Here is a 108,055-nt window from a genome sequence, read left to right as displayed (position 1 = left end):
GTCAAATTTTAATTCTTTTGGCTTTGAGCAAGTATCCTTGGGGTGCTGGAAGAGGTGCATAACTCACTTGTTTTGGATTCATGTGATGGACGCTAAGAAACCATGTTCACTTATACATCCTATAAATTAAAAAGATCTTTATCAAATTCACACATTTAAAAAGGCCTTGAAGGATGGTCATTATAGAAAGATTGAGACTATCCTTAAGCAAGCATTTGAAGCAGTGGTAATGACTTTGCGGATCGCTTCTTGTTGTTCCTTGGTGGATCGCTTTTGTTTGCTTCCCCCCCCCGGAGGTCAGTGACCCAGAGGAGTAAACTCTAGGGCAGTTATGGAGTCAGCTGTTTCCTTCTTGGCCGAGGCGAGCTGTGATTTGGTATGCACTTCAGCCAGAGGGGTGGCTTCGATAGTAGCGGACAAGCATCAGTTATGGCTGAGAAATTGGTCAGCCGATGCGACCGCCTAGGCTAACCTCACCAAATTACCCTTTAAAGGCTCGCTCTTATTTGGGAGCAAGTTGGAGAAACTGGCCAGTAAGTGGGGTGAATCACCGGTTCCTTGTTTGCTGGTGGATAAAGAAGCAGATGCCACACTCCTTTAACATGAGAGCTCATGCTAGAGGATCCAAGCATTTTTGATCCTTATTTATTTATTTGAATTTCTATACCGGTATTTGGTAGAACCGTCATATTGGTTTACATCATATTATATTACACTTAAAACAAGATAAAATACCAAACAATAAAACAATGTTACTAATAAGTTTAACTTCCATTACAATTTAAAATAAATAGTTCTAAGCAAAAACACAAAATACAAGAAGTCCTATAGAGAAGCGACCTTTCGGAGGACTCAACCCTTCAGTATGTCTGTGTCATTTTGTCCCAAACAACACATAAGGGGCGCAGGTCGGGTCATGGAACCTCCCTATGAAGGTTCGCCGACCTCCCTCCCCCCCCCCCCCCCCCCCCCCCCCCCCCCCCCCCCCCCCCTCAGGTATGGGGATGCCTCATCAGAGATGGGTCAAAATAACATCGGATTAATGGGTCTTGGAGATGATACGAGAAGGATATGTGATGAAGTTTCGCAGTGTTCCTCAGGACGTGTTTATGGAGTCTCCCTGTCGTTCCTCACAGAAGAATCAGGCAGTGGAGGGTACATTGGCAAGGCTCCTCAAGTCTTGAAGGCTATGGTTCCAGTGTCTACATTTCAAGAAAATACGCAGCTATATTCCATTTTGTTTTCATGGTGCCCAAGAAGGAGGGCTGTTTTCGTCCCATCCTGGATATTAAAGGTGTCAACCGTCTTATTTGTTTGTTTGTTTTTATATACCGACATTCGATCGAAATATCACATTGGTTTACATGTAACTGAACATAAATAAGGCAGAAGCTGCTTATTTTACATTGTAACATTGTAACTTAAATAATTTAGGAAGATATGTGAGTGAAACATTTTTGCATGGAAACCTTGTGCTCTGTGCTAATGGCCATGCAATCTGGGAAATTTCTGACCTCTATGGATCTAGCTGAGGCATATGTTCACATTCCCATCCGACTAGAACACCAATGCTTTCTGTGGTTCTCAGTTCTGGGACTCCATTTTCAGTTTCAGGCATTGCCCTTTGGTCTGGCCACCACTCCCAGGACCTTTTCCAAGAGAATGGTAGTAGTGACAGAGTTGAGAGAGGATGGGATCCTAATAGACCCATATTTGAACGACTGGCTGATTTGAGCCAAGTCGCTGGACGAGAGCTGCCTGGTGACTCGCAAGGTGATTTCCTTGTTGCAGGAGCTCGGCTGGGTGACGAACCTGGCCAAGAGCAGACTTCAGCCTGCTCAGTCGTTGAAATGCCTTGGGGTTCGGTTCGACACAAAGCGGGGCAAAGTTTTCTTGCCGGATGCTCAAATTCAGAAGTTGCTGGCACAGTGCCATCTCTTGATGAACACACTACGCCCAACTGTATGGTTCTACTTGCAAGTACTTGGCTTAATGGCAGCAACCGTGGAAGTGGTACCATGGGTGAGGGCACATATGTGTCCTCTTCAGAGGTCCCTGCTGTCTCGGTGGAACACGCAGTCTCAGGACTATTTGGTTCGGCTCCACCTGTCAATGGAGGTCTCCCAACTACAGTGGTGGTTACAGCCAGACCATCGATGGTGTCAGGGAAACTCCCTTCCTTGGGACTGCTAGCACTGACAACAGATGCAAGCCTCCTTGGTTGCCAGGAGCTGACAGCGCAAGGGTGCTAGAATGCAGAAGAATCTGTCTGGGTTATCAATCAGCCGGAAGCCAGAATGGTTTGGTTGGCATGTTTGCAGTTCAACAACAGGCTCCAATGTCGTTCCTAGCGTGTAGCCAGATGGACTCCGGACCAATGGGTTTATGCCCCCCCCAGCCAGCAGAGGGAGATTGAGTCAGGTTTCAAAGCTGACATCACCCTAGAGGGAGGACCAAGGTATCAAGTATGTATTTGCTAGGCAACAGTTGTGCGCAGAGCTCCCCTCCTGGTTTAAACAAGGAGTTTTGCGCACAGATTATCACTGCTCAATGCTAATCCCATGTTAATGATGGCATTAGCTATTTCTCCCAAAGGCAGAGGTGTGTATGCTTTACTCATATTTTCTTAATGCTCAAAGATTTCCTGGCCAGATGTGGTGGAGTTAAGGTCCTGTGGCCAATGTTTGTCCTTAAGGCTGAACTTGGGAGTTTGTGGTGCAAGGGTCTTGTACTCTGCATTTATGAGCAAACATCCTGTGTGTGAAGAAGAAGTGTGGGCTATTATGCTATGGGCTGTGTGTGGAGGCAGTAAGATGTACGCTGTAGCAAGTTATGTCCTGACCTACTTCTCTGTACGGGGGAGGTGGGATCCATGAAGCGCTTCTTAAGACTGCTTACAATCATTATAAGTATATGACAGTATTTTTCTCTGGTAAAGGACAAAATTACACACTAATACAGAGGGGCAGCACTATTCCCTTTGAGCATTGGTTAACATATCTCGGGGTGGCATTAGATTGCTCCTTGATTTATAAGATGCATCTAGAACAACGACCAAGCAGAGCCCTTTTGTTCATGAGCGTTAGGAGTGGTATAGTCCCTGGCAGATTACTGTGCTGCTTTCTGGGGCAGGTGCACTCATACACGTCTGGGGGACTTTTCAAAGTCATTGGTGCGCATAAAACCTGGTTTTCTGCCTGTAAATGGTTTTAAAATTGACCCTGGCTCAGTGCACATAATGAGTGTAACCTGGTTTTATGTGTGCTGAGGAGAAGCATGCAGGAGCTCAGAGTTGGCATTCATGCACGTACCTTTTGATTTTCAGAAGTCAGCATGCATGTGTACACCTGTCAGATATGCCTTTCCCGTGAAGAGAAGTAACTTTATGCGGGCAACTGCATGCACACACAATCAGTCACTTAGCTGAGCATAATGTACAGTCAGACTTCACCGCTATGCAGGCTGATTGAGAATGACCCCTCCTAAAATCAACAGAGCCCTTAACAATAGCATGTGGCTGATGTTAGGACATCTGCTTGACATCCAGGCAACAGCTTCAAGTTGTCAGTGGAATCGTTTGTCCTGATATTCGTCATGAACGACCATGTCTTCATTTAATGCAGCGTGCTGCGCGAAAGCCTGATCATTACCTACAGTACTGTAACATCTTCCCACCTTACATGGAGGCTTGACATTCTGCGATCCAGCATCTGCGTCTTTTGAGCGCTGTATCAGGCTCTTTCTCCTGAGGCCTGGGTTATGCACTGATGACAAGCATGATTGGACACAGAGGAATGTAAATTGAGATCTTCAAGGTGCACTCTGATATGTTGCCAACTTTGAAAAGAGAGATCATACCCAACATCTCACAGCTTAAGAGTTGAAGTCCTTTGTGTCTTGGGATGTGCAATACAAAAATTGCACGCAAAAAGATTAAAGGGCGGATATTGTGTAAGTGCACCCACAGCTCTGTGAAGTTGACGAGCTATCATGTTGTTCCCTCGTGATTGAGAAATCCCCTTTCGCTGGCTATACTGAGCCTCCTTGATAAAGCCCTTTTGGTGAAACATGGCCTGTGTAAGAGTGCTGTGAGAATAGTTTGCTGCACAAAATTAAGTCAAGTTTAAATATTCACTTCAATTTTAATTTTTTTGAAGTGCAGTAGAATCCTTTGGCTGCACGAAGATAGGTCAACTCTGAATATTTACTTAAATGTTTGGTTCTCTTTTTTAATGTTATATAAAATCATATACAAAGTTTTGCTAGTGCTGTAGGAAAATGTTACTGCATAAAGATAATTTAACTTTAAATATTCACTTCCATTTTCATTTCTGTTTTTGAGTGTTATAACAGATCCTTCAGAAAGTATAGTTTGAAGATAAGTGTTCTTTGGAATGTCATGATTAGATTGGATTTATTCATCCTTATAAACTTCAGACCACATTATAACATAATGCCCCTTTTTTCCATTGCCCTGTGATTTCCTGGCACTAGGGATATGCATCCAAAGATTTTCTGTACAGTTTGTTCATTTTTGTTTCCAGTTTATTTAATTTGTTTCGGTAGTTTATGCATAATCAAAACAAACGAAAATTCATGCATATTCCTGTGTAACCCGGGCACTCCTCGGGTTACCAGTAAGCCCTGCTGTTTATGACATTCAGGCTGTTACAATACAGCGTGCTCAGTCGCGTGCACTGTTTAACCCGTGGTTGAAAGTGGGTTTTGGACATGCATTCACGACCCCTTAATACTATGAGGGGATTAGCATGTCCAAAACGCGTGCCCAACCCCCCCCCGCAAAGCTAATAGCTAAATGCGCACATTTTTACCCTCAGAAGTTAACGCCTGTCCAAAGCAGGCGTTAATTTCTGAGCAGCCCCAAAAGGTGGGCGCTCAACACGGAGCGCCTGTTTTCCGTGCAGATTTATTGGATCATCCTGAATGTCAATTAAAGAGAGAATAGATTGGAGTAGAGGGAGGTTCCATTCGAATGCAGCTCCTCCCTTTGAGGCTTCTGGAGTGGCCATCCCCCTGTGAGTCTATTTAGGAGCTCTCCACAGGTTGTCAAAGAATAAGGAGCTAGAGTGACTTTATCTTTTGTTATTTTTCAGGTCCAGTAAGTAAAGGCAGGCTAACCCAGCTTGCTGTTCTTGACCAGGATTGCGAGGGATTTCCTCTTCCAGTGTCTGGTTGAGTTCCCTCTGGGTCTAATTTAAGGGATTTTTTAATATTTTTATTTAGGAGCCTTACTGGACACCTGGGCCTGTTTTGCTCGTAGGGATTGGGGAACCCTGCGTGTGAACTGCCCAGGGATAGGGCAGATAGACCCCTGAGGGGGTGGTGACATGCTGTGAGGAGGGGACGCTGCTGTTAGTTTTTGTTCCAATTTGGGGAAAGAACATTTTTGTGAGAAGATGCAGGAGGAAGGTTTTTAGCTGCCCCTTTCTTCCTGCTAGAAGCAGGAGAACTGCTTGTTTCAAAGAGGATCCTCACATCAGGGACCCAGAGCGAGTACTAAAGAGACTGTAAGATAAAGGATATCTTGAAGATCTGCTAAATGTGAGTAAAGGAAACATCACTAGGGACACCCATCCAGTGATCACCACCCTGTTTCAAAGAGGATCCTCACATCAGGGACCCAGAGTGAGTACTAAAGCGACTGTAAGATAAAGGATATCTTGAAGATCTACTAAACATGAGTAAAGGAAACATCGCTAGGGACACCCATCCAGTGATCACCACCCTGGGGAAAGAAAGAGAGGATTTACTCTCTGTGCCATAGACTTTGCTATTTTCATCAGCTTGGAAGGGGTTTTGACCATCCTAAAGACCCTACACATCCATCGGGGAACTCCACTTAATTAAACCAAGGGAGTGGATGTCTCCTCTTCCCCTGCTATAAGTGAGTCCCAGACAGATAGAGGAAAGAGACTGTAGAGGAATTGAAGAGGGATTTCTGTGGTGCTGTAGTTTGAGTTCTGTGACATTCACCATCAGTGCTTAATGGTAAAGCCTTTTATTCTGGACACTAACCAAGTGGCCCAGAGTATTTATTTCTGCACTCACTGCTCGCACAGCAACCAGCATTGGTGTAAAGAAACCACCAATGTCACATTGGGACCTGAGAGGACTCCTTTCTTCCCCCAGTCTGCCGAACCTACACCTTGGGAAGTCAAGGAGGGACAAGAGCAATAACTTTATGGCCTCCGCTGTGCTAGACGGGCATACAAAGGTGGGATTACACCTACATGCAACAAGTCCACACTTCTTCGATAACTGTCCCCTGTGAAATATGTGGATCACATCCTAGTCATATGCTAGGAACAGAAATATATTTTGTTATAGCATCTTGTCATCATTGAGTCAATTGTATAGAATTGGTAAGATACTGCATGTTCCCTTATACAGCCTATCTGTATTAAGTATTGAAACGTCTTTCCACCTTAGCTCTCCTTCCCACCCTCTGGCAAATAAATAAAGTGCTGTGGTCTGATCTCAAATGACAGAGACACCCCCGCAGCAGATTTAGTCAAAAGGCAGAGCCATGTCGGGGCATGCCTCAGTTGGGTTCCACATTGTCATCTAACTACAATGAAATAATGCAAGAAAAGGACTATAGAGAAACCTGTGATTATAATGGGGTGAATGGTTTAAATGATTGCCACAAAGTAAAGGTATTTTGGAGGCGGATATATTTTCAGAGCACACGGTAATTTAATAACATTACACTCTGCGTGGTACTGGCATCAGCCTGAACAAAGCATACATTTTTTCAATTTCTGCTAACAATGAATAAAACATTTTCACACTGCACCAAAGTAGTAAATTAATAATAGTTAGCACCAGGCTCCACGTCATGAATGACAGGCTGAGCAAGTCTTCGTTTTATCCTGTTGTAAATATTAACATGTAGTCCAGCTCTCCTTTGAGAAAAATCCTATAGGCACCAAAGGACACGGCCAGAACTAGTCCAATGACTAGAAGCCTCAGAAGGCTAACTGTGGACCAACTGGTACTAAGTCCATGGTCTCTTCCCAGAACAACAGAAAATGTAGAACTGCTACAGCTTGGCATTTTTTCCAAAGCAGCTGGATCAATACAGGGTCAGGTACCAGAAGTTCAGATGGTCAAATGTAATTAGAAGCTTTACTTAAAAGTAGGTCACAAGGCACCCTCTATCTGGCTAGAAAATTATAAATGACGTTATCTGCTGATTTCATAAGTGTGATCAAACTTCAGCCTCAGAGAGGCAGCAATCCATTAGAAGAAAGAGAATCGTGGAACAGGGGCCACCAGGGAGACGATGTGCCAGGAAAACCCTCGCACTGACCCTTGGCTTCTCCAGCCAGCACTCAGGCTTCCTGCAGTGTTCTTACCGGCAGAAGCAGTCTGAATGATAAGGAGACAATCATCTGGCAGGTCTGATCGCTTAGCTTCAGAGCAGGAAGCCCAGAGTTTCTTCCTCTGCTCTAGTCATTGGGAGAAGCTCTCTTGGTGTTCAGTATCACCTTGTAATGCATTAAGGACTCAAGTCATCTAAATCTTTTGGCTTCTGAAGGAAGCCAAAAAAAAAAAAAAAAAAAGCATAGTGGTTGTGGTAAAAATGGATGTTCATGCTCCCTCCTCCCCCAAAAAGATCTTAATTGTGGCCTATTCACCCAAACACGTAAAAATAAGCTGAGATGCACAGGGTGGTATTCACAGAAGTCCATAAATATCTTTCTGCCGGAAATTCTTCTAAATCCCAACTTGAGGTGATTCAGGTCCTAATTCACTGCAGCTCCGAGAATAGCACGAGTACTTCATTCAGGCTCTTGGCAGTGTTGGGTGGTAGATTTCTTCAGTAACAATATTGCACTAATGCAGCCTCTCTTCGGATTAGGCGGATTCTGCAACCATTTTATATTCCATGGATGTGGTTACCTGCAGGGTGTAGTTAAGGCACTAGTGAAATATAGACTAAGGCCCCGCCTTGAAATATAGACTAAGGCCCTGCCTTGTTTACCCTTGTTTGTTTGTTGTTTTTTTTAAATAATATCAAGCATTTTGATAAATTACATTTCTTAATGATAAAAATAATAGGGAACTAAAAAATGTTTGTTCTTATTTTACAGGTATAAAGGAATTGTAAGTGCAATATAATATGATTACAACAAAAGCCTCTAATTAAAATGTATTTAAATTAATAAAATTATAACTTTAAAATTAAAGTGTAAGAATGTTAAATTATCTTTTAATCAAACTGAGGATGCTCCTCTCACTCCCACCCTTGACCACATCGAAAAGTTTTCTCTCAGCTGTTGGCCCTGTCTGACCCTGCTTACCTGAGATCAGGGATTACACGGTGGCAGCATGGAACCTTGCTGATGTGAATCCTGGGACTCCTGTACCTGAGTTGTGCCCCCAATTCCTCCTCCCTACATTTTGGAAGCTTGCATGAAGTCCAGGTCCCGGAAATGTGCAACTAAGCCATTGGCCACAAAGGCAGCTGCATGCTTGATTCTGAAATATTCAGTTGGAAGTGCATTGAGTCCCTATTTCAGGGATGGTGAACTCCGGTCCTTGAGGAGTGCCACAAACAGGCCAGGTTTTCAGGATATCCACAATGAATATGCATGAGATAGATTTGCATATAATGTACATAATTGTTCCCTATTAACCTGTTCCATACCACACATAATTTTATAAACCTCTATCATATCCCATCTACGTCATCTTTTCTCCAAGCTGAGGAGCTCAAACCTGTTTTCCCTCTCTTCATCCCCCTAATCAATTTTATTGCCCTTCTCTGTACTTTTTCTAGTTCTGCCATCTTGAAGGTGCCAGTGATCAGAATTGCACTCAATACTCAAGGCATGGCTGCACTATAGATGGCTACCAGGGCTTCATTTGTAGACAGAAAGAAATTGGAACTGTGGAGGAGGTAAGATGGATGGGGCCAGAGCCAAGTTTGACCCATGCGGAGGGCTGGGACCAGGGCCGGGTGTGAACTCTCTCTCTCTTACACCCCCCCCCCCAAATCAAATGTGGCGGCCCTTGTCTGAGGATAATCAGTTCCAACACTCTCTGTTCTTCTCTGCTTCCTCCAAGGGCTGGGGAGCTATGAATGATCCATGCAACTGCTGGCTCTGTTGCATTTCCTCAGGGGAGCCAGAACTGATATACGCTGCCAGCTCTGCTCCGCTTTCTCAGGTCCCAGAGAAAAGGTGGCAGTTGTTCTGCCAGAAATTAAGCCCTTGGTAATAGACACTAAAAGGGGTTGAATTAGCATACGTTTGAAAGTTGTGAGCATTAGTGCCATTCATCAAAATGAAGGCTGAAACCTTAACATTTGGCATTACTGCTCACAGCTTTCAAACTTGTGCTAATTCAAATCTTTTTTTTGCATCTGTTCTTTGCTCTGCAGTGTCTGCTTTGGTATCACCCCTTCCATTTCTGTCCCCTACAGTACAGGAGGAGAAGTAGGGGGAAGGAGAACAAAAGAGGAGGGGGCTGGATTAGGGAGAAGAGTGTGTGTTCAGTTCTCTGTGTACTTCAGGCTCAGTCTCCCCTCTCCTCTTCCCTGCAGGCTGCCTGGAGGGGAAGGGCTGGAGCAGAACACCCCTGCTGCTCTGCCTCTTAGGCCTGAAAAGGGGGTGCCAGGACTGCATTCCACTCTGTTCCCCCCACAATGATGCACAAGTTGCACTCCATTGGGTTTCAGGACTCTGCTCTCTCTTGGTTTTCTTCTTACCTCTCCCTTTGTACTTTTAGTGTATCCTTTGGTGATTCATCCACCACCGCTATTCAGCTATTGGTTGGCGTGCCTCACAGCTCTGTCCTGGGTCCTTTTCTGATTTCTACACTTCTTCCCTCAGTGCTCTGATCTCCTCCAACAGAGTTCAGTACACCTGAAATTTCATCATGAACTCAGTCCCAATTTTCAGCCTGCATATCTGACATTGACCCACCACCACCTTAAATTTAACATGGCCGAGATGGAGCTTCTTGTTTCCTTCTCCAAAACCCGCTTCCCTCTTTTTCTGTCTTTTAATCTCCTGATTCCCTTGGCCTGTAACCTTGGCGTCATCTTTGATACCTTGCTCTCCTTCTCTAAATGCATCCAAAACACAGCTAATACATGTAGTTTTTTCCTTTATACATTATTAAACTATCTTTTCCTTTCTGAGCATGCTACCAAAATGCTCATCCACTTTTATCACCTCCTGTTTAAACTACTGCAATTTATTCTTCGTTGGCCTCCCATTCAATCATCTCTCTCCATTTCAATCTATGCAGATTTACATTGCATGGCTTCTCTTCCTTCAGCATCCTTTTGACCATGCAACCCCTCTTCTCAAGTCACACTACATAGGCTCTCCCATCTGCTTCTGCATGCAGTTCAAGCTTCTCTTCTCTGTCCTATACCCTTCCTCATGAACGCCATGCATCGGGCTAGCACTTCTATCTGTGCCCCTTTCCTCCACTGACAACTCCCGACCCCACACTTTCCACCTCCCTATGCCCTATGCATGGAATAGATTTCTGAGTTGGTGCGTCATCCTCTCTCTCTCTCTGGCCATATTCAAATCCAGTCTAAAAACTCCGCTTTTTGAGGCTGCTTTTAAATTACTTTTCTTTTTGTCATGTATGTTTATCTTGACTAGACTTTAAGGATGAAGGGACTGACTCTTATGTGTGTCTTTACAGTGCCAGTGACTGACTTAGGATTTTGGCACCCCTAGGCATTGTTGGTGCTGTTGTCCCCTCCCCCCTTACCTCCTCTCCCACTTCCCTCCCTCCCCCCACCCACCAAGGTTGGACAACAGGAAGCAGAAGATCTTAGTCCCCTGGTTTCCTGTGGCAGCTCGGGGGTAGATCCTGTGGTAAAAATAAAAAAATTCTGAAGGAAATTGGAAAACATTTCCATCTTTTATATTACATGTTAGAAATAAAGTAATTTTATGCTATCATTACTAGTATAATTTATTTTATTTTTACTGGGTGAAGAAAAGCGATCTCAGGTATCAGTACAGGGAGAAGACCTCAGGGTTGGAGAGAGGAATGGGGTGAGGAGAAAGGGGAGGAACATGATGAGGAAAGAACTAGAGATGGGGAAAAAGAGGGAGAGGGAGGTTCTTGGACTGAGGAAGGGGAAGAGGGAGTATGAAGGGTTGGGGAGTGATTTTCAGGGTCCAAGAAGAAGGGAGAGATTGGAAGGAAGGAAGAGAGGTCTGAGGATCTGGGAGACAGAATCCAAGATCAAGGGACAGAGGAGTTGAATTGCAGTGGGTGGGGAAAAGAGGGAGATATCCCTGCCATGCTCGTGTCCTGCTTCTCTTTGCCTCCCCTCGTTAACATCCCACCCAATATGGCATACACATACATTTGGCATAATCCCTTCTCCCTTCTCTCTCACACACACAAACACTGCCCTCCTACCCTTGTTCTCCTCAGTCTCACACACATAGACATACGTGACCCCCCCCCCACTCCCAGCTGATACCCCTCTTATCCCACCCTGCAATGATCTCAGCTCAGCTTCTCCTCATCTCCCCAGAATGATCCCCTTTTGTTTTGTCTGCTACAGGCTGTCCTGAATGCTGCCTGGAGGAGAGGGGCTGGATCAGGAAACAGAGGGCTGTTCTCTGCTCAGTCAGGTTGAGCATAGCTGAAAGGCAACAAATCTTGAGCCAGCCTGCTGTGCTTCCCCCCCCCCCCCCCCCCCCATTTCTGCTGCTCTAGGCACAGGCTTTGCGTGCCTATTGACGAATCCAGGCCGGTACAGCGCTGTGTAGGTCGGTCCAGGAGTGTTAAGGACTGAGGGGACGTCATCATCCCCACGTCAGGATGACAGCAGGCTCGGGATGCCGCAGTCCCTGCAGCTGTGCGCGCCGGCCGCCAGGGGCCGCTGTGGGGCGGCGCTGCGCTGCCGCTGCGGGCTCGGGCCTGGGCCGCCTCTCCTTTGTGGGTGCGCGCGAGCGGGCGGCGCTGAGAGAGAGAGAGCGAGAGCGGAGCACTGGGGACGGGGCGGCCGGGATCCCGCCGAGAGGACTCGCGTCGCCGCCTCCTGCCCCCCCCCTCCCTCAGCATGGAGAGCCGGCGGGTGAGTGCGGGGAAGCTTCTCCTAGGGCCGGGTGCGGGGGGCCGTTGCCATCAGCCCGTGTCCCTCTCCCCGTCATGCGCGCATCCACCCGGCGGCCTCTGTGTAATTGTAACCCCTCTCCCCTTCCGCGAGTAAGCTCCGTACCCCTCCATGTGTGCGTACACACGGCGTGCGGCTCGTCCACACGCTCCCCGTGTGTGTGTGTGTGTGTGTGTGTGTGTGTGTGTGTGTGTGTGTGTACGGCTCGGGATCTCCCTCCCCTCTCGCGCGGTGCACTTTCCCGGTCCCCGTACTGTCCTGCACGCTGCCCCTGCGTTTTGGGCGATTTCCCAGTGCCCGCCGTACGTGGGCTGTCCTCGCCTCTAGGCCGCGGGGAGTCGGTGCCACCGGCCTCCCGGGCCTGTCGCCTTTCCTGTCTTGCAGTGGTGGCGAGTCCTGCGCGGACCTTCACTAGCCTGCTGCCGCGGGAAGCTGCTGCTGCTTCGCCTCCCCCTTTTGGGGGTTTTGTTTATCATCAAAGTCGCGTGGAAGGGGATAGGTATAAATGTTGTTTGGGAAAGGTGCGGTAGCAGACATCTCCTGCTATATTTGTCGAACATCTTGCTGCCTTAATGTACTTGGTTCCCTGGATAGAGATCCTCAGTACTTTCAATTTTTCTTTCTAGCTAACAATCAGCACGGTATGTGTGAGACTACCCAGCAAATCTTTCTGAAACAGTGTGCGATTCCTGTGCCAGCCATAAATTTATCTAACTTATATTTGAAGACTCATATGGGAGTCTTATTGCATTTTCTGTAAGACCAAGAAATCAATGTAAGATTACTTTAACCCTAGGCAGTGATTTCTTTTGTAGCCTGCATGATTTAAGTTGGATAAATCAGAAAATAATTCTGTTTGGTAGATGGGCTTACGTAGTTGTGCATGTGGTGGCGTATAACAGTGCGGTGCCCGTAGCCCAACCAAGCTGTACAGTTGTTTTGCTTCAGAGCACTTCAGTTTTGCCTCAGAACCAGATTAAAAGGAGAAATATCCCCAGGAACCCTCTATACTCCCACTAGTGTGCTGTGTTATGGATTATTGGATAGCACAATGGAAATTTGATGTAACAATTCCTTTCTATGTCTATTTTGTCTTATTTGCAGAAATGTGTAGTCCCCCATTTCCCTGGAGAAAACCAGGCCTAAAATTCCTACTTAACATGAAAAAATAGCTATACATAACTAAACTGCTGTAAGGTGTGGTAATTCATATAGCTTATAGAGCTAAAGTACATACAGGTTCAACGAGATTTTTTTTAAAGACCTCATCTGGCAGTGCCACTAGCTTAAATCCTTCTTTTCCAAAAAGAATGTGTCAAGCTTCTGAAAGATTTTTCTTTGTAAAACTTAGCCAGTGCCCTATTCTGAAAAGTTTGGTGACTTTTTTTTAGATCTAGTGCATCAATTATAAGCTGAATGAGTTCATGTTAATGCTACTTAAAGTGTGAATACAATGTAGCCCTAACCTTTTCCCAGGTAGTTCTAGCTGGTTTTATGTTTTGTGCAAACAGGTCAGATGCAGTCCCAACTGTGTGCTGTTACTGTCAAGATATTCTCTTTTTGCTAAGGATTAGAATACTAGAGTCCTTGTCAACTTCACATTTCACGGTTGCAAACCTTCTCTTCCAAATGTGGTTTACCTCTGACTCTCATGCTTTATTTTGAACTTGTTACTTCAATCTCCTTGGCCATCTTCTGACCCATGGCTCAAACTCATCCAATCTTGTGTTTTGAGCTGAAACACAAGATTATTTTATTACAAATATGGGGTATGGTGTAGTCTTCATTTTAATCTGCAAATGTACAGGCCAACACAATAAGACATGCGGTAAAACGGGCACTCGTATTGAGTGCCCATTTTCCTAACCCATGCCCATCCACAGCCCCTGGGCACTGATGCAGTATGTAATTTAGTGGCAGTATTAAAAAGGACACGCTAGGGTAAAATTGTACGTCCCTAGCGCGCAAATGCATTGGGTGTACATAAATGCAATGGGCGCATGTCCGTTCAAACCGATTTCTGCCCTTGCTAATATGCGTGCATGTACAGTGTGCATCCTGAATTTTTTTTTTTGTGAACATTACATTACACGACATCTTTATTTTTATACCACAAGAAGTAGATTTTAGTCTCGCAGTGATACTAAGGAGAAACCACATAGGACAGTATTTTTTAAATTTCTTCTGAGTAATCGACTTGCGGATTGACTTAACGCCTGTTCCGGGGCTGGTGTTAAATTTATTGCGTTAAAAATTGTGCATTGGGCACCCAGCAATTTTCTGTATCAGGGGTAATAGCTAATAGCCTCATCTACATGGAATATACATATAATGAGTGCTATCGGCATGAACAACTGCACGTAAATCTTTGTGCAAGGCTGGGTGCACCTTTATTGCATCGGCCCCATATTGCGGTCACTTTTTTACCATGGTTGTCGGGCACCATAACTGTTGCCAGATTCTTTGGAAATATAATATTCAGATTCCATAGTCTTTAGCAGCTTTTATATTTCTGAATGAGAGACCCATTTCTGGTGCTTTTTAAAAATATATTTTTCCAGTCCCTGGAGTTCCTTTCCTTTCTGATATGGACATCCAGAACTGAAAAGGATAACTGTGTTACAGTGTGTCATTGACTTCCAAATGTTGTGAAATGCAGGGCTTCCCAAACCTGTCCTGGGGACTCCACAGTCAGTCGGGTTTTCAGGATATCCACAATGAATATACATGATATGCAAATTTCTCATGCATGTTTATTGTGGTTATCCTGAAAACCTGACTGACTGTGGGGTCCCCAGGACAGGTTTGGGAAGCCCTGTGTAAGTCTTATGGATGGCTGTCAAGATTATTAAGGATGCTCAGCCAGGAATACTAGCAGAAAAAAGTAGGACAGCTGATATAGTTTGTAGTTGAAATTAAATATATCCCAAATTGCTGTCTTTAGTTGTATTGCCTGCAGTTAGACAGCCTTCCTACTACTACTACTACTAGTACTATTTATTTATATATTTTATTCCATTTATGATTTGGTATTCTAGAAGTTACCTGTAGCAAGCTATAACATCATAAAATTGACATACATTACATCGATATAGTCAAATAATGCGTAATAAAGTCATGTAAAATCCTATCCTTAAAGCAAACAGAAAATGATCTTGGTGTAACAGCAACTCAGCAAGTGCAACATATAGTACATTAGACAGGAATGGAATCTAAACATATACTATTTGACTGATGACTGAAGACCTCAAGCCTAAAACACGGTGATGATAATAGTATCATCCACCTACTAAATATATAACTTAAAGTCACCTAAAATCTGACATGAAATCATGTTACGCTAAATATCATAACCTGCACTCAGAAATAAATTTACTTTGCTGGGAATGCCTTGTTTCTGATTCCATTAGTGTTTTTGCTATCTAAGCATCTCTTCTCCTAACCAGGGTGAGAGGTTCTGACCCCAGTAAAGTTATTTTTCAGTGCCAGAGGTGAGGTGCATTAGAAAGTTCAAGTGGCACACACTGGAAGAATGATGCCATCTGTTGTCTTTTCTTTGTACTACTTGCTGTGATGGGCCGCAGATGTGAATGACTCTCAACTGCCTGCATCGTTTGCTAACAAGCAGGTTGCAAATACAAAGAGAAATGAAAGTATAAATAAAAATCACAGATTACTGACCATATCCAATATTAAAAAAACAAAAACATACATTTCTGGCTACAGGTCATAGAGTACCTTGATAGAGTCAGGCCTATACAGGGTGCCAAGCATTTCCATATGATTCAGAAAGACCCGTTCTGGTGAAAGTTCAGGCTATGCAAGAATATCACCTACGTTTTTCCCATCACAAATCATGATCCTTTCCTCCACTGCCTACAAGATGAAACAAACAGAAAAGCCTCACTCCCCCTCACCGCTGACCAGAAAGTATAAACAAAAAAACAAATTTAAATTCAAAATGTGCTTTTCCTTCCGCAGTTACAGCATTGTGAAATAGTGAAATCAAGGCATACCGATGTTAAAACTCTTCACAGCTCTGCCCCAAAATAAAATCCTTTCAAAAACCAAACCCAAGCTGTCATTTCTCCTCCCCCAACAACTTCAGTGTTCTAACCATAGTTTACCCAACCCCTGTGGTTCAGGGCGTTACTTCTAGCTCTTCTGCACCACAGTATGCGAAAAACAGGACAAGATAAAATGTATTTAATACTTAACTTGCAAGTTTAGAAGAAGGCAACATATTAATGGTGCTCATAGCTAAGGTAGTTCATGGTCTAACAAGAGCTTATTACTGTTACTACAAGTGCATCTTGATTAGACTGTAAGCTTCATAAAGCAGGCATTGCCTTTCTTACCTGTATTGCTTACATCTTGTAGCTCTATATAGACAATTAGTAGTAGAAATCTTGGAAATTTGCTTTATGTTGCATATAATAAAGTTTAGACATCTTAAAGCATATTTCTTTTTTTACTCTGGCGTTTATAGATTTGTGTAACCACTGAATTTCAATTAAGTAGGGGTTAGTTGTGATGAGAAGCTATTTAATACATTTGTACACTTTCCTGGTCAGAAGGCCATTCAGAATGGTGAACAGAAGCAGACTAGCCGCGACAATAAAAGCATGCTTTAAAATGTCTGCGTGCGAATGCCAGATGTCTGAACAGTAAGACTGGTGAGCTAGAATGTATGGATGTAGACATTATAGGCATTTCAGAGATGTGGTGATCCCAAGGTATAAATTTTATCGATCTGTTGGGCAGATCAAATTGGTGGAGGGGTTGGTACTGTATGTACAAGATGGCCTAGAGTCAAGCATGATAAAAATCCTGCAGAAAACAAAATGCACTGGGGAATCCTTATGGATAGAAATTCCATCCGTGACAGTGGGTGTAAACTACCGGCCATATGGCCAAGGTGAAGAAACAGATTGTGAAATGCTAGCTGAAATTAAAAAAAAAAAAAAAAATCAAATAAATTTGGCAACGCAGTAATGGAGATTTCAGTTACCCTGGTATTTGACTGGGTCAGTGTCTCATTGGGGCATGCCAGAGAGGTTACGTTTTTAGACGCCATAAATGACTGCTGTATGGAGCAGCGGTCCTAGAACTGACGAGGGGGGGGCAGCTGCTGTAGATAGGAACCAGTGGAACACACCACCAGGGGTTACCATGGGGGGCGCTAAGCAATAGCGATCATAATGCAGTCAAATTTGATATACGGTAATCGTGGGAGGGAGGACAGTAAGTCAAACTACTGCAGAAGCATAGAACTTTAAAAAGGGAGACTGATGGAAATTAGAAGAAAAAAATAAGTGGTTATTTACCCTTCTGAAATAATACTAAAAAAAAAAGGGATACTTCGTGAAACTAACAACCAGTAAAATCAAAACAGATCATAGAAAGTACTTTTCGCTCGGCGCACTATCAAGCTGTGGAATTTGTTGCTAGACGGCGTGGTCAAGGTGACAAGTTTGGACAAGTTCCTGGAGGAAAAGTTCATAACACATTATTGGTCGGGTGGACTAAAGAAAGCTGTTGCTATCCCTGGGCGTGAGTATCAGGAATTGGATCTACTTTGAGACCCAGACTGGCCACTGTTGGAAACAGGATGTTGAGCTTGTTGGACCTTAGCCTGACCCGACATGCCGCCACTTATGTTCTTAAGCTCACCTTCTACCTGTCTCGTTCAGGCTCCACTTGACCTCTCAGCTCCCTCCTGTTGTTCAGGAAAAGGCTGACGCTACAGGCTCATCTATTCTGACCTGCGTGGGCCAACATTGATTCTTCACTTTTTCGGTCCACGTAGGCCATCCTGGTGTCGCTCCTCCGTTGCTTCCAGGTGACACAGACGCTATTCCTTCCTCTCTTCTGGCCTGCACAGACTTCCACTGCTGTTGTGTCAGGTGCTTCCTGGTTCCAGCATGCAGTTCTGTGGGGCAAAGGCAAGATTCTGCATGGGATGGGAATTCTGCGCAACTTTGCATTGCAGAATTCCCCCATGACCAAGTTATTGCTTTGGGCGAAAGTAAGACTTTAAAGTCCGATTTTGATTTGAGTCCAGCAGATGTGAGGTAGCCAAAGTAGCTTTAGTCATCTCCTCGGTCAGCGATGTTTCCATCAAGAGACCTAATACATGGTTATCTCTCTTGCCATTATTGTGCTACAATCCAGTAACATATTTTATGACCATCCTAATTAAGATGTCTCATGCAGCAGGCTGCCCTGTTTTTGATCTTAGGGCGATTTTGCATTTCTTGTGCTTTGGGTGCATTGCAGTCTTGCAAGGTTCCAAGGAGGCTGAAGATCATGCTAGCTGCTACTTATTTTTCCTCTAAAGATTGGAGCAGGGAAGAGTTTGATCAATTGATGTCAGGGGTGCTGTGCCTGCATTTAATAACAGCAGCAGCTAGCACACATACCTTTTGGTAATCAGAGATCGAATTGAAGAAAAATGTCCAGAATTTTCAAATTAAGGCATTCACATGTTCTTTTAGTTGTTCTGCACCAAAATGCACAGAATGAACTGAAATACAAGTGCTAGAATCTAGAAAATTAGTTGAATGGTTGGAATGTTTTTTTTGGTAAGTTCCTGCTCCTAGGAGTTTGCTTGATTGTGAAAGTGCCATTGTAAATATACTAAGTGTACTTCTCTTTGTTTAAATAGGACAGTTTACACCTGGGGTCCTTGAAGGCCGCAGCCCAGTTGGAATTTAAGGATATCCACAGTGAAAACCATGAGGTATATATAGTACCTGAATGTAACTGGCTGTGAGCTAAATAAATAAGCAAACAAATATTTGCATACAGTGAAAGTGGGTGCGTGAAAATAGATCTCATGCATGTTTATTGTGTAAATTCTGAAAACCAGCATGGCTTGAAACTCTCAAGGACAATATTCCTTATCCTGCTATACCAGTCCAGACTAGTGGGTTAGCTTTGCCCAATAGCAGATAGAGACAGAGGATGCACCTTTTTTCAGTGACATCATCACTTGGTACATAAGCTGGTGCTGCACTGGCAATAGTCAGTATTTCTCTATGTCTAGCAGATGGTGGACTTGCTGGTCTGGTGCAGTAGGATTTTGTAGCGGCCAGGTCCCTGGTGGAGCTTGCTTCCAGGGCAACAGTTGTGTACTGATTTCCCTGGTGGAGCAGGATCTCTTCTCCTAGGGCAACAATTTTTATGATCATAGCTCCCAGGGTTCCCCTCAGGGCCTGGATTGTGGCTCCCAGTATTCCCTTCAGAATCTGGTTGAGCAAAGGCCTGTCTTGTTGTTTCCATTTTCCCTCTTGGACCTTATCAGAGGCTGCTCAACTACATCAGGTAGCTGAGCAGCCTCTGATAAGCGACTTCCAGGGTTCCCTTTGGGCCTAGTTGAACAGCCTCTGGTAAGGGATTCCCTGGTTAATCTTTGGGTCTGGTTGAGCAGGGGAGGGCTGGTAGGGGAGACTCTTGTCAGGTCTCCCTCTATCTCAGACTTGTGGGTGTGGGCTTCCCGCACGTCTCTCTTCTCCTTCCTTCAAGTCTTGGCCCCCTTCCTCCTCCCCCCCACTTGGATTTAATTCTCTTACCCCTGGACTGACAGGGCTAGGTAACAGCAGTGAAGCTGTTTCTCCTCTGGGAGTCTGTGAATCACAGGGACTCAGCCTTCCCACATCTTTTCAAAATAGTAACCCTAAACGGGAATAATTACTAAGATGGGCCTCAGACTTTGAACCTACTACCCTGTCTTGCGGTCTGTGGCATCAACCCAAAGGACAAGTGGGAACAAACCTCTCTTTCCAGAATAACCGGAGGATGGAAGAGCCCTTTTCAGAGACAAATTCTCCTTATTCCCGGTTTTCCAAGCCTCCACCATGATCAGCTTCCCTGGTGGAAGAGTCCTCCTAGGAGCCTGAGGTTTGGGGAGGACCAGGAGTCTGAGGGAGGAGCAAGAGTAAAACAGGCTACCTGTGCATGGCTTAAATGCAAACTTTCATAATGCTCTCCGAGCATGAGCCCTGTGCTCAGCATGTGGTTTTGCTGGGTTCACACCACCTGTGCACAAGTGTACATGAAATAGCTCTGCCCCTGGTCACCCACTTAGTCCTATAACCCGCATCAGTAGAAGAGACGAATATATGAGGCCTCTTGGGATTCCTCAAGCTAGTGACTGGCACTATCAGTTTGGACTGCTTGCTTCCCTTTGCCTTGCAGATTTCCCATGTAAGGGACAAACAATTGAAGGTTTCATCTTTCTTTGAATAGCCACAGAGCCTACCACCAAAAACACTCCCGTCTGACTATGGATGTCCTCCAGGTTCTAGTTGTCTCCACAACAGCAGCAGACCCCCATCCAAAGATATCTCTGAGAGGAAAATAAAGCCGGATGCATTTGACTTTTTAAGGGCAGGCTGAGTTTCAGTGCTTATAGGACCTGCCATGACAGGTAGTATACGTAGTGGTCTTTGCCCTAATTCTGAGCCCAGACTCATGCCCTTACATACTTTAATTGGCAGTGATCCTTCTTAGTCTTTCCATAGAGTTGGTTACGTTTAATCATGACCATCCGTTTTATCCAAGATTGTTTTTGCCTTTAGTTAAATAGGCAGTATCTCTTCTAGTGTCCCATAAAGGGGAATGTGATGGCAAAGGTAATCTCTCCCCTTATTAAAGGTTCTTTGAGCATTCCTTTGGTATCTAAAAGACAGCAAATTCCTTTTGGCTATTCAATAGGCCTTTATCCATCTGCCCTCATGGGGGGCGGGTGAGGCAGCTTCAGGATCCTCTTTGTCCTTTGTAAATCAAACAGATGATTCCCTCAGTCTTTGTTGGAAGGTCAAAAGGTTCCGAGGGTGCTTCGTGCTCATTCTAGAGGGCTCAGACTTCCTCCGAAGCAGAGACTGCAGCGCCTAGTCCAGAGGACATCCTGTATGGCAACCACTTTGGTCATTATGGATTAGTGCAAAAGCCAAAGGAGCTGCTGCTTTGGGACAGGCATTCTCGAGTAGCCCTGTCTTTTTCCTACATGTGTTGGAATGAGCTTCAGTCTGTCCCACCATTCTGGACTGGTGTAGCAGGATGATAAGGAAGGTGAAATTTGATCTTGCCTGTAAATTTCCTTTCCTTCAGTCCTGTTACACCAGTCTAGGACTTTTCTGGGAGGTCAGGACCTGCATTGTTATCCTTGGCAGAAAATATTGATTTTTGCCTTTGAGACCACTGCTTATCTGCTCTTTATCTTCCCTGTGGTACTGCTTGGCATGCACAGTGCCACGCAGAGATGCGTGAGATACGGTCACTATGGGAATAGGGCAATACCTACTGTACCTGAATGTAATGCGCTTTTCAGTATCTGAAATGCAGAATATAAATAAATGTTCTAAGCAGGACAAACAGTTTCCTTCATCCCTTCTATTTATGAAATTTCTGTTTATTTTTCCTAAAGTTAATTGTGTTTTAGGGGCAGTTGATATTTTCTGTTGCTTTGAGATAGGAATACTGACTATTGCCAGTGCAGCACCAGCCTGTATAGCAAGTGATGTTGATACTGAAAAAGGGTACGTCCTCTGTCTTGGTAGTTGGTGGAGTTAACCCCCTAGTCTGCACTGGTATAGCTGGAGTTAAGGAAAGGAAATTAACAGGTAAGACCAAATTTCAGCTTTGGATGACCCTGGTTTAGACTGAAATTCCATGTGATTATGAGATACATGTGACTGCTTCTTCCGTACAACTGTTGGATCTTCCCTCCTATGGTGCTACTTTAGTTTTGTACACTGCTTTGTTTCAAAAAGTGGTTTAATACATTTGTTAAATATTAGTGTATTTTAAAAGCCATTTCATTTCTGCGTGCTAGAAACTTGATCAGTGTGTACTTTGCTTGCAAGTGGATTTTTGATTGGATAGTTGGTCAGAAAGTGTGAACTCTTTATCAACCTGGTGAGAGGAGAAGAACAAGAGGTTTAGAATTGTGGCTCACAAAGTATACCTGTTACATACAGTAATAGTTTTTAGACTGATAAGACTTTTTTTTTAAAATTGTTATATACAACAATTAACGATTCTACTGTTCAGTCATATAGCCCTATTTTTTTTAAATACTTCTGTTTGGAGCTGCCCTGATTGTCCATTAGTAGATAATTTCAGAATCGTACTGCAGTGCGTTTACATGTTCATTTTTAACCTGTGTCCTTTGGGTTTACCAGACCTGTAGTATCCTAAAAGGTCCCTTCAGAATTTCCTGCCCGAGTCGTGATTGCTAGAAAGTGGCAGTGGCTGGGCAGCTTTACATATGACCTGTTTCTTGTGTGTCCTGCAAGCTTCTGCTTTTTTGTAGCTGTCAGAAAGAAGATACTGGGCTTAATCGACTTTGGTGCGATCCAGTTTGGCAGTTCTTGTATTTAATCTTTGTGGAACTCTAAATAGTCATGGTCTCTTTATTGCATAGCTGAAGCAGCAGCCAGAATGAATTGTCTTGAGTCATCTTCTTGCATTTGCTATATATAAGAGGCTTTGTATAGCAAGTAGTGCTATAGAAGTGCTAAGTAGTAGTAGTAGTAGTAGTAGGTTTGCTGCGATCTGAAATTGTGGCTTGCAGATCAGGAATAAGGGAGGTTAAGTTGGCATTTTTCCCTTTGTCATAATGCCAGTATCTTGTTTCATCAGGTTCCACTCGTCTAGTTGCAAGAAGCACAAAATATTTTTAGAATATGGGAATGTTTCACGTTGCAAATCATGTGTCACTAGAACAAAATGGAGTGACATTACGGCCGGAGGGGAGTGGGTTGGCAAAGTGATCAGTGCTCCTTTTTCAATCCTTTAAGCAGTGAACAGAAAGGTGTCTCTTACAATTCTGGCTAACTGGATTGTTGCTTTACTTCGCAAATCAGAAAACCAGGTCTATATTTTCTAGATATGTGCAGCTCAAACATTTCTTGTTGGTGTTTCTTTTTTTTTTTTGTATCAAATTAGTATGCACTAATTGAAATGAAACAAATGTTCACTACCCCTAATGTTTTCATTTATTGATGTCATGATTAATGACGCCTCTCCCCCATCTTTACAGCTGCCGGTGTCATGCTGAGTGACTCTCTCTCTCTTCTAGGCTGGAAACCAAAGTGTGCATTTAGAGTAGAGCACTTCTAACGCTTATAAAGTGGTCACCCCGCAGCTGCTGGGAATTACTTGATGCCTTGGTTTTCTGGCAAGAAGCATAGAAGTAGAGCTGACCGTTGAATGTGGTGCTTAGACACTTAGCTGTGAGTCTGGAGACAACCGTGTCGAGTTCCTTCCTTACTATGCGGCCTCAGTCGACTAGCTTAACCTCCCAGAGTCAACATTGTGCAGGGCAGGAAGATGATGATGATCATGTGACCTATCTTGTACCAGTTTTTACTCTTTGGAAACTCTGCTTCTCTTTCCATTCAAAAAACGATTGTTGCCATAAGGACTCCTTTGAAGTTATTGGTGGCTTTGGTGGTCATAGTCTCAAAAGTGTTAGAAATCCAAATCCCGATGGGAGGATTGATCCCCCAGGGTTATATCCTTCGCTTGTGAATTAGAAGCAGCACGTGTGATTTATGTGCCCTTTTTACATTTAGGCTCCACGGCGGGTGCTTATAGACGCATTCTTTGGCGGAGTAGGTCTAAGAGAGAACGCTCCCCATTTGTTAGTCTTGATCCTATTGTTTTTGGTCGGATTGTCACTTCAACAATGGGCATCCTGTGGCCGAGCCCAGAGGGCTAGTGGAAAGGAATGCGCAGTGTGCGTCTCCTCTTCCTATGGTGGGTAGTGCTGGCTGTGACCTCCTTTCACCTCTTCTGGGACATGGACAGCTTGGCCATTTGTTAAACAAGAATGAAGTAGGAATATGCCATAACCCAGCTGGCCTTGTAAACACATCGGCTCTGTTACACGAGGGGTTGCTGTTTTTAGTTTGTGAATCTAGAATGAAGCTGTGTGATTGCCACATTAGTCCGCAGTTATGTAGAAATAAAGGTCACCCAACAAGTTGCGCCTCTTTTTATTGGGAGTGGCCCAGTGGCTGAGAAGGCAGTGCTGTGCTCCACTCTGTGGGAGGCCTGGGTTTGATTCCTGAGCCCGGCCTCCTCTTCACAGGCATCTGGGCTGGGGAATGCTGTGGAGGTGGCACTCACAGCCTTGGGGGGGGGGAGGGAGGGAGTGTGGTTGCTGCACTGAGTGGCTGGACTTGGGGTGTGCACGCACTGGGTTCTGTAGGGAGCCGTGGCTAGTGGCCCATGTTTGAGGACCGTCACCTCAGTGGCTGGAGTGGACAGGGTTGATGAATGATGGAAAATTGCAAGGTAGCTGTATAAAGAAAGGGTCATGGTGCCAGTTGCTCCGTAGAGGCCAGCTGTGGTGAGGCAGGAAGCTCCGAGGAGCAGGCCAGAAAGAAATCCTTTTTTTTTTTTTTTTTTTTTTAAATTATTTATTTATTTATTTAAATTCTTTTAATATACCGATGCTGAAGACGAGGTCTTATCGTTTACAATGAGATTAATATATTAACTTATCCATCTGAAAGCATTCCCTACAGCTTGTTTGTTGATCTTTTTGGTTTTTTGAGTTCCTCTCTTTATAAAGGGTGAGAAATCATTTTTTTTTTCAATGATGGACCACATAAGGCAGGACTGTCGTGGTCGTGAGGTCAAAGAGAGTACCCAGGGCAGGGGAGTCCCACTCCAATGTTAGGGCTGGGTGAGGGTGTTAATCTTCCCCTGATAACATGAATTAGAGCAGCATGTGGAAACAAAGCAGGGAGCTCCCGCGGTAACTGGCGTTTTGCAGGCGTGAGAGCAGCTGGCGGAAGCAGAGCCATGGGCCAGAGGTTCCTCACCCCTGTTATGTGTTCGTGAGTTGGTCACGCTGTCGGTCATGCTCCAGAAACCATAATCGTGCAGCCTTTTCATGACATTTAATGGTTGATTTTGTCTCTGGGTGCATTTTTGTATCCCACCAAAATGTGTTTCTCTAACCTTAATTGAAGACAAAATGATTTATTTATGGGACGCAAGGACAGCAGTAGGAGGGTGAATGCATGCTTTTGTGTATAAACTGCGTTCCTATCTTGGCCCAACTTCTGTGCTGTGTGCATTTTACACTGCTGGGAGAAGTGTGTACATATGCCAGCTTATCACACATTTGGGCAAAGTACACAAAGTTGTTCTTAATTCATAAAGAGTGTTTCAAAATCCCTGATAAATCATGCTATTCTGCTAGAATGTTTCTCAGACCCAGGAAGTGCTCGTAAAGGTTTGGGTTGGTTCAGTTCTTTGCTGTTTATTTGGATTCATTACCACCTTTTCAAATTAGGAATTCATCCAAGTCAGGGTACAACATATTAGAAGCAATCTCTTTGTATCTTACACGTTAGCAGTGACAAGAGTCTGCATTAGCTGGGAATGCTTTTAGTCATTGCATACGAATGTTTTAAGCTGGTTCTACCAAACAGATGAGCAAAGAATTCAGCAAAATCTATTCAATCAGTGCTCTTAACAGCGGCTTCGCTATACTTGCATGGTCTCTACCTTTACCAGACATCCATCAGATGGGCGACTTGGCAAAACAAAAACATTTTAAAGAAAAGCATATTGAACATCATTTAATGATTATTTCCACTCACATTAAACATGAGACTAATGCTCCTCGATTAGTGTGAAGGGCCTATCAAAATGATTTGCTCATTTTTCATAGCCTTACCACCAAGGTGCTCATATTGTGGAACAGACAATTTTATGTTTTTCTTTTTGGATTTTAAGTATTTCTACTACAGTATTTACATATCTGCCAGGTGGTAACCTATTGCAGTTCCCTGCTCTGCATGTTTACAAGATCTGAAGTTGCTGAAAGTGAACCTGAACAAACGGTGATGCTGTCAGCACAAATTCCCGTGCAGGTGCTGCTGCCGCCATTGTGTATATGTCCCAAAGTGGAACGGTTTACGTAACCCAGCAAATAGATATTAAAAAAAAAAAGCCCTTGGTTGAAAGCCAGTGAATTATTTAGGATTCCAGAAGAGGCCAGACGCAGCATTTCTTAGAAGCATCGAGGACTAAGCTCTTAGCCAAATAGTTTTGAAGTTGTATCAGTAGGGTGACCCTGCATAATTTGTGGAAAAGGGGCTTAGAAATTCAATAACCCTCTTGCCAGCACTGTCCAGGATCCTAGAAAAAAAATTTTAATTTTTTTTTTTTTTTTGCTTTGCTGGGCCCTTTTGCCCAATGAAAGGTTTAATTTTGTTTCATCTTCCAAGCCTCCTATCTGCTCTAAATTTCAATTTTGCAACAAGCAGGCAGCACTTTGCTTTTAAATTACATTTTCTATGTTCAGTCCCTTCAGTGTCCTCAGAATAACCTTAGACAAAAATAACTTTATCTTAAGATAATAGCAAAAAGTATAAAGTGACTGCTTGCAAGAAGTTTGTGATGAAATAAAAAAAAATGGTAAGCTGCTGATTGTGTTTAAAAAGTTCTTATAAAATTATCCAAATGTGCACCTCAGACAGTGCAATACAAACCCACATACATTAATAATCGCAAAAGGTAAAATGAGAAATATCCAAATAAATGTACTTAGGTGTCATATAAAGTGCCATAAATCCGCCATATTTGTTTTTACATTTGATTTATATATTCTGCTTATTGCCCCTTCAGAGATGATTATATTCAGGTTCAGTAGGTATTTTCCTATCCTCAGAGGGCTCCCAATTTGTACCTGAGGCAATAGAGGGTAAAATGACTTGCCCAAGGTCACAAGGGAACGACAATGGGATTTGAACCTTTGCTTCCCTGGTTCGTAGCCCACTCCTCTAACCATTAAATAGATTGCATAAAAAGTTGCCATACTAGGTCAGACTGAGGGTCCATCAAGCCCAGCATCCTGTTTCCAACAGTGGCCAATCCAGGTCACAAGCACCTGGAAAGTACCAAACATTAAATAAATCTCATGCTGCTAATGCCGGTAATAATAGTGACTATTCCCTACGTCAACTTGATTAATAGCCGTTTATGGACTTTCCTCCAGGAACTTGTCCACATCTTTTTTTTAAACCTAGCTATACTAGCTGCCCTAACCACATCCTTTGGCAACGAATTACAGATATTAATTGTGCATTGAATGAAAAGAATTTTCTCCAGTTTATTTTAAATGTCCTACTTGCTATCTTCATTGAGTACCCCCAGTCCTATTATCTGAAAGAGTAAATAACCGATTCACATTTACCCATTCTAGTTCTTTCATAATTTTATAGAACTCTTAACATAACCCCGTTCAGCCATCTTTTCTCCAAACTGAACAGCCCTAACCTCTTTAACCTTTCCTCATAGGGGAGCTGTTCTATTCCCTTTATCATTTTGGTCACCCTTCTCTGTACCTTCTCCAATGCAACTGTTATCTTTCTCGAGATATGGTGATCAGAATTACACACAGTACTCTAGGTCTGGTCTCACCATGGAGCGATACAGAGGCATTATGACATTCTCTGTTTTTATTCCCCATTCCTTTCCTAATAATTCCTAACATTGTTTGCTTTTTTTGACCATCGTAGCACAATGAGCCGATGATTTCAATGTATTATCCACTATGATGCCTAGATCTCTTTCCTGGGTGGAAACTCCTAATATGGAACCTAACATCGTGTAACTACAGCAAGGGTTATTTTTCCCTGTATGTTTTACCTGTTGAAAACCGCTGATCTAATGGTCCAATCCACTCCTTCACAGATTTCCTGCTTTGGATATATTTTAAAAGTTTTTATTATGAGTTTTTTCCTCTTCCACCTACTTCATTTCAAATTTCTCTTAGCCTGTCTTATCAATGGTTTACATTTAACATGACAATGCTTATGCTATATATTTCTTCCAATTTTGGAAGGATGTGGTTTTTTTTTTTTTTTAATTTTATAAAATAGTCTCTTTTACTTCGCCTTTTAACCATGCCGGTAATCGTTTTGCCTTCCTTCCACCTTTCGTAATGTGTGGAATACATTTGAACTGTGCTTCTAAAATGGTATTTTTAAACAGTGTCCACGCCTGTTGTACACTCTTAACCTTTGTAGCTGCACCTTTCAGTTTTTTCTAACTATTTTCCTCATTTTATCAAAGTTTCCCTTTTGAAAGTGTAGTGCTAGAGCTCTAGATTTACATGTTGTCCCCGTTTCATCATTGGCTCAAATTTGATCATGTTATGATCACTGTTGCCAGGTAGGAAGATACTTTGAATGTCCATGCTGAGAAATTATGCAATGTACATAGGAATCGATTACCTATGTTTGCCATATTTTTATGAAGGTTGTGCACAAGACCATTCCCCGCAAAGCAGACAGTGTTTGGGGTTGCCAAAATGTCAACATCGTTATTTCTTTTGGAACTGGTATCAGATTTGATGGCTTTTTGATGCCAAGCTATATGGTGTCCTTTGAAGAACTTTGAGAGGAGGTCATTTTTTTATGCCCTTGGAACCTCGTCGGAAGCAGTTGCACCGGATAACTCTGCTCACTGTATCTTGTTTGATGATATGTGACACTTTGTGCATTTTTGAGGGATAACCATTATTATTGAATTGCACATTTTTTTTTGTTTTAAAGTTGCAAGAAATCAACAAAAATACCTACACGGACTGTTTTTAAGGTGGATGATTGAACTTCAGTGCACTATGACGCTGTCTGTTTGACACGGTGGATTTGCGGCACTTTACATGACACCTGACTACATTTAGATTGATATTTCCCACTTTAACTTTTCAGCATATAAAATTAGCTACGTCATGACCAAATACCGTGAAGATGTGTCCATACTGCGCTCTAGGAGTGCCAGTTGCTGTATTAAGTTGCTTATTTTTCAAATGCAGATGTGAGAGAAACTCGAGGAAATGTATTGAACTGCAGATTAAGAAGCCAAACAGACCCTTAAGTCACTGTTTTAGACATGAGTGATGATAGGACTGCATAGAAAGCCTGTAGCAAGTTTATGGCAGCTTTCCTGGCTTTAGAATAGAAAGTGAAACCTATTGCCCAGTGCTGGTATGTTATTAGGAGGGACCTTCGTTTTCAGTTTTTATTTTATTTTTTTCCCTAGGAATTTCAGTGTTACAGCAAAAAACATCAGAGGAGAAATGACTGTGATAGAGGAGAAAAATCAATGTAAAAGTTGTTTTTCCACAGGATTGGTTTTTTTTTTTTTTTTTGATATAACGTTGAAATTCCCAGGAAAACAAAACTGAAAACAAAGGTCCCTAGTCGTTATTAGATGTGGGTTTTTTTGGGGCTGTGGGGGTAGCAGATGGCTGTTTCTTCCTCCTCCTTTTGCCTTTCAGCTCAATTGGAGTTGGGCCTCCTTTTCAATCTATAGCACCATGAGACTTAATTTGCAGTTACCCAGGATTTTTCCCCCTTAGCCCAGCCATGGCAGTGACTGTCACTGGCCAGGGGGGGCGCAGATTTCAGCTCCCCTCTGGAGCCCAGCATGTGTGTGCCCTCAGTTTGCCTGGTAGAGGGGTCATTTTGTGGATGCCTGATATGTGAATTCCGCATCCACAGCCCTTTCTGGTCTGGAATTCAAGCCTGGGTCTTCCGCATCCATGTGTACAGCTTTGCCATTCAGTCACCGGCACTGCCCTAGGGGTTATCGTTGAGTTAAAGCATTTGATTATTTTGTTTTTTTCTATTATTTTTTCAGTCTTTGGCAATTTCAGATTCCCAACTCCACTTGCTTAGGTTCTTTTCCCACATTTCCCAAAAAGGAAAATATTCAGTAAATGGGAATCAGGTTTACAATGTTTTTCTATAGGACAAAGAGTCCAGAAACAGGTAGACTCTAGATGGAATTATTAGTTCTGTCCTGTGAAGAATGTTCAGATCACCTGGAGATAGGAGGAGAGAAGGTATCAGTTTACTAGTAAAACCTGTTTCACAGTCACACAGCTGTTTCTTCTTCACTGCACACCCCTAGAACTTAAACACCTATAGATGCATATCCCAAGCTGCAGAGCTCTAGAATATTTGACAGCATCTAGAGCAGGGACGGTGAGTGCCACAAATGGGTCAGGTTTTCAGGATAACCAAATCATGCAAATTGTCACGGTTCAAATGTCTGAATACAATAATATCAGGAGTACATAAGAACATTATTGCCATACTGGGTCAGACCAAGGGTCCATCAAGCCCAGCATCCTGTTTCCAACAGTGGCCAGTTCAAGTCACAAGTACCTGGCAAGTACCCAAACATTAAATAAATCTCAAGCTACTATTGCTTATTAATTAATAGCAGTTTATAGATTTTTCCTCTAGGAACTTATCCAAACCTTTTTTAAACCTAGTTACACAAACTGCTGTAACCACATCCTCTGGCAATGAATTCCAGAGTTTAACTATGCACTGAGTGAAAAATAATTTTCTTTGATTTGTTTTAAATGAGCTACTTGCTGACTTCATGGAGTGCCCCCTAGTCCTTCTATTATCTGAGAGTAAATAATTGATTTACATTAACTTGTTCAAGTCCTTTCATGATTTTGTAGACTTCTATCATATCCCCCCTTAGCTGTCTCTTCTCCAGCCCTAACCTCTTCAGCCTTTCCTCATAGGGGAGCTGTTCCAGCCCCTTTATCATTTTGGTTGCCCTTCTCTGTATTTTCTCCAGTGCAACTATATCTTTTTTGAGATGCAGTGACCAGAAATTTACACAGTATTCAAGATGCGGTCTCACCATGGAGCGATACAGAGGCATTATGACATCTATCGCTTTATTTGGAAGCCTACTCTTCCAGTCTCGCAAGGACCTCCTGTAATTTATCAGTCTGCTTGAGATTTAACTGCTCTGCATAATTTTGTTTCATTTGCAAATTTGATCACCTCACTTGTCGTACCCCTTTCCAGATCATTTATAGATCTGTTAAAAAGCACTGGTTCAAGTACAGATCCCTGAGGCACTCCACTGTAAAAACAGACCATTTAATCCTACTCTCTGTTTCCTGACTTTTAACCAGCTTGCAATCTACAAAAGGACATCGCCTCCTATCCCATGACTTTTTAGTTTTCTTATTGTGTAAATTCTGTTTGTGGCACAAGGGTGCCAAAGTTGGCCATCATTGGTTGCAGAGAATCTGTGCAGGTACCGTTCCTTTTGCAGTCTATTCTGAGTCGAGTTGGCTTAAAGTGAATTTGTCCAGTGAGGACAGTACGTTATTAAACTAGAACCTAGCGAGGATAACATTCCTTACTACACTGAATTAATTAGAATTTTTTTTGAGTACACAATCTCTTCAACAGACTACTCTGCTTCTCTGTGGTAAAACTCCTCTGCTTTGTAGCCTGGAGGGCTCTGCTGATGGCTACTTTGTTGGCAATATCAGTATTGCAACTTCTTAGTAAAGCTGCATTTTCTGAGCTGCAAAGAATTTCTCCACCCATCCTCTTGCATACAAAATGTTTGAATCCGTAGTCATAAACAGGTTCTCAATGTAATCAAAATATAGTGTGTTTTGAACATAAAACACTGCATGGGAAGAGTATTTGTGTTTGCATAGATTTACTTTTCAAGTGGTTAAGTCATTGTATCTAGTCCTCTGCCCCTGTTGCACATTTTCAGTGTACACTCACACACTCACGCTCACACTCTCTCTCTCATCCAGATACACACACTAAGGCCTCGTCTTCAGCCGCTGAGGGATGGGCTCTGCAGTGGCCTACCATTCCTCGTCCGTGGTAGCCTGTAAAGGTGGTTCTTTGGCCACTGTGGGAAGAGCTTCTTAGTGCGCCATGCTAAATCTCATCTTAGGCCACTGTGGGATGGGATCTGCAGTGGCCTACAGGTTTCTTCAGCCTTTATAGGATGGTCTCCATGGCGGCCCAGCTGGACTTTGTCTTCAGCCACCGTGGGATGGAGTCTGCTGGCGGCCGGCACTTGGGGGTGGGGGGTGGGATGGAGGGGATGTGGACATGAAGGCAGGCAGATCCTGGATGCTGCGATCCTCCTCAGTAGCTGATTCTTGGGTGGAAGTTGTAAACTTAACAACTTCTGTCCGTGAGCTGGTTGCTGAGAAGGGGGAGGATTGCAGCTTACAGTTGGCAGAGGAGAAAATTGGTGGTAGAGGGCAGATTTCTCTCATGAGCTGCAGTTTCTGCTCCAAAGAGCCACATGTAGCTCGAAAGACTTTGTTTGGTCACCTCTAGTCTAGGGAGTGAAATTCTTCTATGCATGAAATAAGAGTAGGCTCTATCTGATGAGCTCAAAGTGGTCAGACAGGTGGATAAGGTGACAGCAAAAGCCAGAAAAGATGCTTGGGTGCATAGGGAGAAGAATAGCAGAAATACGGAGATGATCTTGCCTCCATATATATCTCTGTTGAGACCTCAGTTGGAATACTGTGTACATTTCTGGAGACCATACCTTCAAAATTATATAAAATGAAGCAAAAAATGGCCAGGTAGGTCACACCGCCAAAGTGCCTCCGCGCCCTCACATCCTGGTGAAGCAGAGGGCATTGGGATATGCGCCCTTGCACAAAGCTATGTCGGTCAGCGTTGTGGAAGCCTCTATGCCAATGCTGGTGTCGAAACACCGCGTCACTGACTCAGCTCCAGCCACTGATGCAGTGCATGCATTGGAAATGAAGTTCCAGGATGCTCGATGCAATGAAGCAGGGATGCCATTCGTCATCCGAATTGATGCACGCCAAGTGAATCATGAAGCAGATACCAGCGGCTGATCAGGTGTCGTCGAAGCATGCAATACAAAAAGACTGTGAGTCGCACCCGACGCACTATCTAGTGAGCAAGTCTTCTAGACGGATTCCCCATAAGCCAGGGCAGCCTGTGGGTCTTCAGGTCATTTTCTCTCCAGAAGAGATACTTGAACTGGGCTTCTCGGACATAGAACCACTCTCGAAACATCTCTCCACCGGTTCCTCTGACTCCTTTGTGAGAGTGTACTCGGACATGTCCTCAGTGTCCAAAAAGAAGAGACGTTCACCTCAGTTACAGGAAGCTCTCGAGAAGAGACACAAGAAATTGCATAAAGGCGAAATGCCCGCACACCATCTGAGGGGGCCGGATTCAAACATCCTACTGGCCACGGTCCTCCACCAGGCAACGGTCGCAGAAAACATGGGGGACTCGCATGGAAGCATCCCACTCCTGGAAGGGGTGGGGGGGAGGCAGGCATCCCAGGCCATGTCACAGATATCAGAAATTCAGTCACAATTCTTCTCTTCTCTCAAAGGCAAGAAGACCTGCCCATTGAGCCCTTCTCTGGAAGAACTCTCACCAGTGGGAGGGTCTTTGTCTCCGCCTCAGGAGGAGCACAGCCTGACAGAAGGGCCACTAAGTCCATGCCGGCAGTTTTTCCCGCAACCAGATACAGGACTGGTGGACTCCCCTCCAACCTCGCCGGGGTCATCCACGGGGAATCTGTCGGAACCGTCCTCGCTACCAGAGGAGTTTTCATATTCCAAGTTTGTTGAGAAGGTGGGAACTTGCCTCAGTATTGAGACCAAGAAAGTTCCAGCCCCACAAGTGGAGGTATTAGGAATTTTAAAAATATTTGAGGTCCCAGCTGAGCCTACAGCCTTACCGTCTCACGTAGACTTGCACTCTGTGATGGCAAAGACCTGGGAATTCCTATTCTCTGGTCCACCTACCTCCAGGAGAACTGACCACAAATTCAGAAAGAGGCAATCCTCATACTACATTACGGTGTTATTGACCTTCTGAGTGGCTGTATTTACGGGGATTACTGGTGAGTGTCAGATCCAATCCTAGATTAGTGACATTACTCTTCTAGTCGGAGCTCAGTGTTTTCCTGTTAACTGAGTGCTTGAATGGTTGTCTGGTAATAGATATGATGATGTATTGTTTAGTTGTCTACAGTTGGCTTTTTCAGAGAATACTGGCAGGCTGATGTCAGTGCAGGGGTGTACGGTATAAATCCATGAAGTCAGCTTTGCTCTGTCTCCATCTGCTGGTAGAAGTGGATTAACATGTCTTCATTAAAGGAAAGGAAATTACCAGGTAAATCAGTAATTTCTCCTTCCTGCTTAAGAGATCAATTCTTTTTTTTTTTTTTTGACTCTGCAGTTTCCTCCTGCTCATTTGGACTGCTAGGCTCAATAGGATCCTGCCAGGGCTGGCATCTGGCGCCGAGCCTAAAGTTAAATCCAGCTGTGTGGGAAACTTCATCCGTTATAGTGCTAATGTTTCTCTAGGCTAGGATTGCCAAGTGACTGTGCTAGTTAGCAGGGCTTAATTTGTAGACAAAAAAAAGAACTGAAACTGTGGATCAGGGCAAAAGGAGGTGAAGAGCAGGTCCATGGCCCGGTGTCACTTGTGCAAAGATGTGGAGCCAGAAACTCTTCCAAACATTTCCTCCTCCTTTCCCCAGTGATCCTCCCATCTCCAGTCCCCTTGCAGCCGTCCTTCGCCCAGCAGAACCATTGGCTCTGATCCACTTCCTCAGGACCCGGAAAACTGTTCTAGGTTGTTCCACCTGAAATGAATCCCTAAAAGGGGGTTGAATGGGCGCAAGTTTGAAACTTGTGAGCGGAATCACGGTGTCCGGCGTTGAAGCCTCGATGGAACTAATTCAGTGCCTTTTTGTGGCTGTTCTGTGTGCCGAAGTGCCTGCTTCAGGCTCCTGCTCTCTGAGGGGATGGGGCAGAGTGGCTGCTCTCTGTTGTCTGCTCCAGGTTTTACCCCTTCTTCCCAGCAGGCTGCCTAGAGGGGAGGGGGGCTGAACACTTCTGCTGCTCCACCTCTTAAGTCTTGAAAAGAAGTGGTCCTTTCCCCACTAATCAAGCACTGCTAGTTAATATAAAAGCAGGTGTGTGTCACGTGTGTCTCAGGAAATGGAGACGCGTGTTCCTGACATGACATGTTATTACAGCAGGAAACACCAAGTGCTTTTGTTTGGGTTTTGTCTGTCGGTTGGGTCCCTATTCCTGGAGACTAGTGCTGTGTCATTTTCGGAACATAAAGTATTTTGGGAAGGAAAGGGAATCGAAATCATGGAAGCAGTAATTAGGTGGTAAACACACAACAAATTAACTGAAGAATGGTGCGGAAACCAGGCAGAAGAATTCAGTGTTTGAGAGCTAGAATTGCATTGACAGCTGTCATTCATGTTGAGCATCTCTAAAGGTGCCTTTACTTTAGGAAAGTCTATTGTAATTTGAAATAATGAACTTTTTTTTTTTACTGGCATGGGGTGCCTGAGCTAGCGTTGCAGTCAAGCCGATTGGGGAGACTGTGGCTCTGTTGTGGGCTGCTGCGCTTGGTACGCATAGTCTTGGAGGAAATGTTGCCACGGCACGGCTTTCTCTGCTGGTTGTGGCCTCTCCCTCTTTCCTGTTCAGTCACTGACGTTGCTGGTGCTACGGGGCAATGCTTCCTGGTACCCAGATGATGAAACTGGGGGAGGGTTTCAAGTGCATATTGTTATCCGAAGCCATGGGTATTTCGTGCGCATCCTTTGGCGTGTGAAAACATAGTATGTGCAGTTTCATGCATTTGATGAGTTGCTCTTTCTTTTTCTTAGGACCTGGTGCAGCATGGCAGGAGTGGATATGTAGCAAGCATCCTGTACCAGGACAGAGCCTGGCATCACTTGATACAGTTGTAGAGGAGGTAAGGGATGGGCATAGTATGCATACACTTTTATTATTACACTGGCAGATTTCTGTTGCGCTGGATGTAGATTTAAGAAATCCATTTTGATGGTCCGGTGCCTTCAAAATGTTGTATTTTAAGTGGTTGCTTATTATAGTATCGTCCCTCCCATAATGGTAATGAGCACCCTGTAAAGCACATCTATTAACTTCTCTTTAGATAGTTAACAAAGGCTTAACAAAAACCTTACTTGTAAATTAGTTGAAAATAATGGACTTCTAGGATGTCTAGTTTTACTGGTGTGGAAACTCTACTTTAAGTTTACAAATATTTTACTGCTGACTAAAGTAATAATGGGGTTATTTGAATCCTATGGTGCCCTGTACAAGTGAGCATAAGGATTACAGAGTCAATTGCTTGTATCATAGTTTCATTATATATAATCTTATATTTAGTAGAGCAATGATAGCTAATGGAGCAGGCTTCTTGCAGAATAGTAAATATACAGTATTACCCAGAGGTGCATAACACTGGCCCTTGATGGTAATATGTCTGCTTTTCAGTATAGCTACAATTAATATTTATAAGATACATAGGGTCTGCACACTAAGTACATTTGCATCTATTACTTATCCTGTTGCATCTCTGAAGGACAGGAGTTTTGTGATACTACAGTCTGTCAACCACCTGGGAAGCTCTGGGCCACTTTTAAGTATTCTGCCTGGTTTCTGTTGGCCTTTAGAGGGGAACTGTTCAGTTTTGTGCTCTGTTGGAAAACGATGGCAACAGAGCTGTGCAGTCAAACTAAAAATGTTTTCCATTATTAAAGATGTTGTGCTATTTTAATTTACAAGACAGACCCAGAGAGTCTCATGCCTTTTAAAAAAAAAAAACATTTTTCTGATTGAATTTAACTTAGGTCCGGATGCACTTGAAGGATTTTTCTCATTTGGTAGGTATGGGGAAAATGCTTAGTACATCAGATCCCGAGCACTGGTCACGTCTCCTGACTGGTGACCCATAGAATGCTGTATGGGCTGTTCCCTCAGGAATATCAGAGAGCTGATCTTTCAGCATCGCTGCTGTCACTGCCAGTGGGAGTGGGAAGCCCTAGCAGGTATTGAAAATATGAAAATGTCCCTTATTTTGTCCATTTACAGATAAAGGAGGGATGGTTTAGAAGAGAGACACCTGTTTCCATTTGTAGTTACTGTATTTCTCATTTTTGTTTGACTGCTGCAGCAAAAAAGTGATAATATGTGTAGTTTGCTCACTGGACTTTGGTCTTCTGTTGCCCTGGGGATCACTGAAAAATGCTACAAGAGTTCAACCACTAATGCTTGTCTCTATGGTACATAGTATGCAAGCTATGTCCTGTGCTCTTAAGTCCTAAAGCAGCAGTGCCTTCTGTTTGCTGTAGAAAGGAATTTTATTAAGTAAGAGACCATATGCTATTGGAAGCCTCTGGTAAGGAACAATGTAATAGAAACTTTACTGAATAAGAAAAATTGATGTCTGGCCCATTTGCAAATTGACGCCTTATTTCGGGGCTTCCAAAACTTGCCCTGGGCACTCCATAACTGGTTTGGTTTTCAGGATATGCACAAGGTAAAGTTCCATTTGCTAGGTCTCTGAACGTTCGGTGGGCTTGTCCCGTTATTCAGATACACTAGTCTGAAATAATTTCTTGGCTGTTTTGAATTACGAATATCCAATTGACGCTGGATGTCCTAGTGATCTTGTTTAGGTCCTTCCATCCATAGGATACCTCTCTCCAGCTTCGGCCCTTTCCACGTCTCCTCCATCAGGCACCAGATTTTAGCTTGGCACCCAGGATTCTTTCAACCCTGGGTTGAAATGTCACCTAAAATTTTGTATCCAGTAGGATATAAACAGAGTGGAGGCGGCCATTCTGGATTTAGACACTGGCAACATAGGCAGCTAGATGAAATGTGGCATGTCATTTGAGATCTCAGAATAAGCCTTTGATTGAATACTGGCTATGCCATTTATGGCAGATATATACCTTGGAAGCCATTACATACCATTAAGGATGATGATTATGATTTATTTATGAATTGCATAAGGTCTGAAAACTCTTTCGAGAAATGGTGGAAACATGCATGGCTTAATATAAAAGATAAATTAATGAAGAGCTTGTCTTATAAGAAACCTAATGTAATATAAATCAGTGAATGCAAGCTGTTAAAATATCTCTTACTGCCAGACTAAGGTTACATTTTCTTTTCCTTTTTACTGTTTTTTTTTAATTCATTTTCTTGCTTTGCTCTTTTTTTTGTATGAAAAGTGACAGCTTTTCCTGAACGATTTTGAACTTTGGTATCTGAAACAAACTTTCAATAAAAGAAAATAATAAAACACCCCCCCCCCCATAAAATCCCTTGAGAGGCCATAATATGCGACTGGAGGGAGAGAGCATGAGGAATAATGTGAGGTTGCATTTTGTTACAGAGCAAATGGTAGACACATGGAACAGAATCTCAGTGGAGACTGGTGAGAGAATGGACACCCCTGAGGGAGTAAGACTGAATGAGAAGTGATTTAAGAAAGCTTGAAGGAGTGGTCCAGAGTTTGGCAGTTTAAATTCAGTGCATTTGGGGTGCAGAAATCCATGGGAGCAGTACATGATGGGAGGAGAGAGACCTTGGGCTGATCATTTAAACATTTGATATTTCTCTCTTACCTAGCTGGTCTCAAGGCAGATCGCAGTCAGATATAGTTCAGTTCTTGTACATTAGCATTAAGGTTTACACTAAACAAAAAGAGATTTTAGGATGTGTATTTAAGAGATGGTAGGGGGTTCAGTGGGGTTTATAGCAGTTAATTAAAAAGGAACAGAAGGTGTGGTGGTGATATTTAAGGATTATTAAATGCCTTAGAGCAGTGGTTCTCAACCTTTTTTCTGTCGGGACACACCTGACAGATGGTTCTCACATGCGTGACACACTGAACACATGACCATCATAGGGCTAAATGTAAAAGTACAGTTTGCATCCACAGGAACCCCCCTGACCCACAATTATGGATGTAAAGCAGAATTATGACATTCCCTGTACAACTCACCTTACAAAAAATAAATTCTGGTTCTAGTGTCATCTCAGTAACAGCAACACAAACTCCAACTACCAGGCTCAATAGCCCTACTTATGAAAAGACAGCAGTTTATCACTAATGCATGTCTTCTTGAGAAAGTACAATAAATAAGACTAATACAGTAAAATACCTCACTTTGGTCACATACACAGAACCGACATAACATGCTACCAGGATCTGCAGTAATGCACATAAACTAAACCGCACACAATTACACCTGTATTATGGAAGGCACTCAAACAGTAACAACCCTATCTATGAAAAGGCAACACTACAAATATTAAATCAGGCCCTAAACACCAATACACTTCCTATTAGGAAAACAGAACTAGCCAAGCAGCTATAGATCCCCACACAGAAATAATTGTATAACTATACAGTACTAATAAGCAGAATAAATGTTTCACAACAACTATGAACAGAATAACATCCAACAATTAAAAACTCATAAAAATTTTTAAAAATTCTCCAAACACCAATAAAATATTTCAAAACAGCAGACACATCACATAATATTCAGTAATTAAAATGGAAGTCAATCAAGAAAAATAAACTTAAAAAGCCACCTTTACTAACCCCCTCCAGCAGCTCTCCTACTCCTCTTCGATGCAGGCCAGTAGCTCACACCAGAAGCAGTAGTGGCTGAAGCTCTGTCCTCATGGTCCTCTTCCTTAGTGCCCACGACCAGTCTCTTTGTCTCTCACACACCCACATATACCGCCTCAGGATATATATACCCCCCTCCCCCCCGAGCACAAATGATAGCTGCAGGAGCCTCCTCCTCCAGCCCCCGCAGGCCAAGAAAGAAGAATCCCATCGGCCACGGGAGGCTAATTCTGCTGTCTCCTATGCCGATTTCTGGTTGCTTCTGATTTTGCTTCAGGCCCATGCTACTGCTCGGGGCTGCTGCTGCCGCCGCTACTTTTTCATGCAGCATGACTATTTCTTCTTCCTGTGCACCCCACTGCACATCACTTCCTGTTCCGGGGCAGGTGCGGGAAGAAGAAAAGGCCCAGCCGCAGTTGCCAGCCTCCACTAACACTGCTGCCGTTCCCATCCAGGCTTGAACGTGCTGATAGCCTGGGCGGCAACGGCAGCAGTGGAAGATAGCCTGCCTCTCGCTCGGTGAAGGAAGAGGGGGGAAGAGCAGTGGGAGACCAATAGCACGCGACACACCTGCCGCTGCTTGGCGACATACCGGTTGAGAAGCGCTGCCTTGGAGAGTAGAGTAATGGATATACCCTAGCGTGGAGGATTGGGCAGGCACTTCATATAGGGGAGACGTAGCACTAATGAGAGGTCCGGAGGGTAGAAGATACAGTTTCATGGTCAGGTTCCACTAGACAAGTGACAAAAGGGAAGATTCTGTTGTTGTCTAGTCCTAGCTCTCAGTTTTGAAGCATATTTAAGGAAAGTCCTGTGTGAATAGCCTAGCCTTAGTTCTTTTCCTGAAAATGAGAGAGGTCGTTTCAAGAAGTAAGGATACTGCTATTTTCTGTAGTTTTGGGGCAAAGCAGCAAAATGCGCAGAATCTGGTACAAGTTAATCTTGCGGAAGATGGGAGGGTGGGAAGGAGGACAAAGTTTTCTTGGGGGGTGGGGGGTTTGTAATAATAGCAGAAGTTGGGCGAGGTAATCAGGGGCCAAGTTTTGAATTGTATCAGTATTTGATAGGCAGCCAGTGCAATTGTTTTAAGATTGGTGTTACGTAATCCATTGCTTTGGCTCCTACCAGAATTCTTGCAGTTGTAATTTGTAAGAGTTGGAGGTATTTGAGGTTGTATTATGAGATGCTGTGGAATAGGGAATTATAATAGTCTCTGAGGTTGGTTTTTAGTGCATGTATCAAGGTGGCAAGGTTGTGTTTGTTGAAGTAGTTGCAAAGCTGGCACAGATGCACATAGGAGGTCCTTAACCACCTTTGCAATGTTGTGATTGAGGTGAACTCCCAAATTTTGCACAGAATCTTAGGTTGTAGGATGTTCCTAATAGGTAGGGTAGGGTTAGTAAGGGGTGTCCTTGTTGGCTTAGCCAGAGGAGTTCAGATTTGCAGGGGTTGAGTTTGTTTGTGGTTGTTGAGGCAGTGTACTCCCACTGGAAAATGGCGGTTATGTTTGGCGATGGAGGAGGTTTGTTCTGATCCTATCTTGATGCAGAGCTGGATGCCATCAGCAAAAAGGTCAAAAATAAAGTCCAGTAATGCTAAACACTTCAAATATCAATAATATGCAATAAAGTTCAGCTCGAATATGAAAAGATTGTGTATGGTCAGACTGGGGAAACCTCATATAGTGCCTCCATTAGGTTCAAAACTGCCTAATAGGCTACTAGCGATCTCTAACTCCAACCACGTAGGTGTTAGAATATTTGTATAATCATCGGAGACCCCAGCAAGGCAAGGTGCCAAAATAATCACTTCATTTGGCACCTTGCCTTGCTGGGGTCTCCGATGATTATACAAATATTCTAACACCTACGTGGTTGGAGTTAGAGATCGCTAGTAGCCTATTAGGCAGTTTTGAACCTAATGGAGGCACTATATGAGGTTTCCCCAGTCTGACCATACACAGTCTTTTCATATTCGAGCTGAACTTTATTGCATATTATTTATATCAGCAAAAAGGTGACAGTCCATGTGGAAGGACTAGATAAGGTCACAGATCAGGTGAATGTAAATGTTGAACCTTGGGGGACTCCACAGGAGAAGTCTTTGGATAAGGATGATTTTGTTTATCCAGGATGTGGACTGGATCCTGTTGTCTAGGAAAGATTGAAACAATTTGAGGTCTGTGCCTTCAATCCCAAAAACACTTAATTGTTGTAGTAGAAGTTGCTGGTCAACGGTCTTGAAGACAGCAGAGAGATCTTAGTATTAGGAGGGAGTAGTCACCTTGGTTGACATTCATGTCTGATTGATTTATTTAAATTTTAATACCCCTCCTATTGCCAATGGCATCAAAGCGGTTTCTAATAAAATTACATGAATAACTTATAGAAAATGAGTATTTAAAATACATCTAAAAACAATACTCAATATGATTAGGGCCTTCACTCCTAATCTCTTTGATAACCTCACTGTATTTATCATTAAACATTGTTCTTTGTGCTCTGATTTATCCAAATCCCCTTACGTCTGTGACTCTGTGCTCGCCTCGCCAAATGCTTATGTTTATTTCAAAGTGCTGTAACAGCGTGATAAAGCAAGGTCATAGCCAGAAGGATGCTAGGATACGTAGGGAGAGGCATACTGAGCAGAAAAACAGGTTATAATGCCTCTGTGCAGGCCATTTAATGAGATCAGGGCTGGAAAAATATTTAGAAAATGTACACGTCAGTCAAAGGTTTAGGAGCCAGGAAAGTGTATTTTTGTTTCATTTCTTTTTCTTTGGGCTGTTTTACTCTTTCTTATTTTGTGTTTTTATTTTCTTTTTGCTCTCCCTTGCCTTCTCTCCCTCTTCTCTTCAGGCATGTCCCTCTTTCCTGGTATTCTGTCTCCCTCCTTCCCCTCTCTAACATTATACTTCTTCCTCTCCTTGGCCCACCAGTACAGCCCCACTAGCAGAAACTGCCATCTTGCACCAGCTCCGTCAGTGGCGGCCTCCACAACCTTTTCTCCTTGGCAGCTTCCGTAGCTTCCTGTCCCCAGCTTTGCCACAGAGATGGCTTCTTTCTTTGGCTTGGGCCCTGCTCACGGTTCTTCCGTCGGTCATCAGGTCCCAAATTTTAGGTGCCCGGACAACCAGGCACCCAGGATTTCTTCAGTCAAAACTAACTAGGATATTGTATTGTAGAGGCGGCAGGCCTGGTTTTAGAAAAGGCAGTATAGGCAACTGTGTCTGCCTTGCCAAATTCTGATAGGTGCTGAAATGTTGCCATCGCTGCCACCATCCGGGCTCGTCGACGCTTTCTTTTTTTCATCCGAGTCCGGATCAAGAAATGAGCTAAACTCAGCGTGGAGTTTCTCTCCCTCGCATGGGTTTTCCTGGAAACAGGAAGCTCACGCTGGAGTAGAGGGGGGCGAGGTGCTGCAGGGTCTGTGCGCTCTTGTGCCGGCTCAAGGTCCCCGGGTTGAATTTAGCTCAGGTTCTTGCTGCAGACCGGAATGAAGAAGAAAATGCCTGCGGGCCCAGAGGGTGAGGGAAGGTGCGCTGCGGGAGGCGACAGGGACAGGGCAAGATCCGGGCAGGGGCTCTGCGTCCTCTGATGATCTCTGGGGAGGAGGAGGGACTCCCCCTCTCCCTTCCCCACCCTCTGCAATCTCTGATTTCTGGGGGACGACGACACTTAAATGCCTAAATATGTACACTCAGAGGAAAGGAGGAGCTAGGATGGAGACATTCACATTTTTCAGAGGTATAAATGAAAAAGAAGAGTATTCTAGAGCAAGCAGTCGCAGTATAAGGCTGTAAAGGGGGTAGGCTCAGGAGCAACCTTGTGTAATATTTCTTCATGGAAAAGGTGGTGGATGCATGGAACTGCTGCCTAGTTGGAGTGACAGAATTCAAGAAAGCCTGGGATAGACACAGAGGATCTCTAGTTCCGAAACAGCATTTCATTTTCCACAGGCTTTTTCTGCAACCTGATTTGTGATGAAGTTGGTTTTATTAATTTTTATTGTGTGATTGTTGAAATTTTCTTGTTTTTAGTTGCAGTCCACTGAGGGGTAGACATTAGGATCAGTGGAATGGAAAAGCTGTAAAATAAATACAAGTAAATACGTTAGGAGAAAACCACAGATCAACTGGGACAGAGTAAATGAGCTCTTAATGGTTGTTATCTGCTGTCAGATTCTGTTTCTGTGTTTACACATTTTTTTTTCCCTTTGTCTACTCTTAGAAAAAGTGAACAGGGATAGCCGAAATCAGAGCTCTCCAGTTAAGCAACTGATTGGGGCTCCAGGAAAACGCTAAGGAGTGGGAAGTGACGCACGTCAAGCCTTCTCTCAGCTCCTCTTCTTCATGGGTAGGATGCTGCTTCCGCAGGTCCCAGTCAGCGACTTGACATGCCATTCAGAGGAGATGAGAGAAAGCAAGAGGTCCTAACTCTATCCTGCTGCCCACCAGTTTACAGACACCAGTCCTTTTAGTTAACCGAAGCACTGAGGTTAGCTGTAGGGTTCTGTTTTTAGTTGTGATTTAGAGAGGAGGAAACGTGACTATAAGTTTTGCCATGTCTGTCCATCTCTCTCTCTCTGTATGACTTTGTAGAATGAACATCATGAATGCGCCTTCCCTGTTTTTGGCTCTCTTCCTTCCTCCTGTCCCCCTGTACTTACATAGACATGTCAGTGAAGAGTAGCGGCTGCAGCTTTGGTGTTGCTTGAGAGTTCAGGTGGGCCGGGACATAATGTGGGGTGAATAGTTGCTGTAGTGGCGTTGGCAGTTGATGGCTCATGTGGTCTGGGACCCTTATTAAAAGAAAGGCGGCCATGTTGTTGGGGTCTGAGGGCTGGGGTGGACTAGGACCCTTGCAGAGAAAAAGGAAACCACCAACTAGGACCTGTCTTACATCAGATGAGCTGGTGAGGGAACTGGGGTAGGGGGCGGAGGAGGAGGGAAGTGAGAAATGTGCCTGGTTTGTGCTACATGTGGAGTTTGCACTTTCTCAATGTTATAAAATATGGAGGGAGGGTGGGTGGAGTGGGGTGGAAGCGGCAAATGTTAACTTTTCTCATGTTTATAGTGACTAGGGAGCAGTGCTGCTCTAATGCTGACCAAAAATTTATGGATGAGTTACATTTTGAAATCTAAATTAGTAGTAACAGGAGATAAGTTCCTTCTTGATTTTAAGCAGGACTCCATGTGGCTCACAATCAGGCCGATACAGTACAGTGCGCTCCGGAGCGCACTGTTAGCCTGCTATTGGACGCGCGTTTTCCCTTACCCCTTATTCAGTAAGGTGAGGAAAACGCGCGTCCAACCCGCGGCACCTAATAGCGCCCTCAACATGCAAATGCATGTTGATGGCCCTATTAGGTATGCACGTGGAATACAGAAAGTAAAATGTGCAGCCAAGCCGCACATTTTACTTTCAGAAATTAGCGCCGACCCAAAGGTTGGCGCTAATTTCTTCAGGCGCCGGGAAAGTGCACAGAAAAGCAGTAAAAACTGTTTTTCTGTGCACCCTCCGACTTAATATCATAGCAATACTAAGTCGGAGGTCCCGAAGAGGGAAAAAAAGTAAAAAAAAAAAAAAAAAATTTGAATTCGGCCCGCGGCTGTCGGGCCGAAAACTGGACGCTCAATTTTGCCGGCGTCCGGTTTCCGAGCCCGTGGCTGTCAGCGGGCTCGAGAACCGACGCCAGCAAAATTGAGCATCGGCTGTCAAACCCGCTGACAGCCGCTGCTCCTGTCAAAAAGGAGGCGCTAGGGATGCGCTAATGTCCCTAGCGCCTCCTTTTCCTCGTTTTTACCGCGTCACCTAATTTAAATACAGAATCGCGTGCACCGGCGAAGGGCTGGTGCGCGCGCCGGGAGAGCGGGCGTTAGTCCGCTCTCCCGCGGACTTTACTGAATCGGCCTGAATGTCATTTCACAGATTAACGTTCCTTAATTCATAATGCCTCTGTATCACTCCAGTGTGAGATCACACCTTGAGTACTGTGTGCGGTTCTGGTCGCCGCATCTCAATAAAGATACAGTTGCAATAGAGAAGATATGGAGAAGGGCGGCCAAGGTGATTGGGGGGGGGGGGGGGGGAATAGCTCCCCTCTGAGAAGGGGATGGGGAGGTTGGGGCTGTTCAGCTTAGAGAAGAGACGGCTGAGGGGGAATATGATAGAGGTCTTTAAGATCATGAGAGGTCTAGAACGGGTAGATGTGAATCAGTTGTTTACTCTTTCAGATAATTGAAGGACTAGGGGGCACTCCATGAAGTTAGCAAGTAGCACATTTAAAACTAATCGGAGAAAATTCTTTTTCGCTCGGTACATGGTTAGGCTCTGGAATTTGTTGCTGGAGGATATGGTTAGTGCAATTAGTGTAGCTGGGTTTAAAGAAGGTTTGGATAAGTTCTTGGAGGAGAAGTCCATTAATTGCTATTAATCAAGCTGACTTAGGGAAGAGCCACTGCTATTAATTGCATCAGTAGCATGGGATCTACTTAATGTTTGGGTACTTGCCAGGTTCTTGTAGCCTGGGCTGGCCACTGTTGGAAACAGGATGCTGATGGACCCTCTGTCTGACCCATTATGGCGATTTCTTATGATGTTATGTACTGGGATTTGCCCCTAATGAGTTTGTTGAGAAACACGACCCTTGCTACTTCTGTGCCACAGATCATGGATGAGCAAGAATTCTGTCTTATGATGTATTTTGTATTACTATCATGAAAGAAATCTCATGAATTATCGCTCATAGTTTAAATATGTAAATAGCATCTTACCCATTGGTATATTGAGTAATGTCAGTCACTTTTAGCAGATCTTAGTTAATTTGGGATAATTTTATGTAACACAGATTTATAGGCAGTAAATATTCTGTACAAAAATAACTGTGAGCTACATGTTGATTATTGATACTTGGCGGACTGTATCTCTGTAGTAGTCTGTCTTCTGAGGGGACATTTTGAGCTGTGTCTTTGAAATGTCATCTTAACCTCAGCCACTCTGTAAATCACTCGCTGTTCCTTCTACCTTCTTGGCAATGGTCATTTCATTTATTCTATTGTCTGAGCCTGATTTATTGACATTTTTTCATCAGCAGAAGAAGCCCATTCATCTAGAGTTATGGGACATATTTCTGTAAAACTAATTAAATGTTACCTTCATTTAAAACGGTTGAGACGACACCACATACTGTCCATGGGCCTTGTGACATCTGATTACTTGAAAAAAAAAAATCTTTCATGCTATTAAACTTTTTTTTCAAGCTTAACACGTGTATAATAAAATAATACACTTCTTTTGCTTCCTGCCATTTAAGGTTGTATTGTCCCTTTTACCAGCTGAGATGTTCTTCTTCCCCTGCTCTGCTCTTTTTTTTTTTTTTCTTTACTCTTGAATGAAGCCCAGAAAGGGGCCACCTGAGTGCTTAAGCACAGTTTGTTTTTCCCACTGCTGCCCTATGTTAAGACTTTAACTTGAATTTGGGGCACCAGTTCACACGAGAAAGTTGTGTTTTTTGGTTTTTTTTTTTAAATAATCTTGAAAAGTTTTTTTTCCTTTAATGCCAAATTTTGAGAATTGTATTTGTTTCCAAATCAGATAGACTTCCCTTTTAAAATTTGTAATACTAAGGAACAAGAGGAAGCAATGAGTGAAGTGGTGGGGCCACTTGGCAACAGTGATCATAACATGATTAAATTTAAACTAATAACTGGAAGGGGGACAATAAGTAAATCTGCAGCCCTAACACTAAACTTTCAAAAGGGAAACTTTGATAGAATGAGGAAAATAGTTAGAAAAAAACTGAAAGGTGCAGCTGCAAAGGTTAAAAGTGTTCAACAGGCTTGGACATTGTTTAAAAATACAATACTAGAGGCGCAGTCCATATGTATTCCACACATTAAGAAAGGTGGAAGGAAGGCAAAACGATTACCGTCATGGTTAAAAGGTGAGGTGAAAGAAGCTATTTTAGCAAAAAAAAATCCTTCAAAAATTGGAAGAAGGATCCATCTGAAGAAAATAGGATAAAACATAAGCATTGTCAAGTTAAGTGTAAAACATTGATAAGACAGGCGAAGAGAGAATTTGAAATGAAGTTGGCCATAGAGGCAAAAACTAGTAATAAAAACTTTTTAAAATATATCCAAAGCAAGAAACCTGTGAGGGAATCGGTTGGACCATTAGATGACAGAGGGGTTAAAGGGGCTCTTAGGGGAGATAAGGCCATTGCAGAAAGACTAAATGAATTCTTTGCTTCCGTGTTTACTAATGAGGATGTTGGGGAGATACCAGTTCCAGAGATGGTTTTCAGGGGTGATGAGTCAGACGAACTGAACGAAATCACTGTGAACCTGGAAGATGTAGTAGGCCAGATTGACAAACTAAAGAGTAGCAAATCACCTGGACCGGATGGTATGCATCCTAGGGTACTGAAGGACCTAAAAAATGAAATTTCTGCTCTATTAAATTTGTAAACTATCATTAAAATCATCCATTGTACCTGAAGACTGGAGGGTGGCCAATGTAACCCCAATATTTAAAAAAGGCTCCAGGGGTGATCCGGGTAACTATAGACCAATGAGCCTGACTTCAGTGCCGGGAAAAATAATGGAAACTATTCTCAAGATCAAAATCTTAGAGCATATAGAAATACATGATTTAATGGAACACAGTCAACATGGATTTACCCAAGGGAAGTCTTGCCTAACAAATCTGCTTCATTTTTTTGAATGGGTTAATAAACGTGGATAAAAGTGAACCGGTAGATGTAGTGTATTTGGATTTTCAGAAGGCGTTTGACAAAGTCCCTCATGAGAGGCTTCTACGAAAACTAAAAAGTCATGGGATTGGAGGCGATGTCCTTTCGTGGATTACAAACTGGTTAAAAGACAGGAAACAGAGAGTAGGATTAAATGGTCAATTTTCTCAGTGGAAAAGGGTGAACAGTGGAGTGCTTCAGGGATCTGTACTTGGACCGGTGCTTTTCAATATATATATAAATGATCTGGAAAGGAATACGAGGAGTGAGGTTATCAAATTTGCGGATGATACAAAATTATTCAGAGTAGTTAAATCACAAGCGGACTGTGATACATTACAGGAGGACCTTGCAAGACTGGAAGTTTGGGCATCGAAGTGGCAGATGAAATTTAATGTGGACAAGTGCAAGGTTTTGCATATAGGAAAAAATAACCCTTGCTGTAGTTCCATATTAGGAGCTACCACCCAGGAAAAAGATCTAGGCATCATAGTGGATAATACTTTAAAATCGTCGGCTCAGTGTGCTGCGGCAGTCAAAAAAGCAAACAGAATGTTAGGAATTATTAGGAAGGGAATGGTTAATAGAACGGAAAATGTCATAATGCCTCTGTATCACTCCATGGTGAGACCGCACCTTGAATACTGTGTTCAGTTCTGGTCGCCGCATCTCAAAAAAGATATAGTTGCGATGGAGAAGGTACAGAGAAGGGCAACCAAAATGATAAAGGGGATGGAACAGCTCCCCTATGAAGAAAGGCTAAAGAGGTTAGGGCTGTTCAGCTTGGAGAAGAGATGGCTGAGGGGGGATATGATAAGAGGTCTTTAAGATCATGAGAAGTCTTGAATGAGTAGATGTGAATCGGTTATTTACACTTTTGGATAATAGAAGGACTAGTTAGCAAGTAGCACATTTAAGACTAATCGGAGAAAATTCTTTTTCACTCAATGCACAATAAAGCTCTGGAATTTTGTTGCCAGAGGATGTGGTTAGTGCATTTAGTGTAGCTGGGTTCAAAAAAGGTTTGGATAAGTTCTTCGAGGAGAAGTCCATTAACGGCTATTAATCAAGTTTACTTAGGGAATAGCCACTGCTATTAATTGCATCAGTAGCATGGGATCTTCTTAGTGTTTGGGTAATTGCCAGGTTCTTGTGGCCTGTTTTGGCCTCTGTTGGAAACAGGATGCTGTGCTTGATGGACCTTTGGTCTAACCCAGCATGGCAATTTCTTATGTTCTTATGATCAGATTTGCAGATGGCACATATTTATTTAGAATAGTTGAAACAGGAGAGGTGACGTTGAGGAACTGCAGAAGGGGTTTGTGAGACTGAGCAACTGAATGGCAGATGAAATTTAATGTCTTACCCTATCTCAGAAAAGTTAGAGCAGAACTGGAAAAGTTACAGAGAAGGGCAAGAAAAATGAGAGAGCTCCCGTATGAAGAAAGGCTAAACAGGTTAGGGCTGGTCAGAGCAGACTGAAAGGTGCTTTGATAGAGAGTGCTAAAATCATGAGTGGGATGGGGCAGATTAATAGCGATCATTTGTTTACCTTCAGATACTGCTAAGACTAGGGGGGTCTGTCCATGAAACTAACTAAAATAAATTTAAGAGTTTGTTTTTTTTTCCCCCCAGTTAGTGCACAACTAGCTTGTGGCATTTGTTGCTAGAGGACGTGGTCAGGGTTAATAGTACAGTGGGTGTAAACATGGTTTGGACAAATTTCCAGTGGACAGTTCTATTAATGGTTATTAAGCAGGTGGATGTGGGGTTTGCCATCTCTCGTTCATGGGCAGGAGTAGCAGGGAAGGAATCTTCCCATTGAGATTTACTGGGTGCTGTCCCCTGAGAGAGAGAGAGAGAGGATGCTGGGCCTGATGGCACTACTTAGTCGTAATGTGGGAAGTGACCCAGTAGTATCTCTTGGAATCTCGACGATTTGGCCTTTAACTGCTGATTGAGCTATCTAATACAGTGCTTCTCAATCTTTCTGATGTCAGGGACCGGCTGGCTGACTTCATTAAATCTTGTGGATCTCTTGTCATGTCCCCCTCCCCCCCACAGCTTTCACTTAGTCCCGTCCCATCCCCCCTCTTCAGCTGGTCAACTGCAGTCACTCCCTGGTCTCTCTCTCTTCCCCTTCATCTTTACTGCTGATCTTCTGGCCCGCAGCGGTGCCGCTGATCTCTTGAAGCCCACGTGGGTCGCCGCCGCTCCTACCCTGCCGCAGTGTCGTGATGTTTTGGCTCGCGCAGGCCGCTGTTGCTGACCCTGTCGCTCGTGTTTTGGCCTGCGCAGGTAGCTGCTGCTGGCCTGCTGCTCAGTTCCATTGCTTCTGCTTTTCTGTTGCTCATCGCCTTGTCCACACTGATCTCTCCTGCACCAACAGTGAGGGGAAGAAAGTGACTTGATGGGGGGTGGTGCTGGGGGAGGAAACGGCTGCTAGTTGGCATGGGCCTTCTGTGCAGACCGGTCCACGGATCGGTGGTTGATCTAATATTTTTCCTAGTATCTTTGCTTCAGAGCCATTTACATTTACAAAAGAAATTGCTGTGACGAGAACTCATGAACAGACTGCTGCTGACAGGAATCTGAATGATGATGCCTCGGTAATGCTGACTTCTGCTTTGCAGGTTCAGGCACGAAACGGGGCGTTTCCTGACCAATGGAGAACTATTTCCAAGAGGAAGCGTACAACCTGGACAAGGTCTTAGATGAGTTTGAACAAAACGAAGGTGAGAATTCTGTGGGGGACACTTTTTTGTGTGCATATTGTTGAAAGGGTCGTGGCGACTCGTATTGTTTTCATAAGTGAGACACGTCTTAGCTAGACCCATTAGTGAATCCAGCCAGGAAGTGCCATTCTTACTTCACAGCCTGTGAAGCTCACTACCCATCCTTGTAGCCCTGACCGCAGGGAAACACTATATTGTATCTACCTCTTTCCCTCAGCTCCCTTTGAACGTTCCCTCATAAAAATATAGTTGCACCATCTGCTGTCAATTTATATTTCACAATATTTTCAGTGCTGTAAACATATTGGTAAGGATTTTTGGGATTGTAAGATGTGTTTAATGTTTGCATGAAACACTGGCATCCTGACATACTGTAATTAATTCAGCTGGCAAGAGCATTTCCATTCACAAATGGAAAGCCAGAATAGAAGCGTTTGCATTGCTATTCTTGGATACTTTGTCCCCTTTTTTTTTTTTTTTTTTTAATTTTGAAGGTGAATATTTACGAGACCGGTGCTCTGGTCTCAGGTCTCAGTGTTTGCTAGTAAATAAGGCTGCAGAGTTATAAATTAAAATAAAACCTGATTTGCAGTACCGCTGACGTCTGTGCTTACACTATTTCCCATAACACTGCAGATCTCCAAATAACGTAAGCAGGTCGCTTAAAAGCCGCTTTGCTTTTCCTTTTGATTTTGTACATGGGTTTTTATGGTACGTGGGATTTATCGCTTAAACCTCAGCGACGTGGGCAGAACCTCCAGGACAGGGGGGTCCTGTGCTTTCATTGACTGAGCAGGTCTTGCAGAAAGAGCATTAATGGTCCAGAAATGACTGCTACCTCTGTTTTTAAAGAACAAAATAAAATAAAACACTGATGCCGATTCCTGCCCATCGGCTTGCATATTCTCCTCTTTGGCCCTCTGAAGTTCCATAGGGCTGAGCAAACACCCAAGCCCCTTTGCTACCCTCCCCCATCTGCTCTCACCCTACCACTCCTAAGTGTGTTTAAATTCTGCCGTGTGTTTGGTTGCCGCTATTCCAGGCATCCGCCGTCTCCTCAGTGAAGATCTCTCCTTTGAACGTTCCTCCCCTCAGTTTTTCTGTTGAAAATGCAAGCCACGGGGGAAAACGGGTACTTTTGCAGGGGCAGCGAGCCGGTGCTTAAAAGTGTGTGAAATTCCCATGCTTTTTTTTCCCCCTCTCCTGTCTGTTTTTACCTGCGTGAATTAAAGGGGTGGGGGAGAAATGTCACCCCATTTTTATGTGGGTGAACACATCTTTACTGACGTACAATTATGTTTTTGGGGAAATTGCCCCCAGTGTGATCCTTTGTGCTTGAATTTCCTTTTCTGTGGACAATTTCACCTGAAGCCTGTTAAATATCTGAATGTTTCTGTCTTTTTTTTCTTTCCTTAGTGGTACATTTTGAGCACCCTGAGCCTTCCTCTGCAGGGTATCATTTTAGTAGCCCTTTTCTGATTCCACTTGCATCCTCTCAATGCTTTTCTGAAGGAATGGAGGGGCCTCACAGATGACGCATACAGAAGCAGGATTACCTCTTTTTACCTGCGGCTGATGCTTTTACTTTTGGCCAAAGCACCCTTTTAGCTTCCCCTGCAGCTTTAGGACATTGACTGGCTACCTTTTAGGTCATCTCAGATGAATACTCCTAGATCTGGCTTGTTTGATAATATCTGGTTCTTGTCCTTCCAGGTGATATGGATTTTTGTGTTTCAGTTGCATGATTTAACTTTTTTTTTTTCTTCACATTACTGCTCATTTTCTAAATTCTGGGCCATTCTTCCAGTTTTTTTCCAAGTTCCCTTTTCTTTTTCCACATCTGGCACACGTGAAGGTGTAATATGTTTTTATTTATTGTTTTAGAGCAACACAGGTTTTAAGGAATATGGAATAGAAAGCAGCAATGTATCAGACCGAGTGCATAGCATTACTTTAAGGGCAGGAAAGAATTATAGATGTTTCGGCTGTCCCAAAATGGTCTTGGGTCTAGTTTTTCATGACTTAAATCTGTTGTTTTAACTATAAACTTTGGTGGCATTGGTTTAAAAGTGTACACAAGCAACTAAGAACATAAGAACATGCCATACTGGGTCGGACCAAAGGTCCACCAAGCCCAGCATCCTGTCTCCAACAGTGGCCAATCCAGGTCTCCCAAAGGATAGGTCCCATTCTTCGTGCTTATCATCAGGGATAAGCAATGGCTTTCCCAAGTCTACAAGGCTAATAGCGGTTTGTGGACTTTTCCTCCAGGAACTTGTCTAAACCCTTTTATAACTTCCTGCTACACTAACTGTGTCCACCCCATCCTCTGGCCACACCGTTTGAGTGTTCCCTAACGCGGTTGGAAAGGATAAATAAATAAATAACCATTCCCTGTTTACCTGTTCCACCCTACTCATGGTTTTGTAGACCTCTGTCATATCTTTCAGCCTTCTCTTCTCCAGGCTGATGAGGCATACATAACCTGTTGAGCCTTGCCTCAGAAGGGGGAGCCACTCCATCCCCTTTTTCATGTTGGTCACTCTTCTCTGTAGCTTTTCAAATTCCACTATTTTCTTTTTTTGCGATGTGGTAGCCAGAACTGCACCCAGTACTCGAGGTGAGATCGCACCGTGGATTTGTACGGTCTTCATTTTATGCCCAGATTAACTGCAGATGCTTTTTTTTTTTTTTTTACTGTGATTATATTTGGGATTATAAATGTTATTAATGATTTCCCCTTTTCTGAAGTGAAGATAAAAATCTTTGGCTACGGGAGGTGCTTTGTGTGCAGATATCGGATCATCACACTTAATTTAAATGGGGGGAGGGAGAAGGTGGGAGATTGATTTGTCCCCTGTCCCCAAAGCCTCCTGTAGTAGGAGAAAGCCCTGACTATATAACAAGGTTCTTGTTTATTAGCACTGTTAATGCGGTTCACCTTAACAGGCTGCAGGAGGATTCACATTAATATTTTGCTTCTAAATTATTTTGTAGTCTTGGAGAATTTAAAAAAAAAACAAAAAAAACAGATGTCAATTTTTTTTTTTTCCCCACTGTGGTAAGTATTCACATAGTCAAAGATACACAAAGAAATGCAAATGTCATGTCTGCATGAAACTTGCTTGCAAGTTGTGAACGTATCACCGATGTCTTGATGACTTGCCTGGACATTGTAATCTGTTGCCAAATCTTCTTGTGTATCCCTGTTTGGATTGGCGTTTTGGTCTTCCGCCTCTGTATCTGTACCCAATCTGGGCCAACCACTTTGTGGTTAGAAACTTCTTTGCTGCTCCTGTTAACACTTTTAGAAGGTAATTTTCAGACGGCCCGCATAGGTTAAAGTCCCTGGTTAGTTTTTGCCCAGCAGACTTTAGCTTGAATTTTCAACACGGGTTTATGCTCATACATCTGCTTTTGGAAATTAGCAGAGGTGTGCAGAACAAGTGCTGACATATACGTACAGAGACAGTATATTTATGTGCATACTTATGAAAAGTGAAAGTGTCCATAAGTCATGTCCCTGTCCCGACTCTGTCCCTTGGAGTGCCTTTTTATAGTGCGTGTAAAAGTACACATGAGATTCGGTTTTACGTGCACTTTAACCCCGCCCCCCTGTTAATTTTAATTTTGAAAGTTATATCCCACACAAGCATTTTTGCGTTTTGTGTAAGTTTCATTCTTTCCAAGAGCACAGATATATGTCTGAACCTGCTGTCCAGGTATTCTGCTAATTTCTTCACTCATTTCCTCAGAAGAGGTTTAAACTCTGAGCAATTCCCCAAGTGCATGCGTGTCACGTTTCAAAGGCTGGGAAATTTTGATTTGCTTTGGAAACATGGAGGCTTATTTCTGGGTTGTGTAGGTAGCTTCCTTGCATGGAAGTGTTACTAGGGCTTTGCACAGCTTTGTAAAATTACAGCACTGAAGAACTTTCTTCACTGTTGCACGTTTGTGCTTTCCGCTCATCATTTAATCATTTATTTTCCAGATGAGACTGCACCGTCCAGGTTATCAGATTCAAAGTGGAGTCAGATTCTAGACCCTCCTTCTCATCGGCTGTCATGTAATCCAGTCCTGGCCAACGTGAATGAAGCTGTAATGCCTAATGAGATGCAGCATAGAATCAAGTCTTTCTCCTTGGCTTCTTCTTTTACTATGGCAACTGGAGAAGGGGACTGCTGTGCCAATGAAAAAGACTGGCCTATGAAGCCAGAGGCCCCCGCCATGTGGACTGCTGGTGAGACCGTGATGGATGATCAAATAAACATCAAAAGCAGCGGGCACTGTGCTCCTTGCAATAACGCTGCTGAGGTGGAAGAGAGGGTGCATGGAAATGTAGCTTACTTCCCTGAAGAAAAAAACGTTCTTGTGGTAGCAGTCATGCATAACTGTGACAAAAGGACACTGCCGCATGGGGATTTGCTGGATTGTAACAATTCCAACAGCCGGTCTCTGATGGATTCTGTTAGCATCACGTTGGATAATGAAAATAGACCAAGTGATGAGCTGAGTATTACTGTAAATAGGTCCAGTTTGAAAGATAAGAACTCAGAAGTCCAAGGAGTACAGTTAAATCCAGTCTATGTTGAGAAAGGCTCTGCTGACTGTTTAATGAGTGCTCTCGCTGATAATGTAACCAGAACATGCCCCCCCTCTCCATTAAGGCACAGTTTTAAAGCAAGCAAAAATGGTCAGTTTTCCGAGCCTGAAATGGAAGAGGCTAATGCCCTTTCCTCATCCCAGAGAACAGTTGATGATATTGAAATGCCAGATGGTTGTGCATCAGTGGAAGATTTTAGTAGCCAATCAGATCCTGAAACTAGAAACCATGTGCCTCATTCAAGCAGTACAAACTCGATGTGTGGAGAACCTGCAGAAGGAAAAGGAGCTGGTGTGCGGTGGCTTCCCGAGAGTAGTCCGTCTGCGGTGTCTGGGTGCGGTGATGCCGGACAGCGCTTCTCGGAGCACACCGGCGCCGAAAAAGCTGGTGCTTGTGAAAGTGACATTGCTGAGAATGGAAATGTTTGTGGCACAACTGGATTAGTCAGTGTGACAGAACATTTCTCCAAACCTCAGAAGATGATGAACGGTGAGCTGACAAAGCAAAGTCAGAAGAGTAATAAACAGGAGCAGAGAGGGAATGGAAGATCTGCACTGGTAAACTTCGGGAAACCATGCACAGAGAGCGGTGACTCTGGGGACAAAGTGGCAGAAGCAGCTTTTGACTTGAAAGAGACTTGCATGGAAGAGCTGGCAGTCTCCACGCTGTCTGCTGTTCTGGGTTTATCAGTACCAAACACCTTGCATAATGGTTGTGATTCCTATGGAATGCAGAATCCAATTGTTGCTCATATCCCAAAGACTTTACCATCTAAAGAAGATTCAGTGACCGAAGAGAAAGAGATAGAGGAGAGCAAATCTGAGTGCTATAGCAGTATTTATGAACAGCAAAGAGGAATTGATGCCGTAGAGGGGAATGACCATCTTCTAAACAGCACTGATGACCAAACAAAGGAAAATTATTTGCATAATGTGTGCAATCAGGTGCCAACTGGGCAAGGTCAGACATCGCCACACACGCCTGCCAACCTGCAACCCATCAGTGTTCCTTATGGTGGTGCACGCCCCAAACAACCTTCAAATCTTAAACTGCAAATCCCCAAACCATTGTCAGACCAATTGCAAAACGATTATGGGACCCAGAACAGCGGCTCCAACCTTAAAAATAAAAATGATGCCTTTTGCAAGACAAAACTGAGTGACAGCTTGGTGGCCGATGTGTTTCATGATGAGATGTCACACATCCCATCTGTTGATGCAAACGGGGAGCACTCAGAAGAGTATCAGGTTGGGGACTCTGGGAATCTGTGCCTTGGAATGAATCCAGATAATGACCTCTGTGTAGGTCAGTTTGGTGTTCCCAACAGAAAGCCGTTTACTACCCTTGGTGAGGTGGCTCCAGTGTGGGTTCCAGACTCGCAGGCACCAAACTGCATGAAATGCGAGGCCAGATTTACGTTCACCAAAAGAAGGCATCACTGCAGGGCCTGCGGCAAGGTGAGAACCATCTCAGCCACGAGTGCATATTGTCGATAGGCTTGTAGGGTGCAACCAAAGTTAAAACACAGATCCTAGAGAAAACAGCACCGTTGACTGGCTTGGGTAAAAGTATTCTACAAGAAGCCAGCATTTTTCAGTGGAAAAGAGGCTCTAAAACAGGGAGCCATGAGTTTGAGAGGGTAGACATTGAAGTGATATAAGGTAGTTTCCCCCACAGAGACCCTGATGTAGGAAGACTTGAGTAAAAAGAAATGCACACTGAATTTTAGCATACATTTCCTTTATTTCTGTGCTAAAAAAGGTTACCTTCCCATGCATCTGGAGTTTAAAAAAAAAAAAGCTTGTAAACCTAAAAATGTGTGCACAAAAAATGAATAGCGTGCATAAATCATGTTTAAAGTGTAGAAACCATAGTTTAGTTTATAAACCATGATTTTAGGGGGCACAAAATGTGGTTTATGCACACGGTTAGTTAATTATACTTGATTGATCACATTTCTTTAGAAAAGTCAATGCGTGGGCATGAGTCACGGATAATGCGCACAAAACATGAATTGGGAGCATCAACCATAGCTTATGACATTGTGTGCACAAACCATAAATTCTGCACATAACACACATCCCGTACACTGACACTAGCCCCAGAAACGTTACTCCACCTCTGACCCAGGAGTTAGGTTTCCAGCATTAGGAAAACCCGGGTACCTCTCTGTACTGGAAAGGAATTGCTAATGCCTCGATGAACCTGGTATTTTGCACGGAGAAGCGCTAATCTGTATGCACATTTTGGGTGCCTAAAACTCCTTGCTACATGGGGATTCCATGTGCCCAAAAACGGCAGTGCACAGTTCTACGTAGGTGTCTCCGCAGCTTGATGCAGCCTTTTACATCGGGGCCAAGACGAGTGGTGGCTATGCAGGGAAGAGACGCTAGATACAGTACAGGAATCAGGACCGGTGCGCGCACGCTATAAATGCAAATCTAGAAATGCAGTTAGTAGGCGAAAAAATCAGCTAGTGTAAAATATTTAAGAGCCAGGAAAATGTTTCCATATTTCTTTTCTTATTTTGCTACATGTTTTGTTTGTTTTCTCCTTCTTTTACATTTTTTTGTCTGTTTTTGGAGTTTAGTTTTCTTTTTCTTTCTCTCTCCAGGAACTGTCCTCACATCTCCCTGCTTCTTTAATTTCCTCCAGGCGCACACTTCTCCTTTCCCTCCCTCCTCTTGCTCCTAGTACAAGGCCTGGAGACACAGGGCAGCTCCAGGCCGTGTTGCCTTCACCAGAGTCCTGCCAGTGGCGACAGCAGTTCTATCCAGGCCTGGCTTGTGACAATGGGAGCAGCTTCTAGACAGAGGACAAGCCAGCAATGCTGTGAGAGCCTGGCCCGAGAAGCCCACTGCCAATGTGAAGGGTCCCTTCACATTGGCAGTGGGCTTCTCGGGCCAGGCTCACAGCATTGCTGGCTTGTCCTCCGTCTAGACCTGGCCTTGGCAGTGGGCACCAAGAGCTGAATTTAGATAACAGGGTGACTGGGCACCTGGAATTTTCCCAGCCTTGATCTATATCTTCAGTGTTGTTCCCCAAACGCCTCTTAGTACTGTAAGGTGACAAATACATAGACTAGAGATAACTGAATAAGTAAAGAGGGATTGTTAAAGGCTCAATAAACCAAATATGAATAGGTCTTTAGCTGGATTATTGACAGTTGCTGATGCATAAGAACATAAGAACATGCCATACTGGGTCAGACCAAGGGTCCATCGAACCCAGCATCCTGTTTCCAACAGTGGTCAATTCAGGCCGCAAGTACCCAAAAACTAAGTCTATTCCATGTTACCGTTGCTAGTAATAGCAGTGGCTATTTTCTAAGTCAACTTAATTAATAGCAGGTAATGGACTTCTCCTCCAAGATCTTATCCAATCCTTTTTTAAACACAGCTACACTAACTGCACTAACCACATCCTCTGGCAACAAATTCCAGAGTTTAATTGTGCGTTGAGTAAAAAAGAACTTTCTCCGATTAGTTTTAAATGTGCCCCATGCTAACTTCATGGAGTGTCCCCTAGTCTTTCTACTACCCGAAAGAGTAAATAACCGATTCACATCTACCCGTTCTAGACCTCTCATGATTTTAAACACCTCTATCATATCCCCCCTCAGTCGTCTCTTCTCCAAGCTGAAAAGTCCTAACCTCTTTAGTCTTTCCTCATAGGGGAGCTGTTCCATCCCCTTTATCATTTTGGTTGCCTTTCTCTGTACCTTCTCCATCTCAATTATATCTTTTTTGAGATGCGGTGACCAGAATTGTACATCCTTACCACCCTAGGGAGTTCATTTCAGGGTTGACTCTGCCACCTGTCTGCACCTCATTGAAATATGACATGGATAGCGGACGTCCTCTGTAAACCTCAGTTGTGGTCAAGGGCCATTCCCACAGAGAGAGTGATCCTGTTACACTGTATGACGTAAGATCAAGTGGAGACCACATTTCTTTGCCAAGGTTGAATAGAAATCTGCAGACTAATTGAAAAACACGGAGCAGAATATGCTGTGCAGTGTGTGAACGAAGGGTTTTTTCCTCAAAGCATATGCTTTGTATTTCCCAAATAATTAACAGCTTCAGAGGTAGCACAGAATAGGGGGTGGCATCTTCCAAACTCTCCTGCTGCTGTTTAGGCATCGGAAAATAAAATGCCATCCCTTGGCATTCCTGAGCTAGGAACAGGTAACTGGGATTAGGAAAGGTCCCCTAGCAATCGGAATAAAATGAACTGATAACAGGTAAGTTCAGCCTCCAAGGTTTGGTAAGAATGTCGACTAGTTCCGGCTGATCAGCAGGCTGTATAGCTACGCTGCCCTTTACAGTACCTTTTGCAGAGGGTTTGGCAACCCTGGCCTTATTTTCCTGTGAAAGTAAATGGAAAGGGAACTCCAAATGAGTGCTCGAAAAGCCTGCAGGCGGAGGAGGTATTTTTTCTGGTTTTAAAGGTAAATAACCCTGCTTTGTTTTTCTCTCGTTCCCATACTTCTCTGTCCCAGTTACAGTATCTTTTCTTACTTGCCATTGCTATGTAATTTTTCAGCGCTCCCTTCGAAGCTAATTTTCCCTTCTAAAGTCCTGGGTTTCAAATGGATGTTGGGTGCCATTTCGAGACACTTCCTGTCATTTCTCTGATGTCTTTGGTGAGAGCGAAGTCCTTGTTGAGCTAAAGGAGTGTGGTTGAAAATCCAAAATGGCAGAAAGTCAAAACGCAGAATTATATCAGAAATCTTCAAAAAGAACCTGCTTTAGCTTTAATTGAAAATTGCAAACCGACTGTTAGGAATTAGTAGGAAAGGAATGGAGAATAAAATTGTGAATGTTATAATGGCTCTGTATCACTCCATGGTGAGGCCACGCCTGAAACAGTGTTTGCAGTTTGCTTGCTGCATCTCAAAAAAGATATAGTTGCATTGCCAGAGGTATAGAGAAGAGCGACCAAAATGATAAAGGGGATGGATCAGCTCCCCTGTGAGGAAAGGCTAAAGAGAGATGGCTGAGGGGGATATGATAATCTATAAAATCATGAGTGGAATAGAACGGGTAAATGTTATTTACTCTCTCATAAAATACAAAGACTAGGGGACACTCCATGAAATTAATAAGTAGCACATTCAAAACAAATTGGATACAATTCTTTTTCACTCAACGTACAATTAAATTCTGGAATTCATTGCCTGAGGATGTGGTTAAGGCAATTAGCATAGCTGGGTTTTAAAAAGATTTGGATAAGTTCAAATAGACTTAAAGAATATCCATTACTTATCACTGTGCAATAGGAATATGGGATATTGTCAGGTACTTGTGACCTGGCTTGGCCACTGTTGGAAAGAGGACACTGGGGTTGATGGACTTTCGGTCTGACCCAGTAAGGCAAGTTCTTATATTGTATATTCAGCTGCACTTCATTAGTTCCTCTTGCCCTGAAATTAGAGGAATCATATAAGCCTCTCAGGTATGCTGGTATCTGTGACACAATAGCGCTCAACATTTATGTGAAAGTCAGGCCATCAGAAGGGGGGAATTAATGGGAAAATAGCATCAAAATGATTTTTTTACCCTTCAGTCTCCCTGCCGTCTCCTCAATAGCATTTACTTAGACTTAATTTGTGTAAGATTTTCAAAATGTTATGAAGCATCTTTTGGAACAAAAGAAGCTTCAGAAGTTCCATTTTGAAACTAACTTTGGACAGCCTGGATTGTGTCATTTCCTGTCACGCTTTGATGTGCTGAATGTGCATTTGCAGTGTGGCAAGCAGCCCAGAGCTTGGAAGTCACTTTGCCTCTGTCCTCATGTCTTACCACACACCTGAGATATGTGCCAGTAAACAGTTTAAAATGCAGCGTTGCATCAGATGACTTGAATAAGTTGTTAACCTCAGCTGCTTCCTTAGGCAGCGCTTCCCATGGAATCAGCAGACTATTCATCACTGGAGAAGAGGCTTATTGTGAGAGAGGATGATTGAAAACACGTCAGAATTCAAAGATGTGGTGTGGCGTGGCCTGCCAGCCTTTTATTTAAATGCAGTAGACTGTCTTTGTGGGACGAATGGGCTCTTGAAGTCTTACTCTATTTGAGTATTGCTTAGGCATAATCTTCGGTGTGCATTCTTCAGCGACAGAAGCTATAGACTGAGCTCAGCCAGAGCAGAGCTTCTGTACTGTTTGTGGTCTCGGTAGACGTGAGGATTTGATCGGCACTTTATCAAGGGCAGCCAGTTAACCTTTACACCATGAGAACAAAGAGTTGCTCATTGAGATGTACAGGAAAGAAGTTTAAGCTCATGCAAAGAAAATGATTCTTTATGCTGTGGAATATGTTGCATTCAGTACAGTAAGATAAAACTTTTTTTTTTTTTTAATTAAAGTGAATGAATTTCGAGAGGTATGTGCTGCTGTTATATGTTGTGCTGAGCCTTTGATTTGCTTTAGTGGCTTTTGTGGGTCAAGAAGCATTTCTCCTCCCTTTCCTCCCTGCTCAAGGTGTGACTACCCCTGTGATGATACAGGTCTCCTTGCTGGTGTCAGTATCACTGTGTAGTCATAGGTCGCTCCTGCAGCAGCAGCAGTCGATCTCTGTCGCTTGGCCCAAGTTCATCATCTGTACAGTGATGTCTAGTCCTGAAAACCCTGCAGGGTGGAATATTTCAGTATGGGCCTCCTGTGCCATAGTACTGTGGCCAAGCCACATTCCAGGAAAGGTTGGGTTTGGTTTGTTTTTTTTTAAATTTGGGGACCATAATTGTTAAATTTCTGCTGAGCTTTTGCCTTCCTCTAAATGACCACAGCAAATAATCATTGAACCTCAGGTGTTTTGTAAAAGGTTGAACTCTGTTGACCACCAGTAGGGGAAACAGGATGGTTCCCCTACTGGTGGTGCGACAAGGCGACAAGGTGGTGCGACAAGGCGATTGCAAAAGCCAGAAGAATGCTGGGATGCATAGAGAGAGGAATATCGAGTAAGAAAAGGGAAGTGATAATCCCCTTGTACAGGTCCTTGGTGAGGCCTCACCTGGAGTACTGTGTTCAGTTCTGGAGACCGTATCTACAAAGAGACAAGGACAAGTTGGAGGCGGTACAGAGAAGGGCGACCAGGAAGGTGGAGGGTCTTCATCGGTTGACATACGAGGAGAGATTGAAGAATCTAAATATGTACACCCTGGAGGAAAGGAGGAGCAGGGGTGATATGATTCAAACTTTCAGATACTTGAAAAACTTTAACGATCCAAAGACAATGACAAACCTTTTCCAACAGAAAAAAATCAGCAGAACCAGAGGTCACGAGCTGAGGCTCCAAGGAGGAAGACTAAGAACCAATGTCAGGAAGAATTTCTTCACGGAGAGAGTGGTGGATGCCTGGAATGCCCTTCCGGAGGAAGTGGTGAAGTCCAAAACTGTGAAGCACTTCAAAGGGGCATGGGATAAATATTGTGGATCCATCAGGTCCAGAGGACGCATATAAAGAGCAGGTAGTAAAATACTGCACGGAGCGGCAGTAGCCACAGAGGCATTCACGGAGCGGGATGCCAGTGGCCAGTGGTAGGTGTCCACCTTCATGGAGCGGAAGGATGTAGGGCTGTCATCTCCCAATTAAATAAAAAACAAAAACAAAAAACAAAACAGGGATGGGATCCATCAGGTCTAGAGGACACATATAAAGAGCAGGTAGTAAAATACTGCACGGAGCGGCAGTAGCCACAGAGGCATTCACGGAGCGGGATGCCAGTGGCCAGTGGTAGGTGTCCATATAAAGAGCAGGTAGTAAAATACTGCACAGAGCGGCAGTAGCCACAGAGGCATTCACGGAGCGGGATGCCAGTGGCCAGTGGTAGGTGTCCACCTTCACGGAGCGGAAGGATGGAGGGCTGTCATCTCCCAATTAAATAAATAATAAAAAAACCCAGGGATGGGATCCATCAGTTCTAGAGGACGCATATAAAGAGCAGGTAGTAAAACACTGCATGGAGCGGCAGTAGCCACAGAGGCATTAACGGAGCGGGATGCCAGTGGCCGGTGGTAGGTGTCCACCTTCACAGAGTAGAAGGATGAAGGGCATCCATCTCCCAATTAAAAAAAGAAAAGAAAAAAGAAAAAAAAACAGGGATGGGTTCATGGGCTTATAGGTATTACCAATTATTAGGCTTTTCAATATTTGATGATAGTTAATGTGACTTTCAAGGCATTCTTCACTTTCGGTGCATGTCCGGCATGACTCCTTGCTTCAATGACAGGGGAAAAGAAAAACTGATACTTCACACATTTCCAGCATTGCCCTCTGCTTCATGGCAGAGAGCTATGCTGCCGCTTACCCAACTAATCAAACTTAATATTTCACTTGGAAGCAGCTCCAGCACTGCTCTCTACATTAATGGTGGGGGTGAAAAGGGAATTAGAACATAAGGTTACTAAGAGCCAAGAGAAACAGTTAAGTATGAGAACAAATGTGTGAAGCTTGCTGGGCAGACTGGATGGACCGGTTGGTCTTCTTCTGCCGTCATTTCTATGTTTCTATGTTCTTTTTCTTACAGTTCACCAGTTTGTTATTGCTTGTACGCCTCTCAAATCATAATTCTCCGCTTGCCTTGTGACATCACAGTCTGTGTTTGCTATGGCAACAAACATGATATTGAAAGAGCATTATGACATCACAGGAAGATGAGCAGCAGAATGAGTTCCAGAAGAAAGAACAAAGCGCTGATGCAGTGCAAATGGTCTTGTTAATAAAGAGTATGAGAGAGATGGCTTCCCATTGCATAATCAATTATTTATGCTGAAATAATTAAAAAAAAAATACAGTGGAATAGAATTTTTTATTTATTTATTTAAGTTTTTTATATACCAACATTCAAGACAATAGTCCCATCATGCTGGTTCACATGAAACAGGAGTGCAAAATAAACTTAAACTTGAACAATAGAATGTAGACAAACACTTCACAAAAGATCTCATTGACAAAAATACACTTTTAAAGAGGTATCAGAAATTGGTATTGTGCATACCGAATCGGTATCAGTCATTTACCCCCAATGAATCCATTTGTGTGCAGGCGCACGCACAAATAAGAATTTAAAATTTTGTATTAGAATAAAGGCTCCACCCTCCCCCCCAAATAACTTCTTTCTTTTATTTTTTCCCTCCCTCCCCATCAGCATAGTACAAACATTGTGCAGCTATTCTCTGGACCTTCCCAGTGAAAACTCAGTCCAGCCTACACAAATCCTCTGAAAATCTCAAGACCCTTATCCAGCCCTCCTAAACCCTAGCAAAGTCCACCAGATTTATTTACCCTTTTCTTTATATATTTAAGGACATTTTGTTTTTCTGTCGATAATCGAGTGAATGAGCCATGCTGTATGGGTGTGAAATCCTCTGGCTGTGCAGATCGGAATCTTCTCCAATAGCAGAGCTTTGCTCTGCTCATGTGCGGGAGTTCCCGTGCATGTACCGAGTCGTCGTCAACGGTTTTAGTCAGTTTTGTTTTTTTCGCATTGCACTCGGACATGAATTTCTTTCTCCTCCTCCACTCACACTTTTTTTTTTTTAGCATTAATGTCGACAAAGAAGGCCCTGGGCTTCAAAAACTGCTCCTGTGGGCACATCATGTCTACCACAGATGGACGCAATTACTGATATCTCTGCCTCGGTCTGGACCACGACCAGGCTTCTTGTAGGGACTGCGGCCGCATGTCCCTTCGAGCCCAGAGGCAAAGAGCTGACAAGATCACAAGGCTTCAGGGAGAAGCGACCGCTTCTCACTCCGGTAGTTATGCACTTTCCACTCGCCACTTGACTCAATTGTTGCCGGGCCCGAAGCCTCACACTCCTGCAGAGACCCGAAAAAGGCTTCTTTGGAGGACATGGCGACTCAACAAAAGAAAAAGAAGCATCACAAGCACCTGAAACCAGGCCAAAAATTAAAGCCAGCGTTTCAGAAACTCATTCAGCGCCAGCAAAACCATCCGCTGTGGTGCATGGCAAGCCGAAGCGCGTCGCTACGGGATCGGCGACTCATGTCTCTGCATCGTCCCATGCCGCTGACGCATCGGCATATGACGCATCCAGACCATTTGCATCGAGTCAAACCATCGGATCAGCAGTGCACGACGCACCCTGGCCCTCTGCATCGTTGTGCCACAGACGCATCGCCACACGTCACATCTGTACCGTCTCGAGGCAAGCCAGCATCGTCCATAGGTAAACCTGCGACGGACAACCATGCATCGGCGCTGGTCCACGGTGCAAAATGTTAGAAACACAAGCATGAAGCAGGAAAGCCAACGGTGCCATATGAGCTAATTCTGCATGATGCTGAATTGCATCCCACGACGCAATCCAGATTCTTGAAACCCCCATGGGAAGATCGTGACCGTCTCAAGGATCTAGACCCGAGGTTTCAATATCAGGAAAGACCTGCATCTTAGAGATACGCGCAACGCCTCTAGAGAACAAACTTCCCAGGACTTACAAGTGGCAGTAGACATGGAACCTATTCTACAACCCAGGTCTTTGTCTCCATGAACCACATCCCCCTCTATTATCTCCTCTGGATCTTATTACCACAGTGGGCAAGCATTTTCAGGTCTATTATGGGAAGGCAGAAGAAGACAGGAAATTTCTCATCTCCAGTCAGTGATCTTCGTTCTAAAGCATATGAGGAAAGACTTAAAGATCTAAACATATATACCCTAGAGCAAAGGTGACATAATGGAGATACGATAGAGTCATTCAAATATCTCCAAGGTTTCCATGCACAGGAGGTGAGCCTTTTTCAATGGAAAGGAGGATCTAGAACAAGGGGTCATGAGATGAGGTTGAAAGGGACTAGACTCAGGAGTAATCTTAGGAAATGTTTCTTTACAGATAAGGTAGTGGATTTGTGGAACAGCCTCCCAGTGGAAGTGGTGGAGACAAAAACTATATGAATTCAAGAAGGTATGGGATAAATACACAGGATCCCTAAGGAAGTGATGAGAATTATAATGCTAAATTAATTGGGCAGACTGGGTGGGCTAAACAGACTTTTTCTGCTGTCATGTTTCTATTTAATGTAAGGCTCTTTAATATGAAGACGGGTCCTTTTCTGCACAAATGTCTCCAGCACCATAAACTTTATGTAACATTTTTTTCTATTGCCAGTAGGAAAGAGTCTTAGTATCCTCTATACTTTAAGGATCAGAAAACTCCACAGCACTGAGATTTTACATTTGTCTACTCTTGATGTAATCAGAAGAGGTTTGATGGTGGCACGAAATATCTTTTCCTATTAATTGATATCTCTGCTGCGTTTGATACAGTAAACCAGATTTTGTTATCCTGATTAATGGAGATTGAGATTACTGGCCATGTTCATCAGTGGTTCCCCTCATACTTGGAAGGTAGAAAATATCAAGTCAGGCAAGGAGCTATCACATCACCATGGTTTCAGCTAATAACCAGCGTGCCCTAGGGATCACCTCTTTCAGCCACATTATTTAATGTCTATAGGGCACCCATTTGCAAATTAAATATTAACTATTGAATCTATGCTGATGAAATACAATTTTTATACCCATTTCCACCTCATGGGCAGATACTGTGTTTGAAATTGAGAACTGGGTGAACGAGAGCCATTTAATCATGAACACGACTAAAACGAAAGTAAAGATCCTCGGTAGGCTCCCACCAGTCAATTTTCCATCTTCAATACAAATCAGTGACAGTGTGATTTTTATTAGCTAGTCCAATACAAAATTTGTAGTCTGATACTGCGTAATCCTTTCGACCACACAAATAATGTAATTAAATCTTCATTTTTCAAACTATGTTTACCCTGCGGGATAAAACCATTCTTATTCTCCTCAAAGTTTTGGACGGTGCTCCAGGCATTTGTGCTATCAGAACTAGACTATTGCAATTCAAGAAAGTATGGGATAAATACCAGGGAGGGAAGGATGGGAATTGAAAGGCTAGATAAATTGGGCAGACTAACTAGGTGATATGGTCTTTCTGCCATCATGTTTCTATTTCTGTTTTCATCCTCCTTTCTTCCAGTGTACTCAAGGCTTTGCAGGAGGTCCAACATGCTGCAGATTGTGTCTCGGTTTTGCGAGCACATAACACCAGTCCTTGAATTACTTCATTGGCTACCTTTCGAATGTGTGTAAAATACAAACTTGCCACAATAACATAAAAAGCTCTAAATATGGAGGCCCTTGTATGCATTCCCTCAGTCGTGAGAATTCATCATTCAGCTGGCACTTTGCACTCTGGCAGCCAAGGGCAGATAGAAATTCCATCTCTCAAGCTAGTTCATCTGAGTGAAGCCAGCGAAAGGAGATTTTGAACAGCAAGTTTCTTTTTGTGTTAATCTTTGGTCAATAGAATGCCACAAGTCCTTTAAGATAGAGTTCAAAACTTTTTTGTTCCAACAGGCATATATGGTCAGCAGTTAAGGTCTGTTCCTAATTAAGGAGCAAGGTTTTATTATGTGTTTTGACTCGCCAGGTACACTGTGACTCGCCATGAACTGTGGAAGGAACAAGAAATAATTATCATTTTCTTCCCACCAAAAAGGCCTTTCTGATGAATAGCTTTTTCCTTTTATCTTTAGTTTGTAATATTTATTTATTTATTTATGTATTTATTCATTTAAGGTTTTTATATACCGGCATTCATGATACAATCACATCATGCCGGTTTACAGTTGAACAGGGGGTGCAGAAGACAAACAACTGGAACTAGTGCAGAGGAAATTGCAGTTACAAAAAACAAGGAGTATCAAACTTGGGAGAGAAGCGAAATACAGAGTGGATACAGAAGTGATTTAACATCCTGTAGAGTTATTTACAGAAGGCTGGAGTGGCTGCATTCTTGAAGTGGAGAGGAGGTCTTTAGGATATGTCCGGAAAAGCTTGTTTATTTAATATAGATACATAGTCAACAATTATAACCTCCCCCCCCCCCCCCCCGAAGTTGTACTTTTTGGCCAGTAATCTCATTCAGATAAGCTACAGTTTTCTTCCAAAAAGACCAAAACGCATGAAAAAAAAAAATATCTGTACACAGACACATCCACACATACACAATGTTGCTTCTTCAAAAACTGTCTTGTGGAAAAAGATAAATCCCTGTTTATAAGAGAGTCATGCAAAAAGACAAAATACTTCCCCCGAATGAAGATCTGAAGAAAGGAACAGGGATGCATGCTTCAAAATCTCAGTGCTCCTCTGGCAATGTGAGGGACCCGGCACCGGTGATGTGTTTGTATTGTTTGCTTCAGGGGAAAGTAATCTAAAAAAATGCTTGACTGTTCGAATTTGGAATCAAAATGGACATGCCAGTCCCAAAACTTAAAATAAGATTCTTTTGGAAAGTGTTTACGTTACATTCCGCCCTACTATTTATTTATTTTTTAATATTTCTGCTTTTATATATATTAGGTGTCACTTTTTGCATCTTTTTCTTTGATCTATTTATCACATGCTGACTGAGAGCTGGACAAACCTTGCTGTGTCAGTTCCTTCTGACTGGCTAGATTTTGTCCAGGCATATTGTAGCACTGGCCCTGGAGGTTTTCCTGGGACATGGTTAAGAACATAAGAATATGCCATACTGGGTCAGACCAAGGGTCCATCAAGCCCAGCATCCTGTTTCCAACAGTGGCCAACCCAGGCCATAAGAACCTGGCAAGTACCCAAAAACTAAGTCTATCCCATGCTACTGATGCAATTAATAGCAGTGGCTATTTTTGGATTTCTCCAAGAACTTCTCCAATCCTTTTATAAACCCAGCTACACTAACTGCACTAACCACATCCTCTGGCAACAAATTCCAGAGTTTAATTGTGCGTTGTGTGAAAAAGAACTTTCTCCGATTAGTTTTAAATGTGCCACATGCTTAGACGTTGAACTGAATATTTGGACAAAGTTGGTCCGGTTAACTGAGTTTGCATATGGCTGGCTGAATATTGGCTTTGTACTTTGCAGAACATGTTGGTTGGTATTTATGTCTGTATCTTTAGCAGGAATAGCATGGCTGGGTCCTCATTGCGATATTAAAAGGACCAGTTATCCCTTATTCCATGCAAACAGTGCACACAAGAGGTTTTATTTCGCCACAAGGTGTGATTGCAGCGTTGTGAAGGTTGCAATTGGTTAAGAATCATGTGAATATGTTCATCCTTCATGTATAATTAGGCTGCATGTTCTACCTCTGTAAGGGGCAGTTATTGTGATGCTGTCTTAATATTTGGCCCTTTGTAAGGCTTGTGTTGTATTGTTTGGTACACTGCGGGGGGGGGGGGAGAAGTTATTAAATAGTTAAAAAAAATATTGTGGGTGAGTTACATGCGAGGGACGATCTCCTTATGTTTTAAAAAAAGAAAAGAATTGCACTGGCTGAGCATTGATTCCAGAGTGCGGTTTAAAATCTCGTCACTGACATTTAATTCTCTATATGATTTAAGACAAACTTAAGGTATATCTCCCTTTCTCCCCCACTCAGATCATTGTAGAAGGGGCTTTTTATCTATCAGATACATGCTGCATATGTCTAGTAGTAGTATTTATATTATTTCTTTATCGTTCTGTACTGATATTGTATGGCATCATTTTATTTTGTTATTTGAGTGATTAATTATTTTGTTTTAATTGTATTATTTGTTGCATGGCATGTTTATTCTCCTTGGTTGGATAGGTGATTTTATAAGTATTAGCAATGAATAAAATACTCGTTTCTACAGAAACTCGGGGTTTAAGGTTCCCACGGTTGGAAATGCTGGTTCACAGGAGGGATTTCATAGGCTTTTATTCCAGTTCAGTAGTTTTGTGTTGATTTGGTGAAAGTCTCCTAGAACCATTAACTTCAAAATATTAACCGTGAGTCTAATACTTGGCGAATGTAATATTTTGCATCCCTAGTGTTGATGAGGTTTTGGTGATGTCTTGTAACCCAAGACTGACCGTGCGTCTGTTAGTGTCAGCAGAATGCTGTGAAGATCTTTTGGAATCTGGAGAAGGGATGTGAGGCTGGGAGAAGGCTGGGCTGCAGCTCAGGTTGCAAGGCAGATAATCTTGGCAGTCTTCAGGTAAAACACATTTCATCATGCATTGCTGCAGGGGTTAAATTAACTGCAAAAAAAAAAAAAAAAAAAGCATCAAAACTGTGGCAGTGTTGTGCACTACAATATGGAGGGAGCTGGCTTCAGGTCCCAGTTCAGTTCTTCCGTGGCCTGGGCTGGCTGGGAGTTGGGAATGCTGCAGGATCAGTTTTGAAAAGCCCCTTTGGGGGGACATGGAGGAAGGGAGTTATAGCCGTCGTGTAATGGTGACACCTAGTGGTTGGATTTAGGGTTCATGATTTTGTAGGGCTCTGGAAGGAGCCCTAGTGTATGGCCCCACCGGCCGAGGACTGCCACTGCATCACCAGAGCAGGTATATTATGAAAGGCTGGATATAAAATAGGAAAATAATCCCTGATTGAAGGCTCGTGGCACCAGATCCCAGCCCTGGTTCCGACTTGAGCCCAAAAGAGTAGGAGGAAACTCTGCCTGTCCCTGCATGTGCACAAATAAGCTGGCAGTTTCCACATAATCACATCTTGTGCTCATCGCCCATGACGAGGAGTTGCCTCAGTTGTACACCTTTGATTAGGAGAATAATTATTTTGTCTTGGGAGCATTTTCAAATATATATGAGCCAACAAGTCAAATTGCATTTTGGAATGTGTGCACCCATTAGTACGTTGGCGTGATATAAATCAGAACTTTGCATTACTTTGACGACCAGACTCTCTCTGTGAGTTGTTTATTTTCCATGAGTAAATTCTGCATGGTTTTAAACTACAAATGAGCTCATTAGCCTGTCAGCGTGACTGTGAAAATCAGCAAAAACATTTCCTGTTCAGAATAGGACAGTTTGCTAAATACTGCCATTCCTGTCTCTGAACAATCTGCTTCACCCTCCCGTCTCTCTCAGCTGAAAACTTGGCTCTCTTCTGATATGGACTATGAGGCGCAACCTCGTTTTGTTCGGAATAGAGAGGGCAGTAATGAATCTCCCTGTGGATCTTTATACCCGCTGGACTTCCCATTCATTCTCAAAGGGAAATTCCATGCCACACATGTACTATTTCCTGTGGACTTGGAGGGAAGAGGGGACAATGCATTTACATACTCATTTACCCACTTAGAAACGAAAGATCGCTATTTCCCTGGGAGAATCAAAGCCACTTTCTTGAGAAAAGAAACACCAAAATAATTGGTGAACAAGGGATTTTTTTTTTTGTCCACATTCTGTCATCAACAGTGATTTATACGCTTGCTTATGTTTAAAAGTCTGTATAACAATCACACTTAAATAGTTCCATGTTGGAAATGTATTTATTGAATATATGGTTAGGTATTTGCTTGCTGCTTTTGGGGGATTTACCAGAACGTCACCTATTTTACTAACAGAGAGAAAGTTCAGCTAACAGGCGATGCCACATTATTATTCCAGCTTGGACCATTTCATACTTAATAGTGACCAGTTATATTGCCAGTACTTCTCGACCATCCTTACCACCTGATGCTGCCCTCCACTTGGACCGTGCAGTGAGCAGAGTGACGAGGGCAGATTCCAGCATATACTGTGAATTCTCTCAAGCTTTTAGCAAACTCTTTTCATATTTAGCCCAAACTGGATACCTGCATAATGAATTTCTGTATGAATTGCTGGTTTAAAGAGCAGTCTGTGCTTTAGGAAGCATTACAGTGCAGATTTTGGACACTTTTTAACAGCTAGGGAGGAAGCATGGCCTAGCTATGGGTCTGAGCAATGGGCTAGGAACCACTTCTCCCACTGGATGCTGCCTGTGACCTTGGACAAGTGACTTCACTTCCCATTGTAAGCTCTTTAGGGACTTATCATACCTGACTAATTATTGCCATTATAGAACACTGTAATGTTCATTATAGAACATCCAGTAATGCTATATAATGCTATTTTCACAGAATCCCGATTTTAGAGGTTTATTATGGTTGAGGGCATTGATTTTTCCATGTTACTTAATTTTCCATTGGATTTCTTCCTCAGGAGTTCCATTCATTTGTTCTGTTTTCCCCAAAATAGGATTGCCATGCATTGTTGTGATGGAACATCTGGTTCAGGGGATTAAAGCATTAGAGCAGATATGCCCTGATTTCAAAACAAACCACCACCAAGTCAGTTTCTCATGTTGAAATTACAGATTGATTGGTCAACCTTTATTTTTGTGTTTCTAAGGGGACCACATGGCTATTCATGCTGAAAAGCTAAAGAAGGTCTATAGAAACTTATGCCATAACTAATGCGCATATCCCATAGGTAAGATTTCCTCAGTCTTAGGACCAGAAACTAATGAGAGTAATTTAGAACTGCATCCAGGTACTTGTTCTGCGGTGCAAGCTGAGAATATCACAGCCATTTTTTAAATCTCAGCCTTTACAAATCATACTGCATCATAAAACCCCGGAGAAATATGGGATAATTTGTACTACTCTCTTGCCAGAACCAGCAGTGTCATGCCCCTGGAATAGTGCGGCATGAAGTATGGAGTCTGTAATTTTGGATTATTCTGAATATTCATAGATGACTCCCCCAGAGCACATGCGTTGAATAACAGCCTATTATATAATTAAACTTTGTGTGCAAACCGCTAAATACAAGTTTTGTCATTTATACTGCTGTGTGAACTAAATGTGGGTATTTTCTTCTCTCTCTTCTAAAAACATTTCTTTAATGTTCTGCTGATTTTTTTTCTTTTTGCCTCTGCTTGCCATGAAATGATAGTTGTTCTTATGGATTTTTTTTTTTTTTTTTTTTTGGGGTATATGCATTTCTCTCCTCTCACGCTTCAGGTCTTCTGCGCTGCATGTTGCAACCTGAAGTGCCGACTGCTGTACATGGAGAGGAAGGAGGCTCGCGTGTGCGTGATCTGCCATTCTGTTCTCATGAACGGTAAGTGCAGGGGCCCCGTGGCTCCCCCCCCCCCCCCCACACTACAGCAGCTGCGCTGAACAGGACCAGAGGGCAACCTCTGGCAGCCGTAACCTGGATAAAGCTGCTCCTGCTTGCTCAAATATTCATGGCAGCCACAGTTTCCTGATTGTAATATTTCTGGCACCCCTAGTGTAAGTAGAGTGAATGTTTTCCTTAAAGATGAAAAAAAAAAAAAGGTTTAACCATGTGCTAATTAAACATTTTAGGGTTCTTTTGCAAAATGCGCGCACAAGGAATGTGGATTTTTTTTTGGGCTCAGCTCAGTCAGAACCAGGGCTGGGGGTGGGGGGATGCAGTGCCCAGAGCCTTCATTTGTAACTACTTGGGAATATTTTAAGGTCCCCCCCCCCCCCCCCCCCAAACTCACTTAGCCCAAGTCATTACAGTGGTAGTCCTCAGCCAGGGGCATGCACCAGGGCCCCTTTCAGTCATGTGCTCTAAATCTGGCCACTAGATGTGATGCTCCACAATTAGAGGGTCTCCCCACTCATTCCTCTTCCCCCCCCCCGGGGCTATGAGTGCTACCTCGGCAGCATCCCTAGCCAACCCAGGGAGTGGAAAACCTGAGCCCGGGATTGAAATCAGATTGTCTACAGAGCAGTGCATGGTGTACAATATGAAGACACATTGATTTGCTGAACTCTTATATTGGTTCCTTTAAATTCGAACCCACTGGTATAAAACACAAGAGCGCCCTGCTTAGAACAAGCTGTAAAACATCATTTGGAGGTGTTGACAGAGTTCACGTGCGCTGTAGAGAGCGCACTGTAAAATGTGTACGTTCAGAATATGCTCATGTTAATGAGATGCCCTTTACTGACTAATTTTTCTTAAATTCAAGGCAGCATTTGATGTAGGCCTATTTCAAACTGAGCAATGTTTGCAGTAGGCTCAGGAAACCGGTTTCTGGCCATTGCAGCGTGAGCTGGAGCTCTTATTTCCTCATGCATGTAGAGTGCAGGCAGCAGGAGAGGTGTCTTTGAGTACATTGTACAGTTTATTTGTTATTTTTCATGTAGATGTAAGAATTATCAGTTGAAATTTAAAAATGATGTTAACAGAAGCTGAGTTGGGGATTTTGGAGATGGTGGATAAGTGTCCCTTTAGCCTTCTCGTGCTCAAACTTGCACTGTAAACTCCCGAGCAAAGAATTAGTAGCTGCGTGAATGGTTGTGCGCAGCGGTGTTTACAAAATAATGATCAAAGCTTAAGTCGAAAATGTCAGACTTGGTTCACCTTTCCTGCTCTTGTGTGTGTTTGCAGCTCAAGCCTGGGAAAACATGATGAGTGCCTCCAGCCAGAGCCCGAACCCTAACAATCCTGCCGAGTACTGTTCTACTATCCCTCCCCTCCAGCAGGCTCAGGCCTCTGGAGCCCTGAGTTCCCCACCGCCCACTGTCATGGTGCCTGTGGGAGTTCTGAAGCACCCTGGGACGGACGGTAAGTTCCTTTTTATTGGGTTGTTTTTTTTTTATGTTTATTTTTTTATTCCGTGAGAGAGATTTTATGCTTTGATGTTGTTTCTTGATGTACATCGCCTGGAGCAGTTGGACAGCTGATTAAAAAAAAAAATACAAATAAAGGCCTAGGCCTGCTCCCGTTGAGATAGTCATGTATGCAGGCTGCTGGCATGCTGAAAAAGAGGTGCAGGACTGTGCACGTCTAGTAGTGCTTTAGAAATGATGAATGGTGGTGGTGGTGGTGGTAGGTTTAAGGATTTGGCAAAGTCCTGCAGAGCTGTGCTTGCCCAAATAAAAAAAAAAATTGCACCTTTTGCCCAAAGCTTGAATGTCTCGCATGCTCTGTTTGTTCTGATGTAGCTTTAAAGCAGCCATGAATGCTGCCTACTGTAAATTTGGGAGCTGCTGTGAGTCAGAGGCCAATTTAGGCTTTGGCAAGGTAAAAGAATCAATCGGGTATTTTCCATAAAATGTTCCTGCTCTAGAAAGAAATATGGGCGTGGTGGAATTGAGTGAATGTGCAAAATCCCTGTGGTCCCCACTTTCTCCTCCTCCCTCCTGACCCTGACCATTAATTGGCTGCTGCTTTAAAAGCATTTTCTTCAGTTCCAAGCTAATTCTGGGAATAGATGCGTGATGAATTCATCCTGCTTACTACTATATAGTAATTGCTGTCATTTTTTGTAAGTAATAGGATCCGCTGCTTGGCAGAGCTGTAATTTTGTGAACAGTTTTCCTGACAGAGTATGGAAACCGTGCTGGTCAGAACTTGCATGTGAGGAAAGGCATCCGGGAAGCAGGGTTACTCCTTTCACAAGCTCAAAAGAGAGAGGGTTAAACTATTTCAAGGCAAACATGAAAAAAGGGCTTCTGGAAGGATTTGACAGTTTGGATCCATCCAGTAAAAAAAAAAATAAAAATGTCATTTTGTGCAAGTTTGGGCTTGGAGGGCTGTATTTAAAGGGTCTAAATGATTTTTTGTTCAGACCTCTGCTAGATGACACTCTTATACCATAAGAGGCTTTCCAGCAGCACTTGTTAGGTTGTTATGAAGTGCACTCCCTTTTCTCAAAAGGAAAAAGCCTCTCGTGATTGCACTGCAGCAGCCCGGTGCTTTCTTACTGATTGAGGGTGTAATATGAACAGAATATGTGGAGTATCACACACTGGTGGATCGTGCCCCTCAAAATGTTATTTTAGTGCTGTCTCCTCACGTGCTAAGCACGTTGATTGCTTGAGCATCCATTGTAGCTTTTGAACTGGGTAACTATGTATTTTAGTGGAAGGACAGAAACAAGAGATGGGTGTAGCTGTTTCAATAATTTATAGACTTCGTGTGGAGACTAAGGTTCATATCGTCTTTACCATCAGCTTCTGCAGTGTACTAGGAGTGTAGGTGTTTAATTCTCTGTCGTCTATTCTGAAGTGACTTCCTTCTTTCATCAAAACCCAGGTGATGGCGTTATCTTTACATTTGATTGTTTCACCCTCTTTGCCTTTGAAGTGATTCAGCCCAGGGAACAGAGACGAGTTTGGTTTGCTGATGGGATCTTGCCCAATGGAGAAGTTGCTGACGCAGCAAAACTGACGGTCAATGGGACGTCCTGCGCAGGAACACTAGCAGTGTCACATGACCCGGCCAAATCTCCTCCTGGTAAAACTTCGCCAGCAGAGGTAAAGAAAGATCGACTTGTTGATTGCTGGGAACGCAGTTAGCTGCTAAAGTACTTCAGCTTGGCCTGAATCAAAATGTAGCCCAAATACAGGTGTGTAGCAGAAAAGCATAGACCTAAACGACCTCAGAAGATTCAAAGCTCATCCGAGGCATCTAAGTCTGTGGTGAAATATGAGCCTGCTGCACTGATCTTGAGGTTTCATCGTGTGGGTTTTTTGGTTCTGGTTGTTTCCTGCTACTTCTTTGCTCAATCCAGACCAGGTCTAGGAGGTGCCTTGAGCTTGTCATTTTTCCCTGACTTTTTATATCCCGTTTCCAATTTACAATTTAGTCCAGTCATGGCAGGGGGCCGTGCATCGGGTGCTGCTCTCTATGAGCCCCCTTCTCCTAGGGGCTGTGAGCTCTGCTTCCGCAGCACCACAGCTCAGAGGACCTGAAGCAGAAATGGAAACCAGGTCTCTGCGCAGAGCAGCGTTGCATCAGTGCTACTGGGCTGCCCAGCTGGCCTCGCCTACTTCTCTAAGGCCATCGCTGAAAGCAGAAGGATGGGCGAACTCCTGCTTCAGCTCCTGCCATCCTGACTACAGAAGATAAGAAATTGTACAAAATGCTGTCTTCCTTTCAACCCTAGTAAGAGTGAGCCTATAGGGCCTTATTCAATTAAATCTTTGTTCCAGTGGCACAGAGTGGTGGGGGGAGGGGGATTCCTTTTTCAATAAGGAGCCCTCGGTGCCTTGGTAGTTACAGTGCCATAGGTGCACGTCACTTCTTACGCAGTGCATTCAGTGCTGCAGCAGTGACTGCACTGTATGGACAAGCTTGGCTTACAAAACAAAAGAGAAGTACTAAAACGGAAACACTTTTCCATCATGTTCAGGCTCTTCCAAGCGAGGGTGTGCAGTCTGTAGTGCATAGGCCCCGATAACTAAGAAAAGAGGTGTGCCGTGCACCACCAGCTTCCCGGGGCCCAAGCAGGGGCTTCCTGAGGCTTTTCCCGGGCCTGACCCGAGGTCTTCTTGGGACTTTCCCGGTCCTGACCCTGAAGGCATCTTGGAGCTTTCCCGGGTTCAATCCAAGGCCTCCTCGGGTCTTCCCCCGGCCTTATAGCTAAAGGCTGACCGGCGCCATTTTGTTGTACAGCCCTAAGTTTGTACGACTGTACAACAAAATGCAGCTGGCTGGCCCTGGGATTAGTGCCATTTTGTTGTTACTGTGGCACCGCTCTCACGGCTGACCAGCGCCAGTTTTGAGGGATGTTGAGAGTTAGCAGGTGAATGGGTATCCCTTCTGCCCCTTTTACTAATTAGGACCCCCATGGAAGGGGTGGGTGGGTGGGGTTAGGGGTGGTTTTCAGCCCTGGCACCTTTTTGGCGGTGTGGGGGACCCTGGTGAGGTTCTGTTTCACAGTGCGTAAGGTAACTTTTCATTCTGTGCACCACCAACCTTGGCAGTCACCTTACGTCCCTGCGCCATGTGTCCAGTTTGGTCTTTAAACAGCCTACTGTATTTTGATTTTTGTCATCAACTAAGAACTTTCAAATTACTTTATTTGCTAGGTTTCACATGATGATTTCACACAGATTTCCTTTCCAGCTCCTCTCATCTTTACATCTCTTGGACTAAAGTTAGTGAAGGATTGTTTAATGTTCAAGAAATTGCTGATAAAACTGCTTTTAAAGAGCAGATTTCATGGTTTTTGCTGGATGGGCAGAAAGACTCAACAGACAATCAAAAACTAAGAATCATATTTAAGTTTCATGCAAAAGCAAACCAAAAATTAACCAAAGATTGCAAGTCAATAAGCATGTTCATTTTTCGACTCAGTAATTTTCCTCCTCCTTAGGGATTACCACCTTAATGGAAGCCAGCGCCTACTTGGGTCTGTGGTGCGAGCCTTTATTCGCAATTGCCTGGGTTTCTGTCCTATTCTTATTCGTCTTTTCTCCTCCTGTGTAGCCCAGACATTGCAGTGACAGCCCTTGGTCACTCTGAACCCTGCTTTGTGGTGTTGCTATGAAGGTTGCCTCCGTGGCATTCCCGGTCCACCCAAGTATGGTTGCCAGCTGGCTCCAGATTTTCAGGACAGGTTGATCTCCCCACTATGTGCAGGGACTTGTAGTTTTGGTGTCCCTATTGATTTCCTTAATAAAAACGATACTAGACGGCCATGCAGGCAGTGGGGAATAATCCAAGACTAGATCAGCCTGTTCTGAAAATCTGGAGCCATTTGGCAACTCTAGGTGCAAGAAACAGAGCCTCGGCCTTGGAATGAAACCCATGTCTTCTGTATGTCACTGCCACTGAGCTATTGGGTTGTCCTTGCTTTCAGTTTTAAAATGTGCAGGAAAATCCTTCTGCAGGGTGCACTGCAGAACATTTTTGCCAATTACATTTTCAGATTTTTTTTAGACAGAAGCTCCTGGTGCTTTTTTGCACAAGTTTTTAGTTGCACCTATTTTTTTCCTGTGGAATTTTTTCCTTTGAACAGATGTGCTATTTTAACATTGTTTGCTCACCCAGGTTGCAGGCTTTTTTCCTTTTTTTTTTTCCTAAAACTTAAATCTGTCCCTAAGGGTTTTCTCCCATTCTGTGCCTGTCTGGCTGCACCTTGGATTAAATCAAATCCTTTGAGAGAGAACTCTGTGTTTCAGGTTTAATTAGGTAGCAGATAATATATGCAACGGAAACGCATCTTTATAAAAGGAAAAGTCTGCTAAGAGTCTGTGAGCTTTCCACACATGCTCAGTATTTCTGTTTTTCTGTCTCCCTTCCCTCTTTCCACAGAATGTGTAGAGCTGTCTGTAGTCCACAGTGACTTCCTGTCTCTTCTTACTTTTTCTTTTTGTTTTAAAGACTGAAACCTCTTCTGGATTTTCCGGGAATATAACTCAGGTTGGGAGCCCAGTTGGAAGTGCAATGAATCTAATCCCTGAAGATGGCCTTCCTCCAATCCTGATCTCCACTGGAGTGAAAGGAGGTAGGCTTGATCCCCAGGGCAGTGCAGGTGACAGAATGCCAGTTTCCTGTCTGGGATAACGGTTACAGGTTGGGTGTAGCTATGGAGTCCCCTTTGAAATGTACAGAAGGCAGCACAGGGCCATTGCCATCCCAAACATTCATCAGTAATACTGGTGGGGTAAATGTGTTCACCTATTTTTTTCTTCAGGAGAAGTTTTAGTTTGCCTGTTCCACTCTTGGTGGAAAGGGGAAGGGAGGCCTTAAGACAGGGAAACCAGATCTGCAAGTGTATTCCATGATGACGATTATGACAATCCTTTCCTTAGCTCTCATCACTTCTTTCCTAGCATGTAGCCAGATGGACTCAGGACCAATGGGTTGTGCTTTCCTGCTAGCAGTTGGAGACTGAGTCAGATGTCACAGCTGACATCACATTAGATACGCCCCTGCAGTGACCTCAGCCCTTCAGTATCTCTCTGTCTCCAGCAGACGTAGGCATGCTTTCCCAATGGGGATCGCTGTACCTTTTGGAAGAAGAAATTCTACTTTTAAATTGGAGAAAAGATTGAGCTCCGCTCTCCTGTGGTGTTACCTAAAGGTCCCTCCCCTAGTTGAGAATTCCTGAGGTGATTTCCGAGATCCCTCAGAGGTGTGCCTTGCTCTGGTAGCCGGTTCCCAGCATGGACTTTACTGCTGAAGCAGCTGAAAGGCAGCAGGTGCCGGAAGCTGAGCATGGCGGTGACGGCCAAAGCTCTCTCTCCCCCCGCAGTCTGAGACTGTCTCTGTACGCAGCCAGTAAGTGTCGAGCCCAGGTAAGTTTAAAAAAAAAAAAGCAGATTTACCTTCAGAGAAGAGGGGTTTCAGTAAGACTTCCTCCGGTCTCCTTGCCTCGCACGCTGTACTGATGTCGTTCCCGATCCGGTTGGGGCATAGGAAAGTGGGCTTATGAGTGGGTTGCTCTCTGCGCTGCTTGTCATATTAGGGCTTCCCAGCCTGACCTGGATTCCAACTTGTGATAGCACTGTGAGGAAGCCCAAGGGGATTTGGCTTCCTGGACTTTGCTGAGCCTGGCTCCTCCCATTCAGATGATGGATTGGCCGCCTTAACTGGAAGTACTCTGGATCTGAGTTATCCCTTGGCTGGGTCTTCCATGGGAGAGGGAAACTTGGCTGGGCCCACCCCAATTCTCCCCGACTAGGCATGGACCTGGCAGCCTTTTCTTGGGTGGAATTTTTCCAGGGACTACAGGCCTTTGTATAGGTGCAGTCTACTTCCTCGCTTGCCCCCTGTCTGGATGGAACCCCAGCTGGCCCCCTCTCCCTCTCCTATTCCTGTTGGCAGACCTCAAGGCATGCTCTGCTTGATCAAGGGTATCCCTAGTGGGGACCCTGATGGCACAGACGAAGAGCAAGATCCCTTGGAAGAAGGGGAAATTCCCCTGGGATTAGAACCGTATCGACCCACGTTACGGTTCTTTCATAGAGATGAATTGCCAGCCTTGGTTTCCCAGACCCTGAAAATGTTGGGAGTTCCTGGAGTGGATTCTATGACGGAACCAAAGAAGAACCCCATTCTGATTTCCTTGCACAAAGCATCTTGCTACTTCACAGTACTGGAAGCCATCCAGGAGTTGATTAACCTGCAATGGGATGCCCCAGAAGCTAGCTTTAAAGAGGGCCGGGCAATAGAAGCTCTATACCCGCTGAATCCAGCAGTGAGAGAACGTTTGCATTTCCCTAAAGTGGATGTACTGGTCTGTGCTGTCTCTAAGCGAACTATCCCAGTGGAGGGAGGAGCGGCCTTAAAAGGATGCACATGATAGACAATTGCGGTCTATCCTTAAACAAGCCTTTGATGCAGTAGCAATGACCTTACAGATTGCTTCTTGTTGTCCCCTGGTAATGCATTTGTGCCTACTTCTCTTTCAGGAGGTGGATGACTTAGGGGTGAACCCCAGAGCAGCTATGGAGCCCGCTGCCCCCTTTTTAACAGATGCGGGCTCAGATCTGGTCTGTACTTAAGCCAGAGGAGTGGCCTCTGTAGTAGCAGCCAGAAGACAGCTATGGCTGTGGAATTGGTTAGCTGGCGTAACTTCCAAGGCTAACCTTACAAAATGCCCTTTAAAGGATCCTCCTATTCGGAAACGAATTGGAAAAAACTGTCTAGTAAATGGGGCGAATCTCCAGTCCCCTGGCTACCAGACGATAAGAGAAAGCAGTTACAGCGCCCATCGCCTATGAGGGGCAGTCCAAGGGCTCTCAATGTTTCTGCCCCTACAGAAACTTGATATTTCAGAGGCCTTGGCCTTTTGGAAGAACTCAGTCCTTTCATAGTTGACAGGCCAAGAGAAGGGTAGGTTCGGATTAAGGATCATCCCGAACCTCCCAATGAAATTTTGCTTACCTATCTTCGGAATGAGGAGATAGGGGGTCGACTGTTTCACTTTTACCAAAGGTGGGTTGAGAGCACTTCGGACAAGTGGGTGCTGGAAGTCATAAGAGAAGGATATGCACTGGAATTTCGCAGCACTCCTCGGATGTATTCATGATCTCTCCTTGCCACTTCCAGCACAAAAAGCCAGCAGTGGAGATTACTCTTAAGGCTCCTCAGGATGTGGGCTGTAATCCCAGTACTTATGCCCCAGGAAAATACAGGGTGTTATTCCATTTATTTCATCATACCCAAGAAGGGAAGGTTCTTTTTGCCACCTCCTGGACCTCAAGAGTGTCAACCATCACCTACGAGAGTCATTTCCGCATGGAAACCTTGCACTCCGTGATAATGGCTGAACAACCGGGAGAGTTCCTAACCTCCCTGGACCTATCCGAGGCCTACCTACATATTCCAATCCATCAAGAACACCAATACTTCCTACGCTTTGCCATACCTGGTCACCATTATCAGTTCCGGGCACTGCCCTTTGACCTAGCCACCACCCCAAGAACATTTTCCAAGAATTATGGTGGTCATGGCAGCAGTGTTGAGAAGAAAAGGAATCCTGCTACACCCGTACTTAGATAACTGGTTGATCTGGGCCACGTCCGTGGAAGAAAGTCTCCGACTGACCAACAGGGTGACCTCCTTGCTTCAGGAACTCGGTTGGGTAGTAAACCTGGACAAGAGCAGTCTCAAGTCTTCCCAGTCATTGGAGTTGAGAGTCCGGTTCAACACCAGGCAGGGCAAGGTCTTCCTCCTGACTACATGGATACGGAACTTGATGTCCCAGGTGCATCAGTTGATGAACACAATACGCCTGACAGTGTGGAGCTATCTCCATTTTCTCAGTTTGATGGCGGCAACCTTGGAAGTAGTGCCGTGGGCGAGAGCACACGTGTGCCCACTTCAGCACTCGCTGCTGTCACGTTGGAACTCGCAGGCTCAAGACTATTCGATTCAGCTCCACTTATTGATGGGAGTCTCTCTCACCTCAAGTGATGGTTGCAGGAGGCTCATCTGAGCAGGGGGATGTCCCTTTTCTTACAATGGACACAAGCCTCCAGGACTGGGGAGCTCACTGTCAGGAACACACGGCCCAGGGATGTTGGATGGAAGAAGATGCCCTCTGGAACATCAATTGCCTGGAAGCCCGGGCAGTGAGGCTGGTGTGCTTGCAATTCAGCTACAGACTCCAGGATCAAGTGGTCCTCATAATGTTGGACAACGCAATGATCGTAGCCTACAATAATCACCAGGGAGGAATCTCCTTATGGAATGGGCGAAAATATATCTACAGATGATCTCAGCCTCACGCATCGCAGGAAAAGATAACGTGGGAGCAGACTTTTTAAGCAGGGAGATTCTGGATCCAGGAGAGTGGGTGTTGGCCGAAGCCTTTCAACTGATAGTAGCTTGCTGGGGCCTCCATCGACCTGCTGGTCGCATGTCACAATGCAAAGGTTCCCCAATTCTTCAATCGCAGAAGAGATCCATGATCCCAGGGATCGACGTGCTCGTTCAGATCTGGCCGGAAGAAGAGTTGCTATACGCCTTCCCTCCATGGCCCCTGCTGGGCATGATCATTTGCAGAATCGAGCACCACAGGGGATTAGTCATACTAGTAGCTCCAGATTGGCCCAGGTATGCGGACATGCGGAGACTTCTGGTGGAGACTCCCCTGTGCCTCCCACCGCACAGGGACCTTCATGAGAATCCGACTTGATTCTGTCATATGGTCTGGCCCTTGAGAGGGCTCGCCTGATGAAGTGAGGATATTTTGTGGCGATAAATGCCACTTTATTCCGGGCTCGGAAGTTCTCTATGTCCCTAGCATATGTGCAGCTCCGGAGAGTTTTTGAGGCCTGGTGCGAGGAATGTGATGTCCCACTTATTCTGGAATTTTTGCAGGACGACTTGAATAAAGGATTGGCCCTTAACTCCTTGAAGGTGCAGGTAGCGGCTGTCTCCTGTGTCAGGGACGAGGTGAACAGAACTTCCCTGTCGGCTCATCTGGATGTGGCTTGTTTTCTGAAAGGGGTGAAGCACCTTTGGCCAACTAAGGTGGCCAGTTCCCTTGTGGAATCTTAATCTAGAATTGGAATTTTTGGTAGGGCCCTCCTTTTGGCCACTGTGAGCTCTTTCCTTGTGTTTATTAACCTTGAAAACTGTGTTCCTGGTGGCTATATGCTCAGCGCGTTGCATCTCTGAACTGCAGGCATTGTCGTATTGGAAATCTTTCCTCCGGATGACTCCAGGAGCATTGCAGCTTTGTACTGTTCCATCTTTCTTGCCCAAGGTAGTCTGAGTTTCATTTGAATCAGACCATTTCGTTGCCTTTCCTAGATAAGCACAGGGACGTGGAGGAATACTGCTTCCTCTGTCATTTGAATGTCTGTAGACTTTTGGTGCGGTATCTGGAAGTTTCAGAACCAGTCCGAAAGATGGACCACCTATTTGTCCTTCATGGTGGAAGGAAGAAGGGCGAACCAGCTTCATGGGCTACCACAGCTCGCTGGATCAAGGAGGTGGTCACAGGAGCCTATGTGGAGGCAGGAAAGCCATTACCTTCTCAGGTTAAAGCTTATTCCACCAGGGCTCAGGCAGTCTCATGGGTGGAAGTTAGACTGCTGTCCCCCGTCGTTAGCGCCTGGATGTACAGGCCCGAGAAGATGCAGCCTTGAAAAGGCGGTGTTAACTGGACCGCGGGCAGCCTCCCGCCCCGATCAGGAGTAGCTTTTGTACATCCAGTTGGTCCTGAGTCCATCTGGCTACACACTAGGAAATGGAGAAATTACTTACCTGATAATTTTGTTTTCCTTAGTGTAGACAGATGGACTCAGGATCCCACCCCCGGCTGCCCAAGAACGGTGCCAAGGATTCACCCATGGAGTGGATATCGATTTGAAGAGATCACGGGTAAGCTGTCATCTGGTCTCGAGATCAGGGCATCTATAATCTTATTGGGGTTCAGTGTTTGGTTGAGTACAGTTATGGTTAACTGTTTTTAATCAAGTTTTTTCGATAGTATATCTACGGTGGCTTTTGAAGAGAATACTGAATGGCTGAGGTCACTGCAGGGGTGTATCTAGGGTGATGTCAGCTTTGAAACCTGACTCCGTCTCCTTCTGCTAGCAGGGGAACACATAACCCATTGGTTCTGAGTCCATCTGTCTACACTGACAAAATTATCAGGGAAGTAATTTCTCCATTAACCCAGAGGTGTTACTGTATTTAGAGATGCAGATGGACATGGATTCCATTCACGTAATTCCTTCCAACATTTCCATATGTTGGAAGGCATATCAAAAGGGATGAAAGTAAAAGTTACAGCTATCTGGAACAAGGGGCAATAGAGGCTTTCAACAGGGAAATAGTCAAAACAATTTCTTCACTTAAGCTTCTCTAGATTCAGAATGAGAATTTATTAAAAAACAAAACAAAACAGCGGCTTTCACAAGTGCTTGGGGAGCAGCATCAAGGATCCCAGAGCTGTTTCCTTATGCTTAGCTCCACACTTGCAGCATGTGGTTTGTGCTGTCCTATGCTGTTGCCTCTTTGTATTGGATAAATAGTCTTTATAATTGTCAGATGTGCAGCCAGCTGGAGCAGGTGTGCACAGAGGTACTTTGCGTGGTTACGAGTAAGTGCTCTGGACTCACTGCCGTCCCATGTTCTTGCAGACTATGCAGTAGAAGAGAGGCCGTCGCAGATGTCTGTGATGCAGCAGCTGGAGGATGGGGGACCCGACCCTCTTGTGTTTGTTTTAAACGCAAATCTGCTAGCTATGGTTAAAATTGTAAATTGTAAGTATCTGTGTTGAAGCAAAAAAAAAAATTCCATAAAAAAACAAAAATCCCAAAGTGACTAGTTTTTGTTGTAAACTATAGCAATTTGTATGATTGGAGGAAGGACTAGATTTTTCTTGTAGTCTGTGTTTCACTACTCTGGGGTTTCAGCTTTGATGCAGCTTTTCTGTTAATAGGTAGATTGCTTTTGCCAAACACCTTATTGTACCTTGCTGCATTGTCACAGTCTGCTTATAAAGGTGACCTGGTGACTAGAAACCTTTTTTCCTTTTATAAAACAAAATACTCACATGATGCAGGAGACATCTGTTAGACCCTCGTAAACTCTGCTCCTGTACTTTTCCATTGTTGGTAGCATCGCTTGAAAGATTGTTCCCTGTACGTACCCAGATCAGACCAGACGTCTGGGTTTTGCCTCCCTGCCAGCAGATGGAGACAGAGAAAGTTTCACTGAAACTGTACATAAACGAGTGTGCCACCTGCAGTCTCAAGAAGAGTACATTTCTGGATCCTCCCAAGGGATTATGAGGATTTATGGATTTATGAGGATTAAGGGATTTATGTAGCAAATGCCTCAAAGATTTTGTTCGCTGCCTCTATCTGCTGGTAGGGATGTAAAACCCACTTATCTGGACTGATCTGTGGTATTACAGGAACGAAAATTAACAGGTAAGTACCAATTTTCCTATTGGAGCAGAGGTCTTGGTGGTGTCAGCTGGTGGTTTGGTCTCTCCTTCCATGGGTGCACTAAGGCCACAGAGAATGCTTTCCATTATGATAAAGAACCTGCTTCCACTCTTTGTCTGTCTTCCGTGGCCTAAGTTCTGTTCTCTCCTTCCTTGCAGATGTGAACAGGAAGTGCTGGTGTTTTACCACGAAGGGAATGCATGCAGTGGGGCAGTCTGAGATTGTAGTTCTCTTGCAGTGTTTACCAGATGAGAAGTGTTTGCCCAAGGATCTCTTCCATCACTTTGTGCAGCTTTATCAGGATGCCTTGGCAGGTAGGAGGGATGATTTATCTTTATGAGCCATTGCAAAGGAACATTGATTTGCACCTCTTTATCAACATGATATATAGTAGGGGTGGGCAATTCCGGTCTTCGAGGGCCACCAACTGGGTGGGTTTTCAGAATATCCCTAATGAATATGCATAAGACATACTTGCATACAGTGGAGGCAGTGTGCATGCAAATCTATTTCTTGCATAGAGATAGATTTGGAACCCTGCAATCGTAGGCCCTGGTTGGTGGTCCTCAAGTCCTGAAAATGTGACTGGTTGGAGGTCCTTGATGGCCGGTATTGCCCATCCCTGGCAGTTTTTACTGCTTTTCTGTGCACTGTGTGGCTTGGCTGCACATTTTACTTTCTGTATCCCGCGCGCATACCTAATAGGGCCATCAACATGCATTTGCATGTTGAGGGCGCTATTAGGTGTCGCGGGTTGGATGCGCGTTTTCCTCCCCTTACTGAATTAGGGGTAAGGGAAAACGCGCGTTCAAGAGCAGGCTAACAGTGCGCTCCGTCTGCCTGTTACAGAGGGCAATTTTAAAAGCGTTTTTCTTTTTTAAAACTTGGTAAATACTGATTATCCCTATCAACTTTGTCTCACTAAGAGGGAAGATGTAATGTTGGTAACTGGATGCTTATAAAGCAGTAGTGTTGCAAAAGCCTGGTTTTGGAAATGGTCTTACCGGGTGATTCTGCACTTTTTGGCTAGCTATAACAAGAGTTCTGGTAATAATCAGATGTTATGTGGTGGGCAGACAATCCTCTGCAAATTAACTCGGTATAGCACAAATCAAGCTTTCGGGGACCTGTTGCATCCTGTACGAACAAGATGATGAGCAATTAACCTGTTCTTACCATATCGTTGACCTATTGAATTGTATGGAATGAAAAAAGTCCGGGCACAACATGCTAAAGAGGCTTGTCCCAGTTAGTAGCTTTGGGGCTGAGAACTGAAGGGTGGTGCCTCGTAATATTGGAAGCTTGCCTCGCCAGTAATCACAATATGGGAAAAATTCTCCTCGGCAACTTTAAAAGGATTATACTTATTTCCTGACTAAATACTATAAATAGATTTTTTTTTTTTTTTTTTTGTTAAGCTCCTTTTCAGGAATGGTAGACAGCACAGACGAATACTGCCACTCATGGGGGAACGTGGACCACTTCCTGTGATCTTGTGCGTTTCCCAGATGCAGCTCAGAACCCTCCAGAGTTCAGCGGTTGCAACTGTTGCTCGTTGCCTCATTGATTTGCATTGCTTAGTTACACCAAGCAAAAATGGATTTCTCGAACTGCAGATGTGAAATCCACTTTTTTTTGGGGGACAAAGAGGGCGGACATTGGGAGTTAGCAAGAAAAGAACAGCCAAACGTATGGCAAAAATTGATTGGAAGAATTGACAAGGTATAGAACTGAGATGCTTACTTTTATTACAAAATCCCAAATGGATATCATAGGCAAACACATCTGGGTGGGTTCTTAGAGTTTCGCAATGTAATCTTGTTCATTCAGAAGACCCTGCTCTCACACTCAGGTGCTGTACCCTCTGTCTGATGGGCACCTGCATCCCTTACTGTGTGTGCCTGCATCATTCCTTGCTGTGCTTACGCACAGGCTTTCTCACTTGATGTAGTTATTCCTATTCCAGCTGCGCACACATGTTCATGTTTTAGGATTATTTCATGTTTCCAGTCATTCCTTCACTGCACTTAAACCTCATCAATTGCAAACAAATCTTTGCCAGGTAGTGGTTTTGACCATTTTCACTCATATTTTTAGTTGAGATTATAGATACCCAGGTACAAGATTTGCAATAGTATGTACATCTATTATTGGAAAAGGGGTTATTGGTTGTCATTATCACATTGAAGTAAATAACTGAGATACAGCACAGGTACGTGGGAGACATACAAGTATGACTGACTATAATTCCCCTGCACACAGATGTTGGTATATTAGCATTTATAACAGGGCTTTTATATGTTTATCTTTTTAATCCTCTATTTTACATCAGATAAATTGCTGTAAACTCTCAGTATTTCACAGTATCACCTGGTTTATTTTTGAGGTCCCTGGTGTACAGCATGTCAGGTAACTGAGTGCTGTGAGAATTGCTGTGCAGTAACCTGATGCACTTTTTCCTGAAGATGTAGGCACCTGCATTTTAAACTGGTAAATGATTATTGCAGAACATTTGATATGAGGACATGTTTTGGATTATCAGGTTTGCTTTGATTAGGTGGGCATTCTTAATTATGGATAATGCACATGAGAAGAGCATTTTAGCTGTGTAAATTGGTTATCTGAATATTGCCCACTCTGTGTGGCGAGAAGTTACATGCATTGTTCCATGACATATGGACTTTTTAGCCACATATTTAGATTGGGGTGGAAAGGTGCCATGTAGATGGTATTTTAAAATCTAGGCATGTACTTTTCAAGCAAAATTCAGCCTGCACAAAAATCAGGTGCCAGTACTGGTATGTGTAAAAAAAAAAAAAAATTAAAAATAAATAAATAAATATATATACATACACATACATGGTTGTTGTCCCAATGCAGATAGTATGAAAAGTCTTTAATCCTCCTATTATTGCACACCCCCTTACCACTACTGATGATGATACTTTTACAAAACTGTATAAGGTTATAAATATAAAGAAAAACTGTGTTGCTAAATGGTAGATTTCCCTATTGCAGGCAATGTGGTGGGAAGCTTGGGCCACTCCTTTCTCAGCCAGAGTTTTCTGGGTAGTAAGGAACATGGCGGCTTCCTGTATGTTGCACCCACCTATCAGTCCCTGCAAGATCTGGTGCTGCCCAGCGCACCCTATTTGTTTGGCATCCTCATCCAGAAGTGGGAGACTCCTTGGGCCAAAGTATTTCCCATCCGACTAATGCTGAGGCTTGGAGCCGAGTACAGACGTGAGTAACGTGGCTTAAGCCACGCTGGGATCCCGGGTTCTGCGTACGCCCGCTGTGTGATGCTGCTCTGTACTGTGAACCGTGCATGTGTCGGGGAAATGCGGCTCCTTAGGCGACTCTGCTGGCAGTCAGTAACTGCCAGGGAGGTGGTGGCCATCAGTGTAAACAGAAGAAATCAGAACTCCCATCAGTTTAAGGTTTTTAAATGTCTTCCAGTGCTAGTAATGTCCTCCCTACCATTTATAAGACCCTTCATGAGTATGCCATCTCTGGAGAAGAGTACAGAATAAAATCGGCATCTAAAGCAAACATATTTTAATATGTTACAATTCAGATTTTATGGAAAGCCAATTTCAGTTGCATCCTTTATTCCTTGGCATTCTAGTGGAGCTTGTTGCGTGTGTGTGTGTCGCGTAATGGGCTGACTTGCCAGGACCTTCCTTGTCCAGTTTAAAAAAAAAAATCTCTAAAATTGGTCTAATGAGCCCTTGTTTCTGTTCCTTTTTTTGGGCCCAGTTTACCCATGTCCACTTTTCAGTGTCCGTTTTCGGAAGCCGTTGTTTGGGGAGACTGGACACACAATTATGAATCTTCTGGCAGTGAGTATTAACCTTTTGTGATTGATTTTTTTTGTGTTGATAGGGGGGGGACTGGAGATTTAGTAGTTTGTGATACTTATTGTGGGGGAAGGCATTTTTATGATTTAAGGGACTCTAGTCTTTGTATATGGTGTATATATATAATATTTTATATTTTTCTTAATGAAGTTATGTGTGTGTATATATATATATATATATATATATATATATATATATGTATATATAAATGGAACAAATTACCCTGACCTCTACCTTTATATCTCTCAAAACATTTTTATTACAAGTCGCATTACTTTATTCCTAACACTCCACAAACATGGTATTAAACCACCCTCCTTCAGTAATTAGTATTGTGTCCACTCACCCTAGCCATACAAAACACACTCATACCATTCACACTTCACAAATTGGTTACCATACCCTAAATTGTTAGGTAACCTCTTTAAACATGCCCAATAAAGGCCTACGAGTCGCCTAATTAAAGGCTTCATTGGGGGAGTTATACATAGGACAAATAAACATTCTTTGGCGAGGCTTAAATGGCTATGAAATAACAATGAAATAAGTTTGTTAGTCCATCTTAGTTTCTCTTTTCATACGAACATTAATTCAGCACTGCTTTCTCACTAGAGCTGCACCCGGCATAATTTTAATTAATGAAGGAGGGTGGTTTAATACCTTGTTTGTGGAGTGTTAGGAATATGAAACTAATAAAATAATGCGATTTGTAATAAAAATGTTTTGAGAGATATAAGGTCGAGGTCAGGGTAATTTGTTGCATTAATATATCCTGTATACGGGAGAGTGCCAGTGTAGTTATTTTGGAGGGGGATGGGTGTGTGTGTGTGTGTGTATATATATATATATATATATATATATATATATATATATATATATATATATATATATATATATATATTAACACTTAATTCATACTAACAATTCATGTTTGCTTGTTGAAGGAGATATATATATATATATATATATATATATATATCTCCTTCAACAAGCAGAAAGATCTGCAGGCCCTGGAAACATTTCAGTCAGGAGAAAGAGGATGGATCTATACCAGAGTCCATAAGCCCAAATTTGCTGTCTCCAGCCTCTCTCTCTCAGGGAAGCTTCTGCCCTCTGGAACAAGGGAGGAGGAGAACTGACCATTGCTTCGCCTCCCACTCCAGTCCCCTCCAAAGACACCATAGGCTAAGGAGATGTCCCAACATGGGCAAAAGCTGGGTAGTTAAATCTATATAGCGTTACTAAATAGCACTGACACACAAACGGAGACAGAGTGAGGACTGTTGCTGTCAGACTGCAAGCCTCACTGATAGCAAGGCACTTTGGACTTGTCCATCCCCGGCACCTAGCTCTCCTGAACTTCGGCTCTAGGTGGCTTACTGTGCGCACACCAATGCCACCCAGGCATATATACAGACCCCTCCATGACATAGTCAAATATGGGTTCAAGACTGGGTTGCGGTTATATGTGCTTAAGTTTAGTTTGCAGTCTTATGCGCACAAATATCCGTGCAAAAAACACAATTCGGTCTAGGTCATGGCCTTGCGCACACAAATACCTGCGCAAATACACGCTCAAATCTAGGCCGCGGCTTACATGCACAGGTCCCCACGCGTGCAACCACCATAAAGCGAGAAATCGTGCACATGCCTCCCATGCGGGAAAAGAAACGCAGTCGCGGCCTACCACACGGCTAAGGAAAGCCTACTTGCCCCTTCAACACGTTTAGGCCAGGATCCGTTAAACCTCCGGCACTGAAAATCATCGAAGGCCTGAAGAGCTTCTCAACAGCTCAGGCCTCTTGACTGGCTGAGAATCCATAGAGACGGGCTGAGAGCCAGCATCTCCCACGTAAGCAAATTAAGATTGCCAGAAGACCTCTATCAGAACCAGAGACTCCTTGGTGCAAGTGCCTCTCTGTACCTCCACGGAACAGAGAACCACCCGCGATAGTTGAGAGGATTCCCCTACCTCTCCCGCCGACGCTGCTAGGGAATTGAAAATGGCAGCCATTTCTGTGCTGATGGGGAAAGCCTCAGCACTAGACCCCATTCAGACCCCTGAACGCCATGCCGCTTTTGCCGATGCGCCCTCTGTTCCTCTCCGCACCTGCGGCACCACCAGCACTTCAATGGCAATCAGGGGAACAGTCCCTCAGTGCCATGGAGCTAACACCCGGTCTCCTCCACAGCTAGAGAAGTCGCTGAAAATCCCATCGCTGAGCTCCCCGAGCTGCTAAGTTAGCTCCCCCCTGGGAGGAGGCTGCTGCACAGATTCCTCTAACTAGGTCCTTGTTCTGTTTTTTTTCCCTCTGAGAACAAATAAAGATACATGGAAACCAATGCTTTCCTTTGGTAGATCAGAAAAGAGCCAGACCACTGGCTATATCTGTCTCCTTTAGGCAAACCTTAGCAACCCAGCCCAGGACAAACCTTATCAAAGGGATACTTCTGGGCTTGCAGTGCAGAACTGCCAGCTGTCTCGTGGGGGTTGAGGGATCTGGACCACCAGACCGAGCTATCAGAAAGTTCACCAACTCCCGCTCGTCCACCTCATACCAGGGGACCTCATAACCCCCTGGGAGGTTCCAGAAGTTTTGTCTTTTAATCTCTTCTTTCCTCCTTCCCAAGCAGGTGGAGGATGTTCTGATTTCAGCTAGGCCTTCAGTGGCTTCAAATGGAATAGGTTTTTGACTTGGTGTAGGGCTGGCCAGTTAGTCTTCTCCTCTTGTGGCTTGAGGGAGTTTCTTCATTATCTATTCCCCCCCTCGTCTTCGGGTCTTGGCACCTCTTCAGTCAAAGTTCACCGTAGTGCCATTAATAGTGTATCACAGCAGGTGGAAGTTGCTCTGAATTCTCTTTCCACCCTTCAAGCCTCTGGTCAGTAAACCTTCACTGTTTAAGGACCTCAGTATAGTCCTAGCTCAACTCATGAAACCTCCCTTTGAAGCTCTTGATTCGGTGGACTTGAAGTTTCGTACCTAGATAATGTTGTTTCTTTGGCTGTTGCTTTGGCACAAAGAGTAAGTGAACTACAGGCTCTGGTTTCATATTCACCATACCTGCAAGTTTTTCCCAGTAGGGTGGTTCTACAAATTCATCCCCGTTTCCTTCTGAAAGTGGTATCTGTGTTTCACATTAATCAAGTCATTGCGCTGTTTACATTCTTTTCAAGACCACAAAGGAGAATGGCTCTTCACTTCTTGGACTGAGAGAGTCACTGCTAAACTTCTCAATTCTTTGTGTCCTTTCATCTCAATAGATTGGGAATGGCAGTTGCTAAACAAACCCTGTCCATTTGGCTAGTGGACTGTAGAGATGTGAATCGGAACCGGTATTGGTTCGGATTCCGGTTCCGATTCACATCGTGAAATTTTTATCTTGCAGTCCGATCGGGTTTTTTTTTTTTTATCGGCTGCGCCCGAGCCGATAACCAAAAAATACAGCCGACTCTTTAAAATGAGTTTGCTAGTATCCCCCCACCCTCCGGACCCCCCCCCCCCCAAAATTTTTAAATACCTGGTGGTCCAGTGGGGGTCCCGGGAGCCTTCTCCCGCGCTCGGGCCGTTGGCTGCCAGTAAACACAATGGCGCCGATGGCCCTTTGCCCTTAGCATGTGACAGGGTATCCGTGCCATTGGCCGGTCCCTGTCACATGGTTGGAGCAATGGACGGCCGGCGCCATCTTTAAAAATGGCACGGGCCATCCAGTGCACCTACCATGTGACAGGGGCCGACCAATGGCAGCGATAGCCCCTGTCACATGGTAAGAGCAAAGGGCCATTGGCGCCATTTTGATTAGTGGCAGCCGACAGCCCGAGCGCGGGAGAATACTCCCGGGACCCCTGCTGGACCACCAGGTATTTAAAAAAATTTTTGGGGGGTTCCGGAGGGTGAGGGGATACTAACAAACTCATTTTAAAGGGTCAGGTTGTGTTTTTAGGTTGTGTCCTTTCTTCCCGCCCCCCCCCCCCCCTAATGATAAGAAAACCCACTAAATTAATCGTGGGGTTTCCTATCGCTATCGGGGACCCCCCCGATATCTGACGATATTTTCAATCGTCAGATAAACGATTCACATCCCTAGTGGACTGTATATTTATTGTATTTACATTTATATACCACTTCATTCATACAGGATGCTCAGAGCAATTTTCAACAAAAACTATAAGATACAACAATAGATTTGCATTTACTTCCTCCATTGTATGCAGATCTATCTCATGCATATTCACTTTGGATATCCTAAAAACCTGGCCTGTTTTGGTTGGCTCTCAAGGACTGGAGTTCACTTTTGGGCTAGAGAATTCTCATGGCTAATATTTTTATAATTCTTTTAATCTTGTAGTTACTTGTTAAAGCAGTAATAGTGATTGCTTTCCAAGACGCACCTTACCACTAAAGAGTATTCTTTTCCCTTTTCCCTCTGTGATTATAAGGACTTTAGAAATTACCAGTACACACTGCCTGTGGTCCAAGGGTTGGTGATGGAGATGGAAGTGAGAAAAACCAGCATTAAGATTCCCAGTAACAGATACAATGAGGTAACGTCATAAATAAATACACATAATTGATAGAATGTTAAAATTATCCTATTACAGGGAACAGTTGCTGATTAACAGAGGTTAGTTCAGTACCATCAGCCTCAGGAATTGTGTACCTTCTATGTGCAAATAAGTGACCTGATGTTTCTGAGAACCATAACGGATTTGACATGTTCTGATGCGTTGCCGGTGTTGGATTTCAGTTCTGTTTGTGCATTTGGTTTCACTTTTAGCTAGAGCGCCTTATTAGAAATATGTAACGTTTTGCCGGTTGTGGGATGGTCCCGCAACTGGCAGCGCTCACCCCCAAGACACCATCTGCTCTCTTATGCGGCATGGATGCTGCCGACGGACGCCCCCTGTGGCCTGCCTTAGGCGCACATCAGGCTGCATCTTAAAGGCCTAGCGCCGCCGGGGGATATAAGCCTGACTCACGTTCCAGTCAGTGCCTCAGCGACAGGTCCTCCTGTGCTGCAGTACGTGTTGCTATTCGCTGTGCTCCTGCCTTGTTGCCTCCTTGCCTTGCCGTACCCTGTCTTGCCTTGCTTGTCTGTCCACTTTGCCTGTGTCTTGGTCCCCGTCTTGTCTGGTCTGTTTGTCTCTTGCCTGCCTCCTGGTACTGACCTCTGCTACAGGCCTTGACCACTCTCTTGCCTGCTGTCTGCTCTGGCTTTGGCCTGCACCTGGACCCTGCTTCTTCGCTGCCAACCCTGACCACCGCTCGTTCCTGGACTCCCACCGACCGCCCCTCTTGGGACCGTTGCCTAAATCCTGCTGGCCCTTGGAACCCAAAGACTCAACCCACGGGGAAAGGGGCTGGTAAAGGTGAAGCCCAGCTCCAGTTCCTGTAGGGCGCGTCTGCCAGCTGTTGGTATGGGCTTGGTAGGTTTGGTTATGTCAACCACGCCACAACCCAAGGGCTCTCTAAGTGTGACAAAATGAATGCAAGCTTGCCATGAAGGGACCAGATTTTTTCTGACGTAGGTGATTTCTATAGGAGGTTCCCCCCCCCCCCCAGGTAGGTCAGACTGTACAATCTGTGTTGAAATTTAGCATCCCTACTCTTGTTGTAGGCTGTTAAGTATTCCAGAGTAGAGAAAGGACTTGGGCTAGATGGCATGTTTAACATACAGTGTTTGTAGTGCTGTGATGGAGCATTGGTTCAGTAACATCTAAGAAGTATATGTACCCGTTATTGAGCCATGAAATGCTTCTGCCTGGGTCACCCAGTGTCACTTGGAGCAGTGTTTTCTCTGGGCTAGTAGACTACCCCTTAATTAGTCTGGTTTTCAGGACCTCCACAACGAATATGCACGGATTCTACTGCATGCAAATCTATCTCATGCATATTCGTTGTGGAGATCCTGAAAACCAGACTGGCTAGGGGGTACTGCAGGATTAGCTTGAGAAACAGTGCCTTGGAGGACTCCCCTTTAAGGTTATGATCGTAAGCAGTTAGAATAAAGAAGGGCATGAGCTTCACTACTGAAGCTGCCTGTGACTGTGGAAGGATAAACCGTTTTATTTTCTGAAGGCTTTCTTTAGAAGGCAGTGAGGTCATTGAGTCAGTTGCCCCACCCGTAGTAAGGGACTGTGCCTGAGTCTGTTGAATTTGTTAACATTTCTTGGCTTAGACTGAGATTACTGCATTTTCTTCTTGGTCATAGATGATGAAAGCCATGAACAAATCGAATGAGCATGTTCTGGCAGGTGGAGCATGTTTCAATGAGAAGGCGGACTCCCAGCTGGTTTGTGTGCAAAATGATGATGGGAACTATCAGACACAGGCTATCAGTATTCATAACCAGCCTCGGAAGGGTGAGCCACGGGCGATAGAGCCCTGCAGACTTTGTAAGAATCCCCATTTCTGTTCACTCACACCATTTGTGACTAACTCACTCTCTCTCTCTCTCTCTATATATATCTATATACATATATTTTTTTGCATGCTCATCAGTTTGCATCTCTCTTCTTTGCTTTCCCTAAGGTTTATTTTTCCATTGGCATAAAATTGGATATTTTTATCATTATGCCATTTTTTTTTTAAATGTCTCCTTTTCCCCACATCCCAAACAGCTCTTCCACCAGTCTGAGTTTACCAGTCGGCAGAACCCCTTCAAATCCCTCTGTCCCTAAAACTTTTACATTTTCTTAGAGTTGGCACTAGCTCTGATCCTACTTTTTCACGTGAGTCTGTGATACATTTCCTGTTACCAGCAATACCGTATTGCTCTTTAAGAATAATTCACAGTTCTGACCACCCTTCGGGGTTTCCTGGTCCTCCCTATGCATGACGGAGGTCTTTAATACCTGCTGCAAGCTGCCAGTGTATATAAGGAGGTCGCTATTTGTGCTTCTTGTTGTTGTTGCAGTGACTGGGGCCAGCTTCTTTGTGTTCAGCGGAGCTTTAAAGTCCTCTTCAGGATACCTTGCCAAGTCTAGTATTGTGGAAGGTAATTAAGCATTATGATTAATTTACGTGGACTCCTTAAGTAGTTTTTATAGTGATACGGAAGCACCGTCGAAATGGTTTCTTTATTCCTCCTCTAGGATCCTCAGTAAGGAGCTGCAAGAGATGGTGGAGGAATGCTGAGTACAAAACTCTTGTGCTCTCCTTCAGCCTAACCTACCCTGTGGCTTTTCCACATGACTCAGTTTGACTGTCTGTGTGTGTGTGTGTTCATGTGAGCATGTGAAAGACTGTGCTCCCCAGCTCTCTGTTATTTCACCTGCCTTTTTATAGGCTACTGCATTTCTTCAGCCCGTCAGAAGCAGACCCGGCAGGTTTTCACTTTGTAATTCTTGTCCCAGTGAATTCTGGTATTTGCAGTCCTCTTGGAATTTTCCAAGTGTTTTACCTGTGTTAATCGGCTCTCTGGAAATTGCTCATCCTCTGTTCTGCTGGACTTTTATCCACAATAAAAAGAGGGGGAGGGGGGAGGGGCTTGCTTAGGTTGGAGCAGGAACCATAGATGCGTGAATTGCATTTTGAAATCTGCGCATGTAACTTTCAAGTAAAATGCTACCAGCACAAAAAGCAGTACAAGTGGCCATGTGTGCTTCAGCTGGAACCTTTATCCTAGAGCAGTGATGGCGAGCTCCAGTCTTCATGTGCCACAAACAGGCCAGGTTTTCCGGATATCCACAATGACTATGCATGAGAGAGATTTGCATACAATGGAGGCAGTGCATGCAAATCTATCTCATGCATATTCATTGTGGATATCCTGAAAACCTGGCCTGTTTGTGGCACTCGAGGACTGGAGCTTGCCATCACTGTCCTAGAGACGAGGAAGAGCAGCAGTAGACTGAGATGGCACGTGAGAAACTGGGTAAGAATTGGTACCTGGCGGCTTTCAGCAACACATTATTGTGTACCATGAAACTGTCTTAAAGAAATAAGAGGTATTTGTTTTACGAGGCCAAGTTGAACAGAAGTAAATTATTCTTACTTTCCTTTCACTGTGTAGGCCTGGAAATATTGCCTTTGATAACTTGTTTGTGGGGGGTGGTGCTGATTTCCCCAGATGGAGTAATGGTCCAGATAACCACGGAGAACATGGATGCCTTGAGACAGGCCCTGAGGGAGATGAAAGACTTCACAATCACCTGCGGCAAAGTGGATGCTGAAGAGCCCCAGGAACAGGTTTACATACAGTGGGTGGACGATGACAAAAACTTCAACAAGGGGTAAATAAAGGAGGCGCCTCTTGGGGACCGTGCACAGCATGTGTGCTATCCTCTGATGCTGCTGCTGCACAGGCTGCAGGTAGCTCTCTGTGTCTTTGTGGCTGGAATGTCGTTCTGTCTACCCCACTTTCCACATGGTCTGCCTTTTTCTTTTTATACAAGAAAACTCTTGTCAGGAATTACACAAATTTGTATCATGGAAAAATGATGAGGTCTGTATTCAGACACAGTCTGGATAGCAAAGTTAGCTGGATAAACTTATCTGGCTAACTTGGGAGGCGTATTCAACAGTGTAGTCACAGTATAGAATCTAGCCAGCTATCTTAATTAGTTAGCAGCTTAACTCTAGCTGGTTAACTTTGGGACAGCTGAGTCATCCAGCTAACTCTGAATATTGGAGTTAGCCAGTTAACTTAGCTGGCTAACTCAGTTTCTCCCAGTTATGCCCCTAACTTATCTGGCTAAATTCTAGTTTCCTAACTTCTTAGCTGGTTAGAATTTAGCCGGATAAATGTTGAATATAGCCAGCTAAGCCATTTAGATGGATAACTATTACGTTATTTGTCTAAATGGCTTTTGAATATGGACCATTACAAAAACAAGTGCTAAATAAGAAAAGGTACAAAATAACAAAGACCTTGTTGTCAGGCTACATTAAGAAGAGCTAATAATAAGAGAAAAAGATAACTAAAGGAAATAAGCAATAAGCAATCCAATATATTATATGTTCAGACACTGTCCCTAGAAATACCTGGACCCAAAAAACAACACGGAAGACGATGTACCGTAGCCGGAGATAGATCAGAAGTCATTCTCTTACCAAGCTGTTTAGTATAATTCTGAATTGGCTCAGAAAAAGAGATCATAAGGCAAATATGAATGACGATTGAGTAAATCCAAATCCTTCTTAGAGCACAAACTATTTTTGACCAAACTTGATGAATATAGAATCCAAGTAGATACAGAAAAAAAGATATTTTTCAAATTTAATTGAATCATCTACTAACAGGTCTAAGGAGTTGTTTAATATTTTGAATCATTGATCTCCCCTTGAGATGTCAATACTGTTCAGCTATTTGCTTTGATGCAAATGAAATTGGAGCCTTCTTTATTAAGATCAAAAAATTAAATTTGCAATTTCTTAATAATTTAGGTATCTATAAAGCTGATGATAATCCTATTTTGTGGGAAAATTTGATGAAGTCTCAGATAGTGAAATCATAGAAATTATTGGTAAACTTAATACCAACTATTGCCTAATGTTACGATGTTCAAATGCTGCTTTGAAATGTATTAAGACAGATTGTGCAGCATTTGTTTCTAATTTAGTTAATGTTGATCCTGCAGATATGAATAATTACTGGCCCATTTCTAATTTGGCCTTCATTTCTAGAACATTAGAGAAAGTAGTTCTTAAACAATTTGTCTTTTTTAGATAACCATGCTATTTGTGCCTTACATCAATATGGGCTCCGTGCTGGACACAGTACGATAGTCCTGTTGCTTTCTGTTTTTGATAAATTTCATAGGGGTTTTGACAATGGTTCTGAATTTTTCTTGATGCGCCTTGATTTGTCTGCAGCTTTTGATATTGTTGATCACAACATATTGTTATTGAGGCTTAAGGAAATTGGAATAGCTGACAGAGTTTTTAATTGGTTTATTTCTTTTTTAAAAGGATGCCACCAGAAAGTAGTCAACAGTAATTTGAGTTTTCATTATTTGAAGTCAAAACTGGGGTGCCACAAGGATCGGCTTTGTCCACATCTTTATTGTGTTTATATTGCCTCAATTTGACATAATCACATTTTGCAGATGATATTCAATTTTATATACCTATTAAAGGTTCCTTTTCGATGGCCTTAGAGAAAGTAAAAACTACTATTATGGCTCTATATCAGTGGCTGATAGCTTTTTAGTTAACTTATTTTCTATGGGATAGGAGGTGATGTCCTTTGGTTAAAGATAGGAAACAGAGAGTAGGATTAAATGATCAATTTTCTCAGTAGAAAAGGGTAAACAGTGGAGTGCCTCAGGGATCTGTACTTGGACCTGTGCTTTTCAATATATATATAAATGATCTGGAAAGGAATACGATGAGTGAGGTTATAAAATTTGCAGATGATACAAAATTATTAAGAGTAGTTAAATCACAAGCAGATTGTGATAAATTGCAGGAGATCCTTGCGAGTTTGGAAGATTGGGCATCCAAATGGCAGATGAAATTTAATGTGGACAAGTGCAAGGTGATGCATATAGGGAAAAATAACCCTTGCTGTAGTTACACAATGTTAGGTTCCATATTAGGAGCTACCACCCAGGAAAAAGATCTAGGGATCATAGTGGATAATACATTGAAATCGTCGGCTCAGTGTGCTGCGGCAATCAAAAAAGCAAACAATGATAGGAATTATTAGGAAGGGAATGGTGAATAAAATGGAAAGTGTCATAATGTCTCTGTATCGCTCCATGGTGAAACCGTACCTTGAGTACTGTGTACAGTTCTGGTTGCCGCGTCTCAAAAAAGATACAGTTGCCCTGGAGAAAGTACAGAGAAGGGCAACCAAAACCAAAACCTCTTTAGCCTTTCCCCTATGAGGAAAGGCTAAAGAGGTTAGGGCTGATCAGCTTGGAGAAGAGACAGCTGAGGGGGGATATGATAGAGGTCTTTAAAGTCATTAGAGATCTAGAAGGGGTAGATTTGAATCGGTTATTTACACTTTTGGATAATAGAAGGACTAGGGGGCACTCCATGAAGTTAGCAAGTAGCACATTTAAAACTAATCGAGAAGATTCTTTCACTCGAGGCACAATTAAGCTCTGCAATTTGTTGCCAGAGGATGTGGATAATGCAGTTAGTGTAGCTGGGTTAAAAAAAAGATTTGGATAAGTTCTTGGAGAAGTCCATTAACGGCTATTAATCAAGATTACTTAGGGAATAGCCACTGCTATTACTGGCTTCAGTAGCATGGGATCTACTTAGTGTTGCCTGATATTTAGGAAATCTGATGGATACCACCTTATCTTTACATCTTCACTTAAATCAGTTTGTTCGCAATTAATTTTTCAAGCTTCATCTGATGTGGTGCTACTGCCTCCCTTTCTCCTATGCCCTGATCTGTCACTGTCAACTTTCTCCCGCCTCTGGCCCTGTTCTGTGATAACAGCTGATAATTCTGCATTTTGTTGATAGGGGCTGATAATTTCACCCTTTTTTTTTTTTTTGATTTTGCTTGTGAAAAAATTGGGACCCTATTTATCCTTTCTTATGATATTCCCATGGGCAAACTTAGCCCTGTTGTGTGATATGTACTAGGCTCTTAGTTTCATTTCTCTTTTCTTGTAGTGTTTCAAGTCCCATTGATGGTAAATCCATGGAATCAATTGCCAGTGTGAAGATATTTCATGGATCAGAATATAAAGCAAATGGGAAAGTCATCAGATGGACAGAGGTAGGGAAACTGGCTCTTGTCAAGCTAGAGCAGCGATGGGCTTTTCAGCACACAACCACTTTTCCAATGCTGAGGTCTGGCAGTGATGCTAGAGCACGCCCATCCATCGAATTTAAGCCAAGAACTATGGTGCAGTTATTTGCATTATGTCATTTCTGATTTTAAGAAAAATCTAAAAATACTGAGGTACCCAAGCTGTCGGGCTCCACAAAGAGAGACTGCTGTAAGGTACCTGGTTGCTGGCAGTGTAAGAAGTCCCTTTTGTGCCTTGTTCAGGTGTTTTTTCTGGAGAATGATGACCAGCAGAATGGCTTGAGTGACCCTGCTGACCATAGCAGACTGACAGAAAATGTGGCTAAGGCCTTCTGTTTGGCTCTTTGCCCTCACTTGAAGCTACTGAAAGAAGATGGAATGACTAAACTGGGCCTACGTGTTACACTCGATGCAGATCAAGTAAGATCTAGAGAGCGTCTTTCATCTTCTACCATGTTTCAATATTTATCTCCATATTGCATGAAATAAGCAGATCCACTCACCAATGAGATGGTTCTCTTTACTTAATGCACCATGCACTCTTCACAAGTAATAGTAGTGCAAGGTCCAATTAAACCAGAGGGGAAACAGAAAATATTTATTAAACACCGGGATCCAAATATTTTTTACAATGGAATGTTTAAGAAACATGCAGCCCCCTCTGGGGTAGGAAGCCAGGTGGCACTTGGCTACATGAAAGCTTTGCAATGGAGAGAGAGCCAGCTATGACTACTCAGTTACGTTTGTGTAAATTGTGTGACCTTGCAATAAATCTGTAACTGGTGGAGGAGGGACTTGAATTCACATCTGAGAATATTTCTTGACTTGTATTTTGATACTCTGCTAGGCCGCACGTTCCCTCAATGTTTCCCATGCCTCTTCATTGATTTGTAATGTAACATTACTGCCGCTGGAGTAGTTATGAGCCTTACATCTGAATGGCTCAGATTTACACCTTGCCCGTCCGAACGATGCATTTGAGTATGCCCTGTGCATAGCTGACTGAAAGCACCACCTGGTTTACACAATACTGGAAATAGATTATAACTTGGGTCTGTGCATGGTGTGTTTGCTCTATGAAAAGGGCCGGGAATGGCTGACTTAATCTTGTTATGGGCTTTTGTTGTACCTCTCTTTCAGGTTGGCTATCAAGCTGGCAGTAATGGACAACCCCTAGCCTCTCAGTACATGAATGACTTGGACAGTGCCTTAGTTCCAGTGATTCATGGAGGAGCGTGTCAGCTGAACGAAGGACCCATTGTCATGGAGCTCATCTTTTATATCCTGGAAAACATATCATAAAAGAGGACTTCATTTTCTCTTTTCACTTATTTATCTGAATCATTTGCACTTTAAAACTGGAAGATGAAGCTTTTGTTAACACTACTAGTTGGGAGGGTTGGAAAGGGACAGACGTGTTCCATTAAGTCTTCTATGCATTTTCAACAACAAACAGTGGATAAGGGCAGCTTCGGTACTTTTGTGCTATCCTTGTAGCTAACACGCTTTTGTTACTGTTGGAAGGATAATTGCGCCTATGCTTTAAGACTGATCAGAGTTAGGACAGGCTTAACTGGATGGAAGGATTACTGGAGTGTCAATAGAAGATAAAGCTCCAGGACTGTTTAGAAAGAGACATGTAAGAAGGAACTACATTCTGACCTCATGCTAAACATGATGCAGTTGATGCTTTTTCTGCATACATTATTACAAAGTCAAGTTTACATTATTTTGATCAGATTTCTGGTTGAAGCACATCTAAGACACTTTTTATTTTTGGGGAAAGTCGTATAAAGATGCATGGTAAGGATCCTAGCCATAAAATGATACTATGTATATTGGAAATGTGACAACAGTGATTGGGACCTTTAGCAATCTGCATGACTAGGAAAAGGCTGTTGTCGGACTAGTTATATCTCTGAATATAACGCAAGAAGTTATTGTATGTATATAATAGGTGACAATATGGCAGGTGGGATGAATATTTTATTATTTTTATAATGGGTAGGAAGCCTACCAGAAATTCTGCAGATTTCTTTAGCTACATAGGAACACTCCATTGTCCTGTATTTCATTTCCATAAAGCCAGGGATGATCTGTAACTGTTTTAAAATTATGCACATCCTATGGGAAAGAAGTGTTAGTCCTCAAGTGCATTTACATAGTATTCCACTTCTTCCCTAAGCTTTTTTAAATTACTTTGACAACACTAACTACTTTTGTGGAAGGTTGATTGAGGGCCAGGTGTGTTGGTAGCCTGCACATGGCTTGTAGCAGAGCATGCACTATGCCACACATTGGCATAGTACCCTTCACAGAGAGAGAACATAACAGTGGAAAATACCAAACTGAAGCTAGCAGAATTCAAGTCTCTCACAGCCATGACCCAGTTGACCTGCTTTTCCTTACTCTCACTTTGGATGAGCATTAAAACTCCAGAAGGCTGAAGGAACAAGCAGCCAGCTGGTCTTGTTTGTGGATCAACTAGGCGAAGACCCATTACAGAATTTATAACATCTAAAGGTGTAGTATCACTACATGCCCATGAAAATAAGTCACTGACAACACAAATAGAGCAGGGAATATGTCTGAATGTTCCTCTAGTCTAAGCTTTAAATGTTGGCCAGCGTTGACCTGGAATTGCTTGCCTTGCTGTTACTATGCTGCCCAGGTAGAGGTACCTATATGTTCAAAACCAGTCATCCTGGTGTCAATGACAGAGACAGATGTGGCTAAGCATGCATCTAGAATGGGGAAAACCAGGGAACCAGAATGGTGATGGTGGAGGTGCTATTTGCACTGACACAATCAATATAGTTACAGCCACTTATAAATTATTACATTTTGAATTGTGGTTAATTCAGCGTTGTAAGTGAATAATTATAGCCAAGGAATTAATTAAAAATACTCTATTGTATTTTACCAAAAGGTTAAAAAAAATTCCTCTTTAAAGTTAGTACAGTCTTAAAGTGAACATACACATCTGCTCTGCCTTATCCTTTTTGGAATTGTATAATACAGGGGAGGATATGATACAACACCTGCTGAAACTCCACATTCACTGGAGAGACCATTTCAATACCTCAGCTGCCTGGCATGGGGTTGATGGCTGATGCAGTGCCTCACAACCTATAGAGCCTGTTGTGGAATGGTTTCCGTTAGACACAATATATACAACCAAATTATCTTTTTCAAGTAATATTTTTGACATAAGAAAAAATTTGCACCATATTCCACAATTGTATTTACCAAGATCCAGGCTAATTAAGAAGGTTGAGCTGCTCCTTAAAGACATGGATGTTTTTATTCTAAAGCCATTAAATTCTGTTACAAGGCTCTGGACTGGCAAAGGAAACATAAAATTGAGAATTATCTGCCTTGGACAATGCCAGGAGGGAGCACCATACAGGATATTACGTTTTAGACATAAGCAGTAGGGGATTCTCGAACCCAGACTTTCAAATTGAAATGTAGAACATGTAAAAACCATAACAAAGCCATAGGCCATGGCATTTAGGAAAATTCAGGCAAGCAGCTTGCATGGCTAAGACTAGGACCCATTTTATTTGGTTTGTTTTTTTTTAAAGCTTTCTGATAGTTCAGAAAGGGGTGGATATAGGAAAAGCATTATTGAATAAAAAGGTCCTTGCATACTTATTAAATGTTTCCTGATCAAATGCTTACCATTGTATTTAATGAAAGCAAAACTGTCCACATGCTGTGGTGAAAATTATGATACTTGCCAAATAGGAAGAAATAATCTCTCTGTGGACAAGCAGGACTAAATTCAGCCACCCAAGTGGGTGACATCACAGGCTGCTGCTGACATGGAACATGCTATTTAAGCTCAGAAAGATCTAGAAGTTGTTCTGAGCATGAGTTGGTATTCCCGTGCAGATGCCACCCTGTGAATTTCCTCAAGTCATTTTTCTTCCACTGAAGCAAAATATTTTTGCTCTCTCTTGGACTGCTCACTGTATTTTTCAAGTTTTGCATTGGGTTTTCTGTTCTCTTTTTATGACTGAGTCTTCTAAAAAAAACCCCAAACCAAAATAGTTGTTTTTGTTGTTGTCCATGATGTTGGCAAAGAAGGCCTTCAAGTTATGCACAACGCGCAAGCATAAGATGGCCAGCCTCAATGACCATGAGCTCCTCCTCCTGCTCTTCAAGCACACTCATACAGAGAACTCAAACTGAAGTGTCACACAGCAGATCATAAAGAGAGGAAAAGTTTGGAGAGACCACTATGAAAAAGGAAAGGTCAATCTACTAACGGCAGAAATTGCAATTCATTGGGCTCGTCTAAAGACTGGAAAAGGGAGAAAAAGATACCTTTCAGTGCTGAGAACATCCAAGAAATACTATGCTGAAAGTCCATGTGTGCAAAGGAAAATGGCATTATCTCTGTGCTGTCAACAGTGGCTGCCTCAGTGCTGATGATTATAACTACAAAACGTTTTGGCACTGAGACTATGATTTGGCACAGAAAAACCACACCAAAACCTCCTGCTGTTAAACATGCTTCACCGGTTTTGATACTAGAGTCAGACACCTCTTCAGTAACACGTCAACCTTCTGCATTTGAGTACCATTTTTTAATGCAAGAGTTATGGTTGGAGTTTGTTCATAACTATAGGAAGAAGATCCCAACCACTCCTACTTCACACATGGAACCCATTTTAGAAACGTGGTCTGCTGCACTGGAATCAGTCTCCTACTCTACCAGATCAGAAGTTTCAGTGAGAGAAATTTTATAGCCTCCACTTCTAATCTGTGATTCTCATTTGCCTTATGACTCTTCAGTTCCTTCACCAGAGCCAACTAAGAGTACTATACCACCAGAGGAAATGACCTACCCTGCCTTCCTTCAAAAAAAATGACATAAGCACATGTCATGCTGAGTCAGAGCAAAGTCCATCAAGCCCAGCATTCTGTTTCCAGCTATGGCCAGTCTGGGTCACAAGTACCTGGCAGATCACCTAATAGTTGATCCATTTCTTGTATCTTACTCCCAGGGATAAGCGCTGGCTTTTTCAAGTCTACCTGGGCAAAAACTGTTTATGGACTTTTCCTTCAGGAACTTGTCCAACCCTCTTTTGAATCCCTCTCTGTTACCTTGACCATCTTCTGGAAACAGATTCCATACCTTGATTGGGGGTGAAGGGGATAAAATACTTACTACATTTTGCTTTAAAGTTGCTGGTTGCTAGTTTCAGAGAGCATCCCCTAGTCCTGGTGTTAGTTGAAAGAGACCCTTTGAAAAACGGTTGACTCTCCCCTATTAAATCATGTCTGTGGTAAGTTTGTTTTTGATATATTATTCTTTAGTCTGTTAATCTAAGTTATGTTCTTATCCTCCAGTTTCACAGTGATTTCATGTAGTTGCTCAGTCAGCAGAATTTATTCCATTCAAGTTAGAGGAAAAAGTGAAACCAAACAAAGACTTCCCAGGTATCTTGACATATATACAGGCACCTACTCAATATATTTACTGGGCTAGTGGATGCTACTGGGAGAAAGATGTTTCAATCAGTAATATTGCAAAGCAGAATTTCAGCTCAGCAATTTGGATGGTCCACTAACTGTACAATCTTCTGTAAAAAAAAAAAAAAAAGCACTTTAGCTAGTTTCCCATCAGACACAATTTTATAATTTATTTCAGTAAAAGAGACAGATATGCAAATTCTTTAATTAGAAGTCTGTGATACACCATCAAGATCATCAACCATAAATAAAGGAACCAGGAGTCTTGCTTGGCTATAAGCCTCGGGTCTTTAAGGGACATGCATGACTAGTTGGCAGATGGCCCTATATTCTGGAGACAACTTATTTGTCCCCAAAGTTGAAGCGGTGGACTTCATAAAAGTTAGTTTCATGCTGCAGATTGCCACTTAAGAACAGCAGTTTTCTCTAAAGAAATC

At 43.5% G+C, this 108,055-nt stretch overlaps 1 protein-coding gene across 2 annotated transcripts; it reads left to right on the top strand.

Moving 5' to 3' along the window:
• Positions 1-11,867: 11,867 nt before the first annotated feature.
• Positions 11,868-107,795, top strand: ZFYVE9 (zinc finger FYVE-type containing 9). 2 transcript variants are annotated; one of them, XM_029617540.1, is made up of 20 exons: positions 12,603-12,768; positions 18,795-18,869; positions 35,654-35,742; positions 50,832-50,933; positions 54,925-56,993; positions 73,393-73,492; positions 74,798-74,974; positions 76,499-76,668; positions 79,523-79,646; positions 85,744-85,866; positions 86,715-86,870; positions 89,575-89,799; positions 90,316-90,398; positions 94,855-94,959; positions 96,627-96,777; positions 97,332-97,412; positions 98,487-98,649; positions 101,996-102,101; positions 102,378-102,554; positions 103,275-107,795. In XM_029617540.1, the coding sequence occupies exons 4-20, from the start codon at positions 50,864-50,866 to the stop codon at positions 103,434-103,436; spliced, it is 4,242 nt and encodes a 1,413-aa protein (XP_029473400.1). In that variant the 5' UTR covers positions 12,603-12,768; positions 18,795-18,869; positions 35,654-35,742; positions 50,832-50,863; the 3' UTR covers positions 103,437-107,795. The 2 variants fall into 2 exon arrangements, with proteins under 2 accessions (XP_029473399.1, XP_029473400.1); XM_029617539.1 differs by lacking the exons at positions 12,603-12,768; positions 18,795-18,869 and adding an exon at positions 11,868-12,088.
• The last annotated feature ends 260 nt before the right edge of the window (positions 107,796-108,055 follow it).

The sequence above is a fragment of the Rhinatrema bivittatum genome, chromosome 10, assembly GCF_901001135.1.
Source record: "Rhinatrema bivittatum chromosome 10, aRhiBiv1.1, whole genome shotgun sequence".
NCBI classification, from domain to species: domain Eukaryota; kingdom Metazoa; phylum Chordata; class Amphibia; order Gymnophiona; family Rhinatrematidae; genus Rhinatrema; species Rhinatrema bivittatum.
The sequence above is the reverse complement of the archived record's forward strand: the minus strand, read 5'-3'. Positions and strand labels throughout refer to the sequence as shown.

Bases quoted from the DNA above. Each gene is read 5' to 3' on its own strand.
- ZFYVE9 (XM_029617539.1), top strand. From the start codon at position 50,864: ATGGAGAACTATTTCCAAGAGGAAGCGTACAACCTGGACAAGGTCTTA. The intron at 102,102-102,377 runs GTAGGGAAACTG...TGCCTTGTTCAG, and splicing joins AAGTCATCAGATGGACAGAG to GTGTTTTTTCTGGAGAATGA. The intron at 102,555-103,274 runs GTAAGATCTAGA...CCTCTCTTTCAG, and splicing joins TTACACTCGATGCAGATCAA to GTTGGCTATCAAGCTGGCAG.